The sequence below is a fragment of the Aethalodelphis obliquidens genome, unplaced genomic scaffold, assembly GCF_003676395.1.
Source record: "Aethalodelphis obliquidens isolate GAN/ISIS:26980383/991018 unplaced genomic scaffold, ASM367639v1 scaffold65, whole genome shotgun sequence".
Taxonomy (NCBI): Eukaryota; Metazoa; Chordata; class Mammalia; order Artiodactyla; family Delphinidae; genus Aethalodelphis; species Aethalodelphis obliquidens.
In genome coordinates, this window is record NW_020838009.1 from 10204800 (window position 1) to 10315357 (window position 110558).

General features: G+C 47.2%; 5 protein-coding genes across 10 annotated transcripts in view; 4 read left to right on the plus strand and 1 right to left on the minus strand.

The window, feature by feature from the left end:
• The first annotated feature begins 13311 nt into the window (after positions 1-13311).
• MESP1 (mesoderm posterior bHLH transcription factor 1) lies at positions 13312-14717 on the plus strand. Its single transcript, XM_027089256.1, has 2 exons — positions 13312-14028; positions 14354-14717. Exons 1-2 carry the CDS (start codon positions 13312-13314, stop codon positions 14426-14428), a joined length of 792 nt encoding a protein of 263 aa, XP_026945057.1. The 3' UTR covers positions 14429-14717.
• Positions 14718-20077: 5360 nt separating this feature from the next.
• On the minus strand, positions 20078-69894 carry WDR93 (WD repeat domain 93). The gene is made up of 18 exons (XM_027089125.1): positions 69805-69894; positions 67673-67716; positions 61551-61922; positions 60734-60926; positions 58820-58884; positions 49379-49457; positions 47264-47379; positions 44438-44476; positions 41353-41437; positions 37689-37860; positions 35990-36060; positions 35330-35416; positions 33937-34056; positions 33393-33606; positions 31554-31617; positions 29489-29645; positions 28924-29125; positions 20078-20396 (listed from the first exon to the last, which is right to left on the minus strand). Exons 3-18 carry the CDS (start codon positions 61875-61877, stop codon positions 20297-20299), a joined length of 2091 nt encoding a protein of 696 aa, XP_026944926.1. The 5' UTR covers positions 61878-61922; positions 67673-67716; positions 69805-69894; the 3' UTR covers positions 20078-20296.
• Positions 69883-77367, plus strand: PEX11A (peroxisomal biogenesis factor 11 alpha). Of its 2 annotated transcripts, XM_027089123.1 has the most exons (3): positions 69883-70078; positions 72541-72656; positions 75251-77367. In XM_027089123.1, the coding sequence occupies exons 1-3, from the start codon at positions 70023-70025 to the stop codon at positions 75820-75822; spliced, it is 744 nt and encodes a 247-aa protein (XP_026944924.1). In that variant the 5' UTR covers positions 69883-70022; the 3' UTR covers positions 75823-77367. The 2 variants fall into 2 exon arrangements, with proteins under 2 accessions (XP_026944924.1, XP_026944925.1); XM_027089124.1 differs by lacking the exon at positions 69883-70078 and having other exon boundaries at positions 72543-72656; positions 75514-77367.
• Positions 77368-79878: 2511 nt separating this feature from the next.
• Positions 79879-98051, plus strand: PLIN1 (perilipin 1). The gene is made up of 9 exons (XM_027089126.1): positions 79879-81007; positions 81671-81729; positions 84694-84898; positions 86543-86625; positions 87824-88088; positions 88395-88567; positions 90586-90780; positions 91181-91426; positions 92459-98051. The coding sequence occupies exons 2-9, from the start codon at positions 81685-81687 to the stop codon at positions 92798-92800; spliced, it is 1554 nt and encodes a 517-aa protein (XP_026944927.1). The 5' UTR covers positions 79879-81007; positions 81671-81684; the 3' UTR covers positions 92801-98051.
• Positions 98052-103557: 5506 nt separating this feature from the next.
• The window catches only part of KIF7 (kinesin family member 7), a 15002-nt gene continuing 8001 nt past the window's right edge, over positions 103558-110558 (plus strand). For 3 of the 5 annotated variants that reach the window (XM_027089090.1, XM_027089093.1, XM_027089091.1), the window contains exons 1-8: positions 103558-104431; positions 105703-105903; positions 106282-106675; positions 106906-107425; positions 107929-108045; positions 108631-108858; positions 109774-109913; positions 110306-110421. In XM_027089090.1, the coding sequence (XP_026944891.1) occupies positions 104104-104431; positions 105703-105903; positions 106282-106675; positions 106906-107425; positions 107929-108045; positions 108631-108858; positions 109774-109913; positions 110306-110421 (2044 nt within the window). In that variant the 5' untranslated portion in view covers positions 103558-104103. The remainder of the gene's footprint in view (positions 104432-105702; positions 105904-106281; positions 106676-106905; positions 107426-107928; positions 108046-108630; positions 108859-109773; positions 109914-110305; positions 110422-110558) is intronic. The other 2 variants (XM_027089088.1, XM_027089089.1) reach the window with 1 other exon arrangement.

Below are 110558 nucleotides of genomic sequence, written 5' to 3' on the forward strand. Positions count from 1 at the left end.
CCGACATCTTTAGCCTTGGCCCTACAAGATGATTCCTTCCTTCCTCACTCTAGCACCGGGCCTCAGGCATCCTGCCCTACCCTCTCCTCCATCTTCAGCCCTTCTTCTCCGGGACCCAGCATGGGGAGTCCTCCTCAGCAGGGCACTCCAGCTCCTGGCCTGTGGCAGGGGTCACCAGAGCTGCAGTGCAGAGGCAATGGAAGAGCTCCAGGTGCCTGGAGCTGGAGCTTGGAGCCGCAGCCGACTGGCCCAACCAAGGCTAGGAAGTGGAGGATCTGAACCAGCTTCTCCTGGTGGGCTGGGTCCTGGCTCAGGTGCTTTTCCAGCTTATCTCTGGCCCTGGGACCCTCAGGCATTCCTCCCTGTGTGCTCAAACCAGCCCCAGGTGCTGCACAAACAAGCTAGGTCTGGGCCCAGGCCGCAGGGGCTTCCACTTGAGCAGTCTCCACTTCTCTTTCATCTGACTCGCCTGGTAGAAGGAGGGGTATTTATGGCTGTGTGCTGTTAGATAAGGTGATTAACTTCTGAGCCTCAGCCTGATAGTGACACCAGGTTTACCCCCTCCTTCCCGTGATAGGAGGAGGTGGAAGCTAGATCAGGGAAACATGGTCAGTAGAATATTCACCAGTGTGGCAGACACTTCTGGTTGCCCACACAGCATCTGTTACAGCCTCTATTCTTCTTTCTCCCTTAATAACAGGGCTCTGTATTATAATGGGTGGTGATATGCCCAGCTGAAAAACTATATTTCCCAGCCTCTCTTACAGATGGAATGGCCAAGGAGATTTATTAGAATATTGTTTGGGGCTTCTAGGAAAGCTCTTTAAAGCAGAGAGGTACACTCCTGTGGCTCTACTCCCTTATATTGTCATCCTGGAAAATGTGATGGCTGGTGCTTCAGCAACCATTTTGTGACCCTCAGGCAATCTCAAGGACAGAAGTCACACCTAAGGCTGGTGGAGCAGAAGGAAGCCTGAGGCACTGATAACAACATAGAAGTGCCGTACTGGCCCAGAAAAGTCTAATTCTAAATTTCTTTAATGTGAGAGATAATAAATTACCATCTTGTTTAAGTCATTGTCAGTTTGGGTGTGTGCTTTGAGCAGCCAAACATAATTCTTGTTCACATAGTAAAGAAGTTCAGGGCTCCCCTGGTGCCGCAGTGGTTAAGAATCCGTCTGCCAATGCAGGGGACATGGGTTTGAGCCCTGGTCCAGGAAGATCCCAACTGCTGCTGAGTAACTAAGCCCGTGCACCGCAACTACTGAGCCTGCACTCTAGAGCCCGTGAGCCACAACTACTTAGCCTGCGTGCCACAACTACTGAAGCCCATGCGGCTAGAACCCATTAATTAAATAAATAAATTTATTTTTTTTAAAGTTATTAAAAAAAATTCCTAGATTATCCTTGTTGACAAATGGGGCCATGTGAGCATAAGTTAAGTGAATTCATAACAGATTCAATGTTCCCACAGTTGAATGGATGGATGTTCACCTAGAAGAAGGTCTCTAGTGATGTGCCACCAACTCTATTCCCAGCCTCGTCATGGGCAGCATTATGATCTTTTTAATTAATTAATTTTAATTTATTTTATTTATTTATTTTTGGCTGTGTTGGGTCTTCATTGCTGTGCGCAGGCTTTTCTGTAGTTGCGGCCAGCGGGGGCTACCTTCGTTGAGGTGCACAGGCTTCTCATTGCGGTGGCTTCTCTTGTTGCGGAGCACGGGCTCTAGGTGCGCAGGCTTCAGTAGTTGTGGCTCGTGGGCTCTAAAGTGCAGGCTCAGTAGTTGTGGCGCACAGGCTTAGCTGCTCTGTGGCATGTGGGATCTTCCTGGACCAGGGCTCGAACCCATGTCCTCTGCATTGGCAGGCGGATTCTTAACAACTGCGCCACCAGGGAAGCCCCAGCATTATGATCTTGAATGAAGATATGAACTGATCTAATTGGGGATAAGATCCAAACCCAAGAAGTTAACTGGGTAACAGCCAGGATCTAAAGAGATTCTGGCAGGCTGGAACAACTGATCGGATCTCATTACTAATAAGGTAGAATCAACAGAGCCCTATGTACCTCCCCTCTAAGTTGAGGGTTAGGAGACATCATGTAACCAGCAGCAGCTGTGGAAAGGGCATGGTAGTCGTTGCCTTCTAGGCACCAAGGGCATGAAAATCAAATGTGATCCCATTCACGTTTGCAAGAAACGGGATCTTCAATCAAGGAGGCAGTGGTCTCTTATTGCCTATGCGGGGTAAGTGGTCAAATCTGGGGGCCACAGTTTATGAGGGCAGGGGATAAACCCTAGCTCAGGAGAGGGAGGTTAGTGAGGGGCTTGAAGCCAGGTCACCAGAGAAATAGCTGAAGGACTTGGGAATGTTTCATCCAAAAAGGAAAAGACATAGGGGATGTGAGAGTTGTCCCCAGATGCCTGGAGGGGATACTCCAGGGAGAGTCTGAAGGCCTTTCTAAGATCACAGGGGCTGTCCTGTGAGGGGGTGAGTGGCCTGTACATGGATGTGGTCGAGAAGAAGCCAGCTGAGTACGTGCAGGAGCTGGAGGGGATAGCTGCTGTCGCCTCTGCCAACACTGACAAGTACCATAAGACAGGTGTTTGGACCTGATGATCCCTGAGGTACTTTCAGAGCTGAGGCCAAGAATCAGAGAGAGGACAGGAGCTGCCCCCTGGGGAGTCTCAGGGCGAGGGGGCCGCAGGAGACCTTGGCTTCAGGACATCTTGGGCGGGGGGAGGGCAGAATAAGGCCTCACATGTGCTTCAGTGCTCATGACACTCCCACCCCTGTTCTTCTGTGTGCCGGCAGCTCGGGCTCAGCTGGGCCTGCTCTCAGGGCCGGAACCACAGGGCCACGTGACCTTTGGCTCAGCTTGCCGGTGTGGCACCAGTCAGCTTGGCACTACGAGGCAGGCAGTGTCCACATCAGTATTCCTATTATACAAGTGAAGAAACGGGGGCCTCCATCCCATCAGCCCCTGATCGACTTCCCAGGGCCTTGCCCCAGACCACCAGTCAGATGGGAAGGGCAGAGGCCCAGGCTGGGGTCAGAATGTGCTCCCTGAGCCCCGGCCCTGCGAGGAGCTGCGGAGGGCATGGCCTCTGTTCAGCCTGCTCTGGGTGGCTTAGCGCAGGCCTCACCTGTGTTTGTTTACCCCCAGCCCTGCTCCAGGAAGTTCTCCACCCGCTCTTTCTTCCTGGGCAGGTGGTGCAGGGCCCTCGGGAACAGGCCCAAGGACGTGGAGCCAACTTAAGGGCTGGCCTCTGCCCCGTAGGTTTTCTTTCCCTTCCTTCCCCTTGGGTCCCTGCCAGGCCCTGGGGGTGGTCAGGCTGTGGGAACATGGGAGGAAAGGGGGCTGCATGCAGGGGCCGTGTGGTATTCTCATTACCAGCCAGCAGCGAGGGCCAGCCCAGCCTCCCCCTTGGCCACTGTGGCTGCCTTCACACCTCCCGTCTGCCTGTTGACACAAGGCCGCCTCCCCCAGGGCAGAAGGTGTCGACTTGGGAACGAGGGTGTGCAGGGGCCTCCAAAACAGGCGGCAGCAGGTCCTCTCAGAATCCCTGGAAAGCCCTTCTGGGGTGGGGGTGGGAGGCTGCAGGTCCCCATCCTGGGAGGCCCAAGGAAAAGGCAGAGCCTGTGTCCCTGGAACGGGGAGCGGGGTGCAGGGGGGCCTGCATGGGCCCCTCGCTCTGGGAGCCCTGAGTCAGCCTGCCCGGATACTCCCCTCCCCTGGCCCCAGGGGCTGGTGCGTGACTCTGGGCACAGCCAGGGAAGCCCGATGACCAGGCCCTGCCAGGCAGGCACCATCAGTGTCACCAGAGGCTGACAGCCACCAGGCAAGGTCACAGAGCAGCCCCTGGAGCTGAATTCACCCTGACCGGGCCTCAGTCTACTGGTCTCCGAGCATTTCCACACCACACAGCACCCAGCGCTGTGCCTGCAGCAGCCTGTTCAGTGCTCAAACCCCAGGCCTGACAGCCTGCTCTTCCGGGCCCAGAGAGGCCACTTCCTTTGCTTTAGGTCCCCCAGAACCAGAATTCAAACCCACAAAGGCCATGCACCCCATGTTCCGAACCAGGGGGCTGAGGCTCCAGGGAGGGAGGAGTCTCTGCTGCCCTCTGGGAGCTGAGAGTTGGAGGAGGAAAAAGACAAATTGGCTCTGAGTCTGTGGGGCCCTGGTGTGCGGGGCGCCCATGGACGACAGAGCGGAGCCACCTGGCCAGGTGATCAGTGCGGGTCCCAGGAGGAAGGGAGGGACTTGAAATTGTGGATTTTCTCCATGTGGAGGTGGGGCATTTCTGGCCGGGGGGAAAGGTGTGAGCCCAAGTCTGGAAGCAGGAAGCCCAGGGCTAATTTGGATGATGCCAAGTGGTCTGGAGCCCTGGGTTGGAGGTGGGGAGGGTGGGAGGGGTGTGGACAAGCAAGTGGGAGCCGGGTGGGGTTGGAAAGTCCTGCTGAATGAGGAGTTTGGACTCTTAGGGAGGCAATGAGACCCATAGAAATTCTGAGGAGGGAGAGGGGTTGGGAGGTAAAGAGCTGGAGGCAGGAAACCAGCCAGGAGACTGCGGTCACATCATGGCAAGGGCTGACTAGACTGGGGCACGGGCAGGGGCGCTGGGAGTGGGCAGAGGATCCGATAGGAGGGAACGTGGGAAAAAGTGGGAAGGACATGGCCACTAGTGGCTGGGGCCACAGGCATCTGGAGAGCTGCCCAGCAGGCCGGGGGCATGGAGGTGGACTCGACCTTCTTCCTCCAACAAGAAGGCTGAGCCAAGGAGGCTGGTGTGGAAGGGCCTGCAGAGGCCCCAGGGCTGCCTGGCCCTTCTCCTTGGGCGACAAGGTGCAGTAGAGGTGGCTCAGGCCTAGGACCATCCGTGCCTGGGCTCAGTCCCCATCTGAGCCTCAGCCTCCTCATCTATGAAATGGGTGTCCTTGCCAGGAGGATTAGATGCAGCATCAGGTGTTCAGCATGTGGGACTTCCCTGCTGGGGAGGAGTGACCATCTGTGGTCCTGCAGCTCTAGGGAGGGACAAAGGAGGAGAATGAGTGGTGCTCACTCCTGCAGCCTCTGCGAGGGAAGACCCAGCCTTCCCATCCTGATCTCCAAAAGCTATAAGGGGGCTTGGGTCCGCCAGCTCTACTACTGGAATGCAAACAAGGGAGGGAAGGGGGCTGCAAAGTCTTTTCCTTCCTCCCTCCCTTCCTTCCTTTTCTTTCTTTTTTAATTTATAAAAGCAATGCATAATCATTACAAAGAAGTGAGAAAATACAGACAATCAAAAAGAAGGGAATTTTAAAGCCCCCTCTTCCATCCACCCGGAGAGAACCAGGTTAACACGTTGGTCCATATCTCTGCATCCTAACCTTTTCTGAGCATCCCTACAAGTACAGAGTATGGAGACAGAGGCATTGAGGGAGCATGCTGAGTTCTTTTTCCCATTTTCTGAAGCTTCTGGTAATATATATTCTCTTTTTTATAACAGCTTTATTGAGATATACTTCACATACCTAATAATTCACCTGTTTGAAGTGTACAGTTCAATATTTTTTATATGTTACATTTAAAATTCCTTTAAATTGTGGTAAAATATATATAACATAAAATTTGCCGTCTAAACCATTGTTAAATGTGCAATTCAGTGGCATTAATTACATTTGCAATGTTGTGCAACCATCACCATTTCTATTTCCAAAACTTTTTCATCATCTCAAGTAGAAACTTTGTACCCATTAAACAAAAACTCCCCTTTAACCCCAGCCCCCAGCCCCTGGTAGCTTCTCATCTGCATCTTGTCTCTATGAATTTGCCTATTTTTGGTACCTCTCATATAAGTCTAATCATACAGTATTTATCCTTTGGTGTCTGGCTTATTTCATGTCATCAAGGTTCATTCACAGTGTAGAATGTGCCCAAACTTCATTCCTTCTTATGGTTGAATAATATTCCATTGTACATTTATACCACATTTTGTTTATCCATTCATCAGTTGATAGACATCTGGGTTGTTTCCACTTTTTAGCTATTATGAATAATGTTGCTATGAATGTTGGCGGACAAATATTTGTTCTAGCCCCTGCTTTCAATTCTTTGGATATATAAAGAGCATGTTGTTTTGTGACCTTTTCTTACTAATGTATGAATAACTTTTCCATATCAGTAGCTGTATTTATTTCTGTAATGAGATTTTTTAAGGCGTGCCTAGTACTCCATGGTGTGGCAGTTACAGTTTAGGTAACAAATTCTCTAGCATATACTGAGATGCCTTAAAGTTTTCCACATAGGTGTATCCTTATACCTATATTTTTAAAGTTATTATTATTTTTTTACATGTATTTATTTTATTTATCTTATTTTTGGCTGCATTGGGTCTTCGCTGCTGCGCTGGGCTTTTCTCCGGTTGGGGTGAGCAGGGGCCACTCCTGTTACGGTGTGCGGGCCTCTCACTGCTATGGCCTCTCCTGCTGCGAAGCACGGGCTCTAGGTGCATGGACTTCAATAGTTGTGGCACGTGGGCTCAGTAGCTGTGGCTCATGAGCTCTAGAGCGCAGGCTCAGTAGCTGTGGCTCATGGGCTTAGTTGCTCCGCGGCATGTGGGATCCTCCCAGACCGGAGCTCGAACCCGTGTCCCCTGCATTCCCAACCACTGCGCCACCAGGGAAGCCCCTTAAAAGTTATTTTTAAACTGCACGTGTCACATATGAATGCAAACTCCTTGTAAAAATTTTAGACATTACAGATATGATTAAAGTCTCCCTTTATCACACCTCAGAACCCAGCCCTTCTTCCACTCCCACACCAAATAAGTCCTGGTACATTATCACAGACTTGGCGAGTATGCATTTACGCACATACATACAGTAGAGCCTCACAAAATGCATGGTATCATTTGATGCCTTTCTGTGTAGAGGTTGGTTTTTAGATTTTTGTTTTCTTTTGCTTTTCCTTATATCAGTCAAGTCATACTGAAGGGATTTTTCTGCAGTTTGGTTCTGTCACTCAACAGTACGTCTTCACTTGCACCTTTAATTTTTTCTTATCAGGATGAATTCCCCATCAGGGAACCCGCTGGGCAAAGGGCATGCTGAGGCTGTTCTGAAGCCTCAGGCCAGCCTTGGGGAGCCTTGGGGGTGGGTTGTTGAGGCCAACCTTGTTGTGAGCAACCAGCGGCACACGTCGGCACTCCCAGGGGCCTCAGCCAGCCTGGCCACCTGTGCCGGGCGCTGACTTTGCACTCCCAGGGCCTGGGGCGGTGCGTAATCTCCAAGGGTGAAGGAAACTTCCTCGGCTCAGCCAAGGGCTGGATCTTGGATTTCTCTTGGTGGGGAAACCTCTAGAACCAAGGACTGAGTTCATCCTATCCTTAGTCTTTGGCACATAATCAGTACTGACCATCTAAGACCCTTCTTCTGTTTGATTTATTATCTGGTCAACTTAAGCTCTATCCTTGCCCCTAACATGTTCTCCGCTCTGTCCAGGGATGTCACTGTCCCCCAGCCTCTGGCAAAGGATCCTATGCCCAGAGGCCGTTCACTCTCCCAGGTCCTGCCTAGGCATTCCAGCTCAGTCCTAGACCCACTCTGCTTCTTATTGGGTCTGAAGACAGATACCTCAGGGGAGGGGAGGCAGAGGTGTGCTCCTTCCCCTGACCTTGGGAAGGATGACCTGGAGCTGGCTGAGAGCCTGAGCCACCCAGTGACTTGGCAGGAGCCTCATCATTGTCCTGGCACCTCACCGTTCTGCTGTGCAGTCAGCCAGGGCAGGGGTGGGGTTAGAAGGAGCCTGAAACCTGTGCGTCCTTCCTGGAGGGAGCTCCATCCTGTGCTTTCAGGAGGTGCTGGTGTTGGATGTGCCGCAAGTTGGCAGCTGAGCTGGGCCTGCAAATCCCCACTGGGGAGCTGGCGAGCCTAGAGTTTCGGTCAATTGGTGGTCTGATTGTTTTCAACCTCTGCTTCCAGAGGTGTGTAGGGAAGGTAGGGAGACCTGAGCTCTGTTTGGCCCCTGCCCTCCTGAGCCCATCCCCCTCTCCTCATTCCTCTAGGCTCCATCTTGCTCTGCCTTTCTCCATACAGGTGTATGTTTTTCCCAGTGGACAGATGAGCGAATTGGGGTCCAGAGAGGGCAAGTGGCCTGTCTGGGGTCACACGGCCCATCACACTGGCACTAAGCCGGCTTCACCTATTTCTTAAGCCAGCCCCAGCATCTCTGCCACACCTGCTTAGCTCCCAGAGCCCACCACCCCCAACCCGCACTGGCCCTGGCCCCAGAAAAAAAGGGCCTCTGACCGGGTGGCAGGAGGTCTGCCCAGCTCAGGTCCCAAGATCCTAGGTGGTTGGGTAGCGCCCTCTGCTGTCTGTAGCTGGGATCGCAAGGACACTGGACACCCAGGGGCAGCCCTCTGGCCTGAGACCGTACCTTGCAATCAAGGCATGCAGTCTCCCAGGACAGCTCAGCAGGCAGTTGGGAGTCCCTGCTCCATTTTACAGCCATAGAAACTGAGGAGCCGTGTGACAAGTTTCCCTACATTCACACGTCTACATCTTTGCTCTGGGCTGGTTCAACTACTTAACCCCTTTATGCCTCAGTTTCCCCATGTTTCACTGTAAGGCTTAGACCCTCCTCCACTTACCCAGACGAAGTGAAGGAGCATAAATGTGACACCCCTAAGGAGAAAGGCACAGTCTACTTACCCCGCATTCTCAGCCCAGCTCCCAGAACAGGGGAGATTCTGGCACTTCCTCTGGGGCCTTTCCCGGAATCTGACAAATCTCTCTCCTTTCCTCCCACCCCCTCCCTCCTCGTCACCCCTCTGCCTCCTGTGACTTCCACTGGCTGCGCATCCAGCTGATCCATGACCAAGCTAATCAGATTATCATGGGTCCAGAATAATCTATTCCATATGGCTTGCCAACTCAGTGGCTCCGGGAGCCAAAGGTGTGAGGAGAGGGGCTGATCTCAGTTGGAAGGGGCTTCCTGGGAGCTTCCGGGGCCTTAGCTGGGAGGCTGATGGGGAAGGAGGGAGGTGGAGGAGAAGTTGGGAGCCTTCCTGCCGGGCCCTCTGACTGCTCTGGGCTCCAGGTGGCTGCTGCCCCCTCTCCAGCACAAGCACGGCCTCATCTATCCACGACCCAGTGGGGCTTAGGCTCCATGGTGGGGGGCTGGGCACTCCCCGTGCCTTTTCCACTCTCTGGATTGCAGGGTGCTCACTATAGGGCATTGCTTCTCAAAAGTGGCCAAGCTTCATAATTCTTGGGAGATTTTACTTTTCATACCCAGAATCTCCTCCAGGGATTCTGGTTCAAGCAGCTGCAGCGTGGGTCCGGAAACGTTTTTCTTTTTACATCTCAACAGGTCCCAGTGACTTGTAGTGAGGTTTCATGGAGGCTTGGGGACTATGGGGCGTCGTCCCCACCTCGGCACCCTCACTCTCCAGGCGGCCCTCCAGGAGGAAAGGAGCCAATCAAGTCCTCCAGAGGAGACAGGGGAGCTGGTGGTAGGACAGAACACTGGCTTTGGTCCCAGACAGAGCCACATGGATCCCAGCTCTGCCCCTACTAGCCATGTGACGTAGGACCGCCGCTCTGCTCCTCTGTGTCTTTAACTACAAAGCAAGGCAATGACACCCACATCACATCAGCACAGTAGGTATTACTCATGGCACAGAAGCAGAGGCTGGGGCCCAGAGATGGAGAGTGAGTTACCCAAGTGACACAAGTGGTACATGGCAGGGCAGGGGTTCTATTCTAAGCCACACTGGCCACACCCCAGAGGGGTGTCCTAGGCTGTCTAAAGGTGGGGACTTCATGAATAACAATCGCTCCCCTGAAAGGGCTTGCCTCTCAGGCTGGTGCCGAGGTGTGGTGGGAAGATCCCTGGCAATAGGAAACACCCAAATTAGGAGCTTCCCAGGAGGTGCGCCTGCTGATGCCAAACAGGCTGGCGGTAGCAGAGAGCTGCTTCCTTCTCCTGGGGCCTCTGGCTCCCGAGGGGATAGGGATTAGGGGCTGCAAGGGCAGTACTGACATTGCACCTTTGATTAGCACTCCTATGTCAGAGGGCCTGGCCGGGAAAATGAGGGCGCTGAGGCTGGGAGGTGGGAGGGGGAGAGCGCCCAGGACCCAGGCTTGGCCTGAGGAAGCCGGCTGGTTCCTAGCGGGAAGGCTGAGGCGGGGGCCCCAGCCTGAGAGGGTGCTGCCCTGTCCTGCCTGCCCCCACCCTGGCCAAGGACCCTGACTGAACTCTCACCTCCGCTTGGTGGGGCTGCCCCAAGGCCTCATTTCCCAGCCTTACACGTTGGCAGGCGACGGCAGGCTCGGGCCAGGGGAGCAAGAGCCACTGGCTCCGGCACTTGTCAAAACACAGGCCCCAGAGGTGTGAAGTCCTCACCCCAGCAGGAGGGCAGTGTGGGCCGTGCTGCCCGGAGAACTCATTAACTGGGGCAGCTCCCTAATGAAGCCACCGGAGAGGCTGGCGATAAGGAGATCAAAGGTGAGAGAGGCATGGGGGCGAGGGAAGAGGGAGGCTGGCTGACGGGAGGGGGTAGAGCCCAGGATCTAGGTTGAGGGTCCCCCCTTTGCCCCCACTTGGCTTCATCAGGCCCACTGACCACAGCCCTTGCACACTCTGGGCCCCAAGACTCAGAGGCAACAGGAAAGGGAGGGACTCCCACGTGGCACATCCAACTTGTCAGCCTTAGGGCTGGAGACTGAAGGACTGGGGTTGGGGGTGGAACCCTCCCATCTGCCCTGTCTCTCATGCCGTTTTTGTGAGTTCTTTGCCTCCACAGACACACCTGGGTCTTTTTAACCCTCTCTCATGGCGTTTCTCTCCTGTTCCAGATCTCTCAGTGGCTCCCATGTAAGTGAGCGATGAATGTTAACTGTTCGGTCCCAGATCTGAGCATCCTCAGGGGCCAGAGCTGTGTTTTCACGATAAACAGTCTGCCTTCCACACATATGGCCTCTTGTGTAAAGAATGTCTAGTTGATTTTGTACTTAATAAAATAAAACTTCACTTCAGAGCATTGCTGCCCACAAACCAGGAATGGTGGTTTCCTCTGGACCGGGAATTGGAGGCCTCAGACGGAGAATAGGAAAGAGATTTGTTATACCCTCTGTACTTGTTCAACTTTTAATCACGTGCGTGTATTATATTTTCAAATGTATAACAATATAACAAAAGGGTGGCTGATTGTCTAGGAGTTTTTGGTCATTCTGAGTTTTCTCAATTATTAGCTACAAAGTGGAAATCAGAATCATGTGGGAAGTGGAGGAATTTTTTGACATTCAGAGGTTGGCAACAGAATGCCCAGAGCCCTCTGAGATCCCACCCCTCCTGCCTGTCCAGCTTTTAGGCTGCAGCTCCCGCTGCTTGGGTGCACAACCAATTCTCACCATTTGTTAGCTCTGGTCCAGTGGATCAGGACCATCACTGGGCTCTAATGCCAGGTTCTTGGCTTGGATGTGGAACCCCAGGAAGGCATCCATCGGCCAGGGTCCAGAAGGGGCAGACCCTGCTGACAGCTGCAGGCCTAGGCCAGGCTCTCACAGGGTCCCATGGCATGTGCCCATGGAGTGGGCTCCTCCCCTTTTCCCCAATGGTGGGTTGGCATTGCCTGTCCTGGATGTGACCATGGGCATAAGCATCTGGGGCTGCTGGGACAGACTGCAGGGTAGAGGGTATAGAGGGTGTTAGAAAAGGCCAAGGGCAGTAGAAGAAAAAAGAGACAAGGGGAGGGGGGGAGGTGGTGAGCAGAGATGCCCAGGAAGAAGGTACCAAGCCACTTGGCTTTCTTTGCTACAAACCAGCTCAGCCATCAAGCTCACAGAACTGGAAGCCATGGGGGATGCAAAACAGTAGACCGCCGGCACTGAAAGAGACCCTAGATACCACTTCTTCTTCTTTTTAATTTTTTTTTTTACCACTTCTTTTGAAGACATGATACCAGACACCAGGTACTTCACAGTCTAGCTGGAGAGCAGACATCCATGCATGAAATGGCTATTTTGACAATGTGCAAACTCAAACCTGAGGGGTCAGGCAGGCAATATAGCAGATTCTCTGAGATTTCCCATGTGGACAATCATGTCCATAAATAGAGTTTTATTTCTTCCTTTCCAATCTGTAAGCCTTTTATTTCTCTTTCCTTACTGCACAAGCTAGATGCACCACCCCGCCCCCCGGCAACGTTGAAGAGGCATGGGGTAGGAGCAGACATCCTCACCTTGTTTTCAGTATTAGGGGGAAATCTTTCAGTCTTTCACTATTTAGTATGCTGTTAGCTGTAGCTTCTTTGTAGATGCTTTTCATCAGACTGAGAAAGCTCTCCTTTAGTCTGAGTTTGCTGAGAATTCTTGTCATGAAGGGGTGCTGATTTTTTTTTCTTGGCTTCTCTGTGGTTTGTGGGATCTTAGTTCCCTGACCAGGGATTGAACACAGCAGTGAGAGAGCCCAGTCCTAACCACTGGACCACCAGGGAATTCCCCTGAATTTTGTTAAATGCTTTTTTTCTGTGTCATTTGCACTCACATTTCATTGGTAAGGCCCGTTATACCTGCCCCAAGGTGGCAGAATACCAGCTAGGGGCAAGTGGTGGCAGCTGTGGCAACAGGCCGAGCCCTTAATCCTGCCAGGCTGAAGGTGGCCTGGAGGGCAGCAGGCTTCCTCTCCCTCCACTCAGACGGTCCAGCAACCTGCCCAGATTCAGCCAGCTTGTTGGATTTACCTAGGGTAGCCTTGTCCCTCCCACTCACCACCACCAGGGAAGGGTGCACCCAGGACCAACCTGCCTCAGAGGAGGAACGGATTACTCTGGCCTCTGGCAGGAATCAGGGCCCCACTCCTGGTCACTATACGAGTCCACAGACCTGGCTGCACTATGCCCTGAGGCTCCCATCATTCAAACTGGAAACGAAGATTCAAGAAAACTTAAGAATTTGCATAAGGTCCCCAACAGGTGAAGGCAGACCCAAACCTAAGTACTGAACCTCCAGTTCCCGGACCTCGCTTCCTTTAACCTACTGAGCTGGCCCAACACCCTGGACAGCGCCGGCACTGCCGCAGGCAGGAGGCCCGAGTGTCTGGGTCAGGTGCCCATGCGAGCACCCAGGAGGGGCCAACCTGGCGCAGCCAACGGGCAGGCACCTTCGCCCCCCACCCCGTTGGTTCAAAGGGTCAAGCCCCGCCCCCACCAGGCCCCGAGCCCGCTTTGAAGTGCTGATGCGGCCTGGAAGGGGCCACTTCACACCTCGGGCTCAGGATAAAGCGGTCGCTGGCCGCCGGCCCCCAGACGCGCCGGCGCTGCCATGGCCCAGTCCCTGTGCCCGCCGCTTTCTGAGTCCTGGATCCTCTCCGCGGGCTGGGGCCCAGCTCGGCCGCCGCCGGCCTCCAACAGGGACTGTGGCTGCTCGCCCGCCTCGTCCCCGGACTCCTGGGGCAGCGCCCCGGCCAGCAGCCCCGTGTCTAGCCCCGGGAGGCCCGTCACCAGCGCCGCCCTCCGCGCTCCGACTGCGGGGAGGCGCGGCGCCCGCAGCAGCCGCCTAGGCAGCGGGCAGCGGCAGAGCGCCAGCGAGCGCGAGAAGCTGCGCATGCGCACGCTCGCCCGCGCCCTGCACGAGCTGCGCCGCTTTCTGCCGCCGTCCGTGGCGCCCGCCGGCCAGAGCCTGACGAAGATCGAGACGCTGCGCCTGGCCATCCGCTACATCGGCCACCTGTCGGCCGTGCTGGGCCTCAGCGAGGAGAGCCTGCAGCGCCGGCGCCGGCGGCACAGCGACGCGGCGCTCCCTCGAGGCTGCCCGCTGTGCCCCGACGGCGGCCCCGCGCAGACGCAGACGCAGATGCAGAGTCAGGCACAGGCGTGCGGCCCAGACCTGGGCTCAGCCGCCAGCGCCGTGGTGTCCTGGGGGTCCCCGCCCGCCTACCCCGGAGCCCTAGCGGCGCCCGAGCCGCATGATCCGCCGGTGCTTTACAACGAGACGGCGTGCCCAGAAGGGCCGGCGATGGAGCCAGGCCCCTCATCTCCGGTTAGTACTTCCTTCCCGCGCGGAGCTCCCTCCGGGCGCGGCGCAGTAGTGGATGGCGCTACCTACTGTCTCGCGCCCCGCGGCGCGCACTGCGGGGACCAGCCCCCGTGCGGCTTCCCCACTGACAGCCCGGCCTCGCCTGTTCGCCCTCCGGAGCAACAGAGTTGGTGTGCCCGGGGCGCTCGAGCGGCAAGGGGAGGGAGAGTACACGCAGGGGGCGGGGTCCCGCTCCCAGCCAGAGGCGCCCTGAAAGTGGAGCTCGCGAGGCGGACGCCCACGCTCGGTGTCCAACGCTGAGGGTCTCGCTGTTCCCTCTCTCCTCAAGCTCTTTCCCGGCGACGTACTGGCCCTGCTGGAGACCTGGATGCCCCTCTCGCCCCTGGAGTGGCCGCCGGCCTGAGTAGTTGAAGTGACGGCGGACATCTGGCGCCCCGTTCTGTGAGCACCGACGCCTTTTTGGCCTCTGCGCCTTCGAAGAGGTCCCACTCTAGACTCCCTTTCCTGGAAGAGGCGACACTGGCGATACTGGCATGGGCATTGCTGAAAGGGAGAGCCTGTCCCCACCCAGGACGGACTTCCCCAACCCCTCCCGTGATGGAGGGACCCAGAGGGTAGACACTTTGAGGCAGGCAGGAGGCTCTGCCTAGTACGTGTTTATTTATTTGTGAATAAATTTTGTGTTGGTGTCACTTGGCAAGTTCTTCTTTCTCTACAGGGGCACAAAGCTCCCTTCTTCTCCTCCAAAGGACGTAGGAGAGTTGGGAGGGTTTCTTGCAGTCTTCAGCCCCCAAAGCCCACAGGCTCAGACCCCTTCCTCCTTTTCCCCAGCCCTGGCTTAGCACCTCCTGTTCCAGATGGGTTAGCCTGAGGGGGGAGGAGATTCTACGGAGAAAGTGGCAGCAAGCGGAGTCTGTCCATCTTTTCTTTGAATCTGGTGGGGAGCTGAATAAAACCAAGTATCTCTGTGGAAAATTCATTTCCATTAGTGCGTACTTACTGTGCACCAGGTCCTTTACACATTTCATACCTAAGTAATCGTTTTGCAGAAGGATAAGCCAAGGGTCAGCACTCAAGCCTAGGTATGACTTCAGAATCTGGGCTCTCAGCTCTGGTAGGGTTTTGCCAGCTCCATTCATTCTGGGGTCTGAGGGGACACCAGCTCCAAGGGCTCATTGCCTGTGTCCCAAGTCCTTATTCCCCTTGTGCTGGAGTGTTAGGCCTGAACCCTGGCATTTTCCCATCTCCCTTCACTCTGGTTTCTCTCCTATGTGGTTTAGAGACATGAAATAATATCAGTGGTCAGCCCCCAGTTTAAGTAACTGTGACCTCCCAGAGGCCTGGCTAGGGTGAGATGAGAGGTCCATTGGTTGCATCCAAATCCACAGAGCTGACCTGGAACCAGGCTTGGATTCAGGTTAGGGAAGTGCTGTGTGGGGAAGGGGGAGCCTTGAGCCCTGAAGGAGCCTGGCCTCAGTCAGGGGGTCTGGTGAGCAGTCAAGCCTGGGGGGTGGTGAGGTGGGTTAAGGGGGTGTAGCCTCTCTGTCCGAGGGTTCCTCAGCCATCTATGGATACTCAGTTCTTCCCCTCTGCCCTGCTCAAGCATCTTTGAAATACTGGCCTTGGCATTTTTTATAAGAGCTTTATTGAGATATAATTCATGTACCATGAAATTCACTCTTAAAGTACATAATTCAATGGTTTTGGTATATTCATACAGTTCTGTAACCATCACCACTGTCTAATTTTGGGTCATTTTCATCACCCCCCAAAAGAGACCCTGTAACCATTAACAGTGACTCCCCATGATTCCGTTCCCCCACTCCCCACCCCAGTCAGCTCATCTGCTTTCTATCCCTATAGGTTTGCCTGTTCTGGACATTTAGTATGAATGGAGTCATATAACATGAGGCCTTTTGCATCTTGCTTCTTTCACTTAGCATCATATTTTCTCATGTACCGGTACTTTGTTTCTTTTTATTGCTCAATGCTATTCCATTGTATGGATATACCACAGTTTATTTATCCATTGATATTGATAGGTTTGTTTTGAAACCACTTTGGAGATCATTTCCAGTGCTCTGGCCCAGGCCAGGAGGGGCAGTGATTCAGAGTGGGGTGGGGGGCTCACTGTGTATAATTCAGAAGCCCAGGCGCACCCTGGCCAGCGTTTGGCTGCAGAGAGTGCGATCCAAAAGCAGAGGCCCTGCAGGGGGGCGGGACCTCACACCTTCGCTGATCCGCCCCCTTTCCCGCACCTCCACCCCCAACGCGCTCTCCCCTCCCAGAGCCCTAAGGAGCAGAACGGGAAGTCTTTTCCAGGACCCAGCCCAGTTTAGAAAATCTATTTACATGGCAAAGGCCCCGTGGTTTAGGACGGGGAATTAACGTTATTAGCAAGTCTTTTCACAGATAAGTGGGGCTCATCGGCCAGCCCCCTCCCCTGCGGAGAGCCTCCCCTCGCTCTCCGAGCCCAGGAGCGGCCCACTGTTTATTAGCACCTGGGTGTGAATTTTCATTAGCACGTCCCTGTTAATAAGAGAGGTCTGGAGATGGGAAGGGGGCGCTTCCCACCACTCCCACGCCCCCACCCCCTTCCTGGGCTGGCCGCACTCACACCCAGCGGGAGGAGGACCAAGCAGCGTCCAGGTAGGTGAGCCCTAGGCGAGTGCTCGCTCTCAGTTCTCTGCTAACCTGTGAGCTAACCCCAGTTAGCAGGGCCATCTTGAGGATGGGCAGTTAGGGAAGGAAGAGGCTAACTAACGCGCCCGTGCGGGTATTCAGGGGCAGCGCTGGGACTGGGACGCGGGTGTGACTCTAGGGCCTGCCTGTGTGCTTCCCTGATGGTGCACTGCCTTTGCGACAGCTGAGCAAGGACAGAGGGTGCTGGGTGGCGCCTCACCTCACTTGGGGCTGGTCCAGAGCGGTCTGGGCACCGTCCTGCTAGAAGTGGGAGGAGGGGGAGGATGGCATCAGAGGCCTGGCCTGCGGATCCGCCGGCACGCTGGTCGCCGCCAGCCAACAGTGCTGCCCTGCTTTTCGCCTTCGAAGCCCAAGGGGTCAGACATATATGGAGCAGCAATTTCAAGTCATTTTAGCCTCAGAGCCACAGGTGAGGCGGGCAGGTGGTGCTTATACCTATTTTACAGATCAGGACGCTGGAGCACAGAAAAAGTTCAAGGAATTTTTCACAAAGCTAGTGCGCGGCTATTGGGGTGGGGACAACGGTGGGTGGTAGTCGACAACTCCGGTCTTTGCCTTAGCCTGGCAGACGAGTGTGTGAGCATGTTGGGGGTGTGAAATAAAGCTCCTAAAGCACATGGGCCTCCAGTGCCGTTGCCAGCAGGGACCTGCCACTCCCTGCTGACCACACGTGTTGCTCCCGCCGAGACAGCTGTACTGTGTAGATGCTGATGCTGGACGGGCCAGTGTTTTAAGGAGGGGCAGCTAAGCTGATTGGTCGACATGCAAAACATTTATTCAAGGACACGCCACTTGGGTCATCGTATGAACCCAGGGGCGGAGGGAAGGGCTGGTGGTCATGAGTTGTCTGTATTGGCAGATGGCGGACTGTCCTGGTAGCAGGGCTGGAGAGCTGGGCTCAGCCGTGAGTGGGCAGGTGGTGCACCTGGAGGAGGGCCGTACGTTGGCCATGCGTTGCTAAATAAACGGGTCCGTCTGAGGGGCACATGGATGCCCCAGGATTCTGAAACACCCCCTACCTGGAGAACCAGGCTGGCACAGGGCTGGGGAGGGAAGCGAGCCCTAACTGCAAAGCCCCTGTTTATCCCAGGGCGAGGCCAGGGCCACTTTGTCCATTCCCCAGCTCTCCCCCAGGGGCAGACCCTGCATTTGCACAACGCTGAGGGTAAGTGCCTCCTCAACTTTGTACCCCAGGCACTCATTTGCCTCACCCTGGTCCCAACACTCCCCTGAGAAGACCCAAGCTTCTTGGTGCTGCTCCTAAGGGGCCCTTTCTCCCAGTGGGCAAGGACCTCTTTGGGGGCCACTGGCACAGCCCCAGTTGTGCACCAGCACTAGTGCCCTGGATCCCCAGCCTAGTGCCACCTGGGCCTCTTCTGCCCATCTTCTGGCACTTTGCCAGCCCTGGTCCTTCTTCCTCCCGCTGTGGGCCCCAGCATCTAAGGCTCCCTGTGAATGCCCCAGTCCTCCTCGCTTCCCCCACGCACACTAGGAAATGAGGAGGTGGCCAGGCGTTGGCTGCATGTGACTTTGGAAAGGGTGGACAGGGCACCTCCGTTGTCTCGGCCTGTTCAGCATCCCTCCTGCCTTCGTCCCTTGCGGCCTGTCATTTTCTTTTCTCCAGACAGCTCCCCCTTCCTTAGTTTGGGTGGCCATGACCTCCATGCCCCTCCAGGGATGGGCATGTGCGCAGGCTGGTGAGGTCGTCATGGTGAGTGGTTCAGGGATGTGACCACATGCAGGCAGGTGAGGAACAGGCTCAGGACTTTGCTGGAACCATCGAGAAAGGGACACTCACTGTGGATGCTGTTGGTGGCCGTGGTGCCGCTCAAGCAGAGGGCCTACCTGGAAAGGGAGTCAGAACTGAGAGGCAGGGCTTCCCTGGTGGGTGGCGCAGTGGTTGAGAGTCCGCCTGCCGATGCAGAGGACACGGGTTCGTGCCCCGGTCCCGGAAGATCCCACATGCCGCGGAGCGGCTGGGCCTGTGACCCATGGCCGCTGAGCCTGCGCGTCCGGAGCCTGTGCTCCGCAACGGGAGAGGCCACAACAGTGAGAGGCCCGCGTACCGCAAAAAAACCCCACAAAAAACCAAAAAAAAATGAGAGGCGGAGAAGGATTCCTGCTCTTATCCAACACCGGGGTCCAGCCACATGGAAAGCATTACGCCTGGACTTTTACATTACATGAGCCAACAAATTCCCCTTGTTGCTAAAGTTAGTTTGAGGTGGGTTTCTGACACTTGCTGTTGAAAAAGTCCATCAGGATTTGATACAGGCTGTTCCAAGCTGTGTAACCTGAGTGTCAATTTCCCTCTCATGTAAAATGGGGGTAATGATATCTATATTTCGCAAGGCTTATATGAAAAATACACAGACCACGGTAGATGCCCCGTAAATGTTAGTTCCCCGTCACATTTAGGTGGCCTGTAAGGCCAAGACTATCATCCTAAGTTTTCCTTCCTCATCTCAGAGAGAGCTGCCACCATGGCTACTGTGGAAAAGGATTGTTGTAGAAAGTTGTTTTTGCTGCTGTGTTTTCATTCCCATCCTGGGGAGGGCAAGGGGCAGTGTCTCAGGCGGGGAAGTCTTCATCCAGGGGACATTCAGCTATAGTCGGTATCAGCACCATGAGGGCGGTGTCGTGCCAACAAAGAGTGTGTGTGACCCAGGGGAGAAGGTGGATGGGGACACAAAAGCAGCTGCGGTCACAAAACAATGTAAGCGTTTGGCCGTGGTGGGCCGTCTTGGGAGAGGGCCGGAGGCACTAACCACTTGCAGTTCTCAAAGATACCACACGGTGTCCTCGGAGAGGCAGATGTAGGCCTTGAGCTGCAGGGGACTCCTCCACCCAGTTTTCCTGGGAAGGACAGTTTCTAGAAAAGAAAAAGGCACTTCTCCGCCCTCTTCCTGTGCCCCCAGGTCCCCCAGCCTCCTCTAGCGTTCCCAGACCTGAAGGCAAGAGGCAGTAGTGGCACAGTTCCTGCCTGCCTCCTCACCTGCCCCTACTTTGCCTCTCATACCTGTGTGACCTCAGGCAGTCACTCAACCTCTCTGAGCCTCAGCCTCTCCAAACTGATTCCATAAGGTTATGAGACAGCAAAGAGAGGGAAAAGAAGTAGGTGGAGAGAAAAGGAGGCCACACAGTAGCTGGGGTGGACTGGGCATCTTGCTCATTTGAACAAAGTGTCTCCTGGTCCTATGAGGCAAGTGGTCCTCACAAGGCCTGGGACTCTGGCTGACATCATCGCCTGGGCCCTGCGGGGGGTCTGGACTGGGTGGGAATGAAGGTTACACACCACAGCAGCTTTGGAGTCTGGAGACAATATCGCTGTTTATTTAGGTGACACATCTGCCCGCCTGAGGATTCCGACAAGTGGCTTAGTGGTTGAAGGCCCCCCAGACTGGGCCTCTCCCCTTGCTGGCTCTGCAGAGGTCCCAGACTGCAAGGCTAGGCCCCTTAGGCCTACTGAGCTGCAGCCCTTTGTCACTGTGTCTCTTGACCTCACAGCATTCCAGGGCAAAGCCTGCCTGCTGCCAACCTTTTCAGAGAGCCCAGGGCAGCAGCCCTGTCACTTGTTGAGGTTCTCTCTTTGGAGAAGCGAGGAATACCTCCGAAGCCGGGTCCAGTACTCCTCTTCTTTCACCTTGTTCTTCACCAGCTTCTGAAACCTGTGGGCCACACAGTTGATGAGAGGAACCTGCTTTGTGCTACGTTCCCCCCAACCCCGCCCCGGGGGCTCCTAGGTCCCCAGGGCAGACCCTGACCACCCTGGGCTGATATAAGAAACTCTCCAAATGACACATCTGCTTCCTGTCTGTGTTCTCAGGACTCAGCCTGCTGCACAGAAGGCACTCGAAACAGCTTTACTGAAGGAACAATATAGGTCTAGCATCCTAAACTAGGAAATGTACAGTGATACGAGGCATGGTGAATTTACAAACTAAAAGTCTGTTTGCAGGACCAACGTTAAATACATCCGAATGCCAATAGTTACATTTAACAAACATTCCTTGAGCATCTACTAGCCACCGGCACTGGTGGACGTGTTGGAAAGATCAAAGTAACTAAAACAGCCGCCCCTCCCCCCAGTTTAGTAAGAGGGACGAGAGGAAAAGAACATTTGTAATAGGAGGCATTTAAGAGCTATAGAGGTAAAGTGCAGAGAGCAGCACTCCCTGCTTGGGGAGTGCTCTCAGAAGTTAAGATTTTTGGGTTGAGTTTTTTAAAAAAAAATAATAGGTTTTTAAAAAATAACAAATAAATGCATAGTCAGTGTGGAAGAATCAGAGAAGCCCAGGGTCTCCCCTCATTCTGCACGTCGAGCTGGCCACAGCAAGCAGGCAGGAGGAGGCCTTCATTCTGGGGAGAGGATGCAGGCTGCTGCCAGCTTTCTGCCTCTGGTTCCTGAGTGAGCGACATTTTAAAAAATGTTTAAAAGCTTAGGGCAAACGGGAGAAGGGACCCTTTTGTGGGGAAAGACAGGGACTGCAGTTTTTTGCGGCTCTGCCTATGGGACAGTCACATGGAGATGTCTGGTACACAGTGCATTAAAGCATTTTTTTTCTTTAACTTAAAGAAGTAACCTATGCTTTGCTTTAAAAAAAAAAATCAAGGATACAAGTGAGTATACAATTAAATCTCCTTCTCACCTCAGATCCTTATTTCCTGTTCCCAAAGCAACTGTAATTAACAACTCCTTATAAATCCTTGAATACTGTTCATACACACAAGTACAGACATGCATATAATCTTTTTAAAAATTTAAATGGAAGTGTGCAACACACTGTTGTGCTGTCTGCCTTTTTCACTGAAAATGTATCCTAGCAGTTGCTTCCAGGAGGCACTCAGATCTGCCTCATTCTCTTTCCCTATTGATGACGCTTGGAGATTCCAGTATGCAGTGTGTGTGTGTATATATGTGTGTTGCGGGGGGAGCGGATGGGCAGGGGGCAGGCAGAGGCTATGCAGGTTAGAAACTCAGGCCTTGGCCCCTCACTGCTTGTGTGCAAACCCAGCTACTTCACTTATAAGGTGCTGACCCTGGACGGGCAATTTGACCTCTGTCTTCCTCGCTGTACTGTGGGGATGATAATAATCATAGTAAGAAACAAGATATGCCACAAAGTACTTAGCATAGTACCTGGCACACAGTAGGTGCTCAGTAAAGGTCAATTGTTTTTCATTTTTTAAAATTGAAGGATAGTTGATTTACAATGTTGTGTTAATGACTGCTGTACAGCAAAGTGAATCAGTTATACATATATATAAATTCTTTTTTTAAATATTCTTTTCCATTATGGTTTATCACAGGATATTTTTTAAAAATATTTATTTATTTAGGCTGCCCCGGGTCTTAATTGCATAACGCTGACTTCTTAGTTGCAACATGCATGTGGGATCTAGTTCCTGCAGGAATCGAACCTGGGCCCCGTGCATTGGAAGTGCGGAGTCTTACCCACTGGACCGCCAGGGAAGTCCCTATCATAGGATACTGAATATAGGTCTCTGTGCTATATAGTAGGACCTTGCTGTTTATCCATTCTATATATAAAAGCTTACATCTGCTCACCCCAACCTCCCACTCCATCCCTCCCTCAACCCACTCCCCCTTGGCAACCACCAATCTGTTCTCTATGTCCGTGATTCTGTTTCTGTTTCATAGGTAGGTTCATTTGTGTCATATTTTAGATTCCACATATAAGTGATATCATATGGTATTTGTCTTTCTCTTTCTGACTTACTTCACTTAGTATGATAATCTCTAGTTGCATCCACGTTGCTGCAAATGGCATTATTTTGTTCTTTTTTATGACTGAGTAGTATTTCATTGTATATAGGTACCACATCTTCTTTATCCATTCATCTATCGATGGACATTTAGGTGGTTTCCATGTCTTGGCTATTGTGAATAGTGCTGCTATGAACATGGGGGTGCATGTATCATTTTGAATTATAGTTTTGTCCAGATATATGCCCAGGAGTGGGACTGCTGGATCATATGGTAATTCTATTTTTAGTTTTCTGAGGAACCTCCAAACTGTTGGCTGCACCAATTTACATTCTCACCAACAGTGTAGGAGAGTTCCAGTAAAAGTTAATTATAATAATACTATTGCTGCTGCTAAGTAAGTGGAAGTAAAATTGCTGGGCGGAGGGGTCAGGACAACATGGAATCAGTGAGCGACCAGCCAGGAGGCAGAGCATAGATGGAACTAGGGCAAGTTTTAAAAGGAGGACTGGAAATAAAGTCATTAATCTGTTCAAAGAAGATGTGGGTGACTTTTAAAATATAATGTTGGAGTGTAGAAGGGCTTCCTCTATGATCTAGTAATAAATAATGGCTAACCTTTACTGAATGTGCCAGGCAATGTCCTATGAGGAGAGAGGACTGTCACTGTTTTACATATGAGGACACTGAGGTCTGACCTGTCACACAGCTAGAGGCTCTCGTCTACCCCTCATCGCATTGCACCCTGCATTTGAGGCTCTTTACAACCGCCCCTCAGCAAAGCCTAAGGGAGAAGATGGAAAAATACCAAACTTCTGTTTGGTTAAACAAGCAACCAAAATTACTCCTATCCAAAGACAATGCAGGAAAAATTATTCACAACATATTAACAAGGAACTCTTAAAATCAAAAGAAAATGAACTCACCCCTAAGAAAAAGACCCAGGTGGGGTCGCAGAAGGAGAGAGACGTACAATAGATGTAGCACATAGATGCTCAACCTTGTTAATTTCCAAATTAAAATAGTAATGAGCTATCAACTTTTATCCCTCATTTCTTGGCCAGTATGGGGAAGGGGTGAGTGTGCAGAGTGAATCCACCGTCTCTGGAGGGCTGGTGGGTACAACTATCCCAGTTCAAACATGCCTACCCCGTAACTCTGAAAGTCCACCTCTAATTTACCCTACAGAAATACTAGGAAAAACTCACAAAAATGACTGGTTGAGGATATTGTCTGGGGAAGTGGGGCCAGAGTAACACCCATGGTGAGTCTGCAGTGGGCTGGGGTACAGATGGGAAAAGAGGACACAGGAGTGGGGTGAGGACTGATTGCTGGGAGCCGTGCTCTGGGGGGAGGAGAAGTTAGGCGGCTGCAGAACTGGGAAGGCGCTCGCTTGTTTTCTAACATGGGAATGTGGTCGGGACACATGCCTGTGATTAGGACAGTGGAGGGGAAGAGGTCACCAACCAGATGGACAATAAGGTCTGGGTGTCCTGGGGGAGGAGATGGCCTTGGGTATGAGCAGGATGCCTCTTTCTCTGCATCAGGAGGCAGACAGGGGGTGGGGGTGACCCAGGAGACCCGGGTGAGAGGGCAGCCAAGGAACTGGCATGCTCTGGGAAGTGGGAGGTGAGGTAATCCACCAACGGCCAGGGCAGGGGTGGTGGTAGCCGCCTGCCACGTGGTACCAGCACATCTGCAGTGTGCTTCCCCTTGGTAGTCAGTGCTCAGTGGTGAGGAGGGACAGGGGAGGCTGCCTGTTCATGTGAGGCTGGGCGCTGACTGTCAGGTGCCCCCTGGGGAAAGCCCTCTCTGGAGACTGAGACAACCTCCCTCCACCATCAGCAAGGAAAGGGTTTTCCTTCCCATGATGGCACAACAAATGTGACTGCTGTCTATTGTTTTGAAGCAATGTGTGTGCATACATTTCCAAAAAGATGGACTGTCCATCTGCAAAGTGGGAGAGGAGACGGAACATCTGTAAGGCCTCCCACAAAACCTCTGAATTCCAGTAGCCTGATGGCATGTGCACATTTGGGATCTATGAGTCTATAAATAATTTTCCAGGGATTCGTCCCCTTGTTTCTCAAGAAAGGCAAAGGAAGGTTAGGATAGGCCCACAGTTTCCCTCCCAGGGATAGTAAAAACGGGGGTGGGGTGGGGTGGGAGGGGATTCCTCCTCCACCCTCAAGGGAAATGTCACCTGGTGTCCATACAGGGCCTGCCACCCCCTCGCCAAGGGGGCGTGTGCCCTGTGGAGCTGGGACTGTTGGGTCAGCCCAGAAGCCCACCTTCTGCTTGGCCACAGGGAACAAAGGGGGCAGGGGGGAGAGAGAGACAGAGAGAGGCATTTTGTTTCTGTCAGCTTCCTGTGTCCTGAAATTTCTGTCTTGTGATCAGAAGTCTGACCCAGCTGAGATGGCAGATACTACAACAGGGAGCGGAGCCAGATGGAAATGGTGCCCTGGAGGCCCAGGCTGGATGGGAGCAGAAGCCAGGCCTGCGGAGGGGGTGGGGTGGGGGGCACATTGGGTGCTATCTGGGCTCCTTTCAAAGTCCTGAAGGCAGGCTTCTTCACACTGGCTATTTATAAAAGTCCCAAGTGCAGGTTTTGCAAAAACAATTTGTACAGACTATCGGGAGTTTGAAACTCTGAATCCATTGCCTTAAAGTTTCACCTAGTTTTAGGGCCAATGGAAACTGTTTCAGACAAAAGGAGTAAATAGAGAGAGAAAAAAAAGATAAGATTAAAATCCTCTGACATATACGGTTCTGTGTGAGAAACGATAGTAAAATGTAAATGACAGAATCTAGGTTGTGGGTATGTGGATGTTTACTGACTTTTTTCAAAGCTGCTGTATATTTAACATAATAAAATGTTGGAGGCGGGGTATTCTTTGGAAAAGCCCCAGGCGTCAGACCTCAGAGTGAGCAGAACAGGAAGAGCCTTCTTTAAATCAGTGTTTCCTAATTATCTCTGGGACCCAATTCAGAAAATGGGTTGCCGTGAGGAATATGATTTGAATACTGTGATCAGGCCCAAGTAAATGTCCCCTCAAGCTAGGCCTGCCCCAACCGCACAGTGCAGCCCCTCCCGGCTCCTGCTGTGGGTCCCCGGAGCCAGGGAGCACTTTCTTGAGCTCTTCCCCTCCCCAAGCTCCCACTGCCCGTTTAGCCCCAGCCTTGTCCCTGGCCCCCAGCGCCCCACCTGGTCAGCCCTGCTGACTCCAGCCCTCCTCCCTGCAGAAGGTTCCCTGGGAGGCAGTCCCCTCCACCCGACCCGGCCTCTGGGGTCCCTCCCGGGGAGGGGTTGGGGTGTGGGACCTAGGGGCTAAGCTGTGTTGACAGGGAAGAGAGACGGTTGGGAAGGGGGAACTGGAGGGGTCCCTCTCAATTCCCACTGGGGGCCAGGATAGGTCTCTGGGGTTCCAGAGACTGGAGGAGGTCAGGGCAGAAGGGACTGTCTTCTCATGAGAGCAGACCCAACCATAGTGGGGTGGGGAAGGATATTATAGACAACTCTCCCACGGAAATTACATAGACATTAAAAACCACTGTAACAAGGAAGTTTTTCTTAAAATTAAAAAGTCATTAAGTTGTATTCTGGAGTGACATAAAGCCAGATTAAAAAAGTGAACTTAAAAAAAGCCAGATTTAAAAAATGCTAAGGATAAAACCTTAAGGATATGTACTAACACATGAATGGCAGTGCTGGGATTTGGGGTGATGGGTTGTGGGTTATTTAAATTTTCTTCTTTGTATTGTCCTGTTTCCCAAATTTTACAAGTGTATATATATATATATATATATATATATATTTATTTATTTATATCTCAGAAATAATAACATTTTTTACAGTGGGGAATTGCTCTGTTATGGTAGTAGTTCTACATGTGAAGCAACCTTATTGGGCTAATAGCAGAGTTCAGCAGGTGTCTGAGCGGTAACGTCCACCTGGCACCCTGGTTGAGGGCGGGAAATGTCAGTTAGGGGCTGAAGTGTCCTGAGTTGCTTGGGCCCTCGGCTGCCAGCCAGGAGGTAAGCTGCCCAGAGCTGGAGCTGCTGGCCTGTGATCCATTCCCACAAGGAGGGCAGCCAGTTGGCTTTTGGGTGAAGTGGAGAGGCTCACCCTTCCTAGGCCAGTAAAAGGAGGGGGTTTCACAGAAAGGACAGAAATGGTAACACGCTCATTAAATAAGTTCTCTGGTATAAGCCTCATCAAACAAGAGTACCAGAATAAGCCTCAAATAAGCCTCATCAAAGCCTCAAATAAGCCTCATCAAACAAGAGTACCAGAAAACTCCATACCATGACCTCCAACCCAGGAGAATGGCCCCACTACAGCCATGACCAAGCCTCACACTCTTGACTTTTTTTTAAAACCAGTATTTGAAATTTTCCAAAATCATGCACATGTTTGATAGAAAAGCCGCAAAGAAGAAAAATACAAAGAAAAGAATCACACATGCTTCATTACCCAAATATAGCTACTGTTACTAGTGGTGTGTACATTTCTAGTGTTCTTTTACTCAAAATCAGGATTCTACTGTAAATAATATAATCTCTCTCCAGCTTTTATTTAGAAAAATTTCAAACCTATAGAAAAGTTGCAAGTAGCACAACGAGCCTTCACCTAGACTCACCAGTTAGCATTTCCTCTCCCTCTCTTTCTCCCTCTCTATATTTTCCTGAGTTTCAGCAGTTGTTAACATTTTCTCTTTCTTTCTGTCTCTCTCTACAAATGTTTTCTTAGACCACTTGAAAGTAAGTTGTAGACATCATAATACTTGACCCTTAAATTCTTCAGCTGCATCTCTTAAGGACAAGTCAAATCATCAAGGGTCAAAATAAGAAACTTCCAGGTGAGGGATAGCTGAGCATTCTTGGTAAATCTTTAATCAGGGGAAATGTCAACTGACCCCTTCTTCACTGTCCTCCTCCCCCAAGACCCATGGACCACATTCCCCTCCTGGTGGGTGGGCATGCTTCCCCCCATGAGGTACTGGAAGCCGCCTGAGCAACACACCACAACCCAGGGAGGAACTGAATGCGGCGGTAAATGTAGTCACGGAGGAGAGCTGTGGTGCCCCCTCGTGGTGATATGTACAATCCTCCCAGGCATGAACTTGAACTCAGAGGGGACCCATCACCATTTTTGTACCTACCATTTACTGAGCGACCACCCTGTGCCTAGCACTTTACGTGTATTTTCTCACTGAATACCTACAAAGCCTGGAGAACAGGTATCATCAAAATGTCCAGAACACAGTCTGGCACGTAGTAGGTGCTCAATAAATATTTTTGAATGACTAAGGAAACTGAGGCCTTGAGAGGCTAAGTAACTCACCCAACGTCTCCCCCAGTTAGTAAGTGATAGAGTCATAACTCAAATCTGGGACTTCCCTGGTGGTGCAGTGGATAAGACTCCACGCTCCTGATTCAGGGGGCCCAGGTTCAATCCCTGGTCAGGGAACTAGATCCCATGTGCATGCTGCAACTAAGAGTTCACATGCCAGAACTAAGGAGGCAGTGAGCCACAACTAAGGAGCCAGCGAGCTGCAACTAAGGAGCCCACCTGCTGCAACTAAGACCCAGCGCAACCAAAAGAACCCTCAAATCTGAGTATCTTAGCCATTTCACTTCGTTCCTCGAGGGACACTGAGACCCTGTCAGGGAAAGCCCACCAAAGCCACCCAGCTCTGTAGTGGCAGGTGGTGTGAGAGTCCAGGGCTCCACTGACAACCCTCTTCCACCTGACAGGTATGGTCAGATCATGGCAGAAATTGTCAATAAGAATTTGAAAACCCCTAGAAGTTTGTTGTGGATGGATTAGAAGAGACCCTTGCTTCCCCAGAATGTACTGAGTACCATTAATGATGCTTTTATAGGAGGAAGGAACACAGAGTCCCTGTGAGGCTGGGGTTTACAGAAAGGGGAAGAGAAAAGATGTATCACATAATCGTTTACCTGGATGACGGAGAGAGGAAAGGGGTCTTAGACTAGGGGCTGGCAAACATCTTCTATAAAGGGCCAAATAGTAAATGATTTAGGCTTTATGGGTCATAGGGTCTCTGTTGCAGCTGTTCAACTCTGCTGTTGAAGCACTTACATAAGTAGATGAGATATAAAGCAGTGGGCATGATGTGTTCCAGTGAAACTTTATTTACAAAAACAGGCAGTGGGCCAAATTTGGCTGTAGTTTGCCAGCCCCTGTCTTAGATGACTGTGTCTGATAATCCAAATATACTTAAAAAAAAATTGAGAAAGCAAAAAGAAAAGACAGTCTTGACAGAAGAAAACACCAACTTGCAGCCCTTCTTTTCTTACCAGCCTGAATTCATTACTCCTTTTCTACCAGTCTGAATGGGATTTGAATGCCGAAAGGATCTTACCATCAAGCAAACCACTATTCCTTAGTCCAGAGACAACCCCAGGTGCAGGGAGGAGATAGAGACCCAGAACTCTACCTCTTTTGGAAGAAATTCTCGCATCTTTCCTCCAAGGGCAACACCTGGGGGAAAGTTGTGTCATCCAACACATTAGCTTGAGGAATGGTGCAATTTCTTGAGATTTGTTCCAGGAGTGGGTAGGCCTCGAAATTAAAATAGAAAATAGAATTTGGGATGTCTTTGGCTTGGCTGGCAGATCCAATTTCATCTGGATGGTCTCCTGGGACGAAACAGGAACATCGTGTTCTGTTACAGTGATCCCTTTCTCTGTGGCCTTGTAGTCTGGGCGGGCATGAGGGGCCACTCTCTGCTTACAAAGCCGGGGTCACTGGGGTTGAGCTGTGAGGGGCTCATTTGATCTGGAGGAACAGGGGCCCAGAGAGGAGACCTTGTCCGGCATTTTATCTAAGTGCCAAGTGAGGACTCAGCGGTGGTGTCCTGCTGGCCTGTGGTGGATGGGATGAGGCGTGGGGAGGAGACTGGGTGGGGTCACCCTATGCTTTCTGAGAGGACTGAGAAATTCAGGGAAACGGTCAGCAGGCCACAGGTCTGGGCAGCAGCCCTCACGATCCCCCTTCCGTACCTCGGAGCAGGAAACACGGGTGGTATAAAGACACGACAAATACTGGCTTCCAGGGGACCGCCAGGTGGTAGGACCTTGGGGGAGCAAAGGCGCAGACAATCTGCGGCTTGGCCACATCCATGAGGTGCACAGAGCCATTGCTGGAAAAGATCAGCACCTGGGAAGCAAAGAGATGGTGAATGGGGACTTCTCCACTCTGTCACTCACCTCCGTGTGAAATAAGAACAGCTAGAAATAAAAAACAAACAGGGAATTTTTTCACTCTTGGCACCCAGCCTCTGGCTCCAGCCAGACCATTCAGGGGACAGCAGCAATGTGCGTGTTTGCTCCTATGGAGCCTCCAGCAGCAGCCGGCTGGCCCCAGGGCTGTGTCTGTTCCTGGCCCGTCCTTCCCCCTTGGCCCTGCTTCTCTTGCTACTTCCCCCTCCATGCGGCCAGGATTCAGTTCTGCTTCTGTGCCATACCCTTTCCTCCCACCTCCTCGGGGACCGTTCAAGCCAACGGCCGCTCCTGCCCTGGGTTGGAGCTGAGGCCTCTCTCCTGCTTGGGCTCTTTCCTCTCTGTAGGTGAACATACTAAACTCACCGCCATCTTTTTAACATCTTTTTTTTTTTTGCGGTACGCGGGCCTCTCACTGTTGCGGCCTCTCCCGTTGCGGAGCACAGGCTCCGGATGCGCAGGCTCAGCGGCCATGGCTCACAGGACCAGCCGCTCCGCGGCATGTGGGATCCTCCCGGAACGGGGCACGAACCCGCGTCCCCTGCATCGGCAGGTGGACTCTCAACCACTGCGCCACCAGGGAAGCCCCTCACCACCATCTTTAAAACCCCCCTTGACCCTACATCCTCTCCCCGCTGCCACACACTCAGACGTCTGAGAGAGCCTCTCCTCGCCCTCCCTGCACCCCGACCTCCCCTGCTGTCCCCCTTGCCATGGACACTGGTCTCCACAAAGTACTCGGTTTCTCTTCAGCACAGGACACTGTGCTCTTGCTTTCTTCCAGTCGTTTTCCCTGAGCCGCCAGGAGCCCCCTCCTGGTTTTCCTGGGGCGCCCCTGTCCATCACTTCGTGAGCTCATTTTCCCCGTCCCGGAAGACTTACAGTGTAAGTGATGGTAGTGCCCCTGGGAGCCTCTTCTATACGCACCCACTCGCAATGGCCAGCCGTGCTGCTCCCCACGGCTTTAACTACCGCTAACCGGTTGCTGAGCAAAGAATCTACACTTTCAGCCCTGGACTCTCTCAGAGCCTCCTCTGGGGGTCCTGTAGGCCCCTCACTCCCGGCAGGGCCACACAGGGAAGCACAGACTTTCCCTCCAGGCCTGTGTTTCCTTCAGTGGCCCTGTAGGGATTAGAGAATCGGCTCCACAAGCCGGGAGCAGCCTCAGTGCCTCCCTGTCCTCTGGCTGCAGCCCAGGCAGCCCTGAGCTGTGGGCCCGTCTCCTCACTAACACCGCTCCACTCGCCGCCCTTCCCTGGACACAGTTGGAGCTCCCTGGCTCCAACTCCCCTCTAAGCTTCAAGCTGCATCCCAGACAAGGGCCCCTGTGCCCCCAGCCCCCAGCCTCTTCCCTCTCCACACCCCACAGGAGTCTGATCCTGCAGCTCCTTGAACTTCCTGCCGACCTGGGACACAGTGTTCTCTCGCCTCCATGGTGCTGCCCTCTTGGTGCCCGTGGCTCAGCTCACTGTCCATCACTTCCTCCCCACCGGCCTCTGCAGGTTGAGTTAGGAGGCCCCTCTCTCCGTTGCACAGTGTCCTTTGCATGATATATCACAGCCTTTTACAGGTTCTAGGGCAGCTGCTTGGGGGCTTGCCTGTCTTCCCAACTCCACTGTGAGCTCCACGAGGGCAGGTGCTTTCTCCTTCATGTCTGTGCCCAAAGCTAGTCCAGTGCCCAGCACACGATAGGCCTTCAACAAATATTGGGTTGGCCAGAAAGTTCGTTCGGGTTTTCCCTAAGGATGGGGCAAAAACCCGAACGAACTTTTTGGCCAGCCCAGTATTTTTGGAAGGAATAAAGAATACATTCACTAAAGAGGAATGAGGGGCCTGAGGAACCTACCATGCCGGGTAAGGCTTGGACTGGGGCCACTGCACAGATGGCTTCATCCAGGTGCTTCACAGGCCTATAGGAAACAAGACACACAGACATCCAGACTTGAAGACTTTTCAAGTTTTGCTATCCTCTCCTAGGCATATATCCTGGAGAAATTCTTGTCTATAAGCATCAGGAGGTATGTCAGAGATGTTCACAGTAGTGAAGACTGGGAACAATCTAAATAAATCACTGGTAGGAGAATGCTTAAGTAATTGTGTTACATTATACAATGGGATACAATATAGCAACGAAAATAAAAGAGCTGGAGCTCCATACAACATGTATGGCTCTCATGAACCATATCACAAAGCAAGTTACAGAATAAATAGCATTGAAAAACAAGTTGGAGAATATACATAATATGATTCCACTTACAGGTCCCCTAAAATATGAACAGCTAAACAATATATTGCTTGGAGATACAGTCATATGGATGTGGTTAGTTCTTAAAGGAAAACAAATGATGAATTTAGGAAAACATAAATAAATAAGTAAATTTAAAAAAAAAGAAAAAAGGGACTTCCCTGGTGGCCCAGTGGTTAAGAATCCGCCTGCCAGTGCAGGGGACACGGGTTCAATCCCTGGTCCAGGAAGATCCCACATGCTGCGGAGCAACTAAGTCCGTGCACCACAACTACTGAGCCTGCGCTCTAGAGCCCGTGAGCCACAACTACTGAGCCCACGTGCCACAACTCCTGAGCCCACACGCCTAGAGCCTGTGTTCTGCAACAAGGGAAGCCACCGCAATGAGGAATGCGCGCACAGCAACAAAGAGTAGCCCCCGCTCACCGCGACTAGAGAAAGCCTGTGCACAGCAATGAAGACCCAGTATAGCCAAAATAAATAAAGTAAAAAAAAAAAAAAAAAAAACAAGCAATGTGGTAGATTGAAAAAAAAAAGTAGACATAATATTTGGCAGTAACTCCCACTAAAATGGTGGAGTCTATTTTTCTGCTGCTTAAATGTGGGTGTGGCCAGGTGACATGCTTTGTCCAGTGTCAGAGGCTTGGAAAGCATCAGTGAACCTCGCTGGCAGGTGGGAGCCCTCAGGCTACCAGGTGACGGAGCCTGAGATGGCCTGCAGGAGAGGCCGAAAGGAAGAGTGCCCCGGCCAACAGCTGCCAACTGCCTGGTACGTGAGTGAGGCCGGCTTAGACTTCCAGCCCCTAACCGAGCTGCCAGCTGCCCGAAGGCACCTGTGAGAGCCAAGGCGAGACCAGCCCATAGTGCTGACCTACTGCATCAGAGACTAAACGCTGACTGTTTTCTTAAGCCATTAAGTTGTGGAGTGGTTTGTTATATGTAGCAATAGATAATTAAAAGGTGGTTAACTTGGAGGAGAGAGAAGGATGTGACCAGGGAGAAGCACACAGAGAGCCTTAACTGAATTGGTGATGATCTATTTCTTAAGCTCGGTGATGGGTACAGTGGAGTTCTCACCCTCCCCCATACGTATGCTAAATACACCCCCTCACACATATTGTACAGATCATTTGCCTGCATAAAACAGTTCACAATTTAAAAGAGAGAGAGAGACCCTTGGAGAAACTGATAAAAAACTTTTGGCAGAAATGACCCTCTTCCTGGTCATGTGGGATATGAAAGATGTCATTTGTGCCATCATACAATTTATATATATATACACCCACATGTAAAAGACATTGGTGAGCTTGAGAAGCTCACTGGGAAAGTGATGACTAGAGAGAAAGTGGACTCTAGGCTGAGAGATTGTCAGTTTTTTACCATTAAATAGCATCATCTGTCTGGCAGATCATGTACCCACCCTGCCCTCAAGCCACTGACCTCTCCACCAGCACACTGAGGGTGGGTCCTTGGGTCCCCGTGGCTGCCACCAGTTGGAGAGAAGCATCTGTACACAATACCACACATTTCATTTGGGATTTCACTGGCCCCTCGGGATACATGTTCTGTCCTTCGTGGACTAAGAAGTATTTCAGGAAGTGAATGCTTTGGCAGAAACATCTTTCAGGAAGAGCGATGACCCCAAGACAGAGTCCTGGAGAAAGTAATGGCACAAGCAGGTCAGAAAAGGGGGAAGAGGGAGGCAGCCATGGGCGCAGGGTCTGTGACCAGCAAGAGTGTGAGGGACGTGAGGGCAAAACCAAGCAATGAGCATCCCCCGAGGGTGAAGGCAAGAAACCCCAATGTCCAAGGGGAGCCCCCTTCAGGGGGACCCCTTCTAAGTATTTGGGGGAACCAGACCCATGGAGGGGGGCAGGGTCAGCACTGGAGCGGAGGGAAGGAAGCTACAACGCAGCCAGGTGCTGACTCTAGCCATCAAATGTGTATCAGAGGGACGGCGGTATTAGGCAGCGGTGGGGCTCACCTTTGGCTAGGTCCCACAGTGTGAGCACACCATCCTCGCAGGCCAGCACCAGGTAGGAGCAGCAGCAGCTGAGCTGAGACACCGCAATGGGTGCAGCACAGGGCCACACGCCCTCGGGATCTAGTGGGGAGGACACCACTCACCAGGCTGCCCCCGGACCCCGCCCCACCCATCACCTCCACCTGGACAATGTGAGACCCAGACTAGTCTGCCTGTCTGGACTCACCATCTCTCTCCTCTCTGTGCAATGCTGTCTCCTTCCTCAGGATAATATATATAACAACGAGTTACACCATTATTATACTACAGCTGACATTGAGTACTTACTAGGTGCTAAACAGCGTGGTAGGCACTTTAATGCATCATTTCATTTAATTCTCACAAGGATCCTATGAGGTGGGTCCTGTTAGTACCCCTGTCTTACAGATGAGGAGACTGAAGCAGAGAAGTAAGTGACTTGCCCAAGGTCATATAAGCCTGGTCAGTACAGAAGTTGAGATGAGAAGCCAGGTTGCCTGGGAGAGGGATGGAAGGAAAGAAATTCTTCCCTTGTGAGTTTTTTTTTGTTTTTTGTTTTTTGTTTTTTTGTGTGGTACGCGGGCCTCTCACTGTTGTGGCCTCTCCCGTTGTGGAGCACAGGCTCCGGACGTGCAGGCTCAGCGGCCATGGCTCACGGGCCCAGCCGCTCTGCGGCATGTGGGATCTTCCCGGACCGGGGCACGAACCTGTGTCCCCTGCATCGGCAGGCGGACTCTCAACCACTGCACCACCAGGGAAGCCCCCTTGTGAGTTTTTAAACTTTACTTCTGAGATATAACTCTGAAGTACAACATAGTGTTGTACTTCAAGGAATTCTCACAAAAGTGAACTTGCTCATGTAACTGCTTCCATGAGTTTGTAAAAAACAAACCACCACCACCCATATTTCCTAAGTGCCTTTCGATTTCAAAGAGCTTTCACATACAGAAACTCTGAACTTTGCTATTCATAACAAATGCATGCAGTGGATAACAATGGTGTAATTGAGTAGTTTTCTGTTTTGGATGAGAAAATGGGATTGGGGTGTGAAGTGACTGGCCTGAGACTACACAGTTCGCAGATAGTTGTGCTGGGACGGGCCCTCTGGTGCCAAGCCCACCTTCTTTTTACCTTCGTTGTCTAAGGAGCCCTGTGGACCTGATGGGGCTCTGTCCCTATGGACCGGTCATCTTTAAGAAACATGACAGTTCAGAGACAGAGCCTTGGGGTCACATGACAGCTGCCAAGCCACCCACTCTGCTCTGGTCCCCTAAAGCCATGCTGCTGTGTCAGTCACGTGCTCTCAGCTAAGCTGAAGAAGGACATGTTCTCAGAGCCCTGAGCTTAGGCCACTCCCATCTTGGCAGTAAAGTACCAACTTTATCCTTCAGCGTTCGGTTAAGTGAATAGAGGAAGAAGTTGTGACTTCCAGTCCAGTGTACGCCAATGACACAGGCTACCCCTGGGAAAGAAGAGAGGAAATGAGCATTACATAAGGAGTCTGGGTGGCCTTTGGTTTGTGTGAAGGGATTTGCCCAAGAGGAAGTCGGTTTGAAATGGTTCATTCTAATGGGCAGCACCCAACTGAAGGGTGAGCTTCCAGATGAGGGTCTGGGCACCCCCCAGGAGGGCTGTTCCTAGGGCCAAGTCACCTTCCTGTGCAGGGAGTGCAGGGAGGATGGTCATAACTGTCCCTCAGCTGCTTTCACATCTCCTAGATAATTCATGTCCACTTGGCTGTCAGGGTTTTAAATAACATTTTCTACAAAAGGAATTCATATCCAGAAGCAGCCTGGCAGGACGTGTGTGCACATTGTCCTCTGTGGCAGCTCACTCCCTGAAGACAGTGCCAGCCTCCATATCAGGGAATCTGGGCTCAGGGGTCACAGGTCCAACCAAAAACCATTAAGCTGCAGCTGGCAGCCGACATTCCACCTCATTCCCTCCCAGCAGGCAGAGTGTGCTGTGCAGAACTTCTCCAGGAGGGCTTGCCAAGCATTCCCCCAAGGTGACGACCTGCTTCACGTTCACTTACCTGGGGGGCTCTTAACTTCCACTGGCATTGCAATTATGCAGCTAGGAAGGAGGAAGTGGAACGTGGCCATACTGGGAAAGAAAGAGACACTGGTCAGAGCCATGGCAGACTCCTTGGCAAGGAGAAATGCTGGCAGAGTCTTGGTAGTAAGACCAGAAATAGGTAGTTCAGATGGACCTTCCCAGGAGTTCAGGGCCATGAGGCAAATCACATTCTATGTGCTGGTCCTGGTGAGGGCAGGGTAGGTAGAGCGGTGCAAGTTATTCCCAGGCCGGGAACAGCACCCAGTGTGGGCAGATCCCTTCCCCAAGGGATCTTGGGGAAGATCCCTTAATGCCAGACTTGGGTGAAGTGCATAAATGCTCCTATCCTGGGAGCAGTATAACCAGTGGTGTGCTGATAAGTTGGCACTCTTAAAAAAAACCAAAAAAACCCTGATTTCCTGATTTATAGGGTTCGTAGCTTTTTGTGGTATAAATATTCCCACTATGGACAGTGACCAGTGGTTTAATGACTGGCTTGCAAAATTCCTAAATACCTTGCTGGGCAGCACAGCACTGAACCTTACTGGGTTCCAGTTCAGGCCTCAGGTAGTTTCTGTTAGGGCCTAGTCCTGGGACTTTGTGTGAAGTGAAAAAATTCAAGGCCCACTTGATGGCAAGATGAGAAGTTTCACTTCCCACGTGAAGCAAGGACATCCCTGAGACCCACAGTAGCTGTGAGGAGAGCTGGTTCCTGAACCTGCTCCACCAGATACTTCAAGGACTTGGGCTCAGTTTTTACAATCACTGAGGCCTACCTGCTGACCGAGATTAGAAAGTAACATTTTAATAATTACACATTAATGTATTACATTTAGAAAGCCTGGATGCAAATGGAGAAAAATATTAATAGTGGTGACTTTTATTTCCCTCTTGAGGATCATCTGTGCTGTCTAGATAATCAGGAAAACAATTTTTTTTAAGGAGACGCTATCATACAAAAAATTATAAAATGGGGAGTTCCCTGCTGGTCCAGTGGTTAGGATTCGGTGCCTTCACTGCCGTGGCCCGGGTTCAATACCTGGTCAAGGAACTGACATCCTGCCAGCCACGTGGTGCAGCCAAAAAAAAAAAAATTCTAAAATAAACTCTCCTTCTCATCTCCATAGATGTCTATGCCTTCTTTAAAATCTGTTATCAGTCTTTGTTTGAGCTATATTTAAACAATCTCCATACAACTTTTTTCTAAGGAATTTTTTCTTTTTTAAAAAAATTTAATTAACGTATTTATGGCTGCGTTGGGTCTTCGTTGCTGTGCGCGGGCTTTCTCTAGTTGCGGTGAGCGGGGGTTGTTCTTCATTGTGGTGTGCAGGCTTCTTATTGCGGTGGCTTCTCTTGTTGCGGAGCATGGGCTCCACGTGTGTGAGCTCTCTAGTTGTGGCGCACGGGCTTAGTTGCTCCGTGGCATGTGGGGTCCTCCCGGCCGGCCCGGGGCTCGAACCCGTGTCCCCTGCATTGGCAGGCAGATTCTCAACTGCTGCACCACCAGGGAAGTCCCTCCATACAACTTTTCAAAAGACACTCAGAAAAGTCCCCCAAACCATCGAGAGCTTTGGGACCTTGAATTAATTCAGGTCCTTGGGCTGATTCCTGCGTGCGCCCAGGGAGGAGAAGCTCCCAGGGCGGAGGCATTCTAGCTGGGCCCCTCCATGGCTCACCTGAGCAGCTCCTCCTCCCACTCCCCATCCAGGTACTTCCTGAAGGTGTCGTTGAAGATTGCCGCCTGCCGCTCCCACTGACTGTCCTTGATGAAGTGATTCTGCCCAGAGCCCAGCCCACAGCAATCTTCTATCTTTGCAAAGACTTCCAGGGGGCTTTTAAATGTGGTACCTAGGTTGAAAATATTCCAGAATTGGTCAAACCATCTGACTTCCTCCTTCCTGATTTCCCCCTTCTCCTCCATGCTTCCCAATTTCCTGCAGAATCCCTCGTCCTCAGAAATCTGTTCTTGCTTTGCCCAGGTGTTCAGTCCTCTTCCCAGCCTCTCCTACTCCACCAGCTCACGGAGCACAGGCAAAGGGCAGCTGCTCTCCTCCTCCCACTTCTCCATCTCCATCCCACCGCCATTTCCTGTTTCCAGACTACAGAATCTCTAGAGGCCAAGGACATGTTCACGAGTCACTAGAGGCTTTAGATCACTGTTGCTGTCTCCCAGCTCAGCAAGGCCCCAAATCTGCCGTTACTTGTGCTATTCAGCTGCTGCTGAGGACCTACATTCGACAGTCCCAGCGTCTTCGTGTGCTTACATTTATCCAACTGCCTTCCTTTAAAAAAATCTCCTTTCTCTGCCAATCACTTTTCTTATCACTCTCCTTCCCAGTGACCTTGCATTTCCTTCTTTTTCATCTGCTCCTAAATTCACAGTAAAAATAAGTGATTTATTTACTGGGTTCACAGCCCAACTTTCAGAACTTCTGAAAGTGCCCAGGTCCCTCAAGTTGCCCAGGAGGTCTCACTGTGCCCCAGGTCTCCTTCCCCAGAGGCAACCATTGTTATCAGTTTCTTGCATCAATTTCTAGAAAGAGGCCCCTTCTAGATGGCAATATATTATTATATTATATAATATATACAGTATTATATTATATTTTTTAATATGTATTCCATGTACATTTGTATATATTTTATAAACAAATGATAGCATATATCAACTAGCAGTTCTCAGAATGTGGTCCCAGATCAGCAGGAATCTGGCAGGGTTAGAAATGAAGGTTCTCAAGCCCCACCCCAGACCTACTGAAACAGAAACTCGGTGGGTGGGGCCCAGCAATTTGGGTTTTAACAAGTCCTCCAAGTGAGTCTGATCCAGGTAAAGTTTGAGAATTGCTGTCATACACTAGAACCCTTGCATTTTGACTTAACAAAATGTCTTGGGAGATCTCTTCATTTCAGTACTATAGATCTTCTTCGTTGTTCGTTGCTTATTTTCATTTAGTAAACCTTTTTCTTGTTGTGAAATATAACACATTCAGAAAAGAGCATAAAAATATGTCTTAATAAATTATTATAAAGCAAACATCTGTCTCTACTGAGGTCAAGAAACAGATTATCACCCCTCCCTAAAAGCTTTCCAAGGGCCCTTCTCCAGTCATAACCCCCTGGGAAGAGCGGCAACCATTGTCTTGGCTTTTATGTAATCACTTCATGACATTTATTTTACTTTTGCTACCTAAATATGCATCTAAACACTACAGCTTTGTTTTGCCTGCTTTTGAACTGTACACAATGGAATTACACAGTGTTAACTCTATCTGTGCCCTCTTTTGCTTAATATTGTTTGTGAGATTTATCCATTTTGCTGTGTATAGCTGTAGTTTGTTCATTTTCATTGCTGTATAATATTCCATTGAGTGAACTAAAGTTTATTTATCTGTTCTTTTATTGATGGATATTTCGGTTGTTTCATGGTTTGGGGCTATTGGAAATCATGTCATTATTATCATTCTTGTACATGCCTCCTTGTGCACAGTTACTTGCAGGCCTATCAGGTATACACCTAGAAGTAGGGTGACCAACTTATTCTGGTTTGTGCAGGAGTTTCCCAGTTTTAGCACCAAAGGCCTCACATCCCGGGAAACCCCTTAGTCCCAGGCAAAATGATATTCTTGGTCGCCCTACCTAGGAGCGTAAATGCTGGGTCATAGGATATAACTTATCTTCAACATTACCAGATAATGCTAAACTGTTTTCCAAGGTGGTTGTACTGACTTTCATTGCTAACTGTAATCTATGGGAGGTCTGATTATTCCACATCCTTACCAACTTGGTATGATCAATCTCTTTTAATTTTAGCCATCCTGGTGGGTGTGAAGTGGTATCTCATTATGGTTTTAATTTGCATTTCCCTGATAACTAATTATGTTGAGCACCTTCATATATGTTTATTGGCCATTTGAATAATCTCCTGCCTGTTTTATGCTGAATGATCTGTCTTTTTCCTAACAATTTGTAGGAATTCTTTATATAGTCTGGATGTGGACCATTCATAAGTTTTACATGTTTTGCAAATATCTTCTCCCAATACATGATTTGTTCTTTCATGCTCTTAATGATGTCTTTGGATGATTATAAGTCCTCAATTTTAATGTAATCAAACTTATCAACTTTTATTATATATAAGTACTTGAGTTTTGTTTAAAAAGTCTTTCCTTACCCAGAGGTCATAAAGATATTGACTTATTTTCTAAAAGTTTTATTGCTTTGTCTTTCATATTTACTTCTATGATTCATCTGGAATTTAATTTTGTATATCATGTGAGGCAGGGGTCAATATTCACTTTTGTTTCCATATGGACAACCAGCGTCATTTACTGAAATGACCATTCACTACTCTGTAGCACCACCTCCGTCAGGTATCAAGTGTCCATTTATGCTTAAGTTTGTCCTGGCCTCTCTATCCTGTTTTATTAATTTATTTTTCTATCTACTATTTCTATCTATTTATATTTCTGTATTTTATATATATTTCTATTATTCACTCATCTCTTTTTCTACCTTGTCTTAATTACTGTGGCTTTATAATAAATCTTGATGGAGCAAATCATATCACCATGTTCTTTTATAAGAGTGAATTGGCTACCCTTGGTGTTTTGCATTTCTCTCTTTGTTTTTAATGGTTGTAAAGTGTTCTGAGTGTACCAGATTTATCTAACCAGTCTTTTGCCTCTATAAATAGCACTGCAGTGAACATTCTTGTAGGTATATCTTTGAATATATGTGTGTAGGTATATAGGTATATCTTTGAATATGTGAATATTGAGAGGATAGACTCTATGTCCTGTGTCTACAGTGGACTTCCCCCCTGCTCCTCTTAACCAGCTCCCACTTATTCTTCAAAACCTTCCCAAATGTCCCTTCTTCTGATAAAGCCTCTGCCTATTCCCTGGGCAGAGTTAGTTACTCCTTCCTCTATGTTTTCATGGCCCTGGATGTTCCCCATTGTTGCACTTATCATATCCTACTATGGTGGTTTCCTCCTATTCTCCCTTGGTACACTAGCAGCTTTTAGAGCACCGGAGATGTGTCTTACTCATCTTTGTGCTTGGTGCAGTATTGGCACTGATGAATGAACTAACACAGGAATATAGGAATGAATGAACTCCACTAGCACTTGGGAAAGATGTCTCTTTCCTGATATCCCAATTCTGTTAGTTAACTGTATCCTTGTAACATTTATAATCTTTAGGTCTCAGAGCTTATGAATTAAAAACTTAGATATTGTTGCCAATAAATGGAAAAGATGGGAAATGTGGAGAAAGGCAGAGAATGAAAAAACTAATAAAGCAATGGCAAAAGGAAAGAAAGTATTCATTGATTTATACCTACCTGCAACTGGTTTGGGTGGTTTGATTTTCATTATGTAAACTGGAACACTCAATTTAGCATCTCCTCTAAAATAAATGTTTATATCCTACAATAAAGAAAAGGCACCGCTAATAAGCCAACAAAGGAGATAAAACTGTATCATTAAAAACACTGATTTCAAAAGAAGGCAGAAAGAGAGGAATAAGGAAGAAAAACAGGTGGGACAAATAGAAAGTAAATAGCAAACTGGTAGATTTAAACCTAAACATATCAATAATCACATTAAATATAAATGGCCTAAACACCCCAATTAAAAGGTAGAGATTGACAGATTGTATAAAAAGGCAAGACCCAACGATATGCTGTCAAAAAGAAACTCATTTTAAATATAAAGACACGAATAAAAAAAAAGACACCAATATATTAAAAGTATAGAAAAAAGATACATCTTGTAAACTGATCAAAAGAAAGCTGGGGTGGCTGTATTAATATCTGACATAATAGATTTCAGAGCAAAGAATATTACCAGTGATCAAAGAGTCATTGAATAATGATAAAATGGTCAATTCTCAAGGGGAGATAAAATTCTAAATGTTTAGGCACCTAATAGCAGAGCTTCAAAATACAGGAAGCAAAAATTCTTAGGTGTGAAAGCAGAAATAAATAAATCTACAATCTCACAGATTTCAACACTCTTCTCTCAATAATTGATAGAATAAGTAGACAGAAAATCAGTAAGAATGCAGAAAGGAAAGCAGTGAGGATATAGAAGACTTGAATAACTTGGACCAACAACAACAAGAATACATATTCTTTTCAAGTGCACATAGAACACTTACCAGAATAAACCATATTCTGGGCATAAAACAAGTCTTAATAAATTTGAAAGGTTTCAAATTATATGAAGTATGTTCTCTGATCACAATGGAATTAAGTTAGAAACCAATAAAAGGAAAAGAAAGATGTCTGGAACATCTCAAGTATTTGGACACTAAATAACATGCTTCTAAATAATCCACTGGTCAAAAAAGATATAAAAAAGCAAATTAGGAAGTATTTTGAAGTATTTTCAAAAATGAGAATATAACATATCAAAATTTAAAGGAAGCAGCTAAAGCAGTACTTAGATATAAGTTTGTAGCACTAAATGCCTGTGTCATTCTTCAAAGTTCATAAGGTCTTGGTGTAGGCAAGGACATAGGAATGATAAAGGTCGTACACATGAATGATAAGGTCAGGAAACAAATGGGAAAAGAAGGATTACTCAAAAATATTTGTGTGGCAATTGCTATTTTAAAAGAATAGATAAAAGTTGATCTCTTCCTTGCTCCATTCACAAAAGAAACTCCCATGTGTATAAAAGAGTGAAATGTCCAAAAAAAAAAAAAACTATGAAGAGTATTAGAAGAAAACACAGGAGAATTTATTTATAACCTTGACATAGAGAAAGCCTTCTTAAGTGCAATGGCTGTAAAGAAAAGATTAAAAATTCTGATTATATCAAAATCTAAAACTTCTTTATAACAAAAAGGCACATAAGCAAAGTAAAAAGGGAATCAACAGAGTGTAAGAAAACATAATAGGCAAAGAATTCACAGGCAATTCACAGAAGATAAAACCTCAATAGCCAATAAAAATATGAGATTAATGAAAATTAACACGAGATGCCATTTTGTTCCATCAGTTTGCACACACAAAAAATTAATATCAAATTTATCGAGGCTGTGGAGAATTACTGATTAAATGTAAATTGTCATGCCATTTTTGGAGGACAATTTAACAGTATCTACATTAAACTAAAAATGCATATATCCTTCAGAAGCACTCGGGTATACAAAGAAGAATTTACAAAGATTTTCATTGCATTATATAAAAGCCACCCTCAATGGACAAACAGCCAAATAAACTATGGTACATCCTTAATAGGAATAGTACACAGGATGTCAAAAGAACAAGGTAGGTTTATCGGACATTGCAAAACTTTGCCAATAAGTTGATTAGTATAAAAATGCAAATTTGTAAGAAAATATAGTATGATGCCACTTATATAGAAGAAAATTTCCATAAAATGAAACTATATTTTTCTAAATAAACTGATATCAGAATAAAAATATACACTAAAATAAAAAAAATATACACTAAAGTCCTAGAAAACACACACCAAGATAATAATGGTGATGACCTCTGGAGAGGGCTGCTCTATCTGAATTACTTGGCTTTTTCCAGAGTGGTACACTCTGGAAATATGTAGAGTGATATGTAGAGGGATAACTAATATGTAGAGGGATTCACATATTATTTGTATAATTTGAAACATAATGTAATTTTAGAAGAGAAAAAGGAAAGGACTCTAGAAAGAGACTTCCATTTGGAAGTTCACCACTGCCCTTCTGATAGGCCAGAATCCCAAGAGCTAAGCCTCTGGAAAGTATGGTATGCTCTCTGCCTCAGAGGGAGAGCCAGGAAGCTCCAGGGAAGCCACTCTGTTCTCTACGGTATCCCAATACAAAGACAACCTCCAACACCAAAAAAAAATCCCTCAGTTTGGTGGATTGGGCTGTTACTTTGGCAGGGGCAAATTGGATTTCATGAGGCCTGAAGTGTATATGATTTAGGGGTCATGGTAAGAAAGAGAACACAAAAGTTTGAACACAAAATGCCCATGACCACCCTAATACCACTCAATCTGGGGGAAATTGTGACAGAGGGGAAGTTTGAGTGAGAAGAGATGGTGGTCTTAAGTGATTACGGTTAAAACATGTTACTTTTTCCAATTTTACAAAAGTATGTGGTCATGTGAACATACTGCTAGGGCCCCTCCTATGGCCTTGGAAGGGGCCATACAAGTGAGGGGCCCTGAAATTTAACCTCCTTTACCTTCAGGGAAACCCATCTCTGAACAAATGACTTGGGTCAATTATCCTCAAGGATAGGGGGCCATCTTCAAGGGAATGAGGCACAAGATTAAGTCACAGAGAATCTGAAAATAGTGCCCTGGTAGAACATTTTATTAGTATATTTGATATTTAAGGTAAATTTCAAATCAAAATAAAAATTCTAACACGTAACTTAAATCTCTTTGGAGATTTTCTTTAAAGTTTCTTACCATTTCTAAATTATCTGCAGTCATGGGATCAAGAGTGTTCTGAGGAGAAAAACGAGAAATTAATTCACAATAGGTTTGGTATATGTTCTCCTTCTTCCTTCAATCCTTTGAGATGCTCTTTCTTCCCCCCAATTATTTTCTTGAGATGTGAACTCATCCTGTAGACATGGAGGACCAATATTTGTGTGGTCTTCTGGCCTGCGGATTTTAACACATGATCCTTGTCCTCTAGGATCTTAAAATGTATTTGGGGAAACAAGAAATCATTAGCGACGTTAAGAGGAAATATGAGTAGAGGGGAGGAGATCAATTAGGAGACTATTATAAAAATCTAAGTTGAAGGGAATATGTCTGATTGGCAAAATATATCAGTGATGTTGACAATTATATTTAAGTAACTCTAAATACAATTCATAGGACACGAATTACCACTGTAACTGGCATTAGTTGATTGCTTCTCAGTGTATAGAAACAGTGAATTATGGCGAGAAACCACCCCTATTCCAAGGTGCTTCTCCCACTTGGATAATAAATTAATCCCTCAAAAAATGTATCTGTTGGGCACCAATAGGATACCATGGGGTTGGATGATAAAAAGAAGCAGAAGCTATGGTCTTAACAACCTAGAAATTTATCATCTAGTTAGGAGAAAAGGACTTCCATGCACAACCAGATAGTATGTGAGAAGTGTCAAAGAGAGGTATAGAGAATAAATTCAGTAAGAGTTTAGAGGAGGAAGGTCTCTGGGCCAGTAACTCTCCCAGGGATACAAAATCACACCCTGCTATGAAGACATTCACTGGAGAGAAAAGGCATTTAGTCACAGCCACTCAATGAGCTCGGCATCATTGAGTCTCAATCTTGGTCTCCTATATTAATAATTTCACTAATTCTTTAGCACCTAATACAGTATGTTTTAAAGGCATGCTCAATGAATATTTGTTGTTGTTGATTAAAAAAATAAGTGCACATCAGATAGATGAGAAAATTTTGTTTTAGGGACTTCCCTTGTGGCACAGTGGTTAAGAATCCGCCTGCCAATGCAGGGGACACGGGTTCGAGCCCTGGTCTGGGAAGATCCCACATGCCGCGGAGCAACTAAGCCCGTGCACCACAACTACTGAGCCTGCACTCTAGAGCCCGCAAACCACAACTACTGAGCCCGCGTGCTGCAACTACTGAAGCCCATGCGCCTAGAGCCCATGCTCCACAACAAGAAAAGCCACCGCAATGAGAAACCCGTGCACTGCAACTAAGAGTAGCGCCCACTCGCCACAACTAGAGAAAGCCCATGCGCAGCAATGAAGACCCAATGCAGCCAAAATGGAAAAAAAGAAAATTACATCTTAAAATAATATTTACTGAAAAACTATACTTTAAAGAGATGGCATGAAGCCCAGGGATCACATATAATTAAACTGAAATGGTAGAGTTCCTACCTTCTAAGAATAAATGAAGAATGCATGTATTCCTATATAGTGAGTCTCCTACACACAAACGAGTTACATTCTGAAAGCATGTTCGTAAGTCCAATTTGTTCGTTAAGTCCAACAAAGTTAGCTTAGGTACCCAACTAACACAATTGGCTATATAGTAATGCACTGTATAGGTTTATAACACTTTTCACACAACTAATACATAAAAAAGAAACACAAAAAATAAAGAAAACATTTTTAATCTTACACTACAGTACCTGGAAAAGTACAGTAGTACTGGCTACATCTCCTCTGCTTTTACTCTTGCTTCTGGACATTCTGGGCTTGAAATAAAGATACTGTACTACTGTATACAGTACTGTACAGTAAAGTACACAAAAGCACAAACACTTGTAGAGGATGCACGCATGTGACAATGTACACCAGACATGTGAAGGCACGTTTGCATCTTTGAAACTTCAAAACTTGAAGGTTCGTATGTAGGGGACTTACCGTATATTTAGAATAACACTTTTATACCATAATCTGGGGAATTTAGTGGAATGGGAGACATGAAAGGATTATTTCAACCCAGGAGGGAAAAAAATATATCTATTAGAGTCAAAAAAAAAAGACACACTTCCAGAGAAATGCCTGGGAGTGCTCTTGGTGGAGAGGCAACACCTAGACAAGAGAGATACCGGATTCCAACACCTCTGCTTTTTTTCCAAATATATATATATATATATATATATATATATATATATATATATATATAGAAGTAAAATTGCGTTACAATGTTGTGTTAGTTTCTGCTGTACAATGAAGTGAATCAGCTATATGCATATCTATATCCCCTCCCTCTTGGACCTCCCTCTCTCCCCCCTCCCCACCATCCCACCCATTTAAATCTACAAACAATAAATGCTGGAAAGGGTATGGAGAAAAGGGAACCCTCTTGCACTGTTGGTGGGAATGTAAATTGATGCAGCCACTGTGGAGAACAGTAAGGAGGTTCCTTAAAAAACTAAAAATAGAACTACCATATGACCCAGCATTCCCACTATTGGGCATATACCCTGAGAAAACCATAATTCAAAAGGACACATGCACCCCAATGTTCATTGCAGCACTATTTACAATAGCCAGGACATGGAACCAACCTAAATGTCCAACGATAGATGAATGGATAAAGAAGATGTGGTACATATATACAATGACACCTCTGCTTTTTAACATCTTATTTTAACCACAGCAAATTGATTTGAGAGACATGGGCCAGTGTGCATCTTGTCCTCTCTTATGGCCTCTAGAAGGCCTCCTTCATCTTGAAATTGCAAGGAGGAGTTAGGCTAGATGTGGGTCAAGGGTAGGGAGAAACATATCAGTTGAAAACAGGGATGTTGCCTACCAGTTGCAGCTGTCTGACTTTTTTCTTTGGATTTATGGTGAGTTGGGGGTGCTCCACTTCCTTGAGCCAAGACTCCTTAGGCAATTTATACACATCCAGCCAAATATCCCCAGCTCCTGCATTAGGAAACCAAGGAACCATTGAGCAACTGCAAGCAGGCAACAAGTTTCCCCTGAGAAACGGCCCGTCTTCACAGAACCTCTGTGAAGGTTGGCACAGAGACCAGCAGGCACCCTCAGAATAGCAACTTTGACAAACGGAAGGAGATGTAGTTCTGCAATGGTTATTGCCAGTCCTCACTCACGGAGAGCTGCAGAGCTCCTCTCCTCAGGCCACTGCCTCTAAAGGAAACGGGCCTCTCACTCACAGCACTGAGGTAACAGTTTTTAACCAAACTGTCTGTGCTGCCTGGTCTCTGTGTTTTCTAGCTTCCAATGGTAAATTCCACTGATGTTTTGTCTCACAGCTATTCCCATCTGGGGAGGAAAATGGCATATATAGAATCAATAACTGAGAGGGGTATGGCTGAGAAAGGGTTAGAATTGTGAGAGATGCCCCAGAGAATTCTTCTGACCAATATTTGAGGAGATGACAACCCATGGGGTGGTTGTGAGACTATCTCATCAAAGAAACATGCTCAGCTTCTATACTGAACTCCTGCCAACCTGGGAAAAGTTACTTTCCTATGATGGGATTCTGGCTAAATGTTTCCTTAAAAAAGTAATCTATATAGACACGTTGATTTCAGACTTCCGGCCTCCAGAGCTGTGAGAGACAAAATACCTGTTATTTTAGGCCACCCAGTTTGTGGTACTTTGTTACGGCAGCCCTAGGAAAATACTACAGATAGTATATAAGTTTCTTGTGATGCATAAAGCATTATAAAATATGTGTCTTTCTCTAGCACCTAACATATGAGAGGCCTGGGGCAAGAATATACATGGAGGCCCATACTGCATGTCTAAATATTTAAAAATTAAAAATCAAGCTAACAATCATTTGAATAAAATATGTTCTATCACCACAGGAATAAATGCAAGAGGCAAGATCCAACATTGAATGCTAAAAATGGTGGGCAAAACTTTAAGGAGACAATAGTCTCCTTAGAGACTAAAGTTTAGAGACTAAACTTTAATGCTGGGCATAGTCTCAAAGTATCTCCCCCCAATTTTTTATCAATCACTGTGGAGATTTCAACATGTCTCAAAATTCTTTGATCCTCCTACAACCAGGAAATGGTGTTTACATCCTCTCCCCTTGAGTGTGGTCTGGACTTAGAGTATGGAAAGGGAAAAACTGTAACTCAACTGTGGAGGAAACTGGCAGATCACTTTAACTAAATGATCAAGGTTAACATCAGCAGTAGTGCTATCACATACACCCCTGATATAATACAACAAAAAGTTCCTTTGTGGGACTTTACCCAAAATCCTTAACCCTGGTTGAATCATGAGAAAAAATTCAGACAAACTGAAATTCAGGGACATTGCACAAAATATCTGACTGGTACTCTTCAAAAGTGTCAAGGTCATGAAAAACAAGGCAAGGTCAAGACATCACAAATAGGTATAGATAATATGACGATGACTAAATGCAATATGATATCCTGGGTTGCACCTTGGAGCAAAAAAATTAGAAGAAAAACTGGCAAAACGTGAAAAAAAACTGTAGTTAATAGTATTATACCAATGTTATTTGCTTAATTTTGACAACTGTACCATGGTTTTGTTAAATGTTGGCATTAGGGAAACTGGGTGAAGGGTATAAGGGAACTCTGTCCTATCTTTGCAACTCTTCTGTAAATTATTTCTAAATAAAATGTTTGGGACTTCACTGGTGGTGCAGTGGGTAAGACTCCGTGCTCCCAATGCAGGGGGCCCGGGTTCGATGACTGGTCGGGGAATTAGATCCCACATGCTGCAACTAAGAGTCCACATGCCACAACTAAGAAACCCACATTCCGCAACAAAGATCCCGCATGCTGCAAGTAAGACCCCCGCCCCCCGTATAGCCTAAATAAATAAATAAATGAAGTTTAAAAGGTTTTGGAGAAAAGTGATTATCTGCAAGAGATTGCAAATCTGAATCTTCTTAAGAGCCTTTGGTTAATCTTACCTTGTAGGAGGAAGGCTGCAAAGTCCCCTCCTTCAGAAATCTCCATCTTTATACAGGTGGTTTGCTTGCTGGTATCATCCTGAAAGGAAGAGAGATACTGAGAGAGGAAGTTCAGCCTGATGACAGAAGAGAATGTATTTCAGGGCTTTTTGTAGTTCACACCAGGGAAATAAATCCTTTTAAAACTTGAGGCATAAAAAGATGCCTCAAACTGCTTCAAACTTTCCATTTTTGCACAGGAATTAAACAAGATTTTAAGTAAAGAAGTGGAACTCAGTTTTCTGTCTAAAGGGTTTGGGACTTATTTCCTGGTTTCTTAAGTACTCCTGATGATTTGTAGTGATTTCATACTATCTGATCTCCTGGTCAGGTTTGCAAACCCTACAGACCTATGCCACCACTCAGGTATTCAAAATGAGCTGAAACATGTTCTACGTGACACTGAAAACTCTGGTAAGTTGCTTGAAAAAAGGCTCTGTCTAGGCTACTGTAGTGTCATAGTCTGATTGGGCTGCTAAAACAAAATACCATAGACTGGGTGGCTCATAAACAATTAACATTTATTTCTCATAGTCCTGGAGGTTGGGAATCCAAGATTTCCAAGGATTTCTGGCAGATTCAGTGTCTGGTAAGACCTAGCTTCCTGGCTCATAGACCACCTGCCACCTGTGGCTATGTCCTCATGTGGTGGAAGGGTTGAGGGAGCTCTCTTGGTCTTATAAGGGCCCTAATCCCATTTATGAGGACTCTGCCCTTATGACCTAATCACCTCCCACATTGGGGATTAGGATTTCAACATGAATTTTAGGGAGACACAAACATTCAGTCCATATTAAGTAGAGACTGAATGTAACCCTACAATGAAACCTGCTCAAACTTTGGGCCAGGTGAAAAAGACTCAATGTGTATGGTTGTGCTCTACCTTTAAGGAGCTCTAAGACTAGCAACATAAGGTGGCTAGACAAATTAGGCTGGTGAGTCCCCTAAATTATTTAAGAAGAATGAGTTTTAAACATTTTTAATTTTTGTTTTTCTTTCATTTTATTTTTATTTCATTTATTTATTTGGCTGCACCAGGTCTTAGTTGTGACATGCAGGATCTTTAGTTGTGGCATATGGAATCTTTAGTTGCTGCATGTGAACTCTTAGTTGTGGCATGTGGGATCTAGTTCCCTGACCAGGGATTGAACCCGGATCCCCTGCACTGGGAGCATGGAGTCTCAGCCACTGGACCACCAGGGAAGTCCCTCACTTTCTTTCTTAAAAAATTGGAGTATATTTGACATACAATATAGTTATTAACAATTTTAAAAGTTTATGCTCCATTTATAGTTATTATAAAATACTGGCTATATTTCCCATATTTTACAATATATCCTTGTAGCTTATTTTATATGTAATAGCTTGTACCTCTTAATCCCATACCCTTATATTACTCCTCCCCACTTCCCTCTCCCCACTGGTAAGCGTTAGTTTGTTCTCTATAATTGTGAGTCTGCTGCTTTTTTGTTATATTTACTGGTTTGTTATATTTTTTAGATTCCACATATTAGTGATATCAAACAGTATTTGTATTTCTCTGTCTGACTTTTTCCATTTAGCATAATACCCTCCAAGTCCATCCATGTTGCTGCAAATGGCAAAATATCATTCTTTTTATGGCTTAGTAGTATTCCTGTGTGTGTGTGTGTGTGTGTGTGTGTGTGTGTGTGTGTCTTCTTTATCCATTCACCTGTTGATGGACTCGTAGGTTGCTTCCATATCTTGGCAATTGTGAATAATGCTGCTAAGAACATTGGGATGCATGTATCTTTCCGAATTAGGGTTTTTGGGTTTTTTTCCATTATATACCCAGGAGTGGAATTGCTGGGTCATACAGTAGTTCTATTTTTAGTTTTATGAGAAACCTCCACACTGTTTTCCACATTGACTCCACTAATTTACATTCCAACCAACAGTGTATGAGGGTTCCCTTTTCTTTACACTCTCGCCAACATTTGTTGTTTGTGTTCTTTTTTTGTTTTTAAAGGGCTTTTGTTTTTTGGGGGTTTTTAATATTTATTTATTTTGGATGTGCTGGGTCTTAGTTGCGGCACACAGGATTTTCATTGTGGCATGTTTAGTTGCAGCATGTGGACTTCTTAGTTGCGGCATGCATGCAGGATCTAGTTCCCCGACAAGGGATTGAACTCAGGCCCCCTGCATTGGGAGCGCAGAGTCTTACTCACTGGACCACCAGGGAAGTCCCTGTGTTCTTTTTGATAATCGTCATTCTGACAGGTATGAGGTGATATCTTTGTGTGGTTTTGATTTGCATTTCTCCGATGATTAGTGACGTTAAGCATCTTTTCATGTGCTTGTTGGCCATCTGCATTTCCTCTTTGGAAAAATGTCTATTCAATTGTTCTGCCCATTTTAAAATCAGGTTCTTTGTCTTTTTGATGTTGAGTTGTATGAGCTATTTATATATATTGGAAATTAATCCCTTGGTTGCATCATTTGCAAATATTTTCTCCCATTCTTTTCATTTTGTTTATGGTTTACTTTGCTGTGCAAAAGCCTTTAAGTTTAATCAGGTCCCATTTGTTTATTTTTGCTTTTATTTCCATTACCTCAGCAGACAGATCCAAAACAAATATTGCTGCGATTTATGTCAAAGAGTGTTCTGCCTGTGTTTTCCTCTAGGAGTTTTATAATATCCGGTCTTACATTTAGGTCTTTAATCCATTTTGAGTTTTTTTTTTTATATTAAAGAATGTTCTAATTTCATTCTTTTACATGTAGCTGTCCAGTTTTCCCAGCACCACTACTGAAGATACTGTCTTTCCTCCATTATACAATCTTGCCTCCTTTATCATAGATTAATTGAGCATACATGCATGGGTTATTTCTGGGTTTTCTATCCTGTTCCACTAATCTATGTGTCTGTTTTTGTGCCAATACCTACTGTTTTGATTACTGTAGCTTTGTAGTATAGTCTAAAGTCAGGAATTGTGATTCCTCCAGCTCTGTTCTTTCTCTAAATTGCTTTGACTATCCGGGGTCTTTTGTATTTCCATACAAATTTTAGAATTATTTGTTCTAGTTCTGTGAAAAATGCCATTGGTATTTTGATAGGGATTGCATTGAATCTGTAGACTGCCTTGGGTAATATGGTCATTTAAAAATATTTTTATTTATGTATTTTAATATCAATTTGTAGGTTATAGAAATTTCAAATGTACATGAAGACAAAAAATAGTATAATGAACCCTATGTATCCATTACTCAACTTCACCAGTTATCAATAAATGACAAATCTTGTTTTATTGTCTCCCAACTTCATTAAATATTTCTATTTAATTAATCCTAGTTCCTTAATACCACCTACTATCCAGTCTGTTTTCAAATTTCCTCAATCTAATAAATACCTCTCCACAACTGGTTTGTTCAAATCAGAATTCATGTGTAACTGATTCACTTTGCTGTACACCTGAAACTAACACAACATTGTAAATCAACTATACTCCAATAAAAATCTTTTTTAAAAAGTCACTATCAAAAGTGAGAAATCAGGATTCAAATGAAGTCCATGTATTGTATTGAGTTGGCCAAAAAGTTCATTCGGGTTTTTTGTAACGTCTTATGAAAAACCTAAATGAACTTTTTGGCCAACCCAATATTTCGTTAATTTATCTCTTAAGTCTCTTTTAATTTATAACTGTTACCCTATTTGTTTTTCTTTTCACCATTTTTTTGTTGAATAAACCAGTTCATTTGTCCTGTGGAATTTTTCACTTTCTGGATTGGACTGATTGCATCCCATGGCATTGTTTACATGTATTTCCTGTAAACCAGCAACCAGTTCTAGAGGTTTGATTAGATTTAGGCTCAATTAAAACAAAAGGCCAGAATACTCCACAGGTGTTTGGTGTCTCCCTCCCGCATCATATGAGGAGGCTCATAATAGCTAGCTGTTCTTTCTTTTGCTTTTTTTTTTTTTTTTTTTGCAGTACGCGGGCCTCTCACTGTTGTGGCCTCTCCCGTTGCAGAGCAACAGGCTCCGGACACGCAGGCTCAGCGGCTATGGCTCATGGGCCCAGCCGCTCCGCGGCATGTGGGATCTTCCTGGACCGGGGCATGAACCCGTGTCCCCTGCATCGGCAGGCAGACTCTCAACCACTGCGCCACCAGGGAAGCCCTGTTCTTTCTTTTAATAATGTTCATGGTGATCATTGACAAGAGGTGTCATCCTGGCTCATCAATTATAAAGTCCCCCATCAGCACTGATGGTCGTTACCTAGACCATTACTCTGCAAAATGGCTACAAAACTGATATCCCCCAATTCTATCATTTCTTCTGCATTTGTTAGAATTCTTCTATAAAGAAAATCTTTCCATTTTTCCATCATCAACTATTTGATTACCCTGAAATACAGCCTATATGGGAAAGTCAAGATAAATGCTGATGCTCTCCCTAATCAGTTTTCAGAATACTGAGTTTGTACCCTAGCAACTTCCAGAGGTAATAATGAAGTCCTTAAAAAAATATGTAATGAATTAACTTTTTTTTAACACTTTTGGTGTGTTCTAATCCACCAACACTACTTTTTTTTTAATGTCCCTGTCAAGTTTGGATATCACAGTTTTGCTGGTCTCCTAAAATCAGTTGATGAGTATTCCCTGTATTTTTTTTAGAGAGATTTCTTTTTACATAAAATTTAAAAACAGTTGGGGCTTCCCTGGTGGCGCAGTGGTTGAGAGTCCGCCTGCCGATGCAGGGGACACGGGTTCGTGCCCCGGTCCGGGCATGCCGCGGAGCTGCTGGGCCCATGAGGCATGGCCGCTGAGCCTACGCGTCCGGAGCCTGTGCTCCGCAACAGGAGAGGCCACAACGGTGAGAGGCCCGCGTACCGCAAAAAAAAAAAATAATAAATAAAATAAAATAAAATAAAAACAGTTAAAGGGACTTCCCTGGTGGCACAGTGGTTAAGAACCCATCTGCCAATGCAGGGGACACGGGTTCGACCCCTGGTCCGGGAAGATCCCACATGTCGTGGAGCAACTAAGCCCATGCACCACAATTACTAAGCCTGCCCTTTAGAGCCCACGAGCCACAACTACTGAAGCCTGCATGCCACAACTACTGAAACCCACGTGCCTAGAGCCCGTGCTCTGCAACAAGAGAAGCCACCGCAATGAGAAGCCCGCGCATTGCAACAAAGAGTAGCTCCCACTTGCCGCAACTAGAGAAAGCCTGCATGCAGCAACAAAGACCCAACACAGCCAAAAATTAATAAATAAAATAAATATATTTTAAGAAAAGAATAAAGTACTTTGTTATATAAAATAAATAAAAATAGTTAAAGGCACAGATATTAAATGTACAACTTGATGGGTTTGGACATATGTATACATCCATGTAACTAACACACAGTCAAGGTATAAGTTCCTTAGTGCCCTGTTTCAGTCAATTACACCTCTATAGGCAACCAACGTTCTGCTCTTCCTCACCAACATAGCTTGGTTTCAACTGTTCCTAAATTTCATGTAACTGGAATCATACAGGGCCTATAACATCGGCAGCCTCTGCACCCTTTCTCCTTCAACAGCATCACACTCCACGGTCTATCTCCTACACGGCAAAGGCACTTCCTGGGTTTTTCTTTATGGCAGTCTGTTGTCCAAGTACCTCTTCCTTTGTGTCCTTACTGGTGGTGAAACCGTATCTGTTGTTCACAGGAACAATCTGACTGTTCCCCAAACCTTTGTTGCCATAATCTCCTTGTCCCCACCAGCAGGCGCAACTCCTTGCACGGGCGGTGCAGGTGTGGGCAGTGTGGAGGGCTGTGGGCTGCTGGGTCTCCACCTCCTTGCTCAGGCTTGTGGTCATGGTGACTGGGGCCGGCTGTGACAGCTGTGGTTCCTCCTGGGGTGTGAGGGCCACTAGGCAGGGCGGCGGTGGGGTTTCTCAGAGCTCTCTGGGGTCCGCTCTCTGCCGCTGATACTGATAGAACTCTAATAGCATCTTTTTTTAAATTAATTAATTAAATTTTGGCTGTGTTGGGTCTTCCTTGCTGCACGTGGGCTTTCTCTAGTTGCAGTGAGCGGGGGCTACTCTTTGTTGGTGTGCATGGGCTTCTTATTGCAGTGGCTTCTCTTGTTGAGGAGCATTGGCTCTAGGCGCGTGGGCTTCAGTAGTTGTGGCATGCAGGCTCAGTAGTGTGGCACACAGGCTTAGTTGCTCCGCGGCATGTGGGATCTTCCTGGACCAGGGCTCAAACCCGTGTACCCTGCATTGGCAGACGGATTCTTAACCACTGTGCCACCAGGGAAGTCCCTAATAGCATCTTTTGACAAGCATAAGTTTTAAATTTTTTAGCAGCTTTATTAGGGATGTGATAACATAATAAACTGCATGTTTAAAGTGTACAGTTTGATTAGTTTAGACATGTATATCCCTTGAAACCAGCACCACAATCAAGAAAGTGGACATATCCACCACTGCCAAAAGTTTCCTCCTGCCCCTTTGTAAGCTTTCCCTCTACCCCTCTCCCAACTCACCCCAGGCAAAAAGTGGTGTTTCCTGTTACTAGATTAGTTTGTATTTTCTAGAATTTTACATAAATGCAATTGTACAGTATGTATGTATTCTTTTTTGTTTCTCTTCTTTCACTCAGCCTATTTATTCTGAGATGTAGCCATGTTGTTATGTGCACCCTTTTTACTGCTGAGCAGTATGTACCATGATTTGCTTATCCATTCACCTGTTGATGGGTGTTGAGTGATTTCTGGTTTCTGCCTATTACAAAGAAAGCTGCTGTGAACATTCACATACACGTCTTTGTATGGAGATATGCTTTCATCTCTCCTAGGTAAATGTCTAGGAGTGGAACGGCCACATCATATGCTAGGTGTATGTTTAACTTTTTAAAAAAACTGCCAAAGTGGTTGTGACACTATGCTTTACCACCAGCAGTGAATGAGAGTTCCAGCTCTTCCATAGCTCTGCCAACACCTGGTATGGTCAGTCTTTTCAGTTTTAGGCATTCTAATACACATGCAGTGATATCTCATGACTTTAATTTGCATTTCCCTAATGACTAATGATGGTGAACATCTTATTTACCCTCTCTATATATTCTTTAGTAAACTGTCCTTTTTTCCCCAAGACATTTGCTCATTTTCAAAAACTGGGTTGTTTTCTTACTTTCGAGTTTTGAGAGTTCTTCATATGTTCTGGATACAAGTCCTTTATCAGATATGTGACTTGCAATTATTTGCTCCCAGTCTATGACTTGCCTTTTTATTCTTTTAACAATGTCTTTTGCAAAACAGAAGGTTTTAGGGGTTTTTTTAAAAAATAAATTTATTTATTTGTTTTTGGCTGCGTGGGGTCTTCGTTGCTGTGTGGGGGCTTTCTCTAGTTGCGGCGAGTGTGGGCTACTCTTCATTGAGGTGCGCAGGCTTCTCATTGAGGTGGATTCTCGTTGTGGAGCACAGGCTCTAGGCGTGGGACTTCAGTAGTTGCAGCACACAGGCTCAGTAGTTGTGGTGCACCGGCTTAGTTGCTCCGCGGCATGTGGGATCTTCCCGGACCAGGGATTGAACCTGTGTCCCTTGCATTGGCAGGTGGGTTCTTAACCACTGTGCCACCAGGGAAGCCCAGAAGGTTTTAGTTTTTTTTTTTTTTTTAATTTATTTATTTATTATTTTTGACTGTGTTGGGTCTTCGTTTCTGTGCGAGGGCTTTCTCTAGTTGCGGCAAGTGGGGGCCACTCTTCATTGCGGTGCGCGGGCCTCTCACTATCGTGGCCTCTCTTGTTGCAGAGCACAGGCTCCAGACGCGCAGGCTCAGTAGTTGTGGCTCACAGGCCCAGGTGCTCCGCGGCATGTGGGATCTTCCCAGACCAGGGCTCGAACCCGTGTCCCCTGCATTGGCAGGCAGATTCTCAACCACTGCGCCACCAGGGAAGCCCAGGTTTTAGTTTTGATGAAGTCTAAACTATCAATTTTTTTCTTGTATGGAATGTGGTTTCTGTGTTGTAGTTAAAAAATCTTTGCCTAACTCAAGGTCACAAAGACTTCCTCCTATGTTTTCTTCTAGAGGTTTTATAGTTTTAGATTTTTCATATAGATATATGACCATTTTGAGTTAATTTTTGTATATGTCATGAGGAATTAAAAGTATCTAATTTCAAAAAAAAAAAAAAGTATCTAATTTCAATGAAGTCCAATTTCAGTTTTTTCTTTTATGGATAGTGCCTTTTATGTCCTAAGAAATCTTTGCCTGCCCCAAGGTTGCAAAAAACATTTCCTGTGTTTTCTTCAAAAAGGATAATGTTTTTAGCCTTTACATTTAGGTCTATAATCCATCTCAAATTAATTTTTATATATGATGTGAGGTAGGGTTGAGGTTCATTTCCCCCCATTTGTTTATCTAGCATTCCAGCATCATTTGTTGAAAATACTTTCTTTTTTTTTTTGCGGTACGTGGGCCTCTCACTGTTGTGGCCTCTCCCATTGTGGAGCACAGGCTCCCGACGCACAGGCTCAGCAGCCATGGCTCACGGGCCCAGCCGCTCTGCGGCATGTGGGATCCTCCCAGACCGGGGCACGAACCCGCATCCCCTGCATCGGCCCGCGGACTCTCAACCACTGCGCCACCAGGGAAGCCCTGAAAATACTTTCTTTTTCCCACTGAATTGCTTTGGTGCCCATCAATAGTATTTTTTATAAAACAAACTACAACTAAAAATATACTCTGAGCAATACCACCTCTTCTTTGGATTCATTAATTTAAAAAAAAAAAGACACTTTCTAAGAACCTATAGTATGCAGGCAATGTACTAGGAACAAGAAATATATGGTGAATAAGCCACGTCCTCTGCCCTCAAGGAACTTACATCCAGGAGAAGAAGCAGTCATATAAACAAATAAGTGTGGAGGGTAGAGAAAACACTGTGATAGAAATTCTTTCCTATATGGTGGTGGCACAGAGGAGGGAGGGATCAACTTCTCTTGGGTATATCAGGGAAAGCATCTCAGAGGAGGTCTTGAAGAATGAGAGAAATTTAAGAGGTACACACAGTAGGTAGGGAGACAAGGAGAGCCTTCTATGCAAAGGGAACAGCATGGACAAGGGAACAGGATGTGAAGCAGCCTGGAAAATTTTAGGGACTTGTAAGCAGTTATTAGACATGTTGGTCTGGTGCTCAATCTGGACCAGAGTTCCTTAGTCATTTTCTTCTCTTGACAACCGGGAAAATGAATCCAAGGCATTCAGTATGTACCCTCTGATGGTGAGGGATCTTTTAATTGGATATTTTGGAGGAAGCTCTCTGGCCAGGGAGGTCTCTATTTCTTTCTACTCTAGGATGGCTGTCATTGCCTCCACGTTAAAAGTAAACTTGATTTGCTACGGCTTTTGGCCCAGCTACAGATGAAAGAACATGAGCTTACCGCTTCATTGATGGCTTTAATGAGGTAAAGACCATCCTTATAAATATAAAATAGTCTAATGATACCTGAAACAGAAAAATAAGTAAGAGTGAAAGACAGGCAGGTGAACTGAAGAAAAATGGAAATTTTATATTTGACTTTCTGAGATATCATGATAAACTCATGCATTATTAGGCTTCCTGCCCGGCCCCTCCACTGCCCGTGATCATCTTGGACTCCTTGCCTTCTTCCACCCCTCACTTAAAATGTTCAAGTTATTCTCCCTCTTGGGTCGTCTCGGTCTACACTGGCCCTACCCTCTTCTTCTAGAATCCTCTTGTAAGCACTTCGGCCACACCAATCCACTCGTGATTTCTATTCACCTGTTTTAGCACATCATCCCATAGTGTTTCACATTGTTATCCAACTGCTTCCTGTGAGTGTTTTTTATTCCTCGAGTGAGTTCACAGATTCTCTGAGGGAAAGGATCACATCTTACTCTTCTATGTGCCTCATTTCTCACAGCCCAACAAGCTCCTCATGCAGTTAATTTTGTTGATACAATAAGTAATTTTGTCATTCTCATTCTCATTTAACCTAAGGGCTCTAGTATGTGGTCATCATCCACCATGACTTCTTGCCTCTTTCTTTAGGTGCCTCCCAGACACTCATAACCTGCCCCTACAGCCATAATAATGACCTTGCAGAGGTATCTGGATCACTGTGGGTGACAGTCTAACTCAACCCAATAAACATTCATGGGATATCTGCTCCATGACCACAAATGTGCTAGGGACAACCAAGGCAGTCTCTGCCCTCAAATTCATCACATTGAGAATCACACAGACAGGAAACGAACTAGATATAATGCAGTGTGATAAATGCAGTCCTATTTTTACACCAAACTCCTCCTGAGTATCAACATTCCCACTCCAGGTGCCTCAAAGATGTGCATGCTCAAATGGAATTTCTCAACTCACAGACCCCTGAAATCTTATTCTCCTAAAATTGCTTATCAAGTAATGACATCATCATCCACCCCATTATCTAAGGAGGAAAGGAGGAATTTTTCTTCACTTACCCTCACATACCGCCCTACTCCCTGACCCCATACATACATTCCATCACTCACCAAGTTTTTCTACTATATTTTCCTTTTTTTAAGCTTTCTATTTTGAACTAATTTTAGGCTTAGAGAAAAACTGCAAAAATAGTACAGAGTTCCCTTATAATCCCTTACCTCATTTCCCCTAATGTTAACATCTTACAGAACTACAGTACAATTTTCTTTTCATTTTAACAGCCCCTGCCTTGGTTCAGGCCTTCATAATTTCTCTCCTAAATGAATGCACTAGCTCTTCCTGGTCTCTCTACCTCTCCATTTGACTTTTGCAAACTCCTATCAGGGTGCTCTTCCTAAAATGCCAGTTGGGTCAGGTCACTCTCCTGCAGACACGTATCTTCCAGGACACTGTCCATAGTTCTCTATACTATGGTCCCCATGTCTGGGTCATCCTCAGGCTGAGGAAGAAAAGCAAGCCTGGCTTAAATGAGCAGCAGGATTGCTGACTGCTGGAAAGGATGTGGACTCTGGGCCCACACTGCCTGGTTCAAATCCTGCCTGTGCCACTTACTTTCTGCATTACCTCAAGTAGGTTATTTAACTTCCATGCCTCAGTTGCCTCTTCTGAAAAACAAGAATAATAAACTGTATTTACCTACTAAGGCTGTTGTGACGGTGAAATGGGCCAACATGTGTGAAATGTTAGAATAGTGCCTGGCACGCCATACTGTCCTGCAGATGTTAGTTAATACTACATGACCAGGGAGAACTCTCCAGGTCTGGCCCCTCCCATGCCTGGAAAGGAGATTAAGTTGAACAACAGTCTACAGGTACCTATAAATTAGGCTAAAAAGGAAGATGAAGAACTGTACCCATTTCATCCACAGAAGCAATAAGTATTTCACTCCCCAAATCTGTGGCCCAGATGTAAGTGACATCAACCTTAAGTTTCTCCCAAACATATATTCGTTTAGCATTGTACAGATTATAGATGGAGAATCCTTTGGTTCCTCCAATAAACACATAGTCTTGGGAAATAGCCATACAATTCGGCATTTTGTTGAGCTGGGAAAAGAAAAACATAGAAAAAAGGAATGATTTTTCAGTTATCACCATCTGCAAGTAATATGAGCTAACTTTTCAAAGAGGGAAGCAGGTCCCTCCTAGTTATAGTATCATGTCCAAACACAGTGCCCATCTAAATATCTTGCCCAAACATCAAGAAAGTCATAGCATTCTACTCTTAGGGGAAAGGAGCCAGAGAAAACAAAGAAGTTGAGAATAAATGCTCATTCACAACACTAAGCGTGACCACAGGCCCTGTGGTGAGTGGACCAGTGGCCCCATTCCCTGTACTTTATTCAACTAGAACACTGGTAAGAACTATAACTGACACACTGGCAGATTTTCAACCGTCAAGCAAGGGAGTGATTAATACACTCTGAAAGATTTTTACATAACAATAGGATGTAAAAGATACATCTGTATAATCTTCAATTAACCAGAACACCCATTTCCCCAGGCAATTACTAGATCTATTTTAATCAACACCAGCATGCCTATAATCTTTCAAAAATGCACTGTCCTATTGAATGAAGGTTCCTGGTAGTAATTCCTTCCCTGGATCAGGTGTTATCATTTATTAACACTCAGTTCAGAAACAAGGCCGCCTTGTCAGCTGCTCCATACCTTGCTTTCTAGAAGTGGAGGGTAGATGGTGGGCTGGATGCGGCTGAGCTCAGCTTTCCTCGATGCATCCCTCTCCTCAATAATTTCCCACGAGTGGTCAAACAGAAAGTTCACTAGCTTGTTGATCATTCGATAAGGCTGAGGTAGGGAATCCTGCTCTTGATCTGGACCCTTGAAGACCCAATCCTCTTCATCATCCTTAGACCAGTCCTTCTCTGTAGGGGACGGCACCTCCAGTGTCCCCTTTCGTGTTAAAGTGGGCAGCTTCAGCTTCTGGGCTCGACTTCCTTTGGGAGATGTCATCACAGAAGGTGGTGCTGGAAACATCTATGAAATTCTGAAAAACTGATCTAGGAAGTAAGCCAAGGTACTCTGCAAAAAAGGGGAAGTTATCATAAGACAGCTCATCATCCTTAGCGTATTAGCCTATGGGAACTATTTATTCTAGAGATTGGCATCTGCGTTATTGCCACATTTCTAAGATATGGTCTTCATATTAATAAGGGTGTTAGCAGAGACAGGTATTGACTATTCACATCTTCCAGACCAGCTCAAGATGATGTGCCCTATGACGAAAGGAAAGGAATTTGGCACCCTGTTGCCTTTCTTCACCTCCTGATAAGAGAGTGGCTGTCTTTCTGTCCCAAATAGAATACACCCTTTCTCCTACAATTTGTGCCTTCTCATGGCTCTTCCATCTCTGCAAATGGTTGTGCTGAAGCTAGCTGGGTAGGGAGCAACAACTTCTCCAGTTCCTTTTCCCTCCCCTCCAATCATATGCAGCTCAAGCACTATCCAATCCTTGCTGTCCAATTTGTTCCTTCCTCTCTACTCCCCCTGCTCCCATCCAGGAGCTCTGTAGGCACAGTGCCCAGAGCCTATGAGATTTTTCAAGGGCCTGCAGAAATGTTTGAGACTTGAAAAAATACTGACTAAAAAAAACCCCCCACAAAATCAAAATAATTAAATATTTACAAAAATATTTACAACTTATCAACTCCACTCTGTGTGTGCATAATGTTTAAGTCTATAAGAAAAGAACAAGCAACCTATACTTTATAAAACTCAAAACTGTACAAATTATAAAAAGATTTTCAAATGTTACAGTTTAAAAAAGGCATTTAATGTGGAATATGGGGTACATTTTAAGATGCTTAGTAGGTAGTGGCATAGGGTCTTACACTGTCGGAGTACCCTGGGGCCATGGAAGTCTTATAAAGGCCCTGCTGCCATCATCTTTTCTCACCTGCTAGAGTACATTTGTGATGTTTCCAGTGCAAAGTGAGGAGAGACTATCTGGGTCTGAGTCTGAAAAGAAAGAATCACCTGAAATCATCAGTGGGAACAGTAAGCTGAGCTCACACAGGGCCAGGAATAATGCCTGTTTCCATCAGTAAGAACGGAAAACCTCATAATTCACAAATATTGGGTTAGAGTACTCCGAAGAGCATAGCCAAGTAGTGGGAAAAATTCACCCTAGAATAAACGCTGCTCTAGTATTGCCCACCAAATCTTAGAAGTCAGAAGATCAAACTTACTACGTAACTTAACTACATACCAGAACAAACTCAAGAATATTTATAGGAATACAAATATGAAACTAAGCCCCCCTAAAACCAAGTTCCCTTACTGAGTTTGTGATTAATCTATCCAAAACTTTATTCCCTTGCTTGTCTCCTCTGACCTCAATCCCTTTCTTGTCCTCTCTGACCTCAATCTCGTGCTAATTGGACACTAATAAACCAGAACAGATGACTAAGATTGCAGTTGTTGACAACATCGTAAATGTACTAAAATTGCTGTTATAGGTATCATCATTAACATATAAACTCAGCTTGTTTCTCTAGGGCAAGATGAACTCACAGACCCCCGAGCCATGGACCACCTGGCCAGAGAATCATAAACCAGAGTCATCCTGACTCCCGAAACCCTGATTAAGAAATGTCACAAGATGATGATTAAACCCAGTTTCCTTGTTCTTCCCCTTTAAAATATCCCTATCTCAAAGACCACTCCCTTGCTTGGTGCCCTGCAATAAACCCTTACTTTGCTGCAAACACCCGCTGTCAGAGTTTGACTTTCTGCGCTGCAGGCACATAAGCCCTTGCTCGGTTACAAAAATATGCAGCATCCAATGAAGTAAAATTCACAATGTCTAACATCCAATTAAAAAAATTACCTCAAATGCAGAAAGGCAAGAAGACACAAGCCATAATAAAAACTCAATCAATTGAAGCTGACTCATAATCAACACAGAACATTAGAAATAGCAGATATATAATTCTAGTATATATCTAGATTAGTATATTCCACATGTTCAAAAATCAAGAGGAAATGCTGAACATGTTACGTAGAGATGTGGAAGATGTTTACAAACAAACCCCAAACTGAACTTTTAAGGATGAAGACTATTGATATAATGTCTGCAATGAAAATATACACTGGATTAGATTAATAACAAGATTTCAGAGCAAAACAGATTAGATGGGCAAAAATAAAGAACAGTGAATTTGAAAACATAGCAATAGAAACGAAAGACAGAGAAAAATTTTTTGAAAAAAAATGAAGACAGTGAGGTGTAGGATAACTTGAAGTAGCCTAGTATAAGTGTGATTGAAATCCCCAAAGGAGGGAAGAGACCAAAAAAAGCTGTAGAAATAATGAACAAAAATTTTCAAATTTTGATGAAAACTAAGAAGAAAAACCCTAGCAAATTAAAAATGAAGAAATTTATACCAAGGCACATCATGATCAAACTGCTCAAAACTAGTGATAAAGACAAAATCTGAAATGCAGCCAGAGATAGAAAGGCATGCACAGAGGAACAAAGTAAAGGACAAGAGATTTCCTGAAGGAAACAGCAGAAGTGAGAAGACAGTGAAGCAACATCTTAAATGTACTGACAACAAAAAATTTGTCAATTAAGAATTCCAGGCCAAAAGGCATATCTTTCAATAAATGAAGGTGAAGGAATTCCCTGGTGGTTCAGTGGTTAGGACTCTGTTCTTTCACTGCCAAGGGCCTGGGTTCAATCCCTGGTTGGGGAACTAATATCCTGCAAGCTGCGAGGCCAAACAAACAAACAAACACAAATAAATAAATAAATGAAGGTGAAGTAAAGAATATTTAGACATACAAAAACTGAAAGAATTCATCAGCAGCAGACCAGCATTATAAGAAATAATGTTAAAGGAAGGCCTTCAGGCAGAAGAAAAATGGCATCAGAGAGAAATGTGAATCTACACAAAGGAATGAAAAGCACTGGATGATAGCTATGTAGGTAAATATAAAAGACTTTCTCTTACTATTTAAATTCCTTTAAAAGATATCTAAAATGTTTAAGCAAAAATAATAATGTGGGCTTCCCTGGTACCCAACAACAGCAGGATACAAATTATTTTTTAAGTACACTTGAAACATTTATCAAGAAAAATCATATTCTGGGCCATAAACAAGTCTTAATAAATTTATAAGTCATACAAATTATGTTCTCTGATCATACAGAAATTATTTTAGAAATCAATAACAGATATTTAGAGGTATACAAAACCTCAAAATATTAGGAAATATTTCTTAATAACTTATCAATCACTACTACATACCTATTACAATGGCTCAAATTTTTAAAAAAATATTGACAGTATGAAATACTTGTGAAGATGCAGAGCAATTGGACTCTCATACGTGGATGGCTGTTAGGAATGCAAAGTGATACCATCACTCTGGAAAAGGGTTTGGCAGTGTCTTATAAAGTTGAACATATATTAATCATATGACCCAGGAATACCACCCCTGAGTATCTACTCTAAGAGTATGAAAACTTGTGGGCACAAAAAAGCCTGTACACAAAGTGTTTATAGCAGTTCTATTTATAATTACCCCAAATGGGAAACAATCCAAATGTCCTTCACCAGGTGAATAGACAAACCAACTGTGTTATATCCACATAATGGAATACTACTCAGTAATAAAAAGGGGAGAACTACTGATACATACAAAAACATGGATGAATCTCAAAGGCATTTTGCTGAATAAAAGAAACCAGTCTAAAAATTGATGTGCAGTGATTCCATTTATAAGGCATTCTTGAAAATCAAAATGAGTAATGGAGAACAGATCAGTGGTTGGCAGGAGTTATAAGTGGAGTGATGATGTTATTTAATGTTATTTAGAAAGGACAGCATGAGGGAATTTTTTTGGGTGGTGTGGGACTGTTTTATCCATACTGGAAAGAACTATGTAAAGCTGTCTTTATTTATAATCAGACAATATGATTATCTATAGAGAAAACCTGATGTAATCTTTTAAAAAAAATCTACTAGAACTAATAAATGAAGTTAGCAAGGTTGCAGGATAAAAGTTCAATATACAAAAACCTCCTATATTTCTACACACTGACAACAAGCAATAAAAAATTGAAATTAAAAATGCTATTTATTATACTATTTATAATAGTATAAAAATATGAAATACTTAAGGTTAAATTTGACAAAAGATGTACAAGGCCTGTACCCTGAAAGCTGTAAAATACCACTAAGAGAAGACCTAAATAAATGGAGAGAGAGAGAGACCTTATTCATGGGTTGGAAGATTCAACTTTTTTAGGATGTCAATTCTCCCCAAATTGATTTATAAAATCAAAGCAATCCCTATGATAATCCCAGTTGGCATTTTTTTTTAGAAATTAAGAAGCTGATGTTATACTTCATATGAAAATGCAAAGTACCTAGAATAGCCAAGATAACTTAGAAAAAGAAAGAATTAGAGGACCATCACTACCTACTTCAAGACTTATAAAGCCAGAGTAATCAAGACAGTGTGGTATTGGCTTCAAAAAAGACAACAAATAACAAGTGTTGGTGAGGATGTAGAGAAAAGGGAACCCTCATGCACTGTTGGTGGGAATGTAAATTGGTGAAGTCACTACAGAAAATAGTATGGAAGTTCCTCAAAAAATTAAAAATAGAACTACCATATGATCCAGTAATTCCACTTCTGGATATTTTCCCAAAGAAAACAAAACAAAACAAAAACTATTTTGAAAAGATATATGCACCCTATGTTCATTGCAGCATTATTCACAATAGCCAAGATACAGAAGCAACCTAAGTCCCCACCGATAGATGAATGGATAAAGAAGTTGTGATATACACAATGGAATATTAGTCAGCCATAAAAAAGAATAAAACCTTGCCATTTGCAACAACAGGTATGGACCTAGAGGGTACTATGCTAAGTGAAGTAAGTCAGACAGAGAAAGACAAATACTGTGTGATTTCACTTATATGTGGAATCTAAAAAACGAGACAAGTGAACAAACAAAACAAAAAACAAAAACAAAAAAAGAGTCATAGATACAGAGAACAAACAGGTGGTTGCCAGAAGGGATGGGGGTGGGAGGATAAGTGAAATAGGTGAGGGAAATGAAGAGGTACAAAAAAAAAAAGACAAATAGATCAATGAAACTGAATAGAGAATACAGAATTAGACCCACACAGATATGGACAGTTTATTTTTGACAAAGGTGCAAAGATAATTCAGTGGAAAAGGGATAATCCTTTCAATAAATAATGCTGCCTCAGTTAGATATCCATATGGGAAAAAAAGAACTCCAATCCATACCTTGCACTATATACAAAAATTAATTCAAAGTAGATCACAGGCCTAAATATAAAACTTAAAACTATAAAACTTCTAGAAGAGAACTCAGGAGAAAACCTTTGCAATCTTCAGTTAGACAAAGATTCCTTAGATATGACATTAAAGCACAATCTATAAGAACAAATTGATAATTTGAACCTTTCAAAAATAAACTTATGCTCTTCAAAAGACACTTAAGCGAATAAAAGGTAGCCCAAAGACTGGGAGAAAATATTTGTAGGTCATATATATGATAAAGTGCTTGAGTTCAGAATATTTTGAAAACTCTTAAAACTCAGTAATAAGAAAATGATGCAATTTTTAAAAATGGAAAAAAGATTTGCATTGACACTTAACCAAAGAAGATACACATAAGGCAAACAGGCATATTAAAAGATGTTCAACATGGTTAATCGTCATAGAAATGCAAATTGTAATTACACATGTATTAGAAAGCCTGAAGTTAGAAAGATAGACCATACCAAGTGTTGTCGAGGATGAGGAGAAGCTGGAACTATTCCACCTGCTGCTGGGAAAGTAAAATAGTACAGTGTAGAAAACAGTTAGCAATTTCTTAGAAAGTTAAGTTTACACCTACCACAATAGCCAGTCATTCTACTCCTAGGTGTGATATAAGGGAACTGAAATCATATGTCCATACATAGACTTGTAAATGAACATTCATTACAGCTCTACTTGTAGGAGCTCCAAACTGGAAACAACCCAAATGTTTATCATAGGTGAATAGATAAACTCCTATATATTCACATCCCATATTCAGCGGGAACACGAAATAGTAGAGTCACTTTGGAAGACAGCTTGGCAGTTTCTTACAAAGCTGAATATACACTTAACATGATTCAGCAATCCCATTCCTACATATTTATGCAAGAAAAATTAAAACATGTTTCATATGAAAATCTGTGCTTAAATATTTATAGCAGCTTTATAATTGTCTCAAGCTGGAAACAACACAAATGTATTTCAGTGGATAAAGAGATAACAAAGTATGGTACATCCATCCAATAGAATACCACTCAGCAATAAAAATGTACAAACTACTGACATACACAACATAGATGAAACTCAAATGCATTAATGCTAAGTGAAAGAAATCAGAAAATGCTACATACTAAATGATTCAATTTATGATACAGTGGAAAAGGCAGAATTGTAGGTATAGAAAACAAACTATATAAATCTGTGTTTAGGAGCACCCTGTGCTCATCTCTGTCATCTAACGCATCACTGTGTTGTACTTTCCCATTTTTCTGTGTCCCTCATTAATCTATTGCCCTAGGCCTAGAGCTTAGCACTGTGGTTGGTACAGTGCCAGCACTGAAATTCTTATTGCTTGCAGTATTGCCCTGCTCTGGGACATGAATTAAGAGAATACTTCTGGTTCTCTTCCAGGCACTCCCCTCTGCAAAGGATGAGTAATTCGTGGGGTAAAGAGGCTATCCCCACCCAAAGCCTAGACTGCCCCTCTTCTGGAGTCTAGACCATGTTCAGGGTACCTGTACTCCTGGAATTTACTGCCCAAACGATGCCAGGTTCTGCATGAGCCTCTTTCCCAGCTTTCTCTGGAGGGCAGAGAAATGGGTGCTAATATGGGCACCCCTAGACCTGAAAGGTGGACAAGGCATGGCGCTTTGCAGGATAATGGGCAGAACTTGCATGTGGCTTGGAGTATCCACACTATGTATGCAAGGCCCCTCTCAGTGATGTAAGTGGGAGCCAGAAGTGGGGTGGAAAGGGCTGGGAAAGGACTAGAGATCAGCTCTCCCCGCAGTACCATATTCTAGCCGTGTTTCCAGGTATTCCAAGGAGTCCAAGAATCCTGAATGTGAAACTGGACTTCTTGATCATTATGACGGTACATTTGTCCAGGAAGGAGAAAAGAACGTAGCTTATTCAACAATTTGTTACCTTGATTTAAACATTTAAACATATGGTTTGTGGGTCTCTATTTGTACTGTTACCCAGGGCCTGCAAATGTTAGGTGCAGGCCTGACCACGGGAATAAAGATTACAAAAATAGATGACCTTACTTTGTGACTATAGGTTGTACATTTTATAAAATTACTGCTATGGAATGAGTGGGGCTTCATGTTTTCAGCCCTCACAGAAGGAACGTTCAGTGGTGCAATTTCATTTTAATCTCTTTTTGCCCCAACTTTGTTCACGTTAACCCTTTTAGAATTTCCTCAAGTAGCAATCTTCTTTCAGTGTTAATAATCCTAACAGAAAATTCTCTCACTTTACCCAGCTCTCCTGCTAAAATACACTCCATGAATTGGCTTATTTCTGCTCTAACCATTTCCTTCCCCAGATCTGGAGCTGGTACTGCTAATGGAAACGGAGGCACAGAGCTGGGAAACGATTAGGCTTCTCAGTTCCCAAGCAAAAGTTCACAGGAATCTCCATTCGGGATTCCGCTGGGGGTCCCTGGGTACCCGGGATCCGAGGGGAGGCGCGGGGCGTCCCGGGGAAGCCGACGCTGAGGAGACGGGCTCCCTCAGATCGCCCTCTAGGAGATCCTAGAGATAGAGGAGAGTCCTGGGACAAGTGAGGAGCCGGTGCACCCGAGGGCAAAAGCCGAAGTTTCGCTCACCTGGGCCGGCAGCTTGACGTTGCCTTAGTAACCACAACTTCCGGCCCCAAACCGGAAGCCCGAGAAGTTGCTCTTCGGAAAGTGCACCCGCCCCCACGGGGGTGGGGAGACTTGGGTCCTCTGGGTGGCAGAGACTGACAGTTCCGTGGGGACTCGTCAGCAGCCCCTGAGGACTCGCAAAAGAACCCGGTGCGACTCTTGTCCTTGGGCTGGGTGCCATGGACGCCTTCATCCGCTTCACCAACCAGACCCAGGGCCGGGACCGACTCTTCAGGTGAGTCCGGTGCCCGCGGCCTCTAGCCCTTCCCCGTCCCTCAACCCGTTACAAGGTTCCCTGTTCTCCGGCATCCGGAGAAGGAAGTAGCAGCCCAGTGGACGAAAGCAGGAAGGACGCTGCCGGCTCCCGGAGGGAGTGTGGTCCGGAGGCCCTCCTCACCCTAAATTCAGTGGGGCTGGGCCGAACGCACCGCGTCCGGTCCCGAGCCTCGTGCCCCAAAGTCCCGCAGCCGCTTCGGGGGCGCTGGCAGTTAAACCAGCAGTTAAACCAGCCGACGAACCCTCCTCTCCTAACCTGAGAAAGACTGGGTTTTCTCCGCCCAACATTCTTCCGAGGAATTATTTAAGAGAAACTCTGGGTTGACATTTATGACCAGTGAAGCCAACACTTGTATTTATCTTCCGTTCTTGTCCCGTATATCTCATTGAGATAGCGCATGTGAAATAGTTTTGTGAACTGTAAAATAGTGTGGAGAGCCTCAGAAAGAACTACTGCACCTCTAAGGTACACGAAAATATTAAAGAGATTGCGGCTTTAATACTAATTCATGATGTTTCTTTTAGGAATTTGGTTGAGTCTTGCTCAATAATAAGAAATTAGTCACAGTTACAGTTTTATTTAACAGCTTTTCCTTCTTCTGGGTGTACAAGTGCTAATACACACAGATCAGTAGTAGCCCCAATAATTATGAGACTTTTGGAAGCGGACTTAATGCCAGACGTTGTTCTCAGTGTGTTACAACTATTAACCCATTTAACCCTCAACACAACCCTATTAGGTTAAATTCTCTGAATCATCCCCATTTATGTGAAACGGGGAAACTGAAGTAGAAGGTTAATAGGGACTAAGTGACTGAACCGAGAGATTTAGAACTACACAGTTGAGCCTCCCTGGTGGCGCAGTGGTCGAGAGTCCGACTGGCGATGCAGGGGACACGGGTTCGTGCCCCAGTCCGGGAAGATCCCACATGCCGCGGAGCGGCTGGGCCCGTGAGCCATGGCCGCTGAGCCTGCGCGTCTGGAGCCTGTGCTCCTCAACGGGAGAGGCCACAACAGTGAGAGGCCCGCGTACTGCAAAAGCAAACAAACAAAAAACAGTTGACTCGGGGCCCACTTCTTTAACTACCAAGCCATACTATCTTTCTAATTAATTTGATAGATTTTCAAAATGGTTGCATTATGTACAAACGTCATTAAAATAGAAGCCTACAAATCCAATGTACTTAGAATGTACCCTGCAAATTTTATCAGTGAGGTTGGTTAATAAATAATTGTTTAGGGGAATTCCCTGGCGTTCCAGTAGTTAGGACTCTGCACTTCCACTGCAGAGGGCACGGGTTCGATCCCTGGTCAGGGAACTAGGATCCCACGTGCTGTGGCAAAAAAATAATAAAAAATAAATAATTGTTTAAGATATACTTACTTAGCAAGATGTGAGATCTCTAGTATTCATTTCCTAATCCCCTTGGTGATCTATAGCTTCTTTGAACAGACTGGCATTCAGAAAATAATGCCTTGTGTTTGGACGCATTCCTATTATTAGACCAGATCTGAAAAAGGGGGATTCATTGACCTGACCAGCTTGAGCCCTCTATCCAGGAAGCATACTTAAAAGAGAAGGAGAGATTGTTTCTTTTTACTTCATTCACAATAACAAGTTCACCATTTTGGAAAATGTGCTATATTTTTATTGAGAATAATATTTATAGCATAAAGGGATTCAAATGCGGTTACAGGACAGCAGGAAACAGGCATCTACCTACTTTATTTACTAGACTGCCAAATGCATTTAGATGTTTATGTGATATAAAAATTTTTGTTATGTTTCTGTTGGTAAGGCATTGCTATTTGTACTCATGACAATAATCACTTTATTGAATATTTAGTATTATTAAACAGGAGTCTGTATTTTATATAAAATACTAATTAATTTTGAAAGACAAATCTGTACTTATTTATGTATTGGTGTGTATTTGGTCCTTTTATAAAAAGTTAAGCAATATGCAAATGGTGGACTTTTCATTTGGCTCTGGTTTGAGTGTGTGACCTGTCACATAAGTAGTTGGTAAAAAAATATCCTTTTAGAAATCTGAAAATCTTTTAGAAATTTACACTGGAAGAAATAAAGAATATGGATCTTTGCAGACTTAACATTTTTGTGCAGTTATACTGCTTTGACTATATCCATTTCTCTGTGCCAGCAAGAGGCCTTCTGAGGAGCTGTTCACTGTATTATTGCAGAGTTTTCTTTCATTACCCTTGTGTTGCATTTCCATGACATGTTCTACCCTTTAGCCCTGTGGAGTGACTCTTGCAGAATTTTGCTCTTGTAAGAGCTGCTACATGAGAAATTGTCTTGGAAACTTTGCTTTTAGCAGGACATGTTTCTCCTTCCCCTACTTCATGAGTCAAATTTTATTTGGTTTGTAAATCGTTCTCCTCATTTTGTTTCCATTTCAGAGCCACTCAGTACACATGCATGTTGCTTAGATATTTGTTAGAGCCTAAAGCTGACAAAGAGGAGGTTGTTATGAAGCTCAAGAAACTGGAGTCCAGTGTGAGCACTGGCCGTAAATGTAAGTACCCTGTCCCTTGAGGGACAGTGGCTCCTGGTTTAGAATCCTCAGACCTTGTAATTCACAAAATATTTCCTAGGTCATGATTTTCTAGTCAATCAACTTTATTGATGAAGTTCACCAGTAAGGCTGCCCTCATGGAATGACAGGCCAAAAGGATTGAATGTTTTGCTGCACACCATTCACAAACACCCTCCTATGTTCACATTTGGTGCTACATTATATCTTTCTGCTTAATCATAACCAGTGGGACATGCAATGTGTTAGTTCACCTTTAGTTCTTAGAATCACAAAACGTTCTGGCAATCTTTGACATGAGCTTCTGGCTCCTGGGAACCCTCGAAGAATAGAATAGCTATATCCTTGACCCCCTGCCTTTTTCCCTTCTCTTGAGGGATTGCTAGAGGAAATGGATGGATACATTTTCTTAAGTCATTTGTGGGATTGTTTCATGTTAATGCCAAAAAGTGGTCAGTGCTTTGTACTCATTTAATTCACTTTGAGTACCTGCTTCATATAGATATAGTCCTGAGCTTTATGGGAGAACTAAGATCACATGGTATAATGATCTAAGATTTAGTACCAAATATGTTGGTTGGGGTAGAGAAAAAGAAAGATGTTTGGAGGAGATGGAACTTGAGGTGTGGCAAGAGAGAGAAGGATTAGGAGAACATTCTTGAAGGGTGGTTTCCTCTAGAGGAGGCTCAGGACTGTTCTGGGCAAACCATTGTATTGAGGATCAATGAGAAAACTAGTTTGATGGAAACAAGACTTAGATTGTCAAGCAGAGGGATGGGAAGGAGCTTTTCTGGATGGCTTAGAAAGCCAAGATTAGAAGTTCTCAGGCTCTTTGGAATGTTGGAGCTCAAAGGTCCTTTAAAGATCACTAGTCTCTGAAGTCTAGAAAAGACTTACCCAAGGTCACTAAGTTAGTGCAACAGCCAGAACTGGAACCCAGGATTATTCATTACATATTTTGTGTTATTTTTGATAAAATAATACAAAACATTTTTCTGAGATCATAAGTTTCCTGAGGGTAGCTACTTCTGAGCGTTTGCTGAGTCTAAGATATAGTCACTTAGGGAAAATAGTTCTTTTGTATCCTCCATGATGTTTAGGACTATAACTTACTCTGAGAAGGTGCTCAGTAAATATTTATTGATTGATGCATCCCTGATTAATTGAGTTACATGCTCAGATAAAGGACATGCCCTTGTAATGGTTGATTTAATTGAACTAGGAGTCACATATGACAGTATTATTAGTTGTGTTATCCACTAAATCCTACCATCTCTACTTTGTCTTTTTGACAGTAGGGAGCCAAAGGGGCTTTGGACCAGAGAAATGGCAGTATGATAACGGTATTTTTTTTTTTTAAGCAATCTTTTAACTGGAAAGTAAGTACAATAAGGTAGCAGACTCTCCAAAAGAATGTTGCATCTGGAGTTCATGTAATTTGCAGTACCTTCCTTCTAAAGAAGTGTAGCTGGTGATATTCATATGTAAATCCACACTTATGATTGACCTTTGCCTAAAGTGTGTAGTAAGTCATTGTTAATGTAGTCATTGAAATGGAGGCAATAAGTTTAAAGAGTCACTGTCTTTTTTACATTCCAGGATCATTTTAGGTGTCCTTAACATACTGTACAGTCCTCCTTTCCTGAGCAAAGACTGAGCCTCAGAGGGCGGTCAGTTGTTAAAAAAAAAACAGTGCTGCTGCTGGTGGGAATGTGAATTGGTACAGCCACTATGGAGAACAGTATGGAGGTTCCTTAAAAAACTACAAATAGAACTACCATATGACCCAGCAATCCCACTACTGGGCATATACCTGAGAAAACCATAATTCAAAAAGAGTCATGTACCAAAATGTTCATTGCAGCTCTATTTACAATAGCCCAGAGATGGAAACAACCTAAGTGTCCATCATCGGATGAATGGATAAAGAAGATGTGGCACATATATACAATGGAATATTACTCAGCCATAAAAAGAAACGAAATTGAGCTATTTGTAATGAGGTGGATAGACCTAGAGTCTGTCATACAGAGTGAAGTAAGTCAGAAAGAGAAAGACAAATACCGTATGCTAACACATATATATGGAATTTAAGAAAAAAAAATGTCATGAAGAACCTAGGGGTAAGACAGGAATAAAGACACAGACCTACTAGAGAATGGACTTGAGGATATGGGAAGGGGGAAGGGTAAGCTGGGACAAAGCGAGAGAGAGGCATGGACATATATACACTACCAGACGTAAGGTAGATAGCTAGTGGGAAGCAGCCGCATAGCACAGGGAGATCAGCTAGGTGCTTTGTGACCGCCTGGAGGGGTGGGATAAGGAGGGTTGGAGGGAGGGAGACGCAAGAGGGAAGAGATATGGGAACATATGTATATGTATAACTGATTCACTTTGTTATAAAGCAGAAACTAACACACCATTGTAAAGCAATTATACCCCAATAAAGATGTAAAAAAAGAAAAAAAAAGAAAGACAGTGCTGACCCCTCACCCTGATGCAGGGATTCTGCCTGTAAAATCCTATTACATACTGATTAAATAACTGTTAACTCTTGTGGGTTCTTCTTGCAGGGTTCAGACTAGGCAATGTGGTACATGCTGTACAGATGATTCAGCAGAGCAGTCATGCCACTGACCTAGTGCCCCGCATCTGCCTAACATTAGCCAGCCTGAACCGTGTGATTTATTTCATCTGTGACACCATCCTTTTTGTGAGGAGTGTAGGGCTCGCCTCTGGCATTAACAAAGAGAAATGGCGAATGTGGGCTGCACGCCATTACTACTATTCTCTTCTGCTGAGCCTGGTCAGGGATCTGTATGAAATCTCCCTGCAGATGGAACAGGTTGCACACGACAGAGCAAAGAAGGAGAAATCACCATCCCAGGATCCTCTTGTGTATAGCGTGGCTGATGAGGAAACAGAATGGCTCCAGTCCTTTCTTCTTCTCTTATTCCAATCTCTGAAGAAGCATCCTCCCTTGCTCCTGGACACAGTGAAGAACTTCTGTGATATCCTGAACCCTTTGGACCAGCTGGGGATCTATAAGTCCAATCCTGGCATCATAGGCCTTGGAGGTCTCGTGTCCTCTATAGCAGGCATCATCACTGTGGCGTATCCTCAGATGAAACTGAAGACCCGCTGAGGTGGTTTCAGACTGAAGACTAGTACCTGCTTTGAAGACAACCTGTTAGTGAAATGGACATTTGCATTAGGTACAGCCGTGTCACACTGTGCTTACAGACTTAGTCACATGAGCACTGAGTGACCTGTGATGTGAACAGAGGTGGGGCCAAGAATGGTGGAGGGAAGAACATGAAGGTTTATGTGTTTTCTAGAGCGCTGGAGTGACTTCTGAATTTCTGAGTATTTTTCCTTCATCTAATGTTTATTGAGCATCTTTTATGTGCATGTTAGGAACTTAGTGGTTGCTGAATGGATAAAAATTAAGAGAAAAATTGAAAAGCATCCAAACTAACAAGTGGACACTAATATAACTAACTTTTGGGCCATGTGCCTCACTACTTTTGCCCAACTACAGTAGGTCTGATACACACCCTCTCTCAGATTTAGTGGAGGCCCCTTATTCTCTGATCAGTTATCCCACTTCCTCCATAGCTGCCAGTGCCAGGATGGAGGAGAGCTGGGTTTATAGCGTCTTAACTTGGCTTTTACATCACTGCGCTCCTGTCTTTCCTCTGTCTAGTAGTAAAATCAGAAGTGCATCAGGCACCTTCATGGTATAAATTGTGTCTTTAGGTAGCGCAGTAAGGAAACAAAAAATCAGAAGCAGATAGAAAGGACTTGAGGTAGAAATAATGTGGAAAGTTACAGTTGGTGCCTGCAGGTTTCCCTGTGACAGATGAGGAGACTTGAGGTTAAAACTGAGGACATAACCTCATTTCTCTGACTCCCAATCCAGTGCTCTTTCCATATTTCACTGCCTTCCTGATTGAGTGGAAGTGCAAGACTCTCCAGAATCCTGTGCGAAAAGCCTTTTTTAGAACCTTTGTTGGTCAGTGGTTTATATTCTGTTCTACAAAAATTAAAACTATATCTAGAAACACCAGCAGGATGGTTTTATTTAAAACCATATAACATTTTGGGCACTTACACGTTAATTTTCATCAAAATTTGTGCAGTTAAGAAATTTCACGAATACGATGAAATTCTACTATATTCGACAATAAATCAGAGTTCGTATTTGTAGGGTGGTTGGGGGAGGTGGAGAAGAGCAGTAAGGGGCAAGAGAAGAGGACAGTAGAACGATGAGTTGATGCCACTTGCTCGTGTTCCTACTTCTCATCTTAGATGTTGGGTTCTTATTTGTGATTACAGATCCTCTTAATTTGAGGCAAGTGAGGTAGAGAAATAGGGTACCATCAGGTAAGAGGTCAGTGTCAGTCCTGCCAGTAAAGCCGTCTGACAGGACTGGATGGAAAGGAGAAAAGAAATGTGCACTAAGTAAATTTCCCATAAATGTGATTGAGATTCTTAAAAAGTAGACTCAGGTCCTTGGCTCTCTATTTTTAAAGTGACCAATCAAGATATGGGATTTGAGAAAGAACATTTCGGGAATTTTAAGAGAAAAGCTGCTAGATCAGGGCAAATAAAAAATTTAACTATTTTTACTTTGTCCAGATCTTCTACTGTAACAAATTATGTCTAATAAACTTATAGACAAAATTTATTCATGTATCTGTGAATGTGTTCTGGGAATGGAGAAGAGTTAAAAATAAGGTGATCCAAAGATAATCAGAGTCTACACAGTTGGTAGAGTGAGTTCTGGTAAAATAAGCTCTTGGCTGGAAGATCCAAGCTCAGGAAGAGGATGAAGGAAGATTTAAATGTAGAACGTCCAGGTTGAAAGAGACCTCTAAGACAATCTCATCCAGACTGCTAGCCAGGAGAGGGTCCTCTATATCATCCCTGTCAGTGGTGCTTTTGATTCTGCCTGGAGAAGTTGGCCTTGAATCTGTGATGGCATTTTACAGTGGTGTCCATCTTGGTAGTTTTGTCCTCTGCAAGTTAGGGTGGGTGGTGGAGAGCTTGGGAAATGCCACCTCTTCTAGAATTTGTGAAAACCTTAATGGTGCCCTGCTACCTCCTTCCCTGTGCATCTTTGTCCTTTATAACTAACCATCCCCACCTCCAGGCCTCCACATTCATTCATGAAGGATTCTAAAAACCAAGGACATTTCTTTATTTTTCTTCCAGTTTCACTGAGATACAATTGACACAGTACTGTGTAATTGTATTTGTAATTGACACAGTACAGCATAATGATTTTACTTAACATACATCATGAAATGATTACCACAGTAAGTTTAGTGAACATCGATTATCTCATATAGATACAAAATTAAAGAAAGAGAAAAAAAATTTTTTTTCCTTGCGATGAGAACGCTTAGGGTTTACTTTCTTAACAACTTTCATAAATAACATAAAGCAGTGTTAATTATATTTATCATGTTGTACATTACATCCCTAGTACTTATTTGTCTTATAACTGGAAGTTTGTACTTTTTGACTGCCTTCATCTAATTTTCCCTCTCCCCACCCCCTGCCTCGTAACCACAAATAGATCTCTTTTTCTATGAGTTTGTTTTTGAAGTAAAGGTGACCTACAGCACAATGTTAGTTCCTGGTGCACGACATAGTAATTCAATATTTCTGTACATTTCAAAATGATCACCATGATAAATCTAGGTACCAGCTGTCAACAGACAAAGATATATTTATTATATTCCCCATGCTGTACATTTCATACCTGTGACACAATTATTTTGTAACTGTAAGAAGTTTTACCTCTTAATCTCCCTCACCTATTTCTCTCCTCCCTGCACATCCCCACCCCAAATGGTAGGTATTCTGACTAACTGTATTTTTTGTTTTGTTTTTTTTAAATTGAAGTGTAGTTGATTTACAATACTGTGTTAGTTTCAGGTGTACAGCAAAGTGATTCAGTGATATATATGTATTTTTTTAGATTTTCCATTTTAGGTTATTACAAACCTAATATTTTTGTGGTTATTACAAAAGATATTGAATATAGTTCCCTGTGCTATACAGTAAATGTTTGTTTATCTATTTTATGTATAGTAATTTGTATCTGTTAATCCCATGCCCCTTCCCCTTTGGTAATCATAAGTTTGTTTTCTGTGTTTGTGAGTCTGTTTCTGTTTTGTATATAGATTTGTTAGTATTAGTTTTTAGACTCCACATGTAAGTGATATCATATTTGTCCAGAGACATTTCTAATAGATGTATGGGCCAGCACATTGACAACTGAACATTGTTGCCTGAGAATTTGTTTATTCAGCAACGAATGTTTGAGTGCCATTCTTAGATTTGTTTGGGATCCATTTGTGCACAAGATGACCAAGGTCCCTGTGCTCATGTGGTAGTTGGACAGGGTTGGGAGGGCCATGTAGGGATGGGGAAGAAAACAAGGTAACCATGTCCTTCAAGCTGCTGCTGGAAAGTGGACTCTTCCTGAGGGACTCCCTTAGACCCTTTCACTACTTCTCACCTCTCACCCACATTCTGGACGCCCAGCTGAAGCGGCCAAAGAACGACCTTTGTCAACAGAGCTTTCAGGCACAGAGCCCTGTATGTCCTCTGGCCCAAAGCCACGGCTTCAAAATCTTAACATTACCCTTTGGCCCAGGGTACTCTCTTGACACAGCCTCATAGATAATTTGTCCTGAACCTTGAAGTGAGGTGAGGGCTGAGGCCACTTTTTTTAGATACTTCTCTTCCTCTCCATTATTGTCTTATATTTTAAAAGCCCAGGTTGGATCAATAAGTATTAAATGTATCACATATTTATTACTCCTTTTGGAGACTGCTTGACTCTTTCCTCCCTCTCCTGCTTTATCAGTATCCTAGATACAGGATTGATACAAAGGATCTACCACAAATAGATCCTTTGGGGACTTCCCTGGTGGTGCAGTGGTTAAGAATCTGCCTGCCTATGCAGGGGACACAGATTTGAGCCCTGGTCCAGGAAGATCCCACATGCCGTGGAGCAACTAAGCCCGTGCACCACAACTCTGAGCCTGCACTCTAGAGCCCCCGAGCCACAACTACTGAGCCTGCGCGCCACAACTACTGAAGCCCGTCCACCTAGAGCCTGAGCTCCGCAACAAGAGAAGCCATCGCAATGAGAAGAACACGGACTGCAACAATAGAGGAGCCCCCGCTCAACACAACTAGCGAAAGCCCATGCGCAGCAGCGAAGGCCCAATGCAGCCAAAAATAAAGACAAAACCAAAAAAAACCCAAATAGATCCTTTGTATCAGTCTCTCCACTCCCTGCCTCTTTCTCCTATTGCCCACAGTATACAACTTAGCAGAGAGTCAACACTAAATATGATTCTACAAAAAATAAGGAAAAAAAGTTTTGTCCTATTACCCATTTTAATTAAAAAGCCCTTATTAGACAATCTGAAAACGATGGCTGAAAACCACAGCCTCCATCATCTTTGAAGCCAAGAATTAGCACCTGGGCTCCTGCCTGATTCATCGCTAAGGAAGGGATGAGAGGTGATCGGTGGTTGTCTGGATGCTGTTGATCAGTAACAGAACCTTGGTCAACATTGTCACTTTTCCAAACTTGACAAAATCCAGTTGGCTTTCCCACTGCATATTCTGGTGGCATCTTAGACCAGGTAGAGTTCAATAAACTTTCTTGAAATCCAGGATTTTGCAGAGATTGAAATTGTTCCCTCAAAGCCTAGATTGTCAAGGAGTAAACCACAGCTCTGGTTCTCTTCTTCACTGGGAGCAATTCATCTTCATAATCAAAGACTAATACATTCAGGTAAACTGTGTTCCTGTGTGGATTTAAATCTTACTGTTCAAAATTCACTCTTGATAGTAAAAAATAAGGATGAGGCAAATGGGTTGAAAAGGGTTCCGTAGGACCCTCTAATGGAAAAGGAGCCAAAGATTATAAAACTTTAGAGCTTATGAGTTTAATGACACATATCCCAAAATCTTCTTTCTGGAAAAGTTTCTTGAGAACTGGGGGCCAGAAATATGTTACAGAACAGCTATCTCATGGAATAATAACTCCTTTGAGTATGGTTTCCTACAGCTGTGCAATCTAACTCCTAGTTGGCTAAACCTCCTTACAGAAGTTAAGATATGCCCAGGGGACGCTGGGTCAAATAACCATGAACCAGCTTTCTCTTCCTCTCTGCCCTCCTCTATCTGGGAGGTGTTAGTAGCTTTGCTCAAGACTCCCCAGAGCAACTGGAATTGTTTCTGCTGGAGGAGACGCTCTGCAGCCCGGGCTCCGTGGGACTGAGGTGGCATCAGCTGGAGTGAGTGTGGGGATCCTGGGACAACCTTACCTGGTTTGTTTCTGAGAATTAAAGAAGTTGAGGGTAAGGGTCTTCTGGGAATTTTACTGAGGATGAAGAGGCCTGCAGGGAAACCACTAAGGGAGAGATTATTCAGGGTGAATGACCAAGAGTGTAGAGTGGATATTCTGGGGCCACTAGTTTTCCAGAACAGAGCTGAAATTGCTGGTTTTAAGAATGACTACTTTCTCCTCTGGTTGAGCACAGAGGGAATAACTAGCAGATTTGCTTATTTAAAAAGAGAGGAATTAATGCAGAACTTTTTCATTTAAAAAAAAAAGACTAAATCTGAAACTTTGTTTGTCTCTTTTGGACCCTCATCTAAGAGCTCCTAAACATCTACAACCTCTTATCTCTTAAAGTTACTTTCATTTTTTATTTCTTACCCTGAATCCTTATAAGAAACTACGGTCTTGACAAGTAGGCTGCGGGACAACTCATCCCTATGGGACTCTAAGGACTGGCCACTTGTCTGTGACATTCATCCTCCAAATACCTTCTCTTCAGGGAACTTGAGTTCCCAGACAGCCTGGGCCCCCCTGATGGCCATGAGAGGTAGGGGACTGATCCTGTGGATCTCAGGCTGAGGACTTTCTCATGGACCTGGAACCCTCTGCTTTGCAGCTTGAAGAGCTCCGATGGCAGTTAACAAGGGTCCAACTTTGCTGGATGAAGATCGCCCTGTAAGTAACTTGGGCTCATATGAGACAGTGGACAACTCTGTGGGGAGGAAGGAGACGGGAGGAGAAGTTCAGGAGGCTTAGAGCAAGATATGTCTAGATTATATTCATAACTCATTGACCATTATGTCTTAGTTATTCTTGCCCTCACTACCTTTTGCAGAAGGCTGTTAGAGAATGTGAGGGGGAAGAAAAGATGTCTATTAAAAACTAAGTACCTTGGAGAAAAAGCACAGAAAAGTTGGCTGGGAGGGAAAGGAGAGGAAGGGAACTACTATATTCTAAAGCCTGAAACAGAAGCCCATGCTTTGTCCACCCAGGCGAAATGTATATTTGGGATGGAGCCTCTGCATTTTGTAACTCCAGAGGCTTCTTGTATGGTGCAGTCTATGTAAATGGCACCTCTTAGAGTTACACGATGCACATTATGTATGTGGGAAGGGGTTAGAGGGGCAGTGTGTCCAGTTTGTGTGTCTGACCTGGTTTTCAGTGTGACTCAGAGTGGTTTGACACGTTTAGGTGTATTGATGCCTCCTGGCAAGGCCTCTCTAACTTAGGTACAGTTCAAATAGTGAAACTTAAAAATTGTGAACCCATATAATACCCATCTTGTCCCAAGTTAGGCTTTAACTAACCTCTGTACTAGTAATCACCATGTTAAGTTTTTTATTGGATCATAGAACACAGAGAGGCATAAAATGGTCAAGTGCATAGTTAAGAGGTATTGATAGTTTATTGCCGTCCCAGGACCTCTCTCCTTTGGCTTTGCCTAAAACAACTCCTGAAGGTTCTGTCCAAAATGTTAAAGAAATTTTTTCTTGTTTACAGTCATAATCTTTTTCTAGTTCAAATTTCAAACTCACCTGCAAGACCAAAAGCTGAAATATTGCAGCTTGCTGTCTAGTATACATGAGGTCTCCTTGATGGGTCTTCTAACTCAGCCGCCTACAAACAGAAGAAGCTAGGTCCTCACCTTTAGAGCAGAACTATGCAACAGTGCATATTCAAAGCTACAGAAAGAGCTCGAACATCTGAGTCAGACCTGGGATGTTTATGTGGAGAATTCTTAATATTCCTAAGAACAGACAGAAAAATATAATACCCTTCACTAGCCCCAGCAACCATAATCCATGGACAATTGTGTCTCATCCTCACCCCATTCATTCCCCAGCCTTGTGTTTTTTGTTTTGTTTTGTTTTTGTTTTTTTGCGGTACATGGGCCTCTCACTGCTGTGGCCTCTCCCGTGGCGGAGCACAGGCTCAGGACGTGCAGGCTCAGCGGCCATGGCTCATGGGCCCAGCCGCTCCGCGGCATGTGGGATCTTCCTGGACTGGGGCACGAACCCATGTCCCCTGCATCGGCAGGCGGACTGTCAACCACTGCGCCACCAGGGAAGCCCCCTTGTGTTATTTTGAAGCAAATCTCAGACATGCTGTTTCAGGCCTGAGTTGGCCTGGCAGTGCCACTCACTAACTGTGTGATCTTGGGTAAGTCACTTCACATCTCTGAGTCTTTGTCTCATTGGCAAAGTGCTGATGATAATGCTGACCTCAGAGTGTTGCTCTTAGAATTAAATGAGGTCATATCATGAAAGCACCCCAATCAGTGCCTGGAGCATAATGGCACTGAGTAAATGTTGTTTCCCTCTGCAGGATTAGAATCCACTTTTTCTTTTTTTTTTTTTAACCTCAAAGATCAGTGTTTCTCCACTAAGATTCTTAGGTGATCTAAAGTTTAATTAAGTGCCTGCTGTTGAGGTTAGAATGCATTAATAAGACCACAGCACCCCAATAACGAGAGGTGATGGTTTCACTATACCTCACACACTCAGACCACACCTGGAATGCTGTCTTCAAGTCTGAGTGCTATATTTTTTAGAAAGGCGATGTCAAACTGTAGTGTGTGCAGAGGAGGGAATCAGCAGATCAGGGCGCTGAGCCGTTTGTAAGCTAAGTAAGCTATTTAGAATGGAGAAGGGACTGCTAAAGGGAGAAATATTTGTCTTCAAGTGTGTGAAAGGCCAGCCCGTGAATGATGAAACAGATTTCCTCAGTATTGTTACACAGGGCAGAGAGTAGAGCGGATTTCAGCTCAGCCACGCTGTCCAACAAGGGGCATAGGCCACTCTATGAGGGGTGAGCTCCATGCAAGGAGACGTCCAAATACAAGCCTCCCAGAGGGACCGTGGGAAGCAGTCTTGCTACAGAGGCCCCTGGAGGCCTAAGATTCTGTGATTCTGTATGGTTGGGCAGATCTAAACTTAACACCTTAGGTGCAGCCCTGACTGTGATTCACCTATTCAACTAACATTACTGTGCAGGCTTTAGGTTAGGCCCTGGAGATACAGAGATGACAGTCTCCTGGGAGAGAGCCAAGTACACACATGATCAAGACGAGCACCATGTATGATACGGAAACAACCCAGCGAGGGAAGTGGTGGCTTCTGATGTGAAGGAGGAGAGTCAGGAAGCTTCACACAAGAAGCAATGCTCAAGCCGTGTCTTGAAGGAGTGACATTTTGCCAGACGGAAGGGACTGTGGGAGGGAAGGGGAGCATCCTAGGCAGTGGGACAAGCACTGGAGGCAGGGAGGCAGTCTCCCGAAAAGACCAGAAAGATGTTCAAATGAAGCTACCAATCCAAGGTGGACTAAAACTCTAGGCAGGTGTGCCGACACACTTGCTCCTACCATTAAGTTTAAGTGGGGTGGCTGCGGGTTGGGGGGTAGCCCCTGGAGGCCAGAGTTTGCCCAGTAGCTCTCCAGAGCCAGGATTGTGACCAGGAGAGCATGGCAGCCTGGCTCTTGTTTTCCCTGTGGGGCCTCCAGAGACCTCTCTAGTCTGGGTTTCTCCTAGGTCACTTGGACCCAGGCCAGCCCTAATGGGCTCCATGGCCCTGGGGCTGCCTCCCCAGGAGGTGGGAGGAGGAGGTGGGATGACTTCAGTACCTGCTTTCCTTCCACTCCAGGAGCAGGAGAACGTGCTGCAGCGGGTCCTGCAGCTGCCGGTGGTGAGCAGCACCTGTGAGTGCTTCCAGAAGACCTATACCAGCACCAAGGAAGCCCACCCCCTGGTGACCTCTGTATGCAGTGCATACGAGAAGGGCGTGCAGAGCGCCACCAGCTTGGCAGCCTGGAGCATGGAGCCGGTGGTCCGAAGGCTGTCCACCCAGTGTGAGTCCTTGCACTCGGAGGCTGTCTGCCTGTTCAGTGATGCTCACTGCCTGCCTGCCAGTCTTTTGTCCGTCTATCAGTCTGTTTGATAGCTTGCTTGTCTGTCTGCCTTTTTGTTTGTCTGACTGCCTTCCTGAGTATCTACATCCCAATACATAGTCTTTTCATCTACAGATATAGATGATATAAATATAGACGTAGATATAGATATAGGTCTCTTCTCATGTATAGATGCCTCATCTGTAGCCCAGCTGGCATTTGCCTAGGACGACAATGATGGGCCACATAACTGGCAGGAGAAGGGGTGGGCAGAGCTATGAGGGCAGTGGTGGGAGTGGGGGCCCATGGCAGACCAGACACGCACTTTGGCTCCAAATCCAGCAGCAGCAGCAGGAACTAGCAGAGTCTGGCACAGAGGCAGAGGCAGTGGGCACTAGGGCTAGCCTGGCAGGGTTGGGGGGAGAGGAGGGAGAGGGGAAGCCCTCTGGGTCCAGCAGCTGATGGTACTGGCCCCATGACAGGCCGGGGCAGCAGAGAGCTACCAGTCAGGGCCCTGAAGGTGAGGACGACTTACCAGACCTGCCCCTGTTCAAATTGTTCTGCCCCGTTGGAAAATATGGTCTCCACGGCACGGCTCTTGACAGGGCTGAGGGAAATTCCAGAAGTCTAGGACCTGCCACAGTCCTGATTACAGAGTTATGGGTATCTGAGGATTTGGCACAGCCAACGGGAGAGGGCAGATATAAAGAAGACCTGGGCCTGGGTCCGCCTCCCTGCCTGCAAAGTCCTTAAATAATTTCCCTGCGTCTCACTTTGCCCAATCGGAAGTCAGCCAAGTCATCTGGGCTCTCTGCTGCTTGAGAATTTTGTGAAGAAACCTGGGATATCTGGAGAAAGAACATATGAAAGAGAATATATAGATATCCTTTAAAACTGTGATCTCCATGGTCATGTCTGCAGAGCTGATGTCCTCGGCAGCCCCTGGGCAGTATCTCCCAGGAACATTTGCATCCTCTGGCACTCTTCCCTGTGACCTTCTTCCCAGTGTTGACCATCTCATTCCTAGAGGTTAAAAGGAAGGGCCATGGACTATCTGGAACTCTAGAACAGCCTTTCACCTCTAGAATTAAGCATTGCCAGGCCTGCTCCCACCCTAGGGCCTGGCTGCCCCTCCACCATGACACCTCTGCTCTCCCCCCTCGTGTTCACCCAGCGCTCACCCAGAGAGGGGTTGTAGGAGGAGGAGAGACCAGGATCTGTTGGTGATTCACAAAGGTTCTGTCACTTCCTCCTCACAACAACCCTGCAAGGTTTGTCCACATTAATCCACATTTTACAAGTGAGGAACTTGAGGCTCAGCCAGGTTGCGACCTGCCTGAAACTACACTGCAGATGCAGGTGCTGGGCTTTGAGTGCAGATCTGCATGACTCCAGAGCTCCTGCTCAGAGGGAAAACATCCTGCTCTCAAGGAGTCACAGTGAATGGTGGCTAAAGGTAGCAGAGGGCCTCAGATTCCCAGATGCTTTGGGGGTAGCAGGGCTGGGGGTTTTGAGGGCTCCAAGGTGCCTTCCTTGGCACAGAGGCCCCTGCTGGGCTCTCACAGTGGGGGCAGGGCTCACGTGACCATGGCCTTTTGCTTCCAGTCATAGCTGCCAACGAGCTGGCCTGCCGAGGCCTGGACCACCTGGAGGAAAAGATCCCGGCCCTCCAGTATCCTCCCGAAAAGGTGAGCCCCTCCCCTCTTCTCTAAGGCTCCCCACATTGTTTTCACTGCCTCCCAGTTGAGGAGAGGGCACGAGCCCATGATGCATAAATGTGAGTCTTTTGTTTCTGTGGCAAATGCCTTCCAAGGCTGGTGGCAGCTGCCTGTCCCTAAGACCATACGATGGGCTTCTTCCTCTCCCTGTGGGGCCAGATGAAGGCAGGCTTTCTGAAACCAGCAGGCACAGCCCAGAGGCAAACTCAAACAGGAGCTTGGGGTAGGACCCACTGCTTCTGATTCCCTGCTCTTTGGACCGTTTGGTGACTACAGCCACCTGAGATCGTGGGTCACACTCGTCAGATCCCAGGCTTGCAGTCCCATGTCCTCAAGATCCAACACTTTATGGACCATGAGACTGAAAATGTCACTTTACCTGGATGGCTATTCATTGGGCATTTGCCATGGTAAGGGCCATGTCTGGTACTTTGGGGGAATAAGTTGCACTCTCAGACGCTATCCATCTCACTGACAAACTACCACCATCTCACAAACATTTACTGAGCCCTACCCTATGACAGGGGTCATGACATATGATTTATAGAGCCCTCTCATTTAATCCTCTTATCAATCCTCTGGTATAGGGGTGGGTATCCCCATTTTACAGATGAGAAAACTAGTGACTTCCCCCTGACCACACAGCCTTAAGTGGAGGCCACATGAGAGCAGGTCTATTTGGCTCTGAGGCCTGTGCTCTTCACTTATTTTTCCAGATAAACGGCAACGTCTTTGTCACAGAGGAGCTCCTAAGGCAAAGGAGAGAAAGACATTATTTCAATGCAGAACCTGTAGGAAGATCAACCACATCTATAAGTCCACATAAGTGCAGATAGGAATGTGAGCAATGTTCTGAGGGCAAGACAGAGCAGACAGCAGAGGAATTGGAAGAGGAGATGTCTTGTGTGCATGAGGTGTTATCAAGGAGGTGGACTTTAGGGGGCATTCTTGAAGGATGGTTAGGATCTTGACAGGTAGAAATGGGGTGCAAAGAAGTCAGGAGATCTAAGTGGTTGGCACAAGAAGGACTGGAGCCCTTTTCCTTTTAAGTTCAGCTTAATCAAGCTGCCCAAATATTGGTGCCAGTCCCCTTTAAATGAGGCTTTCCTGAAGCTGGGCTCAGGGTCTGTCAGATCCAATGCCTGACTCCCCTCCCCACTTCCTCCAGATTGCTTCTGAGCTGAAGGACACCATCTCTACCCACCTTCGCAGTGCCAGGAACAGCATCAGTGTGCCCATCGCCAGCACTTCAGACAAAGTCCTAGAGGCCGCTCTGGCTGGCTGTGAGCTCGCCTGGGGGATGGTCAAAGACACTGCCGAATTTGCTGCCAACACCCGAGCTGGCCAGCTAGCCTCTGGAGGAGCCGACTTGGCCTTGGGTGGTGTTGAGAAGGTGGTAGAGTTCCTCCTCCCTCCAGCCAAGGAAGAGTCAGGTATCTGCCATTAGGGGGCCTGGGGAGTGAGTTGGCCCCCATGCTGCTTGGGAATTAGGAAGAGGCAGCCAGGGCCCATCTAGCCCCTGCTCTGGAACAGGGATGGCCCAGCAAGATTTTCAGATGGATCCATCCTCACCTAGCCCTCTCTCCCCATTTTTAAGTGGAGAAAGTGAGTTTCCCAAATCACCAGCGAGCTTGTGGTGGAGCTAGGATGACCACTTTCCAACCCTAGACACAACCCAGCTTTGCCCAGTGCCTTTCTGATCAGCTTTCCTTTCCTTCCCCTCACAAACTCCTACCTAGCCCCTGCTCCAGGACACCAGCATGCCCAGAAACCTCCCCAGGCCAAGCCGGGCCTCGTGAGCAGGGTTGGGGCCCTGGCCAACACTCTCTCTCAACACACCTTCCAGACCACAGCCCGGGTGCTGAAACAGGGCCAGGCCCTGGCCATGTGGATCCCAGGTGTGGCGCCCCTGGTGAGTGTCTGCCCTGAGCTCTGACTGACCCACGGCCTGGGAACCCTGTCTGTGGGCCTCCTGGTCCCTCCCATCCCCTACCCAATTCTGCCTCCTGTCCTAGGAACTTCCTCTCTTCCGGCCTGGGCAGGGACTTTAGGTCTAAGGGCAAGAGGACTTTGGGGTGGTGGGCTAGTCCTCTAGGATGCAAGGGGAGAGGGCAGGCCTGCTTGTTAGGGTGGTCCTGCCCCCCACCCTCTTCTGTCTCTCCCATTCTCCCTCTGAGTCACCCCCACCCTCCCAAGCCTTCCTCCTCCCAAGTGGGCCCTCCCACTTGTGAGGAAGCAGAGACACCCCCCCCACACACCGTCTGCCCTCTAGGCACTAGGGAGTGTCATCTGTAAATAAGCAAGGCACAAAACCCATTCTGTTGGGCAGAGAGCCCCAGTTGGGCTGTGTCTCTGACTGCGCCCAGGGTTCTGGTTTCCCTTCTAGAGGCTTCTAATTTGCATCCCACTGCACCCAAGGTAAAGCTGCCTTTTCTAGGCCCAGATAGGGCTTACTCCCCACCACACCCCACCTCCACCTCTCTGTGTATTTTAGCAGAGATAGCCTGGATTATTTTCATAGGAACTTTAGTAAGAAACTAAGCAGCCCCCCACCTCAAAAAAAAGGAAATAAAAGCATTAACGCATAAATGTCAACAAACAAGATAACCACTTCTCAGCCATCAAGAGGGTGGTACTTTTAAAAGCATCCTCAGGCCTGGCTTATTCATTCAAGCAAATGTTTGCTGAGAACCTACTATGTGCCAGCTCCTGTAGCTCCAGTAGGGATACAGGAGTAGTAGTTCTCCTCTGTCACCTGCACTGGGGGGCCACTTCCCCATGGGGGCTAGACTAACTCCTGCGCCCTGGCCTAGCCCCTAGTGGGCAGGGGCCACTGTACGGCACAGCCTCAGCCACCACCGTTCATATAGAAAATAATGGTGTCCCAGGGACTTCCCTGGCGGTCCAGTGGTTAGGACCTTGCCTTCCAATGCAGTGGGTGTGGGTTCGATCCCTGGTCAGGCAGCTAAGATCCCACATGCCTCGCAGCCAAAAGACCAAACATAAAACAAGCAATACTGCAACAAATTCAATAAAGACTTTAAAAATGGTCCACATCAAAAAAGAAAAAAATCTTAAAAAGAAAATAATGGTGTCCCCTAAGGATGTATAACAAGGAGACCCTGTTTGTGGGGTTCCCTAGGGGTTTGAAATGAGCCAAGCTGTGCCCCAGGGGACACCAGCCCACCTACCCATGTCAGTTTCCTCCCATGGGATCCTCTGGCCCACTTGATTTTTTTCACTCTTTAAAAGATCTGCAGGGAGTATGTACTAAAGCTAAACATACATATCCCCTATGACTCAGCAATTCCACCCGACAGAAATAAGAGCTTATGTCCCCCAAAGACACACCGGAAATGTTCCTATCAGCTTTATCCTTAGCCAAGAACTGGAAATAGCACAAATGTCCATCAACAGTAGAATGGGTATATTGTGGTATATTTATTCAGTGGAATATGACACAAATGAAAAAGGAGGAACTACTCTGACACTCAGTAATGTGGATGAATCTCACAACACAACGTTGAACAAAAGCTATTCATGAAAGAAAACACGTTGTGTGAGTCCATTTACAAATGCGAAAAATCAATGCATGGTGATAGAGGCCAGAATGTGGTCACCCTTATGTGGTACTGACTGGGTGAGGGGCACAGGGAGTCTTCTGGGGTGTCGAAAATGTCTATATCTTGATCTGTAATGGTCACACAGGTGTGTGTTTCTAAAAATTCCCAGAGGTGTATACTAAAGCTTGTGCACCTTAGTGGGTGTAAGTTACCACTCCATAAAAAGTTTGAAGAACAGTCTGCTGGGGCCAGGCCCTGCTTGCCTCCCCCAACCCTGACCCTGGGGGTGAGGGGCTTTGCCTGCTGAGGCTGCCCAGCCTCTGGCAGGGGCTGTGAAACCAGCAGCCCGCCACCTTCCCGCCCTCAGAGCAGCCTGGCCCAGTGGGGCGCATCGGTGGCCATACAGGTGGTGTCCCGGCGGTCGAGTGAGGTGCGGGTGCCCTGGCTGCACAACCTCACTGCCACCCGGGAGGAGGACCACAATGACCAGATGGACACAGAGGGGGAGGAGACAGAGGTGGAGGAGGAGGAATCAGAGACGGAGGAGAACAAGCTCAGTGAGGTAAGGGAGAGAGCAGAAGCCGAGCGGGATGCGGGAACCTGGAGGTCCCACAGCCCACCGAGGGGGTGAGAAGCAGAGGCCCCGGGTGAAACAGGGGCCCCAGGAATGTAGTACATGGGTGCAGTGCTCTTCACCTCACCCCCAAACGCCCAGATAACAAAGTTCTCTCAGAGGATCCTCACAACAACCCCATAAAATAGGCAGGACAGAGATTGTCATCCCCATTTTGCAGATGAAGAAACTGAGGTTCAGAGAGCAGAAGTGACCTGCCCAAGAGCCAGGCTAATAGTTTTTTCAGTTTGGTATCCACGTTCTTTCCCCTCTAGCTCTGGGGATGGTGAGGAGAGGGGAAGGGTCAGGGGAGTTGCTGAGGAGGCACTGACCTTGCTCTGGCCCCCAGGGAGCAGCCCTGCCTGGCCCACAAGACCTCCTGGGTGGTGTGGTGCACACCCTGCAGAAGGCCCTCCAGAGCACCATCTCGGTCGTGACGTGGGTGCCTGCGGCTGTGCTGGGCACGGCAGGGAGGTTGCTGCATCTCATGCCAGCCCGTGCTGTCTCCTCCGCCAAGGGCAGGGCCATGTCCCTGTCTGATGCCCTGAAGGGCGTTACTGACAACGTCGTGGACACCGTGGTGCACTATGTGCCGGTGAGTCCCCCTACCCTTCCGGCTAACCCTCCCCCTCCCCCCCACCCCTGAAAGGACAGATAAAGCAGATTTGACTGAAGGGGCTGCAGCTGCCCTCCCTTCCCCAGTCTCTGATCCTCAGTGCCCCAGAAACATTTTGACATACTATGGCCTTGACTGGGGGCCTTGGCAGCCCCCAAAGTACAGAGACCTGTGGCCTTGGCCTGAGACCTTTCCCCACATCTGTCCTTCCCACCTGCTGCTGGGGAGGTCACCCACCATTAATCTGGGGGTCCCAGTGGCCAAGTCCTCACCCCTCAGCTCCGAACTGAAGGACCTGGCAGGTTTGCATGCTGCTCCCTGGGAAAGCGTTGCAGGGAGGCTTCCAGGGCACCCTGCGGGGTCGGCTAGGTTCCAGGGGACAGCAGCTGCCGCCATGCCAATTCCAACACCTGTCACCAACAGGAAAACCCCAAGGAGTGCCAGTACTATCACTTTGGGGGTCCCTGGGTCCCTTTCCAGAGCAAGTTACAGGTCGAGCAGTCAGTAGGAGGGCTGGTCAGGGCAGGAGGCCCCTTAGAGCTGAGGGTTGAGGGAGGCTGTGAGGGTAGTGGGGGAATGGGTTACTCAGCCACTCACTCTCACTAAGAGGCATGGCAGGGGGTCTTGGCAGCCAGCTTGTTCACCTTGGGCCCAAAACAGAGCCAGGCGTGGGTACCCTGACCCAGGCAGGGGCAAGGAAGGGTCCACGGAAGGGTCAGGAACGCCACTGACCTCCCACTGAGGAACCTCCGAGGGAGACCCGAGGGGTCCAGAAACTTTAGAGGGTGGCTGGCTGCCTTGCCTTGGGGGTCTGGACTGTGCACACTGTCAGGGAGGGCAGGACCTAAGCGGTCTCCCCCACACCCTCCATCCCTGTCCCACACCCCGGCCTCTGCCCTCCGGACGGTCGCTCCCTGGAGGCGTGACCGCGAGGGCCGCAGAGGAGGCGGTGGTGGGAGGCGCAGGGACTAGGGCCAAGGCGGGAGCCTAACGTGGTTTGCCGGCCCCCAGCTCCCCAGGCTGTCGCTGATGGAGCCCGAGAGCGAATTCCGGGAGATCGAAAACCCGCCTGCCGAGGCCGAGAGCCCGGAGGCGGAGCGCAGGGGGTCCGGGGCGCTGCCCGCCGGCTCGGATACCACGTCGCGCCCCGCGCAGTCCCGCGGCAGCCTGCGCAGCGCTCGGGGCCCGGGCGCGGAGGACCGGGTGGACACGGCCGCCGCGCCGCGCACCGCCTTGCCGGCCATGCCCCGCGAGAAGCCCGCGCGCAGGGTCAGCGACAGCTTCTTCCGGCCCAGCGTCATGGAGCCCATCCTGGGCCGCACGCAGTACAGCCAGCTGCGCAAGAAGAGCTGAGCCCGCTGCCCCCATCGCCGTCCCGGCCCGCCGCCCCGCCCCGGCCGAGCGCTGGGGCTGTTGTCTCCTGAAAACAAACAGAACCTACGTGTCCAAATGAGCATTGACTTCTTCCAAGTAGTCCCCTTGGGTCCCGAGCCTCATTCCAAGGATGCTGCCAAGGCACACATCATCTTCTGAGCATCCTTTTTGGGCTTAGCTGTCAGAGCCCATTTTTGAGAAGCATCAGACTAGCAGTCTGCTTTAATTCTATGCCTTGTTATTTTTACCAAAAGATTAATTGCCTAACTTGATCTCTCACTTCTTTCACTAAATTTGTGGCCAAGTGACATTTAACTGTTTCCAGTATTTACATCCATCCTCTGTAGACACATATTTGTCACCAGTGAACGTGTCACCACCCTAAAGGTTCAAGCAGTAGATCCTGGCACATTTTTAAGCCCTGAATGCAGAGATTCTTCTGAGTATACAGGCTCTCAGAAGACTACTTTGAGGGGAACAGCAATCAGGTGCAAAAGCTCTTGAGTGTTTATACCTACGAGCATCACTTTCTGAGTGCCCCACACTCTTCAAAGGCTGAGTCCTGGCCTGTGCTCTGTAGCGCCACCGTCCTGTTCACAGCTACATTCCCATTTGCACCCTTACTGCTTTCCACCTGCATGTTCACCCTTCCGTCCACTTCTCGAATGCTGGCGCCCCTAGTGCTGGGAGACAGTGGTGATCGTTTGTTATACAGTATAGACCATATATTTGGACTCTATAGCCACTGTTCATTCCAAGCCCTATTTTTGAAAATGTTAATATTTCGTACATTTGGAAATGCATACATATAAGTTAAAAATTCAAACACTGCCAAAGGATGTGTGCCTTCCTCCCTGAGTTCCCTGGTTTCTCTTCCCCAAAGCAACCATGGTGCCAGTCTCTTCTGTATCTTTCTGATTACGGACTGTGCATGCACAGGCACATGTGTATATACTCCCCACTGTTTACACAAGCTGTGGGAGGTTATACTCAGTGCTATTTTCACTCAGCAATACATCTTAGAAATCTTTTTTGTATCAGTATCATAAATCCTCCTTGCTCTTTTTAACAGCCACACAGTAAGTGCTTCATAATATAGATGTGCTATGTTTGATTAAACTAGTGCCCTAATCATGGACTTTTAGGTTGTTTCCAATTGTTTGCTCCTTCGAACAGTGCTACAATAAATGTCTTTATACAAACGTTTCATGTAGACGTGTGCATATAGCTATAGGGTAAATTTATAACTTGGAATGATGACATGTCGAGTGAAAGGGAACGTTCATTTTAAATCTTGATAGATAATGCCAAGTAGCCTTCCAAACCAAACTCAGTTTTTCTTGTCATCTGCAGCTGCACAGATAATTCTGACACTTCTGTCAGTCCTTTTAGACATCTCTATATATATACACTCAGCCCCTATAGGTCCCCCTCAGATCCATGAGCACCCTCTTGGCCGCCACTCTGTGGCACACCTAAGAGTCCAGCTCCGTGTAACTGACTCTGGGCCCTGGCAGATCTTTGGTGTAATGAGTCCTTGGCCTTTATCCGTGGTTTTGAAATCTGAGGATGCCCAGAATGAGGAGAGGGGAGTGTTGATGGACATACACATATGGACATGGTCATGACCTTGAACTAGCTTTGGGCCCTCCACCCAACCTCACAATCCACACCACACTCAGCAGTTTCCTGGGGAGGGGGTATGGATCTGGCAAGAGGGGCCCTCAGAAGGTGATATGACATGGCTAAGAAGGCAGTACCAGCCTAGCCCTGGCAGGGTTCCTGTGGGCAGCTGCTGGAGAACTGGCCTCAGGTCTGGTTGTGTAGAGAGAAACACACAGCTATCCTGGGCCTCACCTGCCCATGCTGCTTTCTTCCTGGAGCTCCAGAAACCACACTCCTGACTGTCTACTCCTCCATAGTCCTGTGGCTCCTCCTGCCAGGAGCAACCCAGGAGAACTGTAGAAGTCAGAACACCCATTGGCCAGACACAGACCCCTCACCCTGTCCTGGACCTCAGCCAGGGTGCCGGGAACCAGTACAGGACAGCCCAGGAAGCAAACAGCTTGCCATATAAGTCTCTTTTTATTATTAAATAGATGGTAAAGTGCTCTGAGCCTGGCCCTCAGTATTTCTGAATACTTTTTGGTGAGAAATGAGAGCAAAGCCTCTTCTCTAAATGGCAGAAATTTGCCTCATTGGCTCCAGGTTGGATGTGGGACTTTTCTCTGTTCTGACAACAGAACATGTTCTTGCTCATGTGGATGTGAGGGCTCATCCACACTCATCTTTGGTAGCTCTGGACCTCAGGAAGACTTCCCCTTCACACTGGGATGCCAACGTTCCTCTCCAGAGAAATACTCTATCCCTTCTCTTCTATTCCAGCTCATAAAATGCACCTCCAACTCAATCACAGCTTTTAGAGATGGAAAAACAACGATTACAGACATACATTTATCCATGCAATTATTTACCACTTTTTTCTTCCATACTTATCTGGGATCTTAATATCCAAAGGACTTCTGAACCTGGAGAGAGATATCTCTGCAACTTGGGTTTTAATGCTTATTGTATTAGCCATAGTTTTCCTAAACATTTAAGCACTTTTTACTTAATCAAACTTATTAAATGCATTAATCAAATTATTTTAAATATTTAAATGTTGATACAAACTAAAAAGTCATCAGCTCCATATTCCAGCCACAGAAAAGAGCAAGGGGGTAGAAGAAATTAAACTTCTGCTTATAACTCACTAGAAAAAACTTAGAGTCACATGGCCACATCTGGCCGAAAGGGAGGATGGGAAATATAGTCTTTATTTGGGGTGGCTAGGCATCTAGTTAAAAATCTGAGGTCTTAAAAGGAGGGGAAGTGGATTCTGGGGGTGGGGGGCAACTTGCAATCTCTGCCACACCACTCTCCTGTCAACAGACATTTGGGTTGCTCCTCTATTTCTACTATTACATACTTTTGGCAGTAAACATTGTTATGAGTTGCTTAGGGAATATGATGAAGAGTGGGACTGCTAAGTCATAAAGTATGTGTATTGTTAACTAGATATTGCCAAATTGTCCTCCAACTTGGTTGTTCTGATTTACATTCTCACCAGAAGTATATGAGTCCTCTTATTCAACGTTCTTACCAACACTCGGTATTGTCTGGTTTTATCATTTTTGCAAATCTGAAGTGTGTATAATGGCATTTCTTTGTGGACTTAATTCCGTGAATCACAGTGATATTGAACATTGTTTATTATGTTTATCGAATGTTTGTATTTTCCCTCTGTGAAGTGTCTGTCAAAACTTTTGCGCAGTTTTCTATTGGTTGTTTTTCTTTTTCTCATTGATTTTTAGAAGACTTTAATATTTTTTGGATACCAATCCTTTATCAGCTCTACGCATCACAAATATCCTCTTCCAGTGTGTGGTTTTTCATTCTCTTTATGGTTTCTTTCAATGAACAAAAGTTCTTAATTTTTACTTAGTCAAAATTATAATTCTTTTCCTTTATGTTTTGCAATTTTGAGTAGTTTTTAAAGCTCTCCCTACCATGAAGTCATGAAGATATTCCCCTGTATTTTCTTCAAATATTTTCATAGTTTCGCCTTTTACATTTAATTAATTTTTATATATGGTTTAAGTAGGAATCTGATTTTTCTTCCATATGGATAACTGATTATCCTATACTTTTCCTAATTTCTTGAATTTTTAGTTTCTCCTTAATTGAATTGTACACTGTGGGAAGGCTAAGAGTTTCTTATAGAAGTCAGCTGGAAGCTTCTGACCTGTTGATGTCTGATGCCTGAATGATGCTTTCTTGCATCTAGGTGGAACAGAGGGACCAGGTTCTGCCTCATGTATGGAATAGTCTGGCTTCCCCCGACTCTCAGTTCCGTCGTAGATCAAGTTTCCAAATGTGTTCTATTTATCTATTCCTGTGGCATTAGCACATTGTCTGACTTACAACAGTTTAAAATCTGGTTTCATATCTGGTTGGGCAAGCCCCCCACATTGCCCTTCTGTAGGAGGGCTTTACAACTTCTGGCTCTTTGCTTTTCCATACAAATAATAAAGTCAGCTTGTCAAATTCTACAAAAGGAAAATTTACAGACTCAGCTTGTTTCAATTAACTATAATTATTATTTGCTCTTTTGATGCTCAAATTGTCACAATTTGGCCCCTTTAAGTAGGGGCCTTTGTCCTTTAGGCTGACAACGAACATTCTAAAAGCATGTTTTTTCTGACCACAAAAAAATGATTCCTGTTCTTGACCTAATCCATGGGATCAGCTTTTAAAGAGGAATAGTGGTAGCACAATTTGGACCCTGGATATGCATATCTGATTGTTCCATGTGCATATTGGTGATAGACAGAAAAACACTGCACACCCACTAGTGACAGCTAGAAAAAAGGCATTTCTTTCCAAGGTCATCAATTCACGTTGATAGTTCCCGTGAACTCTAACATCACAAAAATCTTTAAAATTACTGTAACAAAAGTTTCAATTTTCTTTTCTCTAAACTTAAGTACCTTAAAATTGTAATTATAATTATACCAAGGTTTCACTGATCATGATCACCTTTTGTTACATTTACATACATAAAGATCCAAGTTTAGTTTTAGGCTTCTTCACATTGAGTCTAAATGAATCTTTTTTGACTGTGTGGTAACAGGCTGCTCCGAATCATTCCAGCTGAGGACCCCAACTTCTTTAGAATATTTCAGACCAACAGAGTAGTTCTATAGCATATCAGAGAACAATGGGGTTTCATCTACTTTTCCCACATGCTTGAATTTTTGGTTTCTCCTAAACTGAATTATATATTGTAGGAAGGGTCATAGCTTCTGGCAGCTTCTAACAGATGAATGTTTGGTACAAGAATGATGGTCCTTCATGATACATGAATCAGTTGACCAGCCTCTCTTAGCTTTGAAAATTCTAGGAGGTGGTTGTGGATATCATGGATGACTTCCTGTATTAGGGTTCTACAGACAAACAGAACCAACAGGAAGTATATAAATTTATACCAGTAGGAAATATATATACAATTGACCCTTGGACACTGCATAGGTTAGGGGTGCCGACCCTCTGCATAGCTGAAAATCCGAGGGAGATTCCCTGGTGGTCTAGTTGTTAGTGTTGTGGTCTGCAATTCGGCGCTTTAACTGCCATGGCCTGGGTTCAATCCCTGGTTGGCCACGGGGCCAAAAAAAAAAAAAAGAAAAGAAAATCCGAGCATAACTTTACAGTCAGCCCTCTGTACCTGCAGTTCTGCATCTGCGGATTCAACCAACAGGGATTGTGTAGTAATATAGTATGTATTTATTGAAAAATATATGAGTATAAGCCGACCTGCACAATTCAAACCTGTGTTGTTCAAAGGTCAACTGTATATATAACTATGTATACATATATATATTTTATATTTATATATATATAAAGAGATTCATTATAAGGAATTAGCTCACAAGATTATGGAGGCTGGCAAGTCCCGAGAACTACAGGCTGAATCAGCAAGCATGGAGACACAGGAGAGCCAGTGGTTTAGTTCCAGTCCAAAGACTGGCAGGCTCAAGACCCAGGAAGAGCCGATATTTCAGTTTGAGTCTGAAGGCAGGAAAAAAGCCAAAGTCTCAGTTAAAAGACAGGCAGGAAAACTCTCCCTTATTTGGAGCAGGATCAGCCTTTTTGTTCTATTCAGGCCTTCAACTGATTGGATGAGGGCCACCCACGTTGGAGAGCACAATCGGCTCTCCTCAAACATATGTTAATCTCATCCAAAAACACCCTCACAGAAACATTCAGAATAATGTTTGACCAAATATTTGGGCACCCCACAGCCCAGTCAAGTTGACACATAAAATTAACCATCACACTTCCCAACATCCATGCATATTCATCTCATGTGCATATTCCAAGCCAACCATAGTTATTCTGTCTCCTTGTCAGTGATGATTTCAGGGGTGGACAGGCCTCAGCCATGATGTGAGGGAAAGCTGATGGTAGGGCTCCTAGGAAAAGTTCCTTTGATCCAAAGACAGTGCTGCGTGACACAATGCTCTCTTCCCCCTCTGGATGTTTTATGGTTGATGGTGATGGCAGAGGGGAGAAATGGAAAAGCCAGGTCCCTTGTCACTGACTCAACCTGCCCCAGAGCCCTCCTCCCTCTGGTCTCTCTGTTCACCAAGATAACAAATGGCCTATTGTTCAAGCCACTTCAAAGTGTGGTTTCTGCTCCTTGAGGCTGAGGATTTCCTAATATAGATCCATCCTAAGAGACTTGGCAGTTTCTACAGCCTTTAATTATAATGCCTGTTTGTGACAGGCAATCTTCTGTATATATAATAAATTGTTTCGTTACTACCTCAAAGTTTGATTTTTCTAATGACATTTTAAGTCGCAAAGATGTTTCTAGATTTTCATTAAAATTCAACCATGCGTGATGCTCCCAGTGCAACCAGTCCATCAGAGGTCACAGAGGTGAAGAGACCATCTCTTTCAGGCAGCACGTGGACATTCCTATATCATCTCTCCTGGTGCCCAGTTTCCCTTGGCAATGACTACAAGATGCAACTCAATTTCAGAAATGTTAAAATGAGCGTCTTAAAACTGAGGAAGCATTTTTGTATGTAGGGAGATGCAAGTTTCTGCTGGTTTTGGGCGGAGGGGTGGTTTAGGGCTGAGAGTGAAAACAGGGATGAGTGGAGAAAGGACTCTGAACCGAGGACAGGATCGTCTGGTATCCAGTTTGGAGGCTTGACGTAAGGAGATGCCATCATGAGGATACTTCCTCATTCTCCAAAGATGTTCTACATACCACTCTGTCGTTTGTGCCTGCAAAATGAAAATATGAGCCATATTGATCCACACCCATATTTCTGTTAATGCAAAGACAGTTTTTCCTTTCTTTCTAAAATAACTTGACCAAAAACCTTCATGGAGTGACTATGCCAGGTCTTGGGCCAAGGGAGAGAGACTTGGAGATAAATAAAGCACACTCCATTCAAGGACCTCACAGTTTAGTAAGACAAGTTATAATATGTATAACATATTTGTATATATTATATATGTATGAACATGCTTGTATATCGTAGTGCTATAGTCTGAATGTTTGTGTCTCCCAAATTCATATGTTGAAATCCTAACCCCCAGCGTGATAGTATTTGAAGGCTCGCCTTTGGGAGGTGATTAGGTCATGAGGGCGGAGCTTTCATGATTGAGATCAGTGCCCTTATAAAAGAGACACCAGAGAGCTAGCTTGTCCCATCTGCCATGTGGGACACTGTAAAAAGATGGCCATCTAGGAAGTGGGGCCTCACCTGACACTGAATCTGCCATCACCAGGATCTTGGACTTCCCAGCCCTCAGAACTGTGAGAAATAAATATTTGTTTTTTATGAGCCACCCAGTCTGTGGCATTTTGTTATAGCAGCCTGAGTGGACTAAGCAACATGGAGGGTAATAGTTGGAAGGGTACCCTCCAAAACATGACTATGCTTACCTGTCTCCTTCTGTACTTTTGTGCTTTTTAAAAACTGGCATGCATTACTAGGGCAGAAGGGGGACCAGTGATAAGGCTTTGCAGTGGCCCGGGCAAGAGACAGTGGTGGCTTGGGCAGCAAGGTTGTGGAGGATGAAGAGACTTGCCTGGACTGGAAGCTACTGAGGAGGGGGAATCAGGGCTTGGTGGTAGATAGAACAGAGGAGTCAAAGATGGCTTGAGCGATAGGGTGGATGGTGGGGGGCATGCTGGAAGAGATGTTTGGGGGCAGTTTCCTGGTCAGCACCTGCCCAGGTAGATGCAGGATGAATACCTCTGCAGGATTTCCACTGGCTGTTCACCCACAAAATTGCCTCCCCAACCGGAGAGGTTGGCTAAGAACTCTACAGCAGCTCCCAACTCCCAGTGGCCTCTTCTAGGGGCAGTTGTCCCTCCAGGAACCCAAGGCTGGGTGGCAGTGTAATCCACCAGTGGGCCAGTGGATCCCATGCCCATTCCCACCTGGGGGCTTACAAGCCAGAACTGTGAGGCCAGACTTTGTCAGGGCCTGCCCTGGGGTGAGGCTGCCCCCAGCAGGGGGCAGCAGCCATCCTGCTCTCTGCCTAGAATGCTAGAAGGCCTGAATAGGAGCTCCCTCGTGGTTTCATCCATCCACCCACCGCTTGGTGTTAGTGCCCAGGGTGCAGCCAGGGCCTCGGCCACACCGCCGGGAGTGGGCCCCCATCCCAACCCCGAATATCTCAGGGGGGATGAATCCTTCTCAGCTTTAGAAGGGGTAGTGAAATCAGATAAAAAAAGGGGTGGAGGCTTTGCTGACCTTTGACGGGGCGTGGGGAGTTCTGCGATAGAAGGGTAGCAATGGCGGAAAGGAGGGAAGGTCTGCACTTGAATGAACAAACGAACTAACGAACCAAGAGTAGTTGATTTTTAGGCCACTTTAACCGGAGTCTCAGGGTTAGAAAATCCACCCTCCCCTCCCGGAACGAAAATGTCTCCTAGTTAGTTTTCATTCTCTCACTTGTTACAACTTGCATTATAAAACTTAGGCTCCCCGCTCCAGGAGCTGGTGGGCTTCTCCAGCTCGGAGAATCCGGGCGGCCTTGTTGGTCGCTGTGTCCCCAGAACTCGGCGAATAGTGCTCGCGACTCCGGCCGCTGCTGGGTGCCCCCACACGGTGCTGGGGGCCCAGGGATAAGGGGCCCCCGCACTTCAGCCCAGGCCACGCCCAATCCCCCGCCCCTCCTGTCCCCGCCCCGCCCCGTCTGCCGACAGACTCCGCGGCGCCGCGAAGCCCGCGCCGCCGCCCCCGAGCGCCCAGGTGGGCGGAGTTGCGGATGAGGGGCGGGATGTTTTGGTGGGCGGGGGTCCCGGTGACGGCATCCGCGCGCGCCGCGCTGGGGCTCAGAGCCTGACCGTCCCGCGGCGGGACTACGCTCACACCGGAGCAGGTGGGTGTGGGCCGGGGAGGGGTGGCGGTTGAGGACCGGGGTAGGAGGGAGGAGGCGCGCGCCTGGACCGGGTGGCACGGTGTCGGCACGCCTGGGGAGCCCTGACCGAGCACGGGGACCTCCCCCATCCTTGCTTACCAGTCTCCTGGAAGTCCGTGTCTGGGCGGGTGGGAGTCTCCCCTTTCCTAAGTCGGGGGCCTGAGGACGGCCTTATGGGCCTGGCCAGGAGGAGCTAGCGCCCACACTGCGAGAGTTGGATTCGCATTTGAAATCACTTCTCCGAACTTTCCGCGAGCTCCTATCCCTTGCCTGGCGCTTCTGACTCCGGTTCCCCTACCCCGGGCGCCCGACCGCCCCGGTGTTGTCCGGGCGCCTTCGGTGCGCGGAGCACTGTGCCCCGAGCCGGGGTGCGGAGAAGCCGGGACTGCCCGGGTCTGGAAAAGCTTTGGGTGAGGGGTGCGCGAAGGCGCCCACAGTATCGCGTGGCAGTTACCGCTGTGGCCCCAGTGCCGGGCACCCAGCAGGCGCTGATGATTGAATTAACGAAAGAACCGTTACAGCTGCTGAGAGACGTTAAGTAGTGAAAAATAAAGTGCTGTGACCTGGGGGTGGGGGTAGGGAGTGGTGAGGACTGCGATAAGAGAAAGGAGGAAGGAGATGGGGAAGTTTCCTTGGATGAAGATTATTCATCACTATTGGGCAGCTACTAAGCGTCGGACCTTGTGCTGGGTGCTGAAGATGCAGCACGAAGGGGACAGGAGGGTCCCTGCCTCCCAGCTCCCAGATTGGGACGTGGGGGGGGGGGACGACGGGTAATCTGTCTTTTGCAAGGGAAGGGAGTGGTCAGTGGCTGATGGGAGAACCACAGGGCATTGTGTGTGTGTGTGTGTGTGTGTGTATGTGTATGTGTATGTGTAGTGGTGGGGGCACAGAGCAGGGGCCCCTCCCTGGCTCCCTGAAGGTGGGACCAGCCTAAGCCTGGAGGGATGAGGAGTCTTGGGCAACACTGAGTGTGCTGCAGGAGGAGAAAGGTGAGGAAAGGTGGGGTATAGGGGGTAGGCAGGGCCCATTAAAAGTTTTTTTTTTCCTGTTAAGGTTTTGAATCTCAAGAGCATTAGGGAGTCTCTTCTGGGGGGAGTTTAAATAGGAGAGTGATGTGAGCGCATTTGCATTTCTGAAAAATGCCCGTGTTGCTGCATAGGAAGGTGCAGGGAGGCTGAGGCCAGTGAGGAGGCTGGTAAATGTCATTCCGTCGAGATGTCAGTGGGCAGGATCAGAGCTTTGGTAATAGGATGGAAAGAAGCAGGTGTACTTGATATTTAGAAGATGGGATTGGCAGTATTTGATGGTGGGGGCTTGGTCTCAAGCGGTACGTGGGCCTCTCACTGTTGTGGCCTCTCCCGTTGAGGAGCACAGGCTCCGGACGCGCAGGCCCAGCGGCCATGGCTCACGGGCCCAGCCACTCCGTGGCATGCGGGATCTTCCCGGACCAGGGCATGAACGCATGTCCCCTGCATCGCCAGTCGGACTCTCAACCACTGCGCCACCAGGGAAGCCCTGCTTTTTTTTTTTTTTAGCATCTTTATTGGAGTATAATTGCTTTACAATGGTGTGTTAGTTTCTGCTGTATAACAAAGTGAATCATTGTATGTGTACATATATCCCCATATCTCCTCCCACCCTCCCTATCCCACCCCTCTAGGTGGCCACAAAGCACTGAGCTGATCTCCCTGTGTTATGCGGCTGCTTCCCACTATCTATTTTAGATTTGGTAATGTATATATGTCCATGCCACTCTCTCACTTCATCCCAGCTTCTCCTTCCGCCTCCCTGTGTCCTCAAGTCCATTCTCTACATCTGTATCTTTATTCCTGTCCTGTGCTGACTCTTTTTAAGAAGGTGGAGCAGGGGATGTGAGATGACAAAGGCAGAGACTATGGAAAACCCAATAGGTGTTAGGGAAGAGATCCCTGATGTGGTGCTGCTTGTGTGTGTGTCTGTGTGTCTTCCTTCTAGGAGATAGGGTCCCAGGGGAAGGATGCAGCTGGAACACAGAAACCCTTGGATGTCAGGTGGAGGAGTTAGGGCCTTATTTTGCCAGTGATGGGAGCCATGAAATGTTACTGTGTAGGATTTTTATCGTGGCCCTTGCAGCATCTGGGCATTAGGTTGGGGCACGGAGGATGTTCTGAGTTTTGACCACCCTCCCTTTTAATCCTTGCAAGGTCAGGAGCTGCAGGATCTGGCTCCAGGTCACCTGCAAAGTGAGTCCAGGTGCTGATGGCAGGGGCCTCTTCCTCTCTTCGCAGGGCAGGGAACAGCCTTCCTTCAACATGGGGCTGGAGGCCCAGAGGCTGCCAGGGGCTGAGGAGGCCCCAGTGAGGGTGGCCCTTCGAGTCCGCCCATTGCTGCCCAAGGAGCTGCTGCACGGGCACCAGAGCTGCCTGAGGGTGGAGCCGGGGCACGGCCGGGTCACTTTGGGCCGGGACCGCCACTTTGGCTTCCACGTAGTGCTGGACGAGGACGCCGGGCAGGAGGCTGTGTACCAGGCCTGCGTGCAACCCCTCCTCGAGGCTTTTTTTGAGGGCTTCAATGCCACCGTCTTTGCCTACGGTCAGACAGGCTCCGGGAAGACGTACACCATGGGGGAGGCCAGTGTGGGTGAGTGACCCTGCTTGAGGCCCCCTGCCCTTGTTGAGGGTCCTCAATGTCTCCTGAATTTCTGCCCCTGCCCTCTTGCTGCCATTCTCTGTTGAAGATGAGGATGCTGGGGGAGGGGGGAGGGGCAGGTTTCCTAAACAGATCTGCAGCCCGGAGTGGGATCAGCTGTGTCAGTGGGCGGGTCGGGCAGGCAGGAAGAGTCCTCGGAGGTGAGTGACCTTCTCAACTCCATAGAGATGGGACCATGCTGTCTGGCTGTGGGGACCTCACGGGGAGGAAGGGCACGGGAAGTTGGCTTGTCTCTGGAGGTTGTTAGGATGGCTGCTGGGGGTCAGGAATCCATGTTCTGGTCAGAGTGGTTGGAAGGGGAACTGTCCTGGAAGAGATATGCTTTGGCTGCTGCATAGCAGGGAAGTAGGCTGGTTCCATGAGGCTCTGGAGCAGAGTTTTGGGAGAGATGCTTTAGGCCAACTGAAGGAACTGCCCCCTTTTAAAGAGCATGAACTGCTTTATCCTAGGTTTTAAAAGTGTACATGTTTGTTGTGGAAAATTAGGAAAATACAGAAAACACATACACAAAATAAAACTTACTTGATAATTGCCTTTCAGAAATCACTCACCCTGTTAGCATTTCAGTCTTTCTGGGTGAAAATTAGTATACGTTAAAAAATGGTATAATAGTGTACCCACTCTTTTGTATCCTGTTTTATTTTTTTAACAGTATATCATGAACATTTCTCTGTATCATTAAATATTCTTCAATCAAAAATTTTAATGGCTGCCTGGCATGCCATTGTGAGTATAAGGTAACTTATTTAACCAGGTCCCCTGTTTGGATGTTAGGATGGACACTTAGGATGTTTACATTTTTATTGAGTTATGAGGAAGAATATGTTCTGAATATCCTCTTATTACTTCCTTGGGATAAATTTAGGAGGTCCTTTAGGTAACTGAGCATAGACTATGGTAATGAGTCTCCAGGAATAATCAAGCAAAGGGTATCTGACCGCCTGGCAGAGATGTAGTGGAGGGGATGCTTACATCATGAAAGGGATTGGTTGAACCTTGAGAGGTTACTTCCAACTCTGAAATTCTGCCTGACCACCCTGGGGCATGGCCTGGCTCAGGCTGCCCAGCCCATCCTGGCCTCTGCTGCTGCCTTCTCCACACTGGAGCCCCATCCTCCAGCTGCTGCTAGGGGCTTCTGGGCCTTGTGGGTGCCACATCCAGCTGAAAGCATGGTGGCAGGAGGCCCTGTGGTGTCTCCTCAGCCTCTCTTCACGAGGATGAGCAGGGCATCATCCCACGGGCCATGGCTGAGGCCTTTAAGCTGATTGATGAGAATGACCTGCTTGACTGTCTGGTGCACGTGTCCTACCTGGAAGTGTACAAGGAGGAGTTCCGAGACCTGCTGGAGGTGGGCACCGCCAGCCGTGACATCCAGCTTCGGGAAGATGATCGTGGGAATGTTGGTGAGGAACTCCTGGGTCTGCCACTGGCTGGGAGCGGGATACCTGGCTTGGGGAGGCTTTACCTGCTTAGGGTGGCTTACCTGTCTGGTGGGGGTACCTCCTAACTGGGAAACCAAGCTCTGGAAAGTTTTGCTTTCGCTTCCCGTCTCTACTGAGTTCAGTATACATTGGTGTGCCCAGAGTGATAGGCATTGAGGTAAGCGTGGGGAAGCTGGAGCCCCCTCAAGCCCCAGCCAGTATGGGCAGGACACCCTAGGCATGGGGAAGGGAGCCCTGAGTCAGGAAGAGCTTTAGGGGACCAGCCGTGCTCTGCCTGCTCTCCTGGCTGTCAGTCTCAGGCTGCCCCTGCCCTGGGCTCATGGCCTTCTGTGCCCGCAGTGCTGTGTGGAGTGAAGGAGGTCGACGTGGAGGGCCTGGATGAGGTGCTGAGCCTCTTGGAGATGGGCAATGCAGCACGGCACACGGGGGCCACACACCTCAACCGCCTCTCCAGCCGCTCACACACTGTGTTCACCGTGACCCTGGAGCAGCGGGGGCGCGCCCCCAGCCGCCTCCCCCGACCTGCTGCGGGCCAGCTGCTCATCTCCAAGTTCCACTTCGTGGACTTGGCGGGCTCAGAGAGGGTGCTCAAGACGGGCAGCACAGGCGAGCGGCTCAAGGAGAGCATCCAGATCAACAGCAGCCTCTTGGCGCTGGGCAACGTCATCAGCGCCCTGGGTGACCCCCAGCGCCGTGGCAGCCACATCCCCTACCGGGACTCCAAGATCACCCGGTGAGCCGCCGATGGCCGCAGGCCCACAGAGAAGGGGCCCCAAGAGCCACGCTAGTCTGTTCTAGCTGCTGTCTGGCCTCTGGGGTTGGGGGGAGGTGACTAGGAGATGGGTCCCCATCAGGCGGTTCGAGGTATCCGGCCCATGGGGAAGCACGCCGAGGATCTGACCCTGTTTGGGGTCTGTACCTGGGACGTTGGGGCCCCTAACGCGTCTTGCCTGGCGCCCTCAGGATCCTCAAAGACTCCCTGGGCGGGAATGCCAAGACAGTGATGATCGCTTGCGTCAGCCCTTCCTCCTCGGACTTCGACGAGACTCTCAACACCCTGAACTACGCCAGCCGCGCCCAGAACATCCGCAACCGCGCCACTGTCAACTGGCGGCCTGAGGCCGAGCGGGCGCCTGAGGAGGCAGCTGCTGGCCCGCGGGGGCCACCCAGACACCGCTCGGAGACGCGCATCATCCACCGGGGCCGGCGCGCCCTGGGCCCCACCGCCGCCTCCGCCGCGGCCGCCGCCCGCCTTGGCGCCGAGTGCGCTCGCTACCGGGCCCGCACTGACGCCGCTTACAGCCTCCTGCGCGAGCTACAGGCCGAGCCCGGGCTGCCTGGCGCCGCCGCCCGCAAGGTGCGCGACTGGCTGTGCGCCGTCGAGGGTGAGCGCAGCGCCCTAAGCTCTGCCTCCGGTCCCGACAGCGGCATCGAGAGTGCCTCCGCCGAGGAGCAGGCCATGCAGGGACCCGGCGGACGAAAGGTGGCCAGGGGTCAGGTGTGGCCTAGGGGTGGGGAGGGGATGGGGAAGGAAGAAAGTCTTCATACAGCTAGCTGTGTCCCTGTCCCTTGCTCATTAGCAGAGCACATTCGGGATTCAGAGGCACTTCTGCTGGTGACCTTGATGACTTTCCAATCCTCAGCGTCTCTATCTGTAAAATAGGGATAGCATTAGTATCTACCTCCTGGTGATGTAAGGACTGAAGGTGTCACAAGTGCAGGTGAAGGCTAGTTGTTCCTAATAATAGTGATGTTATTGTTAATGAAAATATGATTAATAATTACAAGAGCTGGCCCAATGGCTTGTGGAGGGGACTGCAGGCCAGGTGGGGTCTCGAGCCCCTGTTGCAGGTGGGGCTTGGAGCAGAGTAGCAAGCCCGGCTAGGGGAACCTCTGGCAGGGCAGGGAGAGGGCTGAGGTGTCTCAGGGACAGGCAGGCTTGTCTTGACAGCTCCTGGCCCTGAAACTTCTCTCCCGGCCCCATAGGAAGATGAGGGGGCACTGCAGCTGCTGGCCCTGCAGAGCCAGGTGGCCCGGCTGGAGGAGGAGAACCGAGACTTTCTGGCTGCGCTGGAGGACGCCATGGAGCAGTACAAGCTGCAGGTGGGGCACCCCCTTCCACAGTGGTGGGGGGGGGCACTTCTGCTGGGAGGTGAAACTGAGCTGAGCCTGTCAGGATGAGAGGAAGTTAGCTGTGTGGGTGGGGGGGGGGGGGTTCTGGCAGGATGGGTAGAGATACGGGGTGCGCAGTATGAGCAAAAGTGTGGAGGTGAGGAACACATTGGTGCGGGTGGGTGTGCAGGATGGTCATGAGGATGGATAGGAAGTGGGACTGGAGGGGTAGCAGAATGAGACTCTAGAGCTGGGCTTTTCCTTTTGTCCCAGGGTAACTGGGTCAGCATTGCTCCTGGCGCCCTCTGGTGGCAGTGAATGGCATGGATATGGAGGGAGTGATAGGATGTGGCAGGGTGGGTGAGTTTGAACCGGAACTGATGCAGTGTGTGTGCGCGTGGGAGGGACACCAAGAGGTGGTCAGAGGTATTTGGCCCTCCTCCATTTTAGCACAGAGAGGGCAGGGTGGCCTCAGACGTGCTCTTCAGTTTCCTGCACTTCTGCCTCTCAGCATCCCTGCACCCTACCTTTCGCACTTCCGCGTTGCCCCATCCGCACTTGGACCGTGTCTTGCAGAGCGACCGTCTTCGTGAGCAGCAGGAGGAGATGGCAGAGCTGCGGCTGCGGCTGGAGCTGGTGCGGCCTGGCTGGGGGGCCCCAGGGCTCTTGCAGGGCTTGCCTCCTGAGTCCTTTATGCCCCGGCCTCACACGGCCCCCCTGGGGGGTGCCCACACCCATGTGCTGGGCATGGTGCCCCCTGCCTGCCTTCCTGGAGATGAAGTTGGCCCTGAGAATTGGGGAGAGGTGAGGAGGTGGCGTGTCTGCTGGGCCTGTTGACCTGGGCAGGCTCTGGCAGGGGAAGGTGATGCTGGGGAATGTGTCCCTCACCCCATGCTTTCATGGGACCAGCTATGAGATGCCCCTTTCTGGTGGTTCCTAGAGGAATGGCCAAAATTTGCGTAGGGCTTCTCAGAAGGATCTGGTGCCGTTGAGCATCCCTGGAGTACCTGGGATCGCTCAGAGTGAGGAGGTTATAGAGGGGCTTCTGGCTTCCAGTATGGAGTGGAAAGCTCACATACTTCCAGGGGTGGGGAGCTCATCACCTCTGAGGCCACACCCTCTCCATCTTTGGACGCGTTTCTTTGCAAGTTCACTCTTTCCTGAGCTCTAATCTGCTCCTCAAGCCTGGTCTCTTGTTTCTAGTTCTGTCACTTGGGGCCTTTTGGACAAAGGCTGCTCCTGCATCTGCCTGAGAGCTCTGGGTCATCTCAGCTCTAAAGGCCTGAGGGACTGAGGAGAGGGAGGACGTGGGTTTGGCAGAAGCTTGTTATGCAGCCCCCCTACTCTAGCAGGGCGTTGTTGGTGAGATAAAACTTGGTGCAGATGACCTGTATACGAGACAGAAAGGACCAGTTGTCCCCCGAGGAGTGCCAGGTTTGCTATGGGAGCCGGAGCAGGGGTGGAGAGGGGGAAGAGAAGAGGGGGAGAAGAGGGAGGAGCGAGGGAAGAGGGAGGAAGCTCCTGCTCCGACTTGAGAGTGGAAAGCCTTCCCAGAGGTGTCATTTGAGCTAGATCCTGAAGGTAAAGTAGGGCTGGAAGAGGTAGAGATGTGAGGAGCATGCAAGGTGGGTGTAGGTGGGAGCAAAGACTTGGTGGTGGGAGATGGCTGATGAAGAATGCCCTAGAAGCTTCCTATCCTGAAACCTGGCATTCCCCTAGCAAGTGACAAATGGCGGGGAGGCTGGAGCCAAGTTGCTGGCAGAGGGAGAGAGGCTGGGAAGTGGCTCTTCAGCTGCATCAGAGGAAGAGGAGGCGGGGGGGGAGGAGGAGCCACCCCGACGGATCCTGCACCCAGGCAGGTGAGTGGGACCCACGGCCCACCTGACAAGGACTGGCTCAGGGCCCCGGCTGGGCAGGAGGAGGATCCCACTGGGGTCTCAGGGTTCCCTCGCCTGCGTCGCCCTGGCCGGCCCTTGGGGGAGAGCAGGCAGGGACTATGGGCTCTGAATCAAGAGTTCTCGCTGGGGTGAGTGTGCTGAGGGGATGGGCCCAGACTTCCTGGTTCTCAACCTCCAAGGTGGCCCTCGGTTCCCCCAGCTGCCGTGCACCCTCTAAGCTCAGCTGCTGGCCTCAGAATTCTGCCAGACTGACATCCTGGGGTAACAGTGACCCTGGTGGCCTCTCTTCCCCTCCTGGACCCAGGAGGTAGCTGGGCTGGGGAGGGATACAGGCTCCCACTTCTGCCCTCCAGGAATAGGATCAGTAAGGGGAGCCAGAGGATGGGGGCCCGCCCAGGGAGTCCACTCAACAGGAAGGGCCCAGAGCTTCGCCTGGAGGAGCTGGGTGCAACCATCCCGGGGCCCAGAGGTGAGCTGGGTAGGGCACAGAGAGGGTCCTGACCCCTTTTCCCCTTCATGGTCCTGGACTGGCCATCCTGGACAGTCCACACACAACCCCTGGCTGTTGCTGGCCAGGGCATGCCCTCCCCCTCCCCTCCCCTCCCC

Coding starts and splice junctions, on each gene's coding strand:
- PLIN1 (XM_027089126.1), top strand. CDS start 81,685: ATGGCAGTTAACAAGGGTCCAACTTTGCTGGATGAAGATCGCCCT. Junction 81,730..84,693: donor TGCTGGATGAAGATCGCCCT/GTAAGTAACTTG, acceptor CTTCCACTCCAG/GAGCAGGAGAACGTGCTGCA. Junction 88,089..88,394: donor TCCAGCCAAGGAAGAGTCAG/GTATCTGCCATT, acceptor ACTCCTACCTAG/CCCCTGCTCCAGGACACCAG.
- MESP1 (XM_027089256.1), top strand. CDS start 13,312: ATGGCCCAGTCCCTGTGCCCGCCGCTTTCTGAGTCCTGGATCCTCTCC. Junction 14,029..14,353: donor AGCCAGGCCCCTCATCTCCG/GTTAGTACTTCC, acceptor TCTCTCCTCAAG/CTCTTTCCCGGCGACGTACT.
- PEX11A (XM_027089123.1), top strand. CDS start 70,023: ATGGACGCCTTCATCCGCTTCACCAACCAGACCCAGGGCCGGGACCGA. Junction 70,079..72,540: donor GGCCGGGACCGACTCTTCAG/GTGAGTCCGGTG, acceptor TTTCCATTTCAG/AGCCACTCAGTACACATGCA. Junction 72,657..75,250: donor TGTGAGCACTGGCCGTAAAT/GTAAGTACCCTG, acceptor TTCTTCTTGCAG/GGTTCAGACTAGGCAATGTG.
- WDR93 (XM_027089125.1), bottom strand. CDS start 61,877: ATGTTTCCAGCACCACCTTCTGTGATGACATCTCCCAAAGGAAGTCGA. Junction 41,438..44,437: donor CTGCAGATAATTTAGAAATG/GTAAGAAACTTT, acceptor TCTTTATTGTAG/GATATAAACATTTATTTTAG. Junction 35,417..35,989: donor GGAAGTTAAGAGCCCCCCAG/GTAAGTGAACGT, acceptor CTTCTTTCCCAG/GGGTAGCCTGTGTCATTGGC.